Genomic DNA, 144,179 nt, shown 5'->3' with positions numbered 1-144,179 from the left:
AATGCACAAGGTAGTGTTCAGAGGAAAAAGAACACACCATCACCAAAACCTTATCCTAACTATGAAGCATAGTGGAAGGAACATAGAGGGGACAATTAATTTTAAGGTTAAAGAATTTTACAGAAGAATGTAAGGGCAGTATACCATAACCGCAAGCTGTAGAGGCATTGAGTGATGCATGAAACAATGATCCAAAGTACACAAGTAAATCACCTAAACAATGGCTGAAAAAGAAGAAAAGTCAAAGTTCTGACCTTAACCCTATGGCATTACCTGAGGAGGGTTTGTGCCCACAAGGCATCCCAAAAAAACTGATGAACTGAAACATATTTACAAGGAGAAATGGCTTAAAATTCCACTTCATCATTGTGCAAATATTATGTGCAGATACAGAAAGTTGTTTGCTGTTAAAGAGGGGTCTACAGGTTATTAAATTCCACTATTTAGTTACATTTTCTCCCTGCACTATGGATGTTTACTCAAAATGTTTGATAAAAGACAAGTATAGCTGTACATGTGTTATTACCGTATTTTTTGCCCTATGAGACACACTGGCCCATAAGACGCACCTAGGTTTTAGAGGACAATAAGAAGAATTTTTTTTTATTACACCTCAGGTAAGACCAACGTTAATCAGACCTCAGCTGATAGCCCCAATCAGACCCAAATGTTAATAAGACTCCAATAAGACCTCAGCTCAGACCCCAATGTGAATGACCCCCAATCAGACCTCAGATAAGAGCCCCATTGCCTCATATCAGCCCCCATGCCTCTCATCAGCCCCTATTGCCTCATATCAGCCCCCATGCCTCTCATCTGCTCCCATTGCCTCATATCATCCCCCATTCCTCTCATCAGCCCCCATATCAGCCCCCATGCCTCTCATCAGTCCCCCATATCAGCCCCCATGCCTCTCATCAGCCCCAATACCTATCATCAGTCCCCATATCAGCCCCCATGCCTCTCATCAGCCCCCAGCCACAGAGCACATAAAATAAAATAAAACACTTACCTCTCCTGCTCTAGAAGGCCACCGCTCCCACCGCCCGTCATCTTCTTCCTCCTGTGTCGGCTGTGCTGTGACCTGACGCGCACAACGTGAGGTCAAAGAGCGCACTCACGCTGTGCACAGCCGACAGCCGAGGACCTGGAAGCGGTGAGTACAGAGCCTTCACCGATACCCGGTCTTCTGGTACTAATGAGTGCTTCCATAATGGAAGCACTCATTAGTATTCACCCCATAAGACGCAGGGACATTTTCCCCCACTTTTGGGGGGGGGGGAAATGCGTCTTATGGGGCAAAAAATACGGTAGTTTAGGTAGCCTTCTTAGTATGGATGGAACTATGTGTCAATCTGATTTGGACTCGTAGATTGTAAAAGATGCTTATGAAGGCCAACTTGTTGCCTAACGATGATGTGTGCTGGACTTCTGGAGACTGTTGAGCACAAATAATGTATGGTTGTTATTATGTAGGTAGAATGCTGTGCAAAACTAAAGGCCTAGTGAATTTCATAAAAGGGATATACAAGAAGGTATCTGTCAAGGAAAGAGAAACATCTTGTAGAAGTGATTCCCTATGAATCTGAATCTCACTTTCTAACTAAACATTGGGATATGACAAGGGAATATTGCCAAGCCAAATATCAATCAGCAGACAGTTGTTTCGGGGTGCTTGCCCTTCGTCAGAGCGGATAATCTCCATACATAGCTGGTCTCTTTAAGGAGACCCAGCACCCCTCATAGAAGGGAGACATACTGTAGATCATGGGTGTCATACATGCGGCCCGCGGGCCGCATGCGGCCCGCAATGAATATCTTTGCGGCCCGGCAAAGATGCAGCATCGCAGACTGCTATGTATGAGCCGGGAGAGAGGAGGGGCTGGAGTCCGTAACTAGGGGCGGGGCCCGGTGCAGTCACTGTACTCTTACACCGGGCCCCGCCGCTCACCAAAGTATTTATAAACGTGAATCCTTATCCTGTTATTAAGTTGAACTAACGCTGCCCTCTCCCATGTTCCCATGTTCCCCTGTATCCCCATAGCACTTACTTAAGCTTCAACAGCAGGCAGAGCGGACGGCAGCAGTAATGTCACTCACTGAGGTCGAGCGCCTGCTCCGTCCACTTTTTGAATGAAGCAGGCGGAGCAGACGTGCGACGTCAGTGAGTGACGTTACTGGTGCCGTCCGCTCTGCCTGCTATGGAAGCGTGTTCGTAAGTGCTGTGGGGATACAGGGGAACATGGGAACATGGGAGAGCGCAGCGTTAGTTCAACTTAATAACAGGATAAGGATTCACGTTTATAAATACTTCGGTGAGCAGAGGGCCGGTGTATTGGGGGACACTGTTATGAGGGGGATCTGTGGATGACATATAGCAGTGTGATCCACAGATCCCCCCCATAACAGTTCCATCCACAGATCCCCCCACCTCATAACAATGCCATCCACAGATATCCCACCCCATAGCAGTACCATCCACAGATATTCCACCCCATAACAGTTCCATCCACAGATCCCCCACCTCATAACAATGCCATCCACAGATCCCCCATAACAGCACCATCCACAGATCCCCCACCCCATAACAGTGCCATCCACAGATCCCCCCACCCCATAACAGTGCCATCCACAGATATCCCACCCCATAGCAGTGCCATCCACAGATCCCCATAACAGTGCCATCCACAGATCCCCCATAACAGCACCATCCACAGATCCCCCATACCAGTGCCATCCACAGATCCCCATAACAGTGCCATCCACAGATCCCCCATAACAGCACCATCCACAGATCCCCCATAACAGCACCATCCACAGATCCCCCATAACAGTGCCATCCACAGATCCCCCATAACAGTGCCATCCACAGATCCCCCATAACAGTGCCATCCACAGATCCCCCATAACAGTGCCATCCACAGGTCCCCCATAACAGTGCCATCCACAGATCCCCCACATGACAGTGCGTCATCCACAGATCCCCCATAATAGTGTCATGCACAGACCACCATTAATTCAAAGCCCACCAAAAGCACAACTTTTGGTTAAAAATATTTTTTTCTTATTTTCCTCCTCAAAAACCTAGGTGCGTCTTATAGTGAAGTTTAATATTTGTATATATATATATATAGGTCTCACTTGTGTTATTGGGCAACGGGATGTTGGGGGTCAGCAGTCATGAAACAACAATGTTGTTCTATGAAAATGTACGATTTTTATTTATTTTTTATTTTTTTGATGCGGCCCACATAAACGTAAATTTTGTTTTTTTGGCCCATGTTAGCCTTTGAGTTTGACATGCTTGCTGTAGATTAACCCAATTTTTCTGATACCATAAAGGCAGGGTTTAGCCTTGTATTTTCATTTGCATATATTTTAGTGCACCTTTTGCAGTGATTTATTTATTCTCATAGTCTAATCCACAAATTATTCCATCTTGTGTAGGATTTTTTGTTTCACATGTGATCCGCTGCCGGCATCCTCCATTGTATGCATTATTTGCTGGGGATTGCTGTTTGCAGCGGATCACATGTAGAGGTTTTGCTCCCCCGGTAATAAATACGCTACAGTATTTGGGGTTTTGACCATTTCCTCCCACTTAGGCCACTTTACTCAGTGATTTGTTTCTATATGTATGGAATGTGCCATTTTTTATCTTTGGTAACATTCTGGTGCCCCTGGTAGCCTGTGTCCTGTTATAAGTGGGGCTCACATCCTCCTCCCTCCTCCCATTGCATTTGTGATCTTACTTTGGAGGTTTGTGGAAGCTTGGCTGTGAGTCGGACATTAGCACCTATCAGACAGTGTTCACACACTATAGGTAAGTTTAGCGGTAGGTCCCGCGCTGAGATACCTTGACGGGGTGCGCGGGCTCCGATATGTTCTTGAATGGAATATATTGGCTAAATTCTCATTTTAACATCTAGCATGAGGGTTTAGCCTTGTATTTTCATTTGCATGTATTATAGTGCACCTTTTGCAGTGATTTATTTATTCTCATAGTCTAATCCACAAATTATTCCATCTTGTGTAGGATTTTTTGTGGCACATGTGATCCGCTGCCGGCATCCTCCATTGTATGCATTATTTGCTGGGGATTGCCATTTGCAGCGGATCACATGTGGAGGTTTTGCTCCCCTGGTATAAATACGCTACAGTATTTGGGGTTCTGAGCATTTCCTCCCACTTTAGTCAGTGATTTGTTTCTATATGTATGGAATGTGGCATTTTTTATCTTTGGTAACATTCTGGTGCACCTGGTAGCCTGTGTCACACTAGCCTGTTATAGGTGGGGCCATTGCATTTGTGATCTTTGTGGAAGCTTGGCTGTGAGTCGGACCTTAGCACCGGTTTAGCGGTAGGTCCTGCGATAACTGAGATACCTTGACTGGGTGCGGGGCCTCCGATATGTTCTTGAACAAAATTCTCATTTTAACATCTAGCATGAGGGTTTAGTCTTGTATTTTCATTTGCATATATTGTAGTGCACCTTTTGCAGTGATTTATTGATACCATAAAGTCCAAGCGACATATTGTTTCTGATATTTAAGTTAGTACCATTATACAAAAAAAATTTGTAACTTCAAAGATGTGAGAAACAGCTATGAAAAGTCACTAGCCCCATTAGGTGGTGCTAAAAAGGCAGCTTTATTCCTCCTGGATGAGAGCTAATTTTCATACAATTTCCCATAAAGCGCTCTTTAAGTTTGTTTATTTAAAAAAAAAAAATAGCATAGGTTTTAAAAAGGTGGGTAAATGTTTTAGAAGATTTTCATCCATCACTAAAGTATCTATTTCAGTCAAAGCTTGCAGTCACGTCATGGAAGAATAAAAGAAAAATGCACCAACACAGTAATCCATTAAAAGAAGCAGCAGGAGAAGTCTTTCAAACACTACTGATTTCTTGAAGATATTAAAAAGCCATCTAATTGCCTTTTCATATCTAACTTACCTTGAATGTGAAAAGATTTTTTTTCCTGATTGCCAAAGTGTGTGACTTCATGAATTGCAGATTCATTTTAGAGACTCTTGACAGCAAATGGCTGAGGAGGACATGGAAAGAAAACTAAAGAATACATTAACATTAAAAGAGGCAAAGAAACAAAGTGGGTCATTTACAATCTAAAAATCTAGAATAGCAAATATTTTTTTTTCCTTCAAACCACCTTTTTTTGGGGGGGGGGGGGCTAGCATGCTGTACAAATATACCATCATACAACAAAATGGCCAATACCTTTTCTTTTCCAATAAACTTTATATTGAAAAAAGTGGACACTTGTTAAGCAGGGAGAAGCCCTCAGCGCTGTGACTATACCATACAGTATACCAGTGTTAAACCAAAGTGAGTTATTAAGAGGCACAAGTCTCTTATGGCATGTTTTGCACTATACGAAAGTCAGAAAATGAAATTTGTTTTGTTGGTTGTACCAGCTTTAGGTTATGCTCCCACCTGGTAAACCAAGCATTATTTTTTTTTTTTTCAAGCATGGCATAAAAACATGATTTTTTATTTTTTTTGCAAATTTAGACTTTTTAAAAATTTTTGCCCAAATTGCAACTTTTTTTTTACTTTTTACTGTTGATTAATCCCCCCTCCCCAGAGTTAAAACCACTAAACCCAATAATAAGATGGTATGCATTAAATTTATGCATTAAATTTCTCAGCTCCCTCTGGTGGTGGCTACTGGTTATCTAACTTCTGAAGGGGGAGGGGTTAATTTAAAATAGCAGAAAACATTAGAACATAAAAAAAAATTGCTTACAAGAAGCAAGAAAGCAAATCTGTAACTTGACACATGTTAAATAAACAGCTGCAGCAAACTTTCAATGGCTTTTGTGTGTTGTGTCAATTTGAAGTTTGCTGCAAATGTATTTTAATGCATTCAGTGTCACATTAAAGACTGCTAATTGTATACTTTAAAACTTTAATAAAACAGATTGAGTATGCAACAAAGGGTGAAACTTGACAATCTTTTTGTCCTACTACACATAGGGCAGGCAGAAGCCTCCTGCTCCAGCCAGTTGCCTTCCAGCCAGACGCATGACACAACTGTATTTTGGCCTGCATATGATCCACATTTTTTTACGGATTGGATGCGGACCCATTCATTTCGTTTCGGGCGCAAAAAATGCAGACTGGTATGCACCCGGAAAAAACATAGAACATTTCTTATATTTTGCCGACAAGAATAGGCACTTTTACAATGGGTCCACAAAAAATGGATGCAACATGGACGTCACACAAACATCATCTGTATTTTTTGTGGATCCATGTTTTGCAGATCACAAAATACATATCGCACAGAGAGCATGAACCTTTAAAACTTAACCTTTAATGTAGACTAATAAAACAGCTAAACTATGTGAGCAGGTATATTCAACCCAAATATTAGTTAGAGCAACACAAAAAAAAAACTAAATAATCATGAGATATAAAAAAAATTGATAATCAAATCAGAGGGAGGAGTGGTGGGATTGGGCATACTTGGGATCCTGTCCCTGTGTAGTCCCTAGCTATATCTCAACCCAGAGATGCACCCAAATGGTAGATGCACTCTGTCCCCGTACCTACTTCTAATGTACCCTAGTATACCCTAAAAGCATCCCAAAGTGTTTCCCCTCTCATAGGTTCCTCAGGAGATCAATAGGCGGGTAATCTATATGTATAATGAACAAATAAACCAAGATGGAAACAAATATATCAAAATGTATTTGTTACCATTTAATAGGCCCAAGTCTATGACCAGACCAAAGCTACCAATGACAAACCACACATGTGTATACCACATTCAAATAGATGTCAAGAGTTATATGTCCACAGGGGACCACTCAAGTGCAGGGCTGAGGTAACTCCATGTTCGTGTGCAAAATTGCAAGCGGTTTATGGTGAAATGCAAATGGTCTAATGGCAGAGGCTCTGTTTTTTCAAACTCAGGGGATTCATTTTAATACTCATAATAACCAATTTCTGTTATCTTTGCTCGAGTTTTTTTTTGACACATAATTATTTTATATTTGATAAACGGTTATACCACCAGCTCAGGGGGACTGCTATGGGGAGCCTGTGTGCCCCTACATATGCCAATCTCTTCCTGGGCTGGAGGACAGTATTGTATTCCCAGATGATCAATCATGGTGGAAGCCGGACTGCGCCGGCGATACGCATTGGGCGTTTATCATCCATTCAGGTCCACTGCTCCAGCTGCCCACACAGGTTTTGGCTCTTGTTACCTGACCCCATTGTTGTCTGTTTTTTTATTCATTAGTGGCCTTACCTTATCTGATATTTTCTCTATGCTGTTTATAGGTGCATATTGTATATAGCTGGGTTATATTGTATATTTCTACTTAGTGGACGTTCAGTGGACTCTGTATGTGTCGGTGACATTTATTCTCACACCGACACGTTGTTCATTTTTGTATACAATTTTAAATGTGTGTTTGTTGGTGTGTCTAATAAACTTTATATATTTTATTACCTGGTCATTGTTGAATGTTCATTCATAGGGTGGTTCTTGTGACTCTCTCTTGGGTCAGGTATATGTTGTACGATTTTTCACCACCCTTTTGCACTCTCAGGATTACTTTCGTATATATTGGTGTGCCCCCCATGTCTTAATATTTGCTACAATCATGGTGGAATGATAAGATTGTATTTTGAACACGTTACATTGATGACGTTTTTCTCATGGAATGGTAATCTGGATGAGTTCAATGACTTCATAATTATGCTCAATATTAATGAGATTGTTCTCTCGTTTACTTCTAAGTTTCATTTTGACAAAATCACCTTTTTAGATGTGGAAATTTAGAAACAGGCAGACAAACTTAAAACAACCGTGTATAGAAAACCTATGGTCACCAATAATTTACTACACTGGGAGAGTTACCATCCACCAGCCCTTAAGAGAGGGATCCTCAATGGCCAATACTTGAGAATGCGGATGAATTGTTCGGATTCAGAAAACTTCCACTTGGAATCTAGGAAGCTCCAAAGGAGTTTCCTACAGAGGGTTTACCCAGAGCTAGTGCTGAGAGAAGCTTTTAAACATACCAACATCCAAGATAGGAACAATTTATTAATTCCTAAAGCATCTGTTGGGCAGAGTCAAGATATCATCAGGATTATCTCTACTTATGATGTGGCCAACAGAGATATTAGGAATATTCTGAACAAATACCGGCCAATATTACTGATGGATTCGGATCTCTCAGATATGATTTTATCTCATCCTAGTGTTACTTATCGAAAAGGGAGGGGTTTGCATGATCGATTAGTACACAGCCATTACTCCTGTCCAAAGCAAGTGGGTACTTGGCTTGACCGAAAACCCCTAGGAATGTTCCGCTGTGGCAGTAAAGCCTGTCATTTTGTAGTCAATGCAAAAATATCTGTTCAGTAACTAAATGTAGATATACCATTAGGGACTTTGTCAATTGCAGAAGCAAGGCAGTGATATACCTATGTCAGTGTCCGTGTCCACGGGATTACATTGGAAAACCATTCAGAGAACTCAGGCACAGGATCTGCGAGCAAGTTAAGGACATAATCAAAAAGAACAGCACTCCTGTGGCAAACTATGTTTTGGATTTTCATTATAGAAATCCACGTGCTGAAATTTTTGGCACTTGAAGTGATCCATCCATCCCCAAGAAAGGGTAACTGGGATCAGCGTATCCTTCCAAAAGAATCTGAGTGGATTTATAACTTTAGATCCCAGTCACCTGGGGGACTAAATGAGAGGCTTACTTTCTCTTGTTTTCTATAAAGAATAGTCTTTGATATTGAGGTTCTCCTATAGGTTCTCCATTTGGTAGTCTGCTAATTTCGCTTCAAGAAACCAGTTTAGTCAGTCATTGATGCGAGAAGCATCATGTAACGGTCACGTCCACACACACACAGGGGGAAGGGTAGTGACCACTGCGCTCCACCCTCACCCCTGGCCCTGCCTACTTGCCTCACGAGTCCTGATGACAGGGGACAACTGGACGGCAGTCCCTAACTTAGGATATGTGCAGGGAAGACAGACAAGACAAAATACGGAACATGAACGGACCGGGTCAGAACCAAGAGAGCTACGCAGTACAACGGATTAAGCAAAGAATGGTCAGGAGAAGCCGGGGTCAAATACCAGGAGAGTAGCGAAGTACAAGAGGAGTCCTAAGAGAGTAGTCAGGTGGGAGCCGAGGTCACAATACCAGGATGGATGCGCAGTACAGGAGGAGCAGGCAGAGGATCGTCAGGGAACAGGATCAGGTAAGTATTCAGTAGTCCAACAGATAGCCAGGAACCTAGAAATTAACAGGCAACCTGTAGCCAGCAGGCTGCCTGTATTTATAGTGGGGAGTGAGGGTCATGTGACGTGGCCAGCGTCACATGACCGACAGACCAACCAGTCGAGCACCGAGTGATCAGCTCGGCGCTCAAGGCAGACTAGGAGCAGGGAGCCACCCAGCTAGTAAAGCCGCCCTGGGAATGAGGTCAAACACAAATCCTCATTCCCAAAGCTAAGCAACAGGTCTGCGGGCAATGGGGGACTGAGTGCACCTTCGGAACCCCGTGACACATCATCATTTATTTATCTAATTCTATTTAAGTTATTACTCTCATTTATTATTAGGTATACTTTCTCCTTAAAGGGGTTCTCCGGGAATTAAGAAAATGAACATACTTAAATATTACTTTATTAGAAATATATTCTCAAATACCTTTCATTATTTATAATGGCTCGTTTTGTCTGTGGAGCAATCATAAGGGGAAACAAAATGGCCGCTGTCCTATAAGTACACACAAAACCTGTCCTAATCACACAGGAGGACAGGACTCATCTCAGGTTAATTTGCAGATGTATCAAATCAGTTTTTTTTACACAATAAAAGCACACAGAGCTATGGGGACTGGGTATTGTGGATGTGCTAGCGGCCATCTAGCAACCCATGTCCTCAGCTCTATACACAAAATCCCGTTGACAGGTTCCCTTTAAAGATTGCTGTTCACAAGCGCAAACCATCCAACTTGAAGGAGCTGGAGCAGTTTTGCAAGGAGGAATGGGCAAAAATCCCAATGGTAAGATGTGGCAAGCTCATAGAGACTGATCCAAAGCGACTTGGAGCTGTGATTGCCGCAAAAGGTGGCTCTACAAAGTATTGACTTTAGGGGGGTGAATAGTTATGCACATTGACTTTTTCTGTTATTTTGTCCTATTTGTTGCTTGCTTGTGGGCATGTTCTGTAAATGAAATGATGCAAATCCTCAAACAATCCATGTTAATTCCAGGTTGTGAGGCACCAAAACACGAAAAAAGTAAAGGGGGTGAATACTTTTGCAAGGCACTGTATAACAGGATCAAAATAAAGGGGATAAAAGGAAAAAAGGGCGATCGGCTTGAAAAAAAATTATGTATATATATTTTTTTTAACTTTATTTTATTATCTCCATTTTCTGTGTTTAATGTTCAACACTAGGGGGCACTATAACCATTTGGAATATCATACAGTATCTGCACTTTAAAAAACTTTTGATATGTCATAGTAAAGGGTTTGATGTGTGCAGTTCTGAATGCTGAGAACCCAATAGATCACTAGAATGAGGAGAAAGAAGCACTTGCACAGATCACTCTCCCTCCTCGTTGCATTAAACGAATTTGAGACTGACTCAGTTTATACTGAGCCCATTCTCAGAAGCAATGAGAGAGCATTCTGTGTGAGCGCTTCTTCCTCCACGTTCTAGCAATCAGCACTCGGACATCCATTGATCAAAATCTTTGTGTCACCATGACATGTCAAACTACCTGTTCCTCTGCCCATAATGGGCACAGCAGTGCGTAGGTGCAGGACAAGTGTGGAGCAGCGCAGGCGCGAGATCTGGGAGGGAGAGGAGGAGGTAATAATAGGAAACAAGGGCGGGCCAGAGGGGTGAAAGATGTGTGGTTTTCTGGGAACATCGACGAGGGGCCTGGGCACTTGCCGAAGCTCATTAGCATAAGTTTAGAAAGTCTTTTTTTTAAAAGATCTCGGCGAGGGACAGAACAAATAAAGGCACCCTTGTAATGAGGGCAAATGAGTCTATAACCTGATCTGAGCGGTCTAAAAGGCTCAGATTAGGTGACAGACTCCCTTTAAAGGGAGTTCATAAAAATTGTTCATCACATGCTGCCAGGACAGCTACATTCAGATTTATGAAACAGATTTTTCTGTCTCAGTCAGGTCTGCAACAAAGCGTCCATGTGTGAACATACCCTTGTTGTATTTTTTTTCAATATGTATTTAAAAAACTTTATGATGAAAATCAAAAATGTTGTTTTGTCTGAGATTTTGCAGTACATGCCCTACATTTCCTTATGGCATTACATTGGAATTTGCGGCATTTTACATTATAATAAAATTAATAGTTCCTATGACATAACTATTACTTACATACATTTCCTTTTGCATCCCTGCTTTTGAGGATGTATATGTTACTTTTTTCCCTGACATCCATACGTGAGATATTTTCGTCAGCCAAGTAAAAGATGCAGAAAGATAACTTGCATTAGCCTATTATACAACTATGTACAGTATAACTGCATACCTGGCTTGTACATTATGAGCTGATACTACTTACCATGCAACTTTCTAAATGATCACTAGATGGCAGCAGAAACGTACTCTGTAATGCATGGAAATAGTGATCCATATAAAAGCTATTACAGTGGAAATATGTTATCCAGTGTGCCAAGATCATCTGTTTTGTTCTGGATTTCCATGGTATTTTTGACCAGTGGTATGCACCTAAAGGCTTTTCTATGTCAGCTTTGAATTTTACTTGGGACACATTTCAAGGCATGTGGATATGGTTATAGAACCAAGGAAAGAAACTGTTAAAGCATTGGTATTCTACTCATGCAAGAATATAGCAAATACTGTATATGACAGCAGCTTAGAACAGTGTCTAATAGTTCGACAATTAATACAGTAACCAGTCTGACCAGAGTAGTAGTATTAGGAGCTTAATAGGAATGTGAAAATGACCTATTGTTTAAATCACTTTATGTCTAACATATTTTTAAATAATTTTTGATGATGTTATTCTTAATTTTCCATGTCAAAATCTATATTTAAACAAAAAACATAAAATCCTGAGTATTCACACTGGCCACTAAGCCTGTGCCGAACACTTTACTACAGTTCCCTGCTTATCTGTCATTCTAATCCTGCCCGTAATGATATCACCTCTGTGTATAGATAAGTCAAGATCCACTATTCAGGTGTGGCCTGAGCATGCTGCTATGAGCTCCCGGACTCTGGAATATCACTTTGTCTAATAACCGAGGAATTTCCCTACTTATATGCCCTAGGGCAGTGATGGGCAAACTGCGGCTCTCCAGCTGTTGTAAAACTACAACTCCCAGTATGCCCAGTCTGCCTACAGCTATCAGCCTACAGCAGGACATGATGGGATTTGTAGTTTTACAACAGCTGGAGAGCCACAGTTTGCCCATCACTGCCCTAAGGAGAATGGTTAGATGATCTTGACAACGGGCTCTTGTTTCATAGCTCCAGAACCGAGGATCACTCTGTATTTTGGTTCCTCCTTAGCACCGCCACGTCCTGTTGAGAGTGTTAAGATGGCACCAATGGGAGTCTACTCAGCAGCTCCTAGGGTGGCCACTTGCAGAACCCCAAAAAGGAGAACATCACACCCCGAAAAGGAGGACATCATATCAGGGACAGTGGCGCACAATAGTTCAATACTACAACATGCTCAATACTACATTATACAGATACGATTATGAACAGAATGTAAACATTATACCAGCATGCTCCATATCACTATATACAAGAAGATGTATACCGTCACTTATACCATCTGTACATATAAAATTACATACAGGAGATGCCCAGGTTATACCAGCATGCTCCATATCACTATATACAAGAAGATGTATAACTTATACCAGCTGTACATATATAATTATATACAGTAGATGCCCAGGTTATACCAGCATGGTCCATATAACTATATTTAAGAAGATGTATACCATCTGTACATATAAAATTATATACAGGAGATGCCCAGGTTATACCAGCATGCTCCATATCACTATAAATAAGAAGATTTATAAGTTATACCAGCTGTACATATATAATTATATACAGGAGATGCCCAGGTTATACCAGCATGGTCCATATCACTATATTTAAGAAGATGTATAACTTATACCAGCTATACATATATAATTACCGGTATACAGTTGCAAGAAAAAGTATGTGAACCCTTTGGAATGATATGGATTTCTGCACAAATTGGTCATAAAATGTGATCTGATCTTCATCTAAGTCACAACAATAGACAATCACAGTCTGCTTAAACTAATAACACACAAAGAATTAAATGTTACCATGTTTTTATTGAACACACCATGTAAACATTCACAGTGCAGGTGGAAAAAGTTTGTGAACCCCTAGACTAATGACATCTCCAAGAGCTAATTGGAGTGAGGTGTCAGCCAACTGGAGTCCAATCAATGAGATGAGATTGGAGGTGTTGGTTACAGCTGCCCTGCCCTATAAAAAACACACACCAGTTCTGGGTTTGCTTTTCACAAGAAGCATTGCCCGATATGAATTATGCCTCGCACAAAAGAGCTCTCAGAAGACCTACGATTAAGAAGTGTTGACTGGCATAAAGCTGGAAAGGGTTATAAAAGTATCTCCAAAAGCATTGCTGTTCATCAGTCCACAGTAAGACAAATTGTCTATAAATGGAGAAAGTTCAGCACTGCTGCTACTCTCCCTAGTAGTGGCAGTCCTGTAAAGATGACTGCAAGAGCAAAGCGCAGACTGCTCAATGAGGTGAAGAAGAATCCTAGAGTGTCAGCTAAAGACTTACAAAAGTCCCTGGCATATGCTAACATCCCTGTTAGCGAATCTACGATACGTAAAACACTAAACAAGAATGGATTTCATGGGAGGATACCACAGAGGAAGCCACTGCTGTCCAAAAAAACATTACTGCACGTTTACAGTTTGCACAAGAGCACCTGGATGTTCCACAGCAGTACTGGCATATTCTGTGGACAGATGAAACCAAAGTTGAGTTGTTTGGAAGAAACAGATAACACTATGTGTGGAGGAAAAGAGGCACAGCACACCAACATCAAAACCTCATCCCAACTGTGAAGTATGGTGGTGGAGGCATCATAGTTTGGGGCTGCTTTGCTGCGTCAGGGCCTGGACGGATTGCTATCATCGAAGGTAAAATGAATTCTCAAGTTTATCAATACATTTTGCAGGAGAACTTAAGGCCATCTGTCCACCAGCTGAAGCTCAACAGAAGATGGGTGTTGCAACAGGACAATGACCCAAAGTATAAAAGTAAATCAACAACAGAATGGCTTAAACAGAAGAAAATACGCCTTCTGGAGTGGCCCAGTCAGAGTCCTGACCTCAACCTGATTAAAATGCTGTGGCATGACCTCAAGAAAGCGATTTACACCAGACATCCCAAGAATATTGCTAAACTGAAACAGTTCTGTAAAGAGGAATGGTCAAGAATTACTCCTGACCGTTGTGCACGTCTGATCTGCAACTACAGGAAAGGTTTGGTTGAAGTTATTTCTGCCAAAGGAGGTTCAACCAGTTATTAAATCCAAGGGTTCACATACTTTTTCCACCTGCACTGTGAATGTTTACATGGTGTGTTCAATAAAAACATGGTAACATTTAATTCTTTGTGTGTTATTAGTTTAAGAGTATGAATACAATATGGTGGCTCACTTCAAGCGGATTATGGAGTCAGGTGCTGCCAACCCAAATTAGAGGGACACCCACCCTCTGGTTGTATAGTTAATAAATAAAAAGGTAATGGGTGAGCACTCAAACACTTGGACTTAATAAAATTGGATTAAATCAATTTATTAATACATGTACTAGTCATAAAACCATTTAAGATAAATATAAAACATAACATGAATTATAATCACCAATGGGAATCAATATGTTGAATTTCCACACTTAAAATGAAGTGTTTGAATTGTCCAAGCAGTGTGGACTGCTACAGCAGGTGACTCAGCACAAATCCACTATCAAAGTGTAAATTCCAGAAATGTCAATCCTCAAATATGATTGTCAATCTTTATCCCATATATGGGACACATCAAGCACACATAGATAGCCAAGGTATGGTTAGGATAGTATTGTTTGTCTCCTCCACAGGGTTGTCGGTGCAGTTGGATTAAACAAGCTTAATAGCTATAGGTATTGATCATACCTTGCAATGAAAGTCAATCCTTTAGGGAGGAATGGTTCTTACCTTCCTTCCTATTCACACAAGCGGCTGACGGTGCAGGTTGGTAGTCGACTCGGTCGCAAGCGGTGTAGGTTAATACCGGCGTCACGCTCCACACTGTTCACGCTGCTTGTCCCGAACTAACGCGGGAATTGGAGCGGGACTTGATGCGTCCGTGTGTAATATTCTCCGGCTGGAACAAAGAAGTTACCTCTTCGGTCTGTATTTGTTTGTTCCTATAGGGTTGACTGCGGCTGCAGTTGGAAGTAGCGTGGCCACGCTAATGATCACGGAGGTGCTGCTCACAGGTGTCCGGCCCAGACGCGTTTCGGGAATTAACCTTCCCTTCCTCAGTGGTGCCTTGACACCTGTGGACCTCCAACTTTTATATCCTGAATGTCACACCAAAACTGTGGATTCCTGGATTTCCATTTTGGAATACATTTTCCAATTTCTATGCATGCGGTATTCATGCGGTTTTATTGAGCATATATGCGTTTTCTGTGCTATACAATTCTGCTGTTACATATGGACTTAAAGTAAGAAAGCATTTTGTTATATCTGATTATTTAACAAAGATAAAACATCTTGAGCAATTATTTCATTAACAATAATGCTTTCTATAATATCCAGGTCGGTTCAATTTGTCATCTCTTGTTCTGACCATCTCAAAGGTGAACATATATGATAAACTATGAATATTTCAATATAAATACATAAAATACATAAAATTCCATAAAACATTTAAAATTGTGTAACATAAAACATAGGTATATCATATTGGATATATCCAACAGAGCATGACTGAATATCTATTGGGGATCTGGTATGGACCCCAGAGACATGATCGACCATTATATTAAAACAGTGTCCCTTTTATATTATCATCAATTCCACTGGTCAGAGCTGATTACAATGACAGATGAATGCGAAGTAGATGTGCAACAAAAAGACATATGGACATATTGATTGAATGTCGTATTGATTGGATGTATGAGGGCTGGGGGCCCCAGACAGAGTCCACGACGCAGTGTCGGTAAACGACCCAACTGCGGCGCGTGAGTCGGATATGGGGCACCCAGCCTACAAGAATCCAAAAATCTCGAGGTCTGCATTTAAGCCGGCTGGTAGCATAGATCCGAACTCATAGATGCGTCTTGATTCCATCCTAGACATCTGTTTAATGTAGTTCCCACCACGCCAGTGTATGTCCACCTTCTCCAATGCCGTGAAAACCAGACTGGACGGATCCTTATTGTGAACATCTCTATAATGTCTTGAAAGACAATGTTTCTCATATCCCTTACGGATATTGGAGATGTGTTCGGCCAGTCTGGTTTTCAGGGGGCGTTTGGTACGTCCTATATACTGTCTTTTACAAGGGCATTGGATCAGGTAGACCACACCAGCGGTATTGCAGGTCAGACATTCCTTTATCTCCCATTTATATCTATTCTGTGTGGAGGCAATTGTTGATGTTTTCCTCGGTGTCGGGGAGATCTTACAGGCCATGCACCTGCCACATTTAAAAAAACCTTTTAATTTCATCCAGGTATCCATGGTTTTATTGACCTGTTTCGTTGGTTTTTTGATTGATGGGGCTATTTTGAGTCCCAGGTTAGGGGCTTTCGTAAATGTTAAAAGAGGCCCAGTGGGCATTAAATGGCCGATCACCCGATCACTCAAAATATGATGCCAATGGGTTCTGATGATTTTCTGCAATCTCTTATAATTATTACTGAAGGGAAGTATCATTCTAATATTAATCATGCCTCCTTCTTGTGTCTTTTTATTTGTTAGTTCTTTCTCCTGGAACCAAGTTTGTCTGTCTTTATTTCTTGTTTTTTCTATCGCTTCGTCTAAGATTTTCTCTGGGTATTGTCTATTAAAAAAATGATTCTTCATTTTTACAGCTTCCCTCTCAAAATCACCTTCTTGTGTACAATTTCTCTTAATTCTACCGAACTGGCCAACAGGGATATTGATCAGCCAATTTGGCAGATGGCAGCTGGAGAACTGAATAAAACTATTTTTGGATGTCGGTTTGGTAAATGTACTACATATATATTTATTGCCCTCTTTCCTGATTTTAAGATCCAGGAATTCAACCATTTCCATGATATTAGAGGTGAACTTTAGGTTCATTGAGTTAATATTTAGCTCATTCAGAAATATTTCCAGTGTCTCTCTATTACCTTTCCAAACAAAAATGATATTGTCTATGAATCTACGCCATAGGGCCAGATCCACCCCGAGTTTGGGTTTGATGATGGTTTCTTCCCATTCTGCCAATTGGGTATTGGGTACATTTTAGCCCACAACTATTTTTATTTTGAGGGCCAGTTTTACCTACAGAAATGTGGAACCGCCATGGGGACCAGATTCGCCCCGAGTTATGCAAATTTATTTTTGGCAGAATGGGAAGAAACCATCATCAAACCCAAACTCGGGGTGGATCTGGCCCTATGGCGTAGATTCATAGACGATATCATTTTTGTTTGGAAAGGTAATAGAGAGACACTGGAAATATTTCTGAATGAGCTAAATATTAACTCAATGAACCTAAAGTTCACCTCTAATATCATGGAAATGGTTGAATTCCTGGATCTTAAAATCAGGAAAGAGCGCAATAAATATATATGTAGTACATTTACCAAACCGACATCCAAAAATAGTTTTATTCAGTTCTCCAGCTGCCATCTGCCAAATTGGCTGATCAATATCCCTGTTGGCCAGTTCGGTAGAATTAAGAGAAATTGTACACAAGAAGGTGATTTTGAGAGGGAAGCTGTAAAAATGAAGAATCAGTTTTTAAATAGACAATACCCAGAGAAAATCTTAGACGAAGCGATAGAAAAAACAAGAAATAAAGACAGACAAACTTGGTTCCAGGAGAAAGAACTAACAAATAAAAAGACACAAGAAGGAGGCATGATTAATATTAGAATGATACTTCCCTTCAGTAATAATTATAAGAGATTGCAGAAAATCATCATAACCCATTGGCATCATATTTTGAGTGATCGGGTGATCGGCCATTTAATGCCCACTGGGCCTCTTTTAACATTTACGAAAGCCCCTAACCTGGGACTCAAAATAGCCCCATCAATCAAAAAACCAACGAAACAGGTCAATAAAACCATGGATACCTGGATGAAATTAAAAGGTTTTTTTAAATGTGGCAGGTGCATGGCCTGTAAGATCTCCCCGACACCGAGGAAAACATCAACAATTGCCTCCACACAGAATAGATATAAATGGGAGATAAAGGAATGTCTGACCTGCAATACCGCTGGTGTGGTCTACCTGATCCAATGCCCTTGTAAAAGACAGTATATAGGACGTACCAAACGCCCCCTGAAAACCAGACTGGCCGAACACATCTCCAATATCCGTAAGGGATATGAGAAACATTGTCTTTCAAGACATTATAGAGATGTTCACAATAAGGATCCGTCCAGTCTGGTTTTCACGGCATTGGAGAAGGTGGACATACACTGGCGTGGTGGGAACTACATTAAACAGATGTCTAGGATGGAATCAAGACGCATCTATGAGTTCGGATCTATGCTACCAGCCGGCTTAAATGCAGACCTCGAGATTTTTGGATTCTTGTAGGCTGGGTGCCCCATATCCGACTCACGCGCCGCAGTTGGGTCGTTTACCGACACTGCGTCGTGGACTCTGTCTGGGGCCCCCAGCCCTCATACATCCAATCAATACGACATTCAATCAATATGTCCATATGTCTTTTTGTTGCACATCTACTTCGCATTCATCTGTCATTGTAATCAGCTCTGACCAGTGGAATTGATGATAATATAAAAGGGACACTGTTTTAATATAATGGTCGATCATGTCTCTGGGGTCCATACCAGATCCCCAATAGATATTCAGTCATGCTCTGTTGGATATATCCAATATGATATACCTATGTTTTATGTTACACAATTTTAAATGTTTTATGGAATTTTATGTATTTTATGTATTTATATTGAAATATTCATAGTTTATCATATATGTTCACCTTTGAGATGGTCAGAACAAGAGATGACAAATTGAACCGACCTGGATATTATAGAAAGCATTATTGTTAATGAAATAATTGCTCAAGATGTTTTATCTTTGTTAAATAATCAGATATAACAAAATGCTTTCTTACTTTAAGTCCATATGTAACAGCAGAATTGTATAGCACAGAAAACGCATATATGCTCAATAAAACCGCATGAATACCGCATGCATAGAAATTGGAAAATGTATTCCAAAATGGAAATCCAGGAATCCACAGTTTTGGTGTGACATTCAGGATATAAAAGTTGGAGGTCCACAGGTGTCAAGGCACCACTGAGGAAGGGAAGGTTAATTCCCGAAACGCGTCTGGGCCGGACACCTGTGAGCAGCACCTCCGTGATCATTAGCGTGGCCACGCTACTTCCAACTGCAGCCGCAGTCAACCCTATAGGAACAAACAAATACAGACCGAAGAGGTAACTTCTTTGTTCCAGCCGGAGAATATTACACACGGACGCATCAAGTCCCGCTCCAATTCCCGCGTTAGTTCGGGACAAGCAGCGTGAACAGTGTGGAGCGTGACGCCGGTATTAACCTACACCGCTTGCGACCGAGTCGACTACCAACCTGCACCGTCAGCCGCTTGTGTGAATAGGAAGGAAGGTAAGAACCATTCCTCCCTAAAGGATTGACTTTCATTGCAAGGTATGATCAATACCTATAGCTATTAAGCTTGTTTAATCCAACTGCACCGACAACCCTGTGGAGGAGACAAACAATACTATCCTAACCATACCTTGGCTATCTATGTGTGCTTGATGTGTCCCATATATGGGATAAAGATTGACAATCATATTTGAGGATTGACATTTCTGGAATTTACACTTTGATAGTGGATTTGTGCTGAGTCACCTGCTGTAGCAGTCCACACTGCTTGGACAATTCAAACACTTCATTTTAAGTGTGGAAATTCAACATATTGATTCCCATTGGTGATTATAATTCATGTTATGTTTTATATTTATCTTAAATGGTTTTATGACTAGTACATGTATTAATAAATTGATTTAATCCAATTTTATTAAGTCCAAGTGTTTGAGTGCTCACCCATTACCTTTTTATTTTGTTATTAGTTTAAGCTGACTGTGATTGTCTATTGTTGTGACTTAGATGAAGATCAGATCACATTTTATGACCAATTTGTGCAGAAATCCATATCATTCCAAAGGGTTCACATACTTTTTCTTGCAACTGTATAAAGGAGATGCCCAGGTTATACCAGCATGGTCCATATCACTATATTCAAGAATATGTTATACGATATAACATCTTCTTGTATATTGTGATATGGACCATGCTGGTATAACCTGGGCATCTCCTGTATATATTTATATATGTACAGCTGGTATAAGTTATACATCTTCTTGTATATAGTGATATGGACCATGCTGGTATAACCTGGGCATCTCCTGTATATAATTGTATATGAACAGCTGGTATAACCTGGGTATCTCCTGTATATAATTATATATGTACAGCTGGTATACAGTGAGGTCCATAAATATTGGGACATCAACACAATTCTAACATTTTTGGCTCTATACACCACCACAATGGATTTGAAATTAAACAAACAAGATGTCCTTTAACTGCAGACTGTCAGCTTTAATTTGAGGGTATTTACATCCAAATCAGGTGAACGGTGTAGGAATTACAACAGTTTGCATATGTGCCTCCCACTTGTTAAGGGACCAAAAGTAATGGGACAATTGGCTTCTCAGCTGTTCCATGGCCAGGTGTGTGCTGTTCCCTCATTATCCCAATTACAATCAGCAGATAAAAGGTCCAGAGCTCATTTCAAGTGTGCTATTTGCATTTGGAATCTGCTGCTGTCGACTCTCAAAATGAGATTCAAAGAGCTATCACTATCAGTGAAGCAAGCCATCATTGGACTGAGAAAACAAACCCATCAGAGAGATAGAAAAAACATTAGGCGTGGCCGAAACAACTGTTTGGATCATTCTTAAAAAGAAGGAATGCACCGGTGAGCTCAGCAACACCAAAAGACCCGGAAGACCACAGAAAACAACTGTGGTGGATGACCGAAGAATTCTTTCCCTGGTGAAGAAAACACCCTTCACAACAGTTGGCCAGATCAAGAACACTCTCCAGGAGGTAGGTGTATGTGTGTCAAAGTCAACAATCAAGAGAAGACTTCACCAGAGTGAAAACAGAGGGTTCACCACAAGATATAAACCATTGGTGAGCCTCAAAAACAGAAAGGCCAGATTAGAGTTTGCCAAACGACATCTAAAAAAGCCTTCACAGTTCTGGAACAACATCCTATGGACAGATGAGACCAAGATCAACTTGTATCAGAGTGATGGGAAGAGAAGAGTATGGAGAGGGAAAGGAACTGCTCATGATCCTAAGCATACCACCTCATCAGTGAAGCATGGTGGTGGTAGTCTCATGGCTTGGGCATGTATGGCTGCCAATGGAACTGATTCTCATGTATTTATTGATGATGTGACTGCTGACAAAAGCAGCAGGATGAATTCTGAAGTGTTTCGGGCAATATTATCTGCTCATATTCAGCCAAATGCTTCCGAACTCATTGGACGGTGCTTCACAGTCAGGGGCGTAGCTAGAAATGACTGGGCCCCATAGCAAAAAAAATTTATGGGCCCCCCTCCTGATTCTCCCACCCCCACATAACTCTCGGACCTCGCTGCCACATCCGCAGCTCCTCATGCACTTGCGACGGTTACGCGTAGGATTGAGCACAGACAGTTGGTCACTGGCAACGCATTTGTGCCAGTGCAGGAAATGTATGAATCTAAATGTCTGTGTATAAGGGTCCGCTCACACGTCCGCAATTTCGTTTGCTCATTTTGCGGAACAGAATTGCGAACCAATTCATTTCTATGGGGCAGCACTTCCGGGTCCGCAATTCTGTTCCCGAAAAAAATAGAGCAAGTCGTATTCTTGTCCGCAATTGCGTACAAGAATAGGCATATTCTATAAGTGCCGCTGTCCGTGTTTTTCGGATCCGCAAAACACGCTGCGGACGTGTGAATGGACCCTTAAAGAAGATTGTTAAATTGTACAGGGGTCTGTAACACAAGAAAGTGAAAGTACATATCGTGGGGTGTGTATGTGTATAAGACAGAAGGTAGGGATATGTATCTTGTGTAATTTGGGTATTAGGGAGAGTAAGGATGTATGTATCTAGTGCTGATACTGCCTCTCTGACATAATTAGTCTCTTTCATATTATAAGCTCCCCTTATATATAATTTACTTACAGTTCTGAAGACTCAGGGGTGCTGGCTGGCTTGGCCTCAGGGGTGCTGGCTCGCTTGGCTGGGCAAAAGGAGTGTGGGAGACTGTGAGGCCTTTTTTATCCAAGCTGCTCCGGAAAAAAAAGTTTTTTCATTATACCTCAGGTCAGACCACCATTCAGACCCCCAATGTTAATCATACCTCAGCTAACAGCCCCAATAAGATCCCCAATGTTAATAAGACCCCAATAAGACCTCAGATCACACCTCAGCTCAGACCCCAATATGAATGACCCCCAATCAGACCTCAGATATGAGCCCCATGCCTCATAGCAGCCCCCAGTGCGCCCTCCCTCAGCCCCCAGTGCGCCCTCCCTGGTATTAAAATCATTGGTGGGCAGTGCACCCTCTCCCCCCTCCCCTGTATTAAAAATCATTGGTGGGCAGTGCGCCCTCCCTCCCCCCCCCCCCCAATCATTGGTGGCAGCGGCAGTTCCGATCGGAGTCCCAGCAGTGTAATGCTGGGGCTCCGATCGGTTACCATGGCAGCCAGGACGCTACTGAAGTCCTGTCTGCCATGGTCAGTTACTCTGCAGCATACTTACATGCGCTGTGGCTGCCCGACGCTCCTTGTTCTTGTAACTCACAGGTCTGTGCAGCGCATTGCTTATGCTTATAGCAATGCGCCGCACAGACCTGTGACGAGTTACAAGAAGGAGGAGCGCCAGGCGACCACAGCGCATGTAAGTATATTGCTGCAGAGTAACTGGCCATGGCAGCCAGGACTTCAGTAGCGTCCTGGCTGCCATGGTAACCGATCGGAGCCCCAGCATTACACTGCTGAAACTCCGATTGGAACTGCCGCTGCCACCAATGAAGCTGGGGGGGCCCCCTATTGCACCGCCACTCGAATTTTTTTTTTTTTGTTAATCCTCACCCCGCAGCCCGGGCCCCCAGTGGCGTAGGGCCCCATAGCCATTGCTATGGCGATCCCTATGCCACTGCCCCCCTTACGAGATCTGCCCTACCCCAAAATAAAAAAAAAAAACCCCGATCATCCCCGGCCTGTGCTGTGCGACGTCACTCCATGGCCCCTGCTGCTGGGGATTGCACAGACTCTGATGGCTCTCTGCTTCACTATTAGGCTGTCCCTGCTGCATCCTCAGGACACAGAGACAGGTTTTTTGGGCAGTATTATATAGTGCAGTGGACGGTGCTGCTCCTGTACAGTTCTTATTTTACAATGGTAGCCTAAGGGCGACATATGCAAGTATACGTCTATACACTGCCCTCACCTCACTGCTCACTCGTCCTCTTCTGGCCAGTACAACTCTGCCGCGGCCGCAGGGAGCCACTCCCTCTCCTGCATGCACGGCTCTGCCAGGCTCCGCCCCCCCCCCTATGTGAGGCTGCCCGGGCCGTGCAGGTATAGTTAAATAGGGCTTTACTCTCTGTCTTTCCTGGAGGGGGCCCCGTGGGCCCCCCTGACATAGGGGCCCGGTCGCAATTGCGACCGCTGCGACCCCTATAGCTATGCCACTGTTTACAGTGCAGATTGACAATGACCCAAAGCATACTGCAAAAGCAACCAAAGAGTTTTTAAAGGGAAAGAAGTGGAATCTTATGCAATGGCCAAGTCAATCAGCTGGCCTGAATCCAATTGAGCATGCATTTCACTTGCTGAAGACAAAACTGAAGGGAAAATGCCCCAAGAACAAGCAGGAACTGAAGACAGTTGCAGTAGAGGCCTGGCAGAGCATCACCAGGGATGAAACCCAACGTCTGGTGATGTCTATCCGTTCCAGACTTCAGGCTGTAATTGACTGTAAAGGATTTGCAACCAAGTATTAAAAAGTGAAAATTTGATTTATGATTATCATTCTGTCCCAATACTTTTGGTCCCTTAACAAGTGGGAGGCACATATGCAAACTGTTGTAATTCCTACACCGTTCACCTGATTTGGATGTAAATACGCTCAAATTAAAGCTGACAGTCTACAGTCAAAGCACATCTTGTTCGTTTCATTTCAAATCCATTGTGGTGGTGTATAGAGCCAAAAATGTTAGAATTGTGTCGCTGTCCCAATATTTATGGACCTGACTGTAAGTTATACATCTTCTGGTACCAGAATGAGGACAGATGTATAACTTATACCAGCTCATATACAGAAGATACCAAGGCCAGATGATAACTAGTAGCAATACCTGGGCCTAATGCCTAGTGGACTGTCTGTGTGGGTTGGCTGCTGTGCTGGCTCAGGCTGAATCAACTTGCTGAAAGCAGCCTGAACGCTGAAGGCAGGCTGGGCTCAGTGTGGGCTGGAGGCAGGCTGGGCTCAGTGTGGGCTGGAGGCAGGCTGGGCTCAGTGTGGGCTGGCGGAGTCGAGGGAGGGAGGCTGGCTGAGCTGAGTGCCTGAGAGTGATGCTGCCTGGACCTGGCTGGCTGGCAAGGGTAGTTTCATCGGTGTGTACACTGTACTGTAGTCTGTACAGACTCTGTAGATAGAGACTGGGCAGTGGGCAGTGTGGCAGTAGCGCCACCCGCAGTCTCTCTGCGTCCCGCGCTCCTCTGTTTCTGCCTGTAAAAACCAGACTTGGCCGGTGCTGCGTGCAGCAGCGCTGAGGACGTTGTGACGTCACGATACAGCGCACTGTGATCTGGACTTGCTGCCAGGCCCTGCTTCCTGCCGGGGATACTTAAAGTGACCATGTCTGAGCCGGAGGCCGCCGGCTGTCAGCTTAACCACAAAAAAGGAGGACATCTGGCCATGCGTCTAAAAACCGGACTGCCTGGCCTAAAACCGGATGTTGGCCACCCTAGCGTCTCCCTAAGCCCCTGGCCTCATTCCAGCTCCCAACTCTGCAACTGTGGACCCCGTGACTCACACTTTCCCTTCTACAGCTGTGCATTCACCCACATTGCTGCTGGAAGGTCCGGTGGTTGTTGTTGTCTCCATGCTAGTCTCAGGCCTGGTGAGTTCAAATGCACATGTGGTGCCTTCTTATTCTCCACCGCTGGGGTCTACTATTATACCTAAACATTGTTTTGGCCAAGCTCAGACAGGACTCATGGCTGCCCTGGTCAGTTGCCTATCAATGAACCGCCAGCTTTGTCTCCCACTGCAAGGTAGTTCAAGCCTGTGTCAAAGCATCAACCTCTGTGATACCTGCTTTTGGCCTGATTTTCCATCTACAACAGCCATCTTTCACTCCTCTGATCTCTCTTATGCCTCAAAGACCTCCCTGTCTGCCTCATCCTCACAGAGAAGACATAGCAAATGCCCAAAGATTAAAGATTGTAGGTGAGGGCCTGCTGGTGAGCTGACCCTGTAAAACATTATATGCGAGGGCCTTCAGGTGAGCTGACCCTGTAAAAGATTGTAGGTGAAGGCCTGCTGGTGAGCTGATGCTGTAAGAAAATATATGCGAGGGCCAGGGCCATCTTTAACGTGGGGCAAAAGGGGCAGCTGCCCCAGGCCCAGTTGCTCCTGGGGGGCCCAAGGCATGCTGCCTCTAGAGCCTTGCAAGTGCTTTTTTTAAGTGCAGTGGCGGGCCCTCCCTATATGTTAAGTGCGGCTGCGCTAAATGTCATACTTCTTCTGCTCCGTACTTGCGGGCTGCCCAGGCGTGAGTTCGTTGCGCAATCCCACTAGACCCATGAACTCCCACAGCAGGTCTCGCAGGAGCACGGGCCGATGGGATTGCTCACGCCTCACTCATGCCTAGGCAGCCCGCAAGTACGGAGCGGAAGAAGTAGTTAGAGGTAGCTAAGTAGGTAAGGGGGGGGACTACTTGTGACATATCGTTGATCCACACTGCTCCAATTGGGTTCCCTCAAAGGGTTAATCTAGCACAAAAAAGAAAAAACACCAGTAAAGCAAGTCCCTGACCGGTCAGGTCTGATGAAACAAATTTACACCGGTGGTAAATGCTTTTACAGTAATATATTATTAATCGCTAATGATCGACATTTCCCCTCGTTTCGTCATCAGTGACCCATTACATGTGTGACCGGCTGGACAGGGGACGCAGAGGACGGAAGCAATAATAATCCTAATTATAATGGAAGTAACTCTCCTCCTCCCCTCTCGACTACACACAACACACACTTCCTCCCTCTTGTTATATTCACAGCTCCTCTCAATAGGACAGGAAGAAAGTGTTAAATGACAGATTACAAATGGAAGGTGGGGGGCGTATCAGGAGGAATGTGCGATATGACAAATGGACGAGTAAGGGATTAGAAAGCAGGGGTGCCGCAGCAATGAACATGACCTGAAATTACACCTTCTTCAAGTTACAAAGTGGAAGTTCTCTGCATCTCGCCTCTTGTATTACAGCTCTGTCCCATTCACTTTACACTGCGCTGCAATACCAGACGCCACTCATGGACAGGTGTGGCGCTGTTTTTCTCATCCTGTGTAACTCATTGAATAAAACTGAACTGAGACTGGGACTCTATTGCCTCACAATCCCGTCTTATAACTACACAGTCCACACGGTGTATGTGGGCAGAGTATTCCTGATTTCCGCTCTAATGAATTTCCGATCTTCTGAATCATGAGAGAAGGCTTAAAATACAAGAAGTCTCTAATCTTTGTGGTTACTTATCGGCGCTGCAGATCCGCCAAGCGACGTGGCTAAAGTTTGCTTCACAGTCAAAGTTCCAATAAATGTTGATCGCGCTGCCTTATGAGTGTAGAGTTCCAATCCCAGATCCTTATTCCAAATGCGCAGTTGTTTCACCTTGTAGCCAAACAATCGGTTACCAGAGGCTGGTGCACTCACGTACACCTGCACCCTAGAGGGAAGTTATAACACAAATAGTGAAGTTCCACCAGGTAGTTCCGCAATTAGCAGGTTTTATTCTACTTACAAAAGGACATAAAAATTCAGCCTTAACCACTTTCCGTCCGCCCATAGGATATAAACGTCCTATGGGTGGACCTCTATTTCTGAAAGCACGTTTTAAAACGTCCTTTCAGAAATAGCAGCTGCACGCTAATCGTGCAGCTGCTGATCGGGATGCCCGCTGTCAGTGACAGCAGGGCAACCCTAAGACAAGGCAGGGACAGTTCCCAGGTGTCCCTGCCTTCTGGATCGCTGCAGACACAGCGCTCACCGAGCGCTGTGTATGCAGAGAAGGAAGCGATATGCGCTTCCTGTTCCGGCCCGGCGGTCATGTGACCGCCGTGACTGGAGAGTGCAGGGGCTGTGTGAGGTCTCTCAGAGACCTCGATCAGCCCTGCTCTGAGGCTGTACAGCGCTGGATTGCTGCTGTACAGTCTCTTTAGGGGTGCATTTCTTCTGTAACTGGGACTACTATGTCAGCCCCAGTTACAGGAGAAATCAACAGTGAAAAAAAAAAGAAAAAGTGAAGTAAATGTCCCCCAGAGGTCTTGTATGACCTTATGGGGGACGAAAAGTGTAAAATAAAAAAAATAAAAATAAAAGGTTGAAAATAAAAAAATTTAAAAAAGTTTCACATGTAAAAAAAAAAAGTCCCCAAGTAAGGAATGAAAAAAAAATGTTAAAAATAGAAAAAATAAAAAAAAATAGACATATTTGGTATTGACGCGTCCGTAAAAACCAGCTCTATAAAAATATCACATGACCTAACCCCTCGGGTGAACACCGTAAAAAAAAAAAAAACTGTGTCAAAACAAGCAATTTTTGTCACCTTGCATCACAAAAGGTGCAACACCAAGTGATCAAAAATGCGTATGTCCCACAAAATGGTACCAATAAAACCGTCACCTCATCCCGCAAAAAATGAGCCCCTACATAAGAAAATCTCTCAAAAAATAAAAAAAACTATAGCTCTTAGAACATGGAGACACTAAAACATCATTTTTTGGGTTTCAAAAATGCTATTATTGTGTTAAAGTGAAACAAATAAAAAAAAGTATACATATTAGGTATTGCCGCGTCCGTAAAAACCAGCTCTATAAAAATATCACATGAGCTAACCCCTCAGGTGAACACCGTAAAAAAATAAATAAAAAAAAAACTGTCAAAACAAGCAATTTTTGTCAACTTGCATCACAAAAGGTGCAATACCAAGTGATCAAAAACGCGTATGTCCCACAAAATAGTACCAATAAAACCGTCACCTCATCCCGCAAAAGATGAGCCCCTACATAAGAAAATCTCTCAAAAAATAAAAAAAACTATAGCTCTTAGAACATGGAGACACTAAAACATAATTTTTTGGGTTTCAAAAATGCTATTATTGTGTTAAAGTGAAACAAATAAAAAACAGTATACATATTAGGTATTGCCGCGTCCGTAAAAACCAGCTCTATAAAAATATCACATGAGCTAACCCCTCAGATGAACACCGTAAAAAAAAAAAAAAAAGTGTCAAAATAAGCAATTTTTGTCACCTTGCATCACAAAAGGTGCAACACCAAGTGATCAAAAACGCGTATGTCCCACAAAATAGTACCAATAAAACCGTCACCTCATCCCGCAAAAAATGAGCCCCTACATAAGAAAATCTCTCAAAAAAAAAAAAGCTATAGCTCTCAGAACATGGACACATTAAAACATAATTTTTTGGTTTCAAAAATGCTATTATTGTGTAAAACTTTAATAAATGAGAAAAAGTATACATATTAGGTATCGCCACGTCCGTAACAATCTGCTCTATAAAACTGTCACATGACCTAACCCCTCAGGTGAACGCTGTAAAAATAAATAAATAGAAACTGTGCTAAAACAACCAATTTTTTGGTCACCTTGCCCCATAAAGTGTTATAATGAATGATCAAAAAATCATATGTACCCAAAAATAGTACTAATAAAACTGGCACCTTATCCCCTAGTTTCCAAAATGGGGTCACTTCTTGGGAGTTCCTACTCTAAGGGTGCATTAGGGGGCTTCAAATGGGACATGGCATCTAAAAACCATGTGGAGTTCCTTTCCTTCTGCGCCCTGCCGTGTGCCCATACAGCAGTTTATGACCACATGTGGGGTGTTTCTGTAAACCGCAGAATCTGGGTAATAAATATTGAGTTTTGTTTGGCTGTTAACCAAGCAATTTTAAATTGATTAAAATGGAAAATCTGCCAAAAAAGTGAAATTTAAAAATTTGATCTCCATTTTCCTTTAATTCTTGTGGAACGCCTAAAGGGTTAACAAAGTTTGTAAAATCGGTTTTGAATACCTTGAGGGGTGTAGTTTCTACAATGGGGTCATTTATGGGGGTATCCACTATGTAGGCCCCACAAAGTGACTTCAGACCTGAACTGGTCCTTAAAAAGTGGGTTTTGGCAATTTTCTTAAAAATTTGAAGAATTGCTTCTAAACTTCTAAGCCTTCTAACGTCCTAAAAAAATAAAATGACATTTCCAAAATGATGCCAACATAAAGTAGACATATGGGGAATGTTAAGTAATAAATATTTTATGAGGTATCACTTTCTGTTTTAAAAGCAGAGAAATTGAAATTTAGAAAATTGCGAATTTTTCTAATTTTTGGGTAAATTTGGGATTTTTTCATAAATAAAGGTGAAATATTTTGACTCAAATTTATGACTATCATGAAGTACAATGTGTCACGAGAAAACAATCTCTGAATGACTTGGATAAATAAAGGCGTTCCAAAGTTATTACCACATAAAGTGAGATATGTCAGTTTTGCAAAATTTGGCCTGGTCAGGAAGGGGGCAAATGGCCCAGATGGCAGGTGGTTAAAATCAATCTGTTTTCATCAAAAGTCCACCCAACCCGGGTTTCGCCAGTACAGCTTCGTCAGGGGCGATGGTATCCACCCTCACAGGTGTGGTATTTATTGAGCCAAGATCCCTTCCATGGACCGGCCATTAATACGAAACTTTTTTCCTTCCTTATTTGGATGCTCATCAGGACTCAAGCAATAATAAATAAACATATTTCCTAAAGCCCGCAAGGGCTAGCAGTATTTTGGCACAAAATAAAACAATTCTTCAACTTTTCAGCGCATATAATTCACACATAACTACTAACCCTCTATTTTCCATTCATAAAAAAGTCACGCAGTGACATTCCGATCACATGGTTCCCCAGAGCCAATCACAGCCCACTATATTCTATTCATTCATAATAAACGACAGCAGGTATCCAATAACAGCGGCAATATACCACCCCCCACTTACAGCTTTTCCTCATTTTACTTGACAACGCTTCAAAGAAGCCCAGCTAATACCTTGCATAGTAATCCTAAACAGGTCCCTAGCGGCAGCGATACAACGCCTAACAACTTCTCTTCATTCCACCAAGCACGGCTTCAGATCAAACTCATCATTAAGCCCTGCTGGTTTCAAAGTTCCTGGTCTGTATATCCATCCAACTTCCTTGCGGTTGATGTTGGCAACAGGATCCCCTCCTCTCCAGTTCCTCTCCACCTTCTCCAAACCACTAAACCTCAAGCCCACCGGATTTTTTTCCATGCGCAAGCTTGAAGTGCAGTGGAACACTATGATGCTCTTTACCCTTCCTAATATTCCCTTTATGCTCCTGCAGTCGAGTCTTCAGTTTGCGAAGGGTTCTGCCCACATACTGGAGCCCACAAGGGCACTCCAGCATGTAGACAACCCCTATCGTCTCACACGACATTTCACCTTTGATCTTATGTGTCTGCCCTCCTTTCGATACAATTTCCTGCTGGTTTATTTTCTTCTTGTCCTCTCTGGGGCGGTTTCTGCACGCACCGCAGAAACCGCACCAAGTGAACTGATCCCTACTTGGTTTCTTATTTTTTACTATGCAGCTATGTACCAATGCATCTCGCAGGTTTGGTGCTCTTTTATATAGTACTCTCGGCCGCTCAGGGATAACGTGTCCCAGCACTTGGTCATTTTTTTAAATTAACCAGTTTTTCTGCAAGGAGTTCTTTAGCGGTCCTATCTGCATGTTATATTGGGTGAGGAAGGTAAATTTGAAATCCAGCATTTTATTCTCCTTATCTATTCCCTTCTTTCTATTAAGGTTTTTAGCCCCCCCTTCCCATTCTTCCACTTCTTTCCTGATCTTCTCCAAAGCCTCGGGGTTGTATCCCTTCTCTTCAAACCTCTTCTGAATCACCCTACTTTGTTCCCTGTAGTCTTTGACCTCAGTACAATTACGACAAACACGTATAAATTGTACCTTCGGAATATTTTGTTTCCAAGGGGCATGGTGGCATCTCTGCATATCGATGTAGCCATTCACATCTGTTGGTTTGAAGTAAGTTTTTGTCTGCAGCTGACCTTCTTCCAAAAAAATTGTCAAGTCTAAGAAGTTGATACTACCCTGCTGTTTTTGCAGGGAGGGAATCAGTGCCGGAGACCAAATACTACGGTCCAAACTGTAAAACATCACCTGTGCAACTATCGGAGGAATGGGAAGTCGCACCAATGACAAGTGTTTCCTAAAGAGATGACAGCGCACATTACATAGGATTAATCATATATACACATAATGTTACAGTTTGGGCAGGGCCGTGACAACCTCTCAGACATGATATAAAGGCTGGTTTTCAGCAGTAATAGATGAATAGCTACTCCTGTAGTGTAAGGTGTGTGGATCTCATGTCTGATCACAATGTAATTATATAACTATATCAGTGATGTCAGTAACAGGGGACGGAGCTGTGACAACCTCTCACACATGATATAGAGGCTGGTTGTCAGTAGCAGGGATGGCCAGTTCGCCGTGTTCTCCCGTGAACACATGCGGGCTGCCATCTTAACTCACAAGTCCGGCGATGCACAGGTAAGTCCTTACCTGTGCTTGTGCGCGAGACGGTCTGAAACAAATGCGGTCACCGGGAGCAGGCAGTTCGGAGAACAGCCGCCGGGGGCCTTCATCAGGCTGTTCTCGGAACTGCCTGATACCGGTGACCACATTTGTTTCAGACCGGCTACCGGCACAGGTAAGGACTTACCTGTGCATCGCTGGACTTGTGAGTTAAGATGGCAGCTCGCATGTGTTCGCGGGTGAACACGGCAAACTGGCCATCACTGGTCAGTAGTAATGGATGAATAGCTGTTTTGATCAATGATATTTTCCCAATCCCAATGATTTTCTTCACCCTCAACTCTACCACCCACTCATGTATTCCTCCACCATCTACTTATGTATTTTTCATTAATTTGACCTCCTCTTCTCATGTCATTCTCCTTACTGTGACCCCCTGCACTGATATCTTCCTTCTTACCTTGACCCCCTACTTCTGACTTCCTCCTTACCTTGACCCCCTCTGCTTACTTCTGCCTCCTTACCTTGATCCCTTCTACTTATTTCTTCCTCCTTACCTTTACATCCTCCACTTATATACAGTATTTCTTCTTATCTTAACCACCTGCACTTATGTATTCCTCTCTAATGTAAGTCTTCCTCCTTAGCTTGACCCCCATCAGTCATGTCTTCCTCTTTACCTTAACATCCTCCACTTGTCTTTCTTCTTATCTTGACCCCTTGCGTTCATGTCTTTCTTCGGACCGTGATCGACTCCACTTAAGTCTGCCTCCTTACCTTGACATCCTCCATTTATGTCTTCCTTCTTACCTTGACGCACTGCTCTCAAGTTACTAAACCTGTATGGACTGTGTGAACTCTTAAACTTGAGCTGCGTTCCAGACCACAGTCTGGAAAAGACCCAAGGGTTATCAGCATTTACCCTACTCGCATGCAGCTGTGGTTGGTCAAGGTGTTTGTGAAGCTGGGTACTGATGTAGTGGTCACAGACATCCTTGAAGGTGGTGGGGCATCATATACATGGCTGGTGCAATGTCAGGTAGGTAATGGTGTGGTAGTGGGTAGCTTCCTTTAGACCTATAGCAGCACAGATGGTTTCAATAAAAGCCAGTAGCCATCTTTGGTGTGATCTGACTTTGGACCTCAAAAAGTTTTCTGCAACTGTTTTGCTATTTTAATAACACATGTGGTTTGAACCTTAGAGTGAACCTGTGAGAGCAGGGTATGAAAGAGGTAGAGAAGCTGAGCTCTCTAATATACACTCACCTAAAGAATTATTAGGAACACCATACTAATACGGTGTTGGACCCCCTTTTGCCTTCAAAACTGCCTTAATTCTACGTGGCATTGATTCAACAAGGTGCTGATAGCATTCTTTAGAAATGTTGGCCCATATTGATAGGATAGCATCTTGCAGTTGATGGAGATTTGAGGGATGCACATCCAGGGCACGAAGCTCCCGTTCCACCACATCCCAAAGATGCTCTATTGGGTTGAGATCTGGTGACTGTGGGGGCCATTTTAGTACAGTGAACTCATTGTCATGTTCAAGAAACCAATTTGAAATGATTAGAGCTTTGTGACATGGTGCATTATCCTGCTGGAAGTAGCCATCAGATGATGGATACATGTTCTCATTCTGTTTACGCCAAATTCGGACTCTACCATTTGAATGTCTCAACAGAAATCGAGACTCATCAGACCAGGCAATATTTTTCCAGTCTTCAACAGTCCAATTTTGGTGAGCTCGTGCAAATTGTAGCCTCTTTTTCCTATTTGTAGTGGAGATGAGTGGTACCCGGTGGGGTCTTCTGCTGTTGTAGCCCATCCGCCTCAAGGTTGTGCGTGTTGTGGCTTCACAAATGCTTTGCTGCATACCTCGGTTGTAACGAGTGGTTATTTCAGTCAACGTTGCTCTTCTATCAGCTTGAATCAGTCGGCCCATTCTCCTCTGACCTCTAGCATCCACAAGGCATTTTCGCCCACAGGACTGCTGCATACTGGATGTTTTTCCCTTTTCACACCATTCTTTGTAAACCCTAGAAATGGTTGTGCGTGAAAATCCCAGTAACTGAGCAGATTGTGAAATACTCAGACCGGCCCGTCTGGCACCAACAACCATGCCACACTCAAAATTGCTTAAATCACCTTTCTTTCCCATTCTGACATTCAGTTTGGAGTTCAGGAGATTGTCTTGACCAGGAGCACACCCCTAAATGCATTGAAGCAACTGCCATGTGGTTGGTTGACTAGATAATTGCATTAATGAGAAATAGAACAGGTGTTCCTAATAATTCTTTAGGTGAGTGTATAAAATGAAGTGATCTAGAGATGGATTTGTTTGGCGTTGGATGATCTGTGGTGCGGGCGGCACTAATGTCTGAATTCATAAAGTCAAATTTTCTAAAGAGCACAACGGGGTGGCAGTGCCCAAAACATTCTTTCAAGACACAAAAAAACTCAGATTCCTCACTACAGATGGTGCTCTGCATCCAAATCTGTCAAAGTTATGTCACGAAGGAGAAAACAAATGTGGGTGGCACTCGTCAAAAAAGTAGCTTATTTTTCAAACATTTTCAGACATCAAACATTGTTGCAGACATGGGGCGGACTTGGCATAGCGCAGGCAACAAGGATCGTGGCGACGGCCGTTTCGTGCCTCAGCACATTGCATGCTTGGGTATGGGAAGGCGGGATCCAGGGGGCCCAAGTAAATTCTTTCCCAGGGTCCAATCAATATTAAAGACGGCCCTGGCGAGGGCCTGCTGGTAAGCTGACCCTGTAAAAGATTGTAGATGAATGCCTGCTGGTGAGCTGACCCTGTAAAACATTATATGCGAGGGCCTGCTGGTGAGCTGACCCTCTAAAAAATTATATGCGAGGGCCTGCTGGTGAGCTGTCCCTCAAAAACATTGTAGTTGAGGGCCTGTTGGTGAGCTGACCCTCTAAAAAATTATATACGAGGGCTTGCAGCTGAGCTGACCCTGTAAAACATTATATGCGAAGGGCATATATGCGAGGGCATTATATGCGACGAATAAGCATGTTGAGATGATGGAAGAGGAGAAGGAGGATGAGAAAAGGAAGATTCAATCATATACCCTTGTTTGTGGTGGAAGGGGTGCTTGGGAATACAGTGTATTCAGTACATTATAAACAACACGTGCCTTTATGTTCATCAGCTTTCCTCTGGTGGAGTCGAGAAGTCATGGTCAATCCAGGCCTTGTTCATTTTTATAAGAGTCAACCTGTCAGCATTTTCAGTTGACAAGCGGATACGCTTATCTGTTATAATGCCACCAGCAGCACTAAATACATACAAAACACTGGCAGCAGGGCAGGCCAGCACCTCCAAGGCGTAGAGCGCCAGTTCGTGCCACATGTCCTGCTTGGACACTCAGTAGTTGTAAGGCACTGAGGGATCATTGAGGATGCTGACACGGTCTGCTATGTACTTCTTCACCATCTTCCAAAATGTTTCCCTGCCTCTGTTGGAACTTCTTTGTGTTCCCCTTGTCTCCCCTCCTCGGTTGGCCAAGGAACTACGGACTCTGCCACCAGTGTTGTCAGATGGAAATTTTTGGAGCAATTTTTCAACAACGATCTTCTGGTATTGCACCGTTTTGTTCGTCCTCTCCACCAGAGGAATGAGAGATCTCTTTGTAGCAGGGGTCGAGAAGGGTGAACAATCAGTAATCTGTGTTGTCTAAAATGCGTATAACGTGCGGGTTGCAGGATGTCAGCCATGTGTGCCAGAGAACCAACAGGCAAGACTTCGCTGTCGTCATCAGGAGGATCACTCTCAATCTTCTCATCCTCTTCTGCCCACCCACACTGAACAGATAGAATTAAACTTCCATGGGTACTACCCTCTGTAGCTGAGGCAACCGTCTCCTGATCCTCTTCGTCCAATTCGCGCTGAGAAGACGAACTGAGGGTGGTCTGGCTATCACCCTGTGTAATGTCTTCCCCCATTTCCATCTCTTCCACATGCAAAGCGGCATCCTTAATTGTGAGCAGCGAGCGTTTGAGTAGACACAGAAGTGGGATGGTTACGCTGATAATAGCGTTATCGCCGCTTACCATCTGTGTTGATTCCTCAAAGTTTCTTAAAACCTCACAGAGGTCAGACATCCATGCCCACTCCTCAATTGTGAATTGCAGAAGCTGACTGGAAAGGCAATGACCATGTTGCAGCTGGTATTCCACTACTGCCCTCTGCTGCTCACAAAGTCTGGCCAACATGTGGAACGTCGAGTTCTAGCACTTGCTCACGTCGCACGCGCTAGCCAGTGAAGCTGTCGATGACTTGTGGAAATGTGCACACACATGGCACACCTTCACCAGTAGCTCAGGCAAATTGGGGTAGGTTTTGAGAAAAAGCTAAACCACTAAGTTTAAGACGTGGGCTAGGCATGGGATGTGTCTGAGCTTGCCGAGCTCCAAAGCCGCCACCAAGTTACAGCCATTATCAGACACTACCATGCCTAGTTCTAGGTTGAGTGGCGAGAGCCACCGCTCAGTCTGGTTTCTTATCCCCTGCCACAGCTCTGTGTTGGAGTGCTGTTTGTCCCCTAAGCATATCAGCTTCAGCGCGGCCTGTTGCCACTTCCCCACTGCAGTACTACACTGCTTGCAGCTACCGACTGATGACTGACTGGTGCTGCACACGGATAATTCAGAGGTAGAAGTGGAGGAGGAGGCAGAGGAGGAGAAGTGGGGGTTGGAGCCACTAACGTAGGTGCTGGCGGAAACCCTGATCGACGTAGGGCCCACAATCCTTGGCGTCAGTAGCACCTGTGCCACCCCAGCGTACGACTCATTCACCCAGTGTGCCATCAGGGAAATGTAGTGTCCCTGGCCGAATGCACTTGTCCATGTGTCCGTGGTTAAGTGGACCTTCCCAGAAACTAAGTTGGTCAGGGCACGTGTGAGGTTACGGGACAAATGTTGGTGTAAGGCAGGCACGGCACACTGGGGACTGCGTAACGCGGGACGGCCGCCGACATCAGGCTCAGTGTCCACAAGCCTAAATAGCAACATTTCCAGGGTCAGTAATTTGGAAAGCTGCGCATTTAGTGCTATGGACTGTGGGTGAGTGGCTGGGTATTTGTGCTTGCGTTCAAATGCCTGGGGTAAAGACATTTGTACGCTGCGCTGGAACACGAAAGTGGATGTGGTCACTGATGGTGCTTGAGAAGGTCCAGGTGCAGGGCGGGAGGCATCCGGGCCTACGTCTTGGACAGGGGATTGGCCAGCACGTAACACAGGGGAAGAGGAGGCAGTGTTGTGACCTGCAGACACAGATTGTGGACCCAGGTGTTTGGCCCACCTATTACGGTGCTTTGATGCCATGTGGCGGATCATGCTGGTAGTGGTGAGGTTGCTAGTGTTAACGCCCCTGCTCATTTTTGTATGGAACAGATTGCAAATTACTATTCTTTTGTCGTCCGCACTTTCCTCAAAAAAGAGCCATACTGCGGAACACCTACCTCTTGGCAAGGGAGATTTCCGCAAGGGGGTGCTCCGTCGAACAGTTGCGGGCCTGTTTGGTGTGGCCAGCCTTCTCCATTTTGCCACCCCACTGCCTCTTTCAGCCTGTTGTGGTGCTGCAGATCCCTCCCCCTCTGTACCGCTGTCCTCGCTCAGCTTTTCAGCTTCCCAGGTTGGGTCAGTGACTTCATCGTCCACCACCTCCTTTTCCACTTCCTCACTCTGCTCATCCTCCTGACTTGTTGACCTAACCACAACCTCAGTGATTTACAACTGTGTCTTATCCTCTTTCTCAACCTCTTGAGACAGTAATTGCTGTTGAGTTATTGGCAACTGTGTCTCATCATCATCCACCTCACTAAACAGTAATTGCCGTTCCCCACGGTCATCTCCTTGTGACTGTGGAGGCTCAAGAGTTTGGGAATCAGGGCACAAGATCTGTCCCTCTTCAAGCATGCTTGGCGAGAGGGCCAAATCAAGGAATGGCGAGGAAAAGAGGTCCTCGGAATATCCGAGTGTGGGATCACTTGTTTGGCCAGACTCTCCATGGTGGGAGGAAGGAGTATCAAGACTAGACTTGGTGGAAGCCAGGGTGGTGCTTAACCGACTGGAAGCATTATCTGCTGTAATCCAACCGACCACCTGGTCGCACTGGTCTGACTTCAAGAGTTGTGTCCTGCGCCGTCCTACAAACTGGGACATGAAGCTAGGTATTGTGGAGGACTGTTTTTCATGTGCTCTGGCAGCAGGCATAGTTTCAACGCGCCCAGGGCCACGGCCTCTGCGTGCACCATCAACATCACGACCACTTCCCCGTCCCTTACTACTCGCCTTCTTCATTTTAAATGTGATATATGCTTGAAAGTATGTCACACGTACAGTAGCGTAGGATTTGGAAGTGTATGTGCTAAAAAATGTAAAAAGGTATTTGGGATGTAGAAACGTCACACAGGAGATATCCCGCAGATAATGTCAATGCTGTCACCAGCGGCTAATAAAAAATTACAGGGAATGTCATAGGTATTTGGGATGAGGAAATGTTATACAGGAGAGGTACCGCCGGTAATGTCACTGTCCAAAGCAACTGCGTAAAAAATTTTAGGTGCACGCGTTACACTGGAGATGTGGTAATGTCACTGTCAGAAGCGGACACAGTCTATTGAAAAAGTACACTGGATGTCACAGATATTTTTTGGATGCGCACACTTTACACTGGAGATGTGGCGCAGCTAATCTCAGTGACCGCAGTGGACACCGTCTATTAAAAAAGTACACTGGATGTCACAGATATTTTTTGGATGCGCACACTTTACACTGGAGATGTGGCGCAGCTAATCTCAGTGACCGCAGTGGACACCGTCTATTGAAAAAGGACACTGGATGTCACAGATGTTTTTTGGATGCTGTAGGAAAGCGCAAAGGGCCATCGTTGACGGAATATATGTGTCACCGAGGATCCTGGCCCCGGTGAGGTAAGAGCCGGTAATTTTAAGTGTCAGCGGCAGCTAGTGCTGACTGACACTATTGATTATTTAGTGTGGCTGTAAAGCCGATCCGGGCCAGCTCTTACTGGGAGCAGCCAAAGTGCAGGGTGAGTGGCTGTTCCCCACGTTCCAGGCCGGGTTTTGGTTTGGGATAAAAACCCAGGCAGCAGTCTCAGCTGGGCGGATTATCCTCCATCTCCAAGCCTGTCTACCAGAGTAAATCCCCACAATGCGCACACTTTACACTGGAGATGTGGCGCAGCTAATCTCACTGTCCGCAGCGGACACGGTCTACGGAAAAAGTACACTGGATGTCACAGATATTTTAGGGATGCGCACACTTTACACAGAAGATGTGGCGCGTATAATTTAACTGTTCGCAGCGGACTCCGTCTACGGAAAAAGTACACTGGATGTCATTGATATTGTAGAAATGCGCACACTTTAAACAGGAGATGTGGCGCGGATAATTTAACTGTCCACAGCGGACACCGTCTACTGAAAAAGTACACTGGATGTCACAGATATTTTTGGGATGCGCACACTTTACACTGGAGATGTGGCGCCGCTAATCTCACTGTCCGCAGCGGACAACGTCTACGGAAAAAGTGCACTGGCTGTCACTGATGATATTTTAGGGATGCGCACACTTTAGCTGCGCCACATCTCCAGTGTAATCTCACTGTTCGCAGCTGACACTGTCTACGGAAAAAGTACACTGGATGTCACTGATATTTTAGGGATGCGCACACTTTACACAGAAGATGTGGCGCGGATAATTTAACTGTCCGCAGCGGCCTATTAAACGCTATTTAGGGCAGGATGAACTAAAAATATATATTGCTGCTGTCACACACAATAGTCCTTAAAAGGAGTTTTGGGTCTCTGAAAAGTTTTTCTAATAAAAATCTTCCAATAACACTCCCTAGACTGTCTTTCCCTTCCTATGCTCAGCTCTCCCTGACTAAGACTGAGCCGAATACGTGTCATCGGGTGCTTTATAGCATCCGATGACGCGTTCCGGCCAGCCAATTACTGTAATGCCAGTAGCCAACATGGCTACGGCATTACAGCGCATGCCAGTACCTCCCTGCATGTTTATTGGCTACATAGCAGCCAAGAAATGTGCGGTGAGGAGACTCGAGCATTGCGCTTAAACACATACGGTACTCAGCCGAGTACCGCCTTGTGCCGAGCATCGAGATGCTCGAGCCGAACTAGTGGTCGGCCGAGCATGCTCGATCAAAACTAATAGTGACATATCAAATGTTTTTAATGGGAAGGGTTGGAGGGGGGGGGGGGGGGGGGGGATTCTGAGTGCTGAGACCCCACAGTTTGCTAGAATGAGAAAGAAGCACTAACACAAAGCACTACTATGATGTCTTCCCTACTCTACAGGTGGGTTACCGCAAAATCAAGGGCCCCTGCCGTAGCTGTTATAACAAACATAGTACAAAACATGCCATACCAAAGAGAAACATATCATGGTGTGGAGATGCTGTTTTACACTGCCTGTCCAAAAAAAAAAGACGCCACCAAAAAAAAGCCTTTAGCTTTGATTACAGCACGCATTCGCTGTGGCATTCTTTCAATAAGCTTTTGAAATGTAACAAGATTTATTTCCATCCAGTGTTGCATTCATTTTTCACCAAGATCTTGCATTGATGGTAGAGTCTGACCGCTGCGCAAAGCCTTCTCCAGCAGATTCAAAAGATTCTCAATGGGTTTAAGGTCTGGACTTTGTAGTGGCCATTTCATGTGTGAAAATGATGTCTCCTGCTCCCTGAACCACTCTTTCACAATTTGAGACCCATGAATCCTGGCATTGTCATCTTGGAATATGCCTGTGCCATCAGGGAAAAACAAATCCATTGATGGAATAACCTGGTCCTTCAGTATGTTCAGGTAGTCAGCTGACCTCATTCTTGGAGCACATACTGTTGCTGAACCTAGACCTGACCAATTGCAGCAACTCCAGATCATAGCACTGCCCCCACAGGCTTGTACAGTAGGCACTAGGCATGATGGGTGCATCACTTCATCTGCCTCTCTTCTTACCCTGATGCGTCCATCACTCTGGAACAGGGTAAATCTGGACTCATCAGACCACATGACCTTCTTCCATTTCTCCAGAGTCCAATCTTTATGCTCCCTAGCAAATTGAAGCCTTTTTTTCTGGTTTGCCTCACTGACTAGTGGTTTTCTTACGGCTACACAGCTGTTCAGTCCCAATCCCTTGAGTTATCTTTGCATTGTGCGTGTGGAAATGCTCTTACTTTCACTATTAAACATAGCCCTGAGTTCTACTGTTGTTTTTCTTCGATTTGATTTCACCAAACGTTTAAGAGATCGCCGATCACGATCATTCCGGATTTTTTCCCCGCCACATTTCATCCTCGAATACGATGGGTCCCCACTATCCTTCCAGTTTTTAATAATGCGTCAACCCAATTTTAGTAGTTTCTGCAATCTCCTTAGAAGTTGTCTCTGCTTGATGCATGCCAATGATTGACCCTTTTTTTTGGACAGCCAGTGTATATCCTTACAGCAAAACAGAAGATTTTTTTCCCTCGTGACAAAAAAAACATTGCCAGAATATTGGCCAGAGCAAAAAACCCTTTCAAAGTCAATAATAAAGAGAAGACTTCACCATGGTAAATACAGAGGGCGAACAAGATGTAAACCATTGCTAAGCCTCACAAACAGGATAACGAGAATAGAGTTTTCACAAGATAGATTCTAAAAAAACACATCCTGCACAGTTTTGGAACATCTTTAGATGCGACATTAGACAGTCGGCTGAGCATCGCAGAATTGTTGGGTTTAACAAACACAAATTTAATGTGTATGGCCAGCTTTACAATCAGACTGGATCAGTAAATCTGCTCCTTTACGATGCATCTTTATTTGGATTCTTTGTTTAGTCCCCCAATGATCGCTTGAACGAGGAGAGAGAAGCACTTGCATATTATGCTCGACTCTCCTAACTGCAGAAGAGGAAGCGAAATGAGCCCATAGACTTACTATAGAGGAGAGAGAGTGCAATATGTGAGCGCTTCTCTCTTTTTGTTTTAGCAATTGGTGGGGTCCCAGCCCTGAGACCCCCACCGATCAAAACCTTTGATATGTCTCTATGACATATCAAAAGTTTTATGAAAACTTCAATAAAAAAAGTTACCAAACATGGTTACAAATTCTTAATAGGAGGGAAATTTTCCATTCATGACTTTTCTCCACCAGTGCAGCTTTATTGTAAAGGGTTATAATAATTTCTCTAATATACAGTATAGTACATGACATTAGCACAAATGGATTATTTTCTTATAAACAGCGTATTGTATTACTCAGGTATATAAGGCTACTTTCACACTAGCGTTAATATTTTCTGGTATTGAGATCCGTCAAAGGGTCTCAATACCGAAAAAAGCGCTTCCGTTTTGTCCCTATTCATTGTTAATGGGGACAAAACGTAACTGAACAGAACGGAATTCTCCAAAATGCATTCCGTTCCGTTCTCATACCGGAGAGCAAACCGCAGCATGCTGCGGTCGGCTTTCCGTCCTGGAATGCAGAGCAAAACGGACCCGTCATGACCCACAATGCAAGTCGTTTTCTCGGACACAATAGAAAACGTATCCGTCCCCCATTGACTTTTAATGGTGTTCATGACAGATCCGTCTTGGCCATGCTAAAGATAATACAACCGGATCCATTCATAACAGATGCAGTTTTTGCTGAACCCTGCCGGAAAACTGTAGTGTGAAAGTAGGTGTCCCGTTGCCGTATTGTGGACCGCATTTGCGGATCCGCAATGCACGGGCACTGTTCCGTGTGCATTCAACATCACGGATGCGGACCCATTCACTTCAATGGGTCCGCGATCCGCTGCGGTTGCCCCATGGAAGGTGTCCGTGCATTGCGGACCGCATTTTGCAGGCCGCAGCACGGCCACAGAGTTCACACGACCATTGGTGTCTCGTGCTGTGAACAGCAAATTGCGGTCCGCAATGTACGGGCACCTTCCGTGGGGCAGGCGCATGGGGATCGCAGACCCATTCACTTGAATGGGTTCGCGATCCCTCCGTTCCGCATGTTCTATCTTTTTGCGATCCCTCCGTTCCGCATGTTCTATCTTTTTGCGGTGCGGAAGCACGGAACCCCAGAAAGCACTCCGTAGTGCTTCCGTAGTGTTCAGTTCCGTGCTTCCGTTCCGCACCGTTCCACATCTCCGGATTTGCAGACCCTTTGAAATAAATGGGTCCACATCCGTGATGCAGAATGACAATGGAACAGTGCCCGTGTATTGCGGGTCCGCAATACAGGAACGGGACACCAACGGTCATGTCAACAAGCCCTTATGCAGTGAAAATGCTCTGAACCCATTGCACATTTTGCAAAGAAGAACTAACAAAAGAAACAATAGCAAGTCATATTTTAAGCTTAAAATAATTTAGCACTGATAGAAAAAAATCCATTTGACAGTGCTGTGCTTATAGAGGACCTGTCATTCCTCCTGACGTTTTTGTTTTAGTAATTAATTATATTCCCCGTGAAACAATTCTGAAGCTTCTTAGGACTCTACAATAAGCTGTAGCTACACACCCCTTTCACAAAGAAGTGGCAATGCCCAGTTGTCAATCTAATTTGTAGGAGGAATACCAGAGGAACAACCCAACACAGTTGAGTTCTAAGATTTCTTTTTTCCAGAATTGTTGTTTTATGGGAAATACAAGTATTTACTAAAATTGACACAACAGGAATGGTGACAGCGCTTAGGTTTCATTTCCCTTTTTGAAATATAAATAGATTTATATAGATACACTACAGAACTAAAGAGAAATATAGCATAAAATGTCAATACAGTGTATATTATATAAAATTGCTTAAAAAACAAACAGTATATTGAGTAAAATGCTCAAAAATAACAGTTTGTCGATTATATTTCTTGAGCCTATACAAAGCTGCTCATCCATATCACAAGTGCATGAAGAATAAAAAGCTAACAGTTCTGTCCGGATTAAGTCGTTGGCGATGGAGCATGCTTTTTCTTCTTTCCTTTGCAGGATTTGCAGACACAGCAGATTATGCACGGTGACGCTAGAAGTAGTAAAGGTGATGTCACAATTGCAATGATACCGAGGCCAACAAGGATACCCACAACCTGTCATGAAAAAACACAAACAAAATTTGCAAACATTTATTATAGTGTTTCATACAACAAATAGGTCAGGGAATCAGTTTTGGTATTTTAAAGGGGATCTGTCAGCAGACTTGTACCTACAGTCAGGTCCATAAATATTGGGACTTAAATACAATTCTAACATTTTGGGCTCTATACACCACCACAATGGATTTGAAGTGAAACAAACAAGATGTGCTTTAACTGCAGAGCAATTTGTCAGCAATTTGTCAGCGATTTGCCTGCGTTATCCCATACCTGTGTATACAGAGTGTCTCCAGTCCTGAGCCGCCCTGCAAGTGTGATCCTGCCCTTTTTATTTTGAGTTTTATTTGTATTTTAAGCCAACTCAGTTCGTCAGCCTTTGGGCTTGTTCACACGACCGTGCCGTGTTTTGCGGTCTGCAAATTGCGGATCTGCAAAATACGGATGCCGCCCATGTGCCGTCTGCAATTTGCGGAACGGAACAGGAGGCCCATTATAAAAATGCCTATTCTTATCCGCAAAACGGACAAGAATAGGACACGCTTGATCATTTTTGCGGGGCCACGGAATGGACCAAAGGATGCGGACAGCAAACGGAGTGCTGTCCGCATCTTTTGCAGCCCCATTGCAGTGAATGGGTCCGCACACGAGCCTCAAAAAATGCGGCTTGGATGCAGACCAAAACCATGGTCGTGTGAACAAGCCCTTTGATTGTATTCCTGCAAACCCCCACCCTGCCCTGCCTGTGTCTGCACTACCACCCGGTCTATCCTGTGTCTGCATTCATCTACACTTCCAGTGTGCTTCCTGGACCTCTAAAACAGCAATCAAGTCTAAGTGACTGTTCAGACCAAACTTGCAATTTTGGTGCATTTTTTTATTTTTGTTATCCTGAGCTCCTGGTGCTTGTGCCAGGGTTCCCGTCTCAAGTAGCTCAGTCCTGTACAGAGGTGAAAGGGTGAATAGCAGGGGAGCACCAGAATAAAGTCATTAGGGCTCTTTCACACCAGTGGATGCCGTGCGGGTAATCCCCTGAGTGAAAGAGTGCCAAGCTGGGCTCCGGACAGCAGAGACACGGAGCATTAACATGATTGATAATTCACCGTGCCTCTCTGTGATCTTTTTGCTACAAAATCACAGTGACAACTTTATCTCACTGTGATTTTGTAGAAAAAAGATGAACAAGATCTGTTAAACATAGAGAATTGCACAAGAAATACACACATACCATTTAAAGGGGTTTTCCAATGTGGAAAAAAAAACAAAAACTTGCACATACCTTGAGTTAAGATTGTATCATTGTTTTTCCCATTATCTTTTTTGCCTTTAATTTCATAAAATTCCTGCTCGTGGTCCTCTCTCCCCCACTTACAGCATCCTATACACTTCCATGTAGCTTGTAGCATGCCTCCATAAACTACATTTCCCATAATCCCTTTTTTGCTTACTTCTTCCCTCTGTTCATGGCTCTCTCCCTCCTACTCTCACCCAATTTTCGTAGCCTTTCTACTGTAGCATATATACTAGAGATGAGAGAAGTTATAAAAAATTTGATACGACTGCTTCGCCGAATTTCACAAAGAAATTCGATTCACAATGAATTACTTCGTCACAAATCGCATTTCATTGTATGTACGGGGCGCAATGACGGGGAACGGCAGTCGGGCAGTCCCCATCATTGAACCCCTCAGATGCCGCATTTATCGCTGATCACGGCTTCTGACATTAAAATTGAAGCCTTTCTGGGGTTAATAAAAAAAATATACATACCTTATCCATTTACTAGCGGAGAGGCCGTTGATTGAAGAAACCGTGCGAAATATCATGCGGTGACGTGATGACGTTATCACGCTCGCCGGGCACAGTGACGCCGTCACTGATCAAACGTCACCGCGCAAGAGATTTTGCGACAGCTTCTCCGTGAACAAATGGAAGGGTTTTTTTTAACCACCATTTCAGGAAAAATTCATTCATTACCACAAAGCGCGAGGAAATTCGGCTTCGCGGCTAATCAAATTTTTCCTGAAATTTGGATTGAATTTAATTAATTTAACTGTGATTCGCTCAACACTAATATGTACACACCTCTCTTCCCATTCACATATATACAGTACAGACCAAAAGTTTGGACACACCTTCTCATTCAAAGAGTTTTCTTTATTTTCATGACTATGAAGGCATCAAAACTATGAATTAACACATGTGGAATTATATACATAACAAACAAGTGTGAAACAACTGAAAATATGTCATATTCTAGGTTCTTCAAAGTAGCCACCTTTTGCTTTGATTACTGCTTTGCACACTCTTGGCATTCTCTTGATGAGCTTCAAGAGGTAGTCACCTGAAATGGTCTTCCAACAGTCTTGAAGGAGTTCCCAGAGATGCTTAGCACTTGTTGGCCCTTTTGCCTTCACTCTGCGGTCCAGCTCACCCCAAACCATCTCGATTGGGTTCAGGTCCGGTGACTGTGGAGGCCAGGTCATCTGGCGCAGCACCCCATCACTCTACTTCATGGTCAAATAGCCCTTACTTTCAAAGTTTTCCCAATTTTTCGGCTGACTGACTGACCTTAATTTCTTAAAGTAATGATGGCCACTCGTTTTTCTTTACTTAGCTGCTTTTTTCTTGCCATAATACAAATTCTAACAGTCTATTCAGTAGGACTATCAGCTGTGTATCCACCTGAATTCTCCTCAACGCAACTGACGGTCCCAACCCCATTTATAAGGCAAGAAATCCCACTTATTAAACCTGACAGGGCACACCTGTGAAGTGAAAACCATTTCAGGGGTCTACCTCTTGAAGCTCATCAAGAGAATGCCAAGAGTGTGCAAAGCAGTAATCCAAGCAAAAGGTGGCTACTTTGAAGAACCTAGAATATGACATATTTTCAGTTGTTTCACACTTGTTTGTTATGTATATAATTCCACATGTGTTGATTCATAGTTTTGATGCCTTCAGTGTGAATCTACAATTTTCATAGTCATGAAAATAAAGAAAACTCTTTGAATGAGAAGGTGTGTCTAAACTTTTGGTCTGTACTGTATATGGTCTAAATAGCTCATGCACAGTAGTGCCTCGCTAATCCCGATGCGCAAGTCATGTGCATCTGTAAAAAAAAAAAGGGGGCCAGTGTAGCATTAGGGACTGGTTTCATACAAATCAGAAACAAACCCAGCCCCTGATACTATTTGGACTGTAACTTATCATGGTAGAATTAATTGAGGGGAGGGGATATGCAAGGTGATGGTTGTTGGTGTATCCAATCAGATGTAGACTGTGAATATTTATGGATGTTCGCTATGGAGTATTATTGTGTGAGCTTGATAAAGACCAGTGTGGTCGAAATGTTGCTGCATTCAATGAAGACTAAATCCTTGAAATTTTGGAATCGTTGGAGTGCTGCAGTTTTATTCATCTTATGGTTTTGTGAGGAGACCCAGAGGCCGGGACTTGACACCAGGGCCGGTGCTATAATAAGGCAGATCTGCGCTGTGCTCTTGCAGTCATATTTACAGGATGGCCACTCCTAGGGAGAGTAGCAGCAGTGGTGAACTTTCTCCATTTATGGACAATTTGTCTTCCCATGGACTGATGAACAGCAAGGCTTTTGGAGATACTTTTATAACCCTTTCCAGCTTTATGCAAGTCAACAATTCTTAGTCGTAGGTCATTTGAGAGCTCTTTTGTGCGAGGCATCATTCACATCAGGCAATGCTTCTTGTGAAAAGCAAACCCAGAACTGGTGTGTGTTTTTTTATAGGGCAGGGCAGCTGTAACAAACACCTCCAATCTCATCTCATTGATTGGATTCCAGTTGGCTGACACCTCACTCCAATTAGCTCTTGGAGATGTCATTAGTCTAGGGGTTCACATACTTTTTCGACCTGCACTGTGAATGTTTACATGGTTTGTTCAATAAAAACATGGTAACATTTAATTCTTTGTGTGTTATTAGTTTAAGCAGACTGTGATTGTCTATTGTTGTGACTTAGATGAAGATCAGATCACAATATATGACTAATTTGTGCAGAAATCCATATCATTCCAAAGGGTTCACATACTTTTTCTTGCAACTGTATATTGGAGTTATCATGGTAGAAGGGACAGGGAGGACTGGAGACTGCCTGCCGCAAGCATGTCCACCAAGAGTAGTAAAACTACTGAACTTTTGGACACATGTAGTTTTTAATGTTATATTTATTTAATTATCAGCCCAGAATACTCCATTAAATTGGGCGACTGTCTTATGTAGAGGCTCATTTTTTTCGGTATGAGAATTGATTGGTATTATTTTAGGGTGCATATGAATTTTTGATCGCTTGGTATTACACTTTTTGTGATGTAAGGTGACAAAAAATGGCTTTTTTGACACAGTTTTTTATTTTTTTTACAGTGTTCACCTGAGGGTAATGTGATCTTTTTATACAGCAGATTGCTACGGACGGGGCAATACCTAATATGTATACTTTTTTTTATTTATTTAAGTTTTACACAATAAATGTATTTTTTAAACAAATAAAAAAAAACATGTTTTAGTGTCTCCATATTCTGAGAGCCATACTTTTTATTTTTTGGGCAATTGTTTTATGTAGGGGCTTATTTTTGGGGGGATGAGGTGATGTTTGATTGGTACTATTTTGGGGGGCATACACCTTTTTGATCCCTTGGTGTTGCACTTTTTGTGATGTAAGGTGACAAAAAAAATGGTTGTTTTAGCACAATTTTTATTTTATTTTTTCTACGGTGTTCAGGTGAGGGAGGGAATCATGTGATATTTTTATAGAGCCGGTTGTTACAGACTCGGCAATACCCAATATTTCTGTTTTTCATTTTTGTTTTCAATTTTTTTTTACAATTTAGTGTGTTTTATTTTGGGAAAGGGGCTTTTTTTTTACTTGAAACTTTATTTTTTTGGTATCAAAAACACTTTAACTTTTTTTTTTTTTTACTTTTTTTTTGTCCCACTATGGGACTTCAACTTCTGGGGTCTGATCCCCTCTGAAATGTATTACAATACAACCTGTATTGTAATACATTGCATGTCAGCTTGTATGCTGACAGCCTGCCTGTAAGACCCAGCCTAAGAGCTGGATCTCACAGGCTTCCGCAGAAGGCAAGCTCAGATGCCTATGGAAATGTACCCTCCGCAAACCCTCTGCATGCCGTGTTCCGCTTTGACCTCGGCATAAAAGGGGTTAATACGCCAGCATCGGTGTCTTCACCGATGCCGGCGTATGCAGCAGGGGCCCGGATGTCAGTGACCGGGTCCGTGCCGCCGATTGGGCGGGCGCAGCTCCTGCATCCGCCCGATCAGCCCGCCGTAAGTGTACGGCGCTGGTCCTTAAGTCACGTCCACCATTGCCGTACATGTACAGTGAGGGTCCTTAAGGGGTTAAACTGGTATTTTTAAAGTGTTTTTAACGCCTATTAAGATCCCAAAGGGAAACATGCATGAAAAACCAACTTTCCTAGATCGTGCTGTGTTTTGTCAAAAACACGTCGCAACGGTTGTGAATTTCAGTATAGACTTTAAAGTAAAACCTGGACCAAAACTAAAACCAAAAATAATTCTTTAAAAACTTGTGCATTAATGAAATTATTGCTGAAAAACTTTAACTGTAACCTGTGTTCTGATTTATAAAATGTGTCAAAAGTGTCCACAATAGGTATAATAAAACAGTTTCGGTCTTGTTTTTTATTTTTATGAAAAAAAATATTTTGGAATGAAGGAATTCTGACCTTATTGTTAACATACTGTACGTACAGGTTTTAATACAAACAATACAAATCATTGGATCAATTACCTGTGTCCGGTTCCACATAACTGATGCTCTAGAATGTCCCAGTTTGTTCCTGCAGGGACCTTTGTCATAGTGCCGTAGAAAAATATCATTCTGAAAAGCAAATAAATATGTCTCGTAAGATGCAGATGCTCAATATAGCTGATTGCTCAAGTTCGGTAACAATGGGAACAGTCATGATCTTTGGCAGGGACACCTTTGTTTGCAGTCTTTTAAATTTGACTAGCCGACACTGCACAAATCAGGCATATCCACAGATAAATATTCAAACTTGTCAGTGTTCCTGAATCCTTATGTGCACTAACTGTTTACCAAGTTTCTCTTTTTAAATGACTTCTCCTGCCAACAAACTACTTCTCGTCAGTCCTATCAGCTCCCATGAAGCAAACATCTCTTAGTTACCCAAGCACAGACCTACAAATGGTACAGAATCACTCAGTGCTCTGCAATCTGCAGGCAGCATGGTGCAGAGCAGGAGGAGCTGAGCACATTGATATGCAGTAGAGATGAGCGCATTTCATATTTCGAAATTCGTTCACGCTTTGTTTGGAGGTAAAAGCAGAATTGCGTTATGGACTCCGTTACCACCGAGCATAATGCAATTCTATGACGGAATGCATAACGGAATGCCTTTAGAGACATTCCGTTATTCATTCCGTCATAATAGAAGTCTATTGGCTGCAAAACGGATCCATCCCGTTTCCGTTATGCAGGGGAGTCCTCTCCTGCATAACGGAAACAGGAAGGATCCGTTATGCAGGCCATAGACTTCTATTATGACGGAATGAAAAACATTATGCATTCTGTCATAGAATTGTGTGATGGTCCGTGGTAACAGAATCCATAACGCAATTCTGCTTTTACCACCAAACGAAGCGTGAACGAATTTCATAACATGAAATTCGCTCATCTCTAATATACAGTTTTACGGGAAAATATGCTCAGCTCCTCCTGCTCTATAAAATGCTGCCTGAAGACACTTAGTTGTGACAGGTTCTCTTTAACCCCTTCAGGACCAAGCTATTTTCTGTTTTTGTATTTCCATTTTTTACTCCTGGCATTCCCAGAACCATAACTTTGTTATTTTTCCATTCACACAGCTGTATGACGGATTGTTTTTTTGCCAGACAAGTTGTACTTTCTAGTGGCACCATGTAATATTGCATATGATGTCGTGGGAAGCTGGAAAATGGGGTAGAATAAAAAAATACAAATAAAAAAAATTCCCGATGCTGTAATATTGACCCGTTCCCTTCATTCTCCAGGGCAGTTTCATTTCAGTGAATGCACATTTCTATAGTTTTTCATGTGTTTTAATCTATATATATATATATATATATATATATATATATATATATAAAGAAGGACGTATGTATGTATGTATGTATGTAATGTTCCGCAATCACTCAAAAACGCAATCATCGATTTCAACAAAACTTGGTATACACATCCCTTTTCTTCACTGTTGTAGGTCAGCTTTAGGCTAGGGCTACACTGCTACATGTGTCGCGCGACAATAAGTCGCACCAATATCGCGCGACAATTTATATAAGGATAGTCTATGGTGTTGCACTGCAATATGTGACTTGCTGCGACTGACGCGACAGTAGCAGAAAAATCCATCTTGGATGGATTTTTTGCAACTGTTGTGTCGCAGCATGTCACAAGTCGCAATGCGACACCATAGACTATCCTTATAAAAACTATTGAGACAAAATGTTGCACATGTCGTCGTGTAGCCCTAGCATTAAAGGGGCAGGTCACTGTGGAGGTCACTGTTAAAGGGGCGGGCACTGTGGAGGTCACTGTTAAAGAGCAGTTTAGTGTGGATGTTACTGTTAAGGGGGCAGGCCGCTGTGGAGGTCACTGTTAAGGGGGAAGGGGCAACTATTAAAAAGGCAACTGCTGTGGAGGTCACTGTTAAGGCAGCGGGGTACTGTGAGGTCACTGTTAAGGCAGCGGGGTACTGTGGAGGTCACTGTTAATGGGGCGGGCCCCTGAGGAAGTCACTGTCAAGGGAGTGGGGTGCTGTGAAACTCACTGTTAAAGGGGCGGGCTGCTGTAAAGGTCAAAGTTAAGGGGATGGGTTGCTGTGGAGGTCCCATTTTAAAGTGGCGGGGCACTGTGGGGGGGGGGTCAGTGTTAAGGGATGGGGGACTGTGGAGTTCACTGTTATGGGGGATACTGTCAATGGTCTTTTAACGACACACACAAACATTAAATGAAATAGATTAAATATACCCGTGCAAAGCCGGGTCCTTCTGCTAGTACTTAAAAAATATACAATGTTTGGAAAAAAAACTGACTTTTGCTTTGCATATTCTGACTCCATAACTTTTTATATTTAAGTCTATGTGGAGCTGCCTGAGTGCTTATTTTTTGCAAGGCGATCTGTAGTTATTATGGATACCATTTTGGACAGTGTTTGCCCTTTTGATCAGTTTTATAAAATTTTTGGGGAAGGAGAAGCAACAAAAAAAGAATCGACCATTTTTTTTTCATGATGTCATTCACTGTATGGGATAAATACATTTATTTTAATAGTATGGGCATTTTGGGACACGGTGGTGCAATGATCTTTATTTTTTATTGTTTATTTTTATTATAGGGAAAGGTGGTGATTTAAATAAAAAAAAATATATTTTTAAAATCTTTTCTTTTTTATTTACTTTTAGGGGACGTGAACATGCAATAGTTAGCTCACTTGTCCAATAGACTGCAATGAGTTACCGATACAGTCTGTGGGACATTCAGTATGTTCCTATGGAGCCTTGCAGCAGACATTGCTCCATAGGAACTATTGCTATTCCTAGAGGTGCCAAGGCTACCACAAGGAATGTGCTCCATGGGAAAGTTTCTTCAGATTCTGTGGTCACAACTTACCACGTCATCTAAGGGGTTAAATCACTGACCTAAGCTTCTGGTGTCTGCTTTTTAAAACAGCAGAAACCCAGCAGCTATGGCGCCTGTTCACGAGCAGAGTGGGTGCCATTTTTAAAGAATAGACTCTTCCGTACATGTATAGCGGCGGTCCTGAAGGGGTTAAAAGGATATTCGGAGTGTTTAAAAAAAAAAGCAGGCCAGAAGATGTTAAAAAAAAAAAGCTAGGTAAGGCTTGTTCAGCCAATCACTGGCTGAGGCCTTTCTTAGTATCTTCCATGTACCAATATCTTTTAATCTAGGGTAAAATAGCAAAATGTTAACAGAAATGTAACTTTGGTAACTGTGGGTCTTTTTTCTTTTAAAATGTAATAAAACTATGTTATGCAAAATGTTAGTAAAAGTATAATTCTCTTTACTCTCACTTGTATAGGGATACCAACTATGAGTACTTTGCCAAGCATACTGTACATAGTTGCTATAGCACCTGAGAACAAAGGTCCTTATATTTATTCCAGCTTTCCCCACCACCATTAGCTGATGTATGGGATCTGTAAATGGGTGCAAAGTAGCTGTCTATAAAAAAAAATATTTTAGACATTGAGGAGATACTTTGTGGCTAGAGAGGCAAAAAAAATATGTGACAGTTACATATAACTAAGTTAATAACTATAAATGCAAAGAAATCTGCAGAATTATTGCTGGATGGGAGTGGCATGTGGATTTCCTATTCTGAGAAAAATGTTATTTGGAGCCATTGGTACAGATCATAAGAGAAAAGGTTAAGATCTGTACAAGGATTCCTCTTTTATCTAGAGATTGTATGTCAGTGGTCAAAATGGCTACTTGGCTGCCAATATACCTAGATCATACAAGGCCGTCCATAACCTGTCCCCTCCCTACATCTCTGAGCTACTTTCCCGATACATCCCCACACGCACTCTCCGATCCTCACAAGACCTCCTTCTCTCCTCTCCTCTTATCGCCTCTTCCCACAATCGCCGCCAAGATTTCTCCCGCGCATCCCCCACACTCTGGAACTCGCTACCCCAACATATCAGACTCTCACCTACATTGGAATCCTTCAAAAGAAACCTGAAAACCCACCTCTTCAGACAAGCCTACAACCAGTGACCCTGCTGCCTCTATACCGCCATGACCAACTTAACTCGCACCTACTGTGTCCTTCTCCCATACCATGTAGATTGTAAGCCCTCACGGGCAGGGCCCTCTCTCCTTCTGTACCAGTTTGTAACTTGTCTTGTTTATGATTAGTGCAATTGTCTGTGTTATGTATGTGCACCGCTTATCACATGTACAGCGCTATGGAATGAATGGCGCTTTAATAATAAATAATAATAATAATCTGTGTGAGGCATATGGCGTTATGTTTGGGCAGGAATAGGTTAAAGCTGATAATATATTCTTGTAAACAGGAATCACAGCCTTCTACTTTTGCACTTCATGGAAATTTGAAGTACTTCCAACTATGCACGGTATTAGGCAATCATTCATGTTTGTTTGCAGTAGCTGACAGACTCTGTTACAGTTTAGGGAATTCAGAGCTCGGCGCTGTGGTCACCTTTGGTCTGTTCATGCAGCAGGCTCTGTCAGAGTCGTGTTCAGTGACATAAAGTGTGTGCTCCTTTTTACAGATTTACTATTGCCACAATTAAAGAAGGACATGAAGCGTCCGTCCTGTACTCACCACAACTCACCTAATGCAATCAAGAGCTGTGTTTTTAATATATATCATGTTCTGAAGGGCTTTATTTTAAACACGTTACAAACATCATTAGGCTGGTTTCAGACTGTCATATTGTATTTGTTTTTTAAGCCAAAGCCAGAAATAGATCCCAAGGTAATGTCTCCTTCTTGCTATATGCCTTTTCACAAAAACTGCATCAAAGTTCTGTTCTGATTGGATGCTATGGCAGCCTAGGTTTTGTGAAGACTCCTAGGCCTGCCACAGCAAACCACTGATTGAGATCTGTGACCTAGTGATGTGCCGCTTGGGGGAAAGGCCGCAAAGGCACACGACTCAAATCTGTGATTAAAATTTTCAAGCCAGGACTGGAGAAGCAGTGAACAGCGGGGAGGAGGTAAGTATGCCTCCCTCCACAAGGTCCGGCGGGGAGGAAGCGGGTGCCAAAAAGTATTAAAAAGGCGGAATAACCATTTAATCAAGCTGCATCTTTAAGGGGTTAAATGTAATGCATAATAAAAATGATATAAATTTGGAATTGCTGCAGTCCTACTGACCCACAGAATAAAGCCTTCATATCAATATTAGTGCACAGTGAATTCTGTAAACGCATTAAACTCAAAAAATTATGTTTGCATTCTATATCTCCATTTTGACACAAAGAATCTTTTCCCATTTTTCAGTACAGAATACGGTAAATTAAATGGTGCCATTACAAAATACAACTTTTTCCTACAAAAATTAAGCCCTCATACGGCAATGTGAATTGAAAGTAAAATAGTCTTGGAAGTCAGGAAGGAGAAAAATGAAAACTGGCCCAGGCCTTGATAGGTTAATAGGAACTTAACTATGGCACATCTGGGAGCCTTTAGAGGGCCCGGGTCTGCCATAGCAACCAAACGTTTTCCACAATCTCATTGTGGGTGAGCTGGTCGGGCATCTAAACCAGTCTGATCCCAGTAAATTACTTCTCAGATACCGTGGTCGCAATTGACCAGAGAATCTGAGGGGTTAAATGTTCAACCAATGTTGTCTCACAGACGCTGCAATATATTGCGGATGTTGGGAAAGGGGTTAAACTTCTAGTAGAACTCTGGCTCATGTATCAACACCACTTCACTCCTCTACTGATTTCGCCTTATACAGCCCACAATGGATCTCTCCTCTTTTGTGCTGACAGACACTAATGATTGGCAAGAACCACCTTTGTAATCTGCCCTCCATGAAAATTTGGATGCTTTCCCCATTCTCCACTTTGATCTACCGTATACATCCTCCTCCCCATCCCTGCTGCTTTTTAAGATTGTGCTGTGAGATATATGTCAGAAGCAGCAGGGTAGCCAGCTATGTGAATGAGTTAAAGGGATTGTCTCACTTCAGGAAATGGCATTTATCATGTAGATAAAGTTAATACAAGGCACTTACTAATGTATTGTGATTGTACATATTGTCTCCTTTGCTGGCTGGATTCATTTTTCCATCACATTATACACCGCTCATCTCCAGGGGTTACGACCATCCTGTAATCCAGCAGCAGTGCCCATAGTGTGCAAGTACGACCACCGCTGTTGGATTGTTGGTTGGTCGTAACTAGTGTTGAGCGCGAATATTCGAATAGCGAATATTAATTGCGAATATCGCAACTTCGATAATTCGGGAATATTACGAATATGCTGCTATATATTCGTTATATCGAATATGCGTCATTTTTTACATCTGAACAAATGATTCCTCCCTGCTTAAAATGCTTGTGGTCAATGAGTCAGGCATACTCCTCCCCACAAGCGTCCTGGTCACCATGGGAACGCCTGGTGGTTAGAATATACCATCGGATCTGAGTTAGATCGTGAAAACTCAAATCCGATGGTATATTCTAACACAGAGGCGTTCCCATGGTGATGGGGACGCTTGAAGTTCGAGTATACCAACAGGCGCATACATACTGGCCCCCTGCTGTCAGAGGTTGGGTGCCGCCGGGCAGCAGTGCGCCCCCCCACTATTAAAATCATTCATAGGCAGTGCGCCCCCCCCCCACTATTAAAATCATTCATGGGCAGTGCGCCCTATCCCCCCCCCCTCACCAGTATTACAATCATTGCTGGCAGTGCGCCCTCAATCCCCCCTCCCTCCCCAGTATTACAATCATTGGTGGCAGTGTGCCCTCAATCCCCCCTCCCTCCCCAGTATTACAATCATTGGTGGCAGTGCGCCCTCAATCCCCCCTCCCTCCCCAGTATTAATCATTGCTGGCAGTGCGCCCCCCCCCCCTCCATCATTGGTGGCAGTGCGCCCTCAATCCCCCCTCCCTCCCCAGTATTACAATCATTGGTGGCAGTGCGCCCTCAATCCCCCCTCCCTCCCCAGTATTAATCATTGCTGGCAGTGCGCCCCCCCCCCTCCATCATTGGTGGCAGTGCGCCCTCAATCCCCCCTCCCTCCCCAGTATTACAATCATTGGTGGCAGTGCGCCCTCAATCCCCCCTCCCTCCCCAGTATTACAATCATTGTAATACTGGGCATTGCTATAAGCATACGCCACAGAGACCTGTGAGTTTGAGAAGAAGGAGCGTCCGGCGGCCCCAGCGCAGGTAAGTACAATGCTGACTAACTGACCATGGCAGCCAGGACTTCAGTAGCATTCTGGTTGCCATGGTAACCGATCGGAGCCCCAGCATTACACTGCTGGGACTCTGATCGGAACTGCTGCTGCCACCAATGATGGGGGAAGGGTGGCGCACTGCCAGCAATGATTAATACTGGGGAGGGAGGGGGGATTGAGGGCGCACTGCCACCAATGATTGTAATACTGGGGAGGGAGGGAGGATTGAGGGTGCACTGCCACCAATGATTGTAATACTGGGGAGGGAGGGGGGATTGAGGGCGCACTGCCACCAATAATTGTAATACTGGGGAGGGAGGGGGGATTGAGGGTGCACTGCCACCAATGATTGTAATACTGGGGAGAGAGGGAGGGCGGATTGAGGGCGCACTGCCAGCAATGATTGTAATACTGGTGAGGGGGGGGGGTTAGGGCGCACTGCCCATGAATGATTTTAATAGTGGGGGGTTAGGGCGCACTGCCCATGAATGATTTTAATAGTGGGGGGGGCGCACTGCTGCCCGGCGGCACCCCCGACCTCTGACAGGGTGCTGTGATCTGCACAATTAACCCCTCAGGTGCGGCACCTGAGGGGTTAATTGTGTGGATCACAGTGCCCTGTCAGAGGTCAGGTGCCGCCGGGCAGCAGGGGGCCAGTATGTATGCGCCTGTTGGTATACTCTAACTTCAAGCGTCCCCATCACCATGGGAACGCCTCTGTGTTAGAATATACCATCGGATTTGAGTTCACGATCTAACTCAGATCCGATGGTATATTCTAATCACCAGGCATTCCCATGGTGACGGGGACGCTTGTGGGAAGGAGTATGCCAAAGGGGTTTAACTGTACTGTTTGGAGGGGGGAAAAAAGACGAATATTCTAAAAAATGTCAAAACAAATATATTCGCTATAGTGCTATATATTAGTTTTTTAGAATATTCGTCTTTTTTCAACATCTAAAGTCATGATTCCTCCCTGCTTCTTGCTTCTGGGTCAATGACTCATTGACCCACAAGCATTTTAAGCAGGGAGGAATAATTTGTTCAGATGGAAAAAATGACGAATATTCTAAAAACGAATATATACCAGTATATTCTGTAGTGCTATATACTCGTTTTTTGACCAACACCTTTTTTTTTCGCATAAAATCTCGTATTATGCGTTTTTTTTTGTTACTGATTTTTCGCAATAAAACGAATATCTCGAATACGAATATTCGCGAATATATGATGAATATTCTACCATATATTTGCAAAATATCGCGAATTCGAATATTGCCCCTGCCGCTCATCACTAGTCGTAACCCCTGAAAATGAGCAGTGTATAATGTGATGGAAAAATTAATCCAGTCAGCAAAGGAAGCAATACACTCACCCCTACTGGGATAGATATGGGGGAGCGCAGGTGGATGCTGAGGGTCCTGTTTCATCCTTTGGTAGATTGCTGGAGGAAGTGGCCCTGATAGATTTGTGGCGAGTCCGTCATCCCAAGGTGCGTCAGTTTTCTTGCTATACCAGATCACATGAAGCCTTATCACGAATTGATCTGGTGCTGGGATCTGAGTTGGTGTGTAGGCAGGTGGAGGAGGTGAAATATCTGGCTAGGGCTCTGTCTGACCATTCCCCTCTGCTTTTGCGTCTGTCCACCGCACCCGTGGTTCCGGTCTCAGCGGTTGTGGACATTTAACTCTTTTTGGTTACAGGTGATGGATTGTCCCCACGTTAGCTCCACTATACAGGAGTATTTTACTCAAAATGTAGGCTCAGCCGCAAGCGGGGTGGTATGGGACGTCATGAAGGCCTGTCTAAGGGGAACCCTTATTCAAGGGATTAGTAGAGCCAAGCTTAAAAGCAGACAATTTGGAGAATTTTTGAGGGATCGGGTGGGGGTGACGGAGGTGCACTATGTGGAGAAGGGTGACCAGTTATCTCTATCCGTCTGGAAGGAGGCGCAGGATGCATATAACTCACACGTTGTGGAACTTGCACACACAAAACAATCCTTTCAGCGACAGAAGTATTATGATGAGGGAGAGAAGGCAGGCCACCTACTGGCCATTGTGGCTAGGGCGCAGTCCGCGTCAACATATGTTACAGCTTTACAGGGGGAGGATGGGAGGGAAATAGTGGATAGCCAGGCCATAGTGTCGGTGTTTCGTGCCTTTTATGCTGATCTGTATCAATCACGTCTAGAGTATAATAGGGAAGATATATCAACGTATTTGCATGGAGTACCCTTGCCCAAGTTGTCAGACTCAGATAGTGCATATCATAATGGGCCGATACAATTACTGGAAATTGAGGAGGCGGTGGCTTTTATGGCAAATAATAAATCACCAGGTACTGATGGGCTGCCGGTAGAAATCTGTAAGAAATTTGGAGACATCTTACTGCCCCAGCTGCTGAAGGTTTACCAGGAGGCCTCAGAGACAGGGTCGCTTCCTGCGTCAATGCAAGAGGCTATTATTGTGGTTCTCCCTAAACCGGGGAAAAAGCCGCTTCTTTCAGATTCCTACCGCCCAATCTCATTGTTACCCACAGATATAAAGATATTGGCTAAGGTGCTAGCTTTGCGCCTTTCTAAAGGTCATCTCCTCCATTGTACATATAGATCAGTCAGGATTTTTACCGTACAGATCTACAGCGATTAACATCCGACGCCTCTACCTTAATATGCAGATTCCGGTAGATAACCCAGGTGATAGAGTCATCTGTTCCCTAGATGCCGCTAAGGCGTTCGATAGTATTGAGTGGGAGTATTTGTGGGAGGTACTGGAGAGGTTTGGTTTGGGGGATAACTTCATAGCATGGGTACGGTTGTTATATGGTGGGCCTACAGATCGAGAAGGATTTCGGCTTTATAGGGGAACTAGGCAGGGCTGCCCCTATCTCTGTTGCTATTTGCCCTGGCTATCGAGCCATTAGCGGCTATTGTTCAGATCCATGCTGGCATCATAGGGTTTAATCGAGGCGGGTCTCAGGAGAAAATAGCGTTGTATGCGGACGATGCCTTACTGCTCCTGGCCGAGGCTAGAGAATCCCTACCAGTAGTTATGGATGTGATTGGCACTTTTGGGCGGTACTCTGGCCTGGTTATCAATTGGAGCAAATCGTCCCTCCTTCCTATAGATCGTGTAGATCACTATGCGGATTATGCTCAGTCAGGATTACAGGTGTTCAGTGAATTTAAGTATCTGGGGGTGGTGGTGTCTAAGGAAGCTTACTGATTATGAGAAACTGAATTTGTCCCCCCTCGTAGGCAGATAAAAAAAAAAATCCATGTCTGGTCTAAGCTGCCGCTGTCAGTAGTGGGACAGATTAATCTTATCAAGATGATCTGGATGCCGTAGCTGCTTTATTTACGGACATAATTCCCCCATATGGTTACCGCTCAGGCTTTTTCACTCAATTAATAAGCTGTTTAGGGAGCTTATATGGAGGGGGAGCTCAGCACGATTGCGGCTGGAGACACTGCAGAGAGGTAAAACTGATGGGGGATTGGCTCTTCCAAACCCATGAGTGTACTTCCTAGCTGCCCAACTTCAGCATATGAGGGACTGGGAAAAGGGAGAGGGAGATACCCAACATAGGCTATTAAGAGACTTTTTGGCGGTACCAAATCTATATGAAGCGTTAGAGGCAGATAAGCTAAAACTGTCGGGTGTGGCGTTCCCTACGTTGCATCTCTTGCATAAAACTTGGTGGAAAGTGAGGGACATGCAGGGCATCAAAGGCGTCACGCAGTATACTTCTATATGGGACACTCCGTGGTTGCCTCATTTAGGCTCTTTGCAGGGAATGGGGGGGTTGGCGCAACAGGAGCATTATTAGAGTCCACAAACTTATTGATAATACGGGTCTCAAATCTTATGAGCAACTTCAGACGGAAACTGGATTACCGTCCTCCGATTTTTATAGGTACTTGCAGCTGCGCCATGCCTTCCGGGCTGACCATAACGACGGTATGTTGAGCATGGTACTTCAAAACAAGATTATTGCATTTATAGAGGAGAGGGATTACTGCTCTGGAGTTATTTCTCTGCTCTATCAGAACCTGCTGGATCTATTTCTGCAAGACCATCAGATGAATAGTAGGACAAAATGGGAAGCGGAGATGGGGCCGTTAGAGGAAACTCAGTGGCAGGAGATATTGGAGAGGATTCCGCAGCTCTCTCTCAGCGAGGCCCATAGGCTGTCGCACCTATATCTAATTCATAGGGTTTATAGAACTCCTCAGTTTCTGTTTAATATTGGACTCCGGTTGGATTCCAAATGCCCGCGATGTGGGGAGGAAGATGCGGGTATGTTGCACATGCTGTGGTCATGCTTGGCACTGGAGGGTTTTTGGCGCATGGTGCTGCATCTTATTGATTCTCTGTATGAAGTTACACTGGATGTGACCCCATTTGTCTGTATATTGGGGTACGTGGATGACTTGCCAATCACTGAGCCCAGGATGTTGTATATGGCTCGTAAGCTGATTGCTCAACATTGGCTGGATGAGGGTAATCCTAGTAAAACCGAATTTATAGCCAAGATTAATTGGTTACTTAATTTGGAACAAGGATTCCATAGAAAGAGGGGTGCTATGGCCAAATTTGAAAAGCTCTGGACTCCTTGGATTGATGCCCCCGGGCTGGCGTCCAGGGAACTTCAGAGATACCGTCCTGGATTAGTGTGAAAGTATTATCGCTTGATGTGCATATCTGGCTCCGTGATTGGCGATTTCTTGCAGGATACATGGAATGTGTCTATGCTATGTAATATAATGTGGGGAAGTTCTGACCGATAACAAATGTATATTCCTTTATAAGATCGCAGTTCTGCTATCAATGTTCTGTGGGGAATGCTGTAGGGAAAGGGCATGTGCCTTTGTAATTATCATGCGGTTGTGATGGTGTAGCCGAATGTTGGAAGCTATGGAAGATGGATGGCATCATAATGATGGTTTGTGGGGGGAGGGTATGTGGGGGTTGGGGACTTATGTTTGTATTTTTAAAATGCTAATAAAAACTACTTAATATGAAAAAAGGAAGCAATACACAATCACAATACATTAGTAAGAGCTTTGTATTAACTGTGTCTACATGATAAATGCTATTTGCTCAAGTGACAACGCCTTTAAACAGATTGTAAAGCAGCAATATGATAGGAAACTTTAAATGAAAACTATTGCTAAGTTGCTTAATTTTCTTTATAGTAAGAAAATTAATAATAAAAATTAGTGCAAAGATGCCCACAGCCTTCAAGCAAATCACTTGGAATAAATATATTACAAAGTGGAGTTCTCTGATAAATTATGGTTGAAATAATTCAGTATCAGGTGTCTTTAATACAAAGTTGTAAAGCAGTAGTACTGGTTAATAATTCACTGGCAAGTTGTTCGCTTCATGCTTTAATTGTTGGACTTTGTGTTGCTAGGTTAGATTAATCAGTCAGTAATCTAGAATAACAAACCATGTGAGCTGTTCTTTGTATTTCATACATAACTACTTCCGATTACGGTCCTAAGCCCCGTTTACACTGTGAGAGAACTTTAGTAAGGTCTCCAAAAAAGTGACACCATGCCAAAACTTCAGTCATCAGTGACAAACCTGGGTTCCAATAAAGCAAGTTTACACTATCATTTTCTGCTTATTTGCACTCACACCTCTCTGAAAAGCTGAAAGCAGGATATCCTCTGACATCAGACCCTCGTTCTCATCTGGAATGTCCCAAGTGCAGTAAAGCCTTTGTATGGAATGGGAAATGTGACATGTAAGTGTTTCACTGACTGGACCTACATTATAGTTTTACTATCATTCCAAATCCCACGGATATTGTGGCCTATTTCTATAGAAATTCAAACCATATTTCTCTGGACAAAGTAAAACAAACATTTTATTTGCTATAAATGATAAATCCTATCAATCAATCAGATATAGTAAATTCAGTAAACACAAATAGTTAAGGCTGCATGCAGCCTGCAATTGTGGGAGGGGCCAGGTCCCCTTCTTAAACCCCCTCGTCCAGCTCACCGCACCGCGCCCGCCGACTCGCACTTCCTGTGACTCACGTCACTTCCGGTAAGCACGCCTCCCCAGGTAAGTATCGCCGCACGCCTCCTGCCTCCCGCCTGTGTCTCCGGTCCGTCCGACTTCAGGACCGAGGTCGGCCGCGGGCCCGCTCCCCCTCACCGCTTCCGGCCACCGTGAGCTCCCTCCACCGCCGTCATGTCGCGTCCGTCCTCTCGCGAGAGGTCGGGCGCATGCGCAGCCGGCTACCGGGCCCAGCTCCCGGCTGCCGCATCGAGCCCTGCACGCTGGCCATAAGGGTGGGGGACAGAGGGGGAGCCCCGCTCACGGCCACAGCCGCTCCCGCCTCCCACGCTCCTGTCAGGGCCGTTTCTTGCTTGCCACACTCCCGTGCCCCAGAGTGCAGGCCTCACCAGCACATCCAAGGTGCACACACACTCGGGGGGTCCGATACACACAGCTGTATGCTCATCCAGGGGTGCATTAGTCAGCTGCCGCCCGTGCCTTCTACCAGCCCATGGATATTATGGTGGCCAGCCTGCTTTTTTGCAGGTTGACTAGGTCACGCCCATCAGGTGTCACATAGCAGGGCTAGCAGATGCAGCTTTAGGTCATAACCTCCACTGGGCGGTCAGTGATCCTGGTACGCATTAATTGCCCATCACGTAGAAGTGGCACTGATGGGTAATTAATGGTCCGCCCCCTTCACGTCTCTCCTGGCTCCATCCAGCTCGCCGTTCCTGGCCCCTGGGTTTCCACCTCCAGGCTACCCGCTCCTGCCAGGTCGGCACGGGCCACAGACTCCTCCACGCCCACTCAGGTTGGACCCATGCCCTCCAGGCCCGCTCACGCCCCTGCCAACCCACGGCCTCCCAGCCTGACCCACGGGGGCTCCGACCCTTGTGGCTCCCCAATTTTTCACATGCGTGTTCCTTTCCCAGGTGCCAGTAGCGTTCGTGGTCCCCGACGAGTTTTTTCTCGACTTCCTGACGTCAGGTTTAGGTCCGCAGAAGGTCGCTGCCGGCCACTCGCGGGTATTCGCAAGCTTGAGGGTGTTCAGGTAGGTAATCCTGGGCTGCTCCCCACAGTTCCTCCCACCCACATCCCCGGAGGCAAGCAGGGATGTTTTCTCTCTCACTCAACCTGAGACGTTCAGGTGTCTTCTCTGTCCTTTTTAAGCCTGGGGCGTTCTGGTTCTTCTCTGCCCAGGTACCCTGAAGCGTTCAGGTGTTTTCTCTATCCATCTCGGCCTAAGACAGTCAGGTGCCTGCTCTGTCCAGGTACCCTGAAGCGTTCAGGTGTCTTCTCTGCACATTTCTGCCTGAGTCAGTCAGGTGTCTTCTCTGTCCAGGTACCCTGAAGCGTTCAGGTGTCTTCTCTGTCCATCTTGGCCTGAGGCGTTCAGGTGTCTTCTCTGTCCAGGTACCCTGAAGCGCTCAGGTGTCTTCTCTGCACATTTCTGCCTGAGTCGGTCAGGTGTCTTCTCTGTCCAGGTACCCTGAAGCGTTCAGGTGTCTTCTCTGTCCATCTTGGCCTGAGGCGTTCAGGTGTCTTCTCTGTCCAGGTACCCTGAAGCGTTCAGGTGTCTTCTCTGTCCATCTTAGCCTGAGGCGTTCAGGTGTCTTCTCTGTCCATCTTAGCCTGAGGCGTTCAGGTGTCTTCTCTGTCCAGGTACCCTGAAGCGTTCAGGGGTCTTCTCTGTCCATCTTAGCCTAAGGCGTTCAGGTGTCTTCTCTGTCCTAGCACCCTGAAGCGTTCAGGTGTCTCCTCTATCCATCTAGCCTGAGACGTTCAGGTCTCTTCCCTGCCCAGGTACCCTGATGCGTTCAGGTGTCTCCCCCGTCCGCTGTCGCTTAGCATCAGGGTCGTTCCTGGTCTTCTTAGTGCACGGGGGCAGCCACCTTTACGGTAGTCAGTCGGTGCGACAGGTGTCCCCAGTTCCCACGCATTTTGCGGCACCCAGGCAACCTGCTCACGTCTCCAACCTGAAACGTTCAGGTCACTCCTCACCGCCCGTCCTGGAACTTCCAGGCCTCCGTCTTACCGCAGTCCTTCGACTCCTCCTCCTGGCTCCCCAGATACCCCTTTTTTCCTGGTTTCATGTTTCATCCACGTCTCCCTGTTCCCGTTAGCAGCCGACACAGCGGTGTGTCCGCACGCATCAGCATTGGTTTTCAGGTCCTGCGCTGCAATTTTCTCACGTCGCTCCTAGCTTTTCCAGTCCTCAGGGCCAGCCGGGTCGTTCCGGTCAATCCTCAGACGGTAAGGCAAGGGTGTTGATTCCACGCTCTCAGGTACGTCCTCAAATATGTTCGCCCTCGTCCTCAGTAGTCAGGGTACACGTCCCCATGACCTCTCCAGCTGCCATATTGTTGTCTCTAATTCCAGGTATTGCAAGGTCTCCGCTATTTTGAAGCTATGTCGCAGGTCTCTGATGTCGACGACACATTGTCCCTCCCGGGTACTTCGGTCTCCAGCCAAGGCGGCCCTGTTGCCCTCCGAAGATGGACTGTGCCGAGGCTCATTGCGGAATTGGCCAAGAGAGGTATCAGGCACCCAGCCTCAGCCAGGAAGGCCGAGCTATACCGGCTACTGATGACCGAGCCCAGCCCTCCTGTAAGAGAAGATTCACCCCCTGCCATCCAGCAGTCCCTGGTGCTGTTACAGGCCTCCTTGGATTCGCTCATCTCGTCCGTTGCCGACATCAGGACCAGGGTGGTGGACTTGGAGTCCAGGACACCAGTGTCATGCCAGGCGGTGGTCCCCGTCACCGATCCCCCTCTATCCCTGCTTCCGGCTCCAGGTACGTCCCTGGCTGCTCCGGTGGTGGCTCCTGCGCACTTGGTGCCGGACCACATCAGGAGGGACATCTTGGCGGGCAAGGACGTGAATCTCGCGTCCATCCTGATTGCGTCCCACGATGCCGCAGACAACAAGACCTTTGACTGCGGGGAGGTCTCGGTGGTACTTCGGGCCAAGGCTCAACCGCAAGCTCTCTGTCCCTGAGTTTGTTTTGGCCTTCGGCCTGTTTAGAGACATGCTCTGCTCCGCCTTTCCGGCTCGCCGGGAGGAGCTGGACACGTATCTACACAAAGTTACTGGTCTTGGGCACAAGTACGGCGGAACGGCTTTCTATGACTACCACCGCTCCTTTTCAGCCAAGGCCGCCGCCGCGCTTACCCAGTTTCAGTTTTCCGTCAACTGGGCTACGCTGGACATGGAGTTGTTCTGCCAGCATTTCGCCGGTCTCCGGGCCCCCGCTTGTTCGACTTGTCAGTCGATTTTTCACTCCACGGAGTGGTGTCCTCAAACTGCCACGGCCCAACCAGACAAGGCCATTCCAGGCCCCTCCGGGGTCCCCCGCAGTCCCTCCTCCACCGATAAGTTGGGCAGACCCATTGTTTACCTTGGCAACAGCCAAGTTTGCAACAACTTTAACTTTGGTTCCTGTCTCTTCAGCGGTTGCAGGGCCCTGCACATCTGCTCCATCTGCTTCAGGGCTCACCCCAGGTCCACATGTCCCAAGAAGGCGTACAAGCGCCTATGACTGGCCGACTGCGACATCGACCTCCTGGCCCTCCTATTACGGGACCATCCGGTGCCGGGATTCGTGGACTTCCTGATCACTGGCCTCTGCTCCGGCTTTGACACAGGGTTGGTGGCACTACCCCATTCCAACTGGGAGTGCGACAATCTGCAGTCAGCCAGGTTGGATTCCGCCGCTGTGCAGGAACTCCTGAATTCGGAGGTCAAGAAAGGGTTCCTCCTGGGCCCCTTCAACCAGGTTCCTTTCTCTCGCTGGCGGATCAGCCCCATAGGCATAGTGTCCAAAAAAGAGTCAAATAAAAAACGTTTGATTTACGATCTCTCCGCCCCCCATGATTCCGTCATCCCCAGCATTAATTCACTCATTCCTTCCGAAGAGTTTTCCATGACGTATGCATCCATTGACGAAGCCATTGCCCTCATCCTTAGCGCCGGGAAAGGCGCCTGGTTGTTGAAAACTGACATAGCGGACGCCTTTAAACTGCTGCCCATCGCCCCTCACCTTTGGCAGTTTTATGGTATTAGGTGGGAGGGCAGGTTCTATTTTGCCAACAGGTTGACTTTCGGCTCTAAAAGCAGCCTGTGGTTATTCGACCAATTGGCGCAGGCGCTGCACTGGATCCTGATCCACCACGGCAGCGCCGCAGCGGTCATCCATTACCTGGATGACTTCCTCCTCATAGAACCTCCGCTATGTCGGCCATCCGGGCTGCTCTCCCTCCTGGAGATCTTTGCCGCCCTTTCCATCCCAATTTCGCAGGGGAAGACCGCGGGGCCGGTCACTTCCATCACCTTCCTGGGTATTGTCCTGGACTCAGACAGAATGGAAGCCAGGCTTCCAGAGGCAAAGCTGTCCCAAATACGGGAAGTCGTGGCCAGGGCCATCACCTCTTCCCAGGTGACCAAGGTCAAGCTACAGTCCATCCTGGGTCGGCTGAACTTTGCCTTAAGGGTCATGCCCCAGGGCAGGGCCTTTATTTCCCGTCTGCTCTCGCTCCTCCCCACAGCCTCCGAACCCAGCAGCATTGTCCACTTGGACAGGGCTGCCATGGCAGACTTGCGCATGTGGGACAGCTTTCTTTTATCCTGGAACGGGGTCAGCCTGTTCGTTCCCTCATGGTCCCAGTCATCTACCAGGGTGTTTGCTGATGCCGCGGCATCCCGGGGTTTCGCTGCCATCTTCGGGTCCCGGTGGTTGGCTGGCCCATGGCCTCCTCAGGTCAGCTCCGACCCTCAGTCCCTCAGCTCGTCACCGTTCCTGGAATGTTACCCCATCGTGGCGGCCGCATCCGTCTGGGGTCACCTCTGGGCTAATTCCAGCGTCATGTTTATATCTGACAGTCAGGACCTGGTGGACATCATCTCCAAAGGCCGAGCTAAGTCGGCCAGGGTCATGTCCCTGTTGCGCAAACTGGTCTGGCTGGCCATGACCTATAACTTTCATTTTTCGTGTTCCCATATTCCAGGTGCCAGCAACACGGCGGCCGATGCCTTATCGAGGTTCAATTTTCAAACCTTCTTTCAGGTATGTCCAGAAGCAGACCGGACCGGGGCCCGGATTCCCGGTTTCAGCGACCTGATGTTGGATTGAGGTCTCTGCTGGCAACCGCCGAGGACCTCAGGCACCGATCCCTCTCGGTCAACACGGCTCGCAACTACGGCACAGGTTGGAACCTCTTCCAAAAGTTTTCCAGGGACCATCCCCAACAGGATACGTCCTTCATTGCGTACATCATGGCTTTCATGGCCCATTGCCATGTCAACCTCAAACTGGCACCCAGCACCATCCGTTTGTACCTGGCCGGGGCGCAGCATTTCTTAGCCCTTCAGAACCCAGAAGTGCGCGCGGCATTCACATCCCAAGCCGTCAAGGCCACGCTCAGGGGCATTGAGAAAAACAGTAAAGACTCCCCCCGGTCCCCGGCGAGCTGTTTAGGCAGCTGTCTGCATCCCTAGATGGCAATCCTTTTGGCCCTTCCATTAGTCTGGTCATCAAGGCCGCCACGTATCTAAGCTTCTACGGCTTCCTTCGTCCAGGAGAATTTTCAGTTTCTTCCTAGAAGACGATCTTCCTGAAAAAGAAGCAGCTATCCTGGAGCCAGGATCATCTGGTATTAAGTCTTCCTTCCACCAAGACGTCCCAAACCGGTCCTCCCATACTGATCCGCTTCTTCAAGTCCGAAAACGCCTGGTGTCCAGTGGTGGTACTCCAACGTCTCCTGGTTTCCACACCATCTCCAGATCCAGAGTCCCCTTTGCTTCCATTTCTAGGGAAACCCCTGTCCACGCCACAGTTCGTCTCCCACATCAGATCCCTGGTCGCAGGGTTGGGGGTGGACCCCAAAACCATCTCAGGACATTCATTCCGCATCGGAGCAGCCTCGGCGGCTTCCAAGCACGGGACGCCTCTGCACGTCATCCGCCACATGGGTAGGTGGAGATCTGCCTGTTTTTCCCGGTACATCCCGGATCCGCTGACTGAAACCCGGCAGGTATTCCGTTCCTTGGTTTTGTAACCCTGTTCCAACATGCATTAAACAGCAGCACTTCTCCTACCCGGTGTCTTTTTGGCCCTCTTTTAGGCAGGCCCACGTCCAGTGGCTACAGGCACACACCAGCCACTGTCCAGCCCCCTCCTGTCACCTTACTGACCGTGGCCGCGGCCACAAATAGTTAAGGCTGCATGCAGCCTGCAATTGTGGGAGGGGCCAGGTCCCCTTCTTAAACCCCCTCGTCCAGCTCACCGCACCGCTCCCGCCGACTCGCACTTCACCCCCCCTTTTCCCACCCCTTTCTTCCTACTCTCCCTAGGGTTGGCCCTCTTTTAGGCAGGCCCACGTCCCGTGGCTCCAGGCACACACCAGCCACTGTCCAGCCCCCTCCTGTCACCTTACTGACCGTGGCCGCGGCCACAAATTAATAATAGCACTTGACTAAGGCTGGATGATTTTTCCAAAATCTTGATTTTTTTTTCAATTTAAGGGCAATTGCAGATCTTAATCTAATTTGCTTTTCTTCAATTTACTTGCCATAACTTTCATTTTCACATTCCAGTTGTCATATAAGGGATTGTTTTTCGCAGGACGAATTGTAATTTTATTTTTTAGCAACACCATTTTGGGTGTTGGGTGATTACCTTTTTTGAAGTAATAATAAAAATAAATAAAAAAAAGCTATTCTGACGTTGGGTGACCACCAATACGGCCACTGCTAGATGTCAGCCAGCTTTCTCAAACTCCTACAATCAGAGAGACGTGGTAGCTAGGCATGTGCTCCCATATAAACAGCCTGGTCTGCCTTTCAGGAGTCTGGGAAAGTTGGTTGACAGCTGGCAAAGGCCAAAAATACTGGTGGTCACCCAGCCTTCCCAGGGTGAGATTGTCAGTATTAGAGAAGGGAGCCGGCATTAAACAGTCTGTGAGGCAGCTGTATATTTACTGTGCGTCTGCCTCACAATAAAACATTTTCATCCTCGCTCCTGCTGTGGGGACAAGGCTTTATTCAATTTTATGATTATGGGCAAATCCAGAATTGTGCTCACTAGAAATTGTGATTAATCAAATTTATTCGATTAATTACCTAGTCCTACTCCCGACATAAAAGGAGATCGAACAAAGAACAAAAAAGGGGTGACTCTCCCTACACTAATAAAATCAATATCTCTAAAGTTTGTGCACAAAATTGGGCTGTCTTTTCTGGGTGTAATGGGCAGTAGGAATAGACCTACTGTCCCTACCAACCAGTTTAGCTTTGGGCTAACTCTAAGGACACTATCCTGGCAGTCTGCTGGTATTCACCCTTTAAACCTATACAGTGATCTGGTCTTTGATGCAGGGGATCTACCAGGCCACTACCTCTTGAGATAGTCCCGGTCCATTTGGCAACTGATGCACGGGGGTCAGAGACACCAGAGCAAAGCACCAAGGGTTCAGGCAATTTTCGTAGTCCAGTGACAGACTGAGGTCAGGGCAAGCAGCATACAAAAGGAATACGAGAAACAAGTCCAAGGTCAGGGCAGACAGGAATGGGGCAATATGAGAAACAGGCTAAGGTCAGGGCAGGTGGCTTGAAGTCAGAGTTGGTTTTCAGGCAGGAGTTCTGTACACAGGTAGTCAAACAGAATATTGCACCTTCACTGGTAACTAGAGACTAGGACCCTAAAAGCCCAGGCACCCTCCTACTGAGGAAGGGACCTTAAATACCCAGGGACTGCCAGCCATAGGCTTGGGAAGAATCTGCATGAGCGTGCACTAGCCCTTTAACCTCCCTGACGGTATTCCAGAGCATGACTCGGGGTTAATTTTCGCTGCCAGGAGCGGTAACCCCGAGTCACGCTCGGGGAGACATTGCAGAGTCCGTTCACCTTCTGCCAGCGATGTCCTCCGCTTGTGTTCTGCCAGATCTCCATACCTTGCGAAAAGTCTATACCGGAAGTGATGCGGCCGCAACGGAAGTGATGCGGCCGCACCGGAATCAGCTGGAGGAGGGTGTGCGCAAGCGCACATCCACTGGCTTAGGATAGAATCGTTGCAGCGCGAAATAGAAGTACTTTGTGCACCGCGCGTGCGCACTTAGGTGTCACGCTGCGTAGGATACAAGATACAATAGAAACACAGAAAAGGTCGAGTGTGAGCAACCTTTGACCGTGCAGAGGTCTCACAAGCCACTACGTAATCCTCAACACTCTTACGCAACCCAGGCCACCAGAACCTCCGGGAAATAAGATCAAATGTTGACTTGCCACCAGGATGTCCAGCAAGGACAGTATCGTGATGTTCCTTGAATACATTGTATCGCAATCCATCAGGAACAAACAACCTTCCTGGGGGACAAGAATCAGGAGCCCCCTCCTGGGCTCCCAACACCTCCATCTCCAATTTGGGCTACAGAGCGGAGACCACCACCCCATCGGAGCAGGATCCTCTGAATCACCTCCCCCAGGAAAACTACAAGACAATGCATCTGCCTTGATGCTTTTAACCCCCGGGCGAAAAGTAACCACAAAATTGAACCTAGTAAAGAACAGTGACCATCTAGTCTGTCTAGGATTCAGACGCTTGGCAGATTGCAGGTAAGCCAAATTCTTATGATCAGTATATACTGTAACGGGATGAGACGCCCCCTCCAACCAGTGACTCTACTCCTCAAAGGCCAATTTGATGGCCAGCAATTCCCTATCTCCTACATCATAATTCCTCCCGGCGACCGAGAGCTTCTTGGAAAAAAAAAGCACACGGAACCCATTTGCCAGGAGATGAACCCTGCGACAACACTGCTCCAACCCCCACCTCTGATGCATCTACCTCCACCACGAATGGCTGAGACACATCGGGCTGCATCAGAATGGAAGCAGACACAAAACATTTCTTAATAGCCGAAAAGGCCTGCAATGCCTCATCCGACCAGACCGAGAAGTCGACTCCCTTCTTAGTCATATCGGTCAGAGGTTTTACAATGGTAGAATGGTTCAAGATAAATTTTCTATAATAATTAGTAAACCCCAAAAACCTCACCAAAGCTTTCTGATTTTCCGGTCGTTCCCATTCCAGAACCGCCCGGATCTTTTTGGGGTCCATACGAAAACCAGAGTCAGAAAGCAGATATCCCAGAAACGGAAGCTCCTGCACAGAAAACACACATTTCTCCAATTTAGCATATAATTTATTCTCCCGAAGGATCGACATAACCTGTCTCATGTGATCCTGATGGGTCTTCAGATCAGGAGAGTAAATTAGAATGTCATCCAAGTAAATTATTACGAACCTTCCCACAAAATGATGGAAAATGTCATTGACAAATCGCTGAAACACCGCTGGCTCGTTAGTTAACCCAAAAGGCATAACCAGATTCTCGAAATGACCCTCGTGCGTGTTGAAGGCCGTTTTCCACTCACCCTCTTCCTTGATTCTGATCAGATTTTAGGCCCCTCTTAAATCTAACTTGGAGAACACCTTGGCTCCAACAATTTGATCAAAAAGATCAGAGATCAAAAGGAAGGGGATATGGATAACGGACCGTAATACTGTTCAATTCCCGGAAATCCAAACAAGGTCTAAGCAATCCATCCTTTTTCTTTACAAAGAATAGCCCAACTGCAACCAGAGACTTAGATGGCCTAATATGACCTTTTGCCAAACTCTCGGCAATATACTTTCGCATGACCTCTCTTTCAGGTTGAGAAAGATTGTAAAGCCGAGACTTTGGCAACTTAGCCCCCGGGATTAGATTAACTGGACAATCATAGTCACGATGAGGAGGCAATTCCTGAACCCTACCCTCCGAAAAGACATCCGCAAAATCTGAGAGATACTGAGGTAAAACCATAGTAGACACACCCGAGATAGATGTGCCAAGACAATTGTCCGAACAAAATTCACTCCAACCAATGATCTGTCTTGACTGCCAATCTATAATTGGGTTATGTTTTGTCAACCACTGTAAACCTAAGACTATAGGAACAGGCAAGTCCTTCATGACAAAACAGGACATGATCTCAACATGTGAATCACCCACCCTTAACTGAATACCATGAGCTATATGAGTGAGACTCCTTTGAGAAAGAGGGGAAGAGTCAATTACGAAAACCGGAATCTCTCTTTCTAAAGTGCAAGTACTTAGGCCGAGATTTTGAAGAAAAAGAAAATCAATAAGGTTTACCCCAGCACCAAAGTCAATGAATACTTCAACATTAAATTTTCTTGAGTCTAGCGCCACCGTAGCTGGAAGGAGAAAACGAGTATTACAGGGATTAAAATATGTGTATCGCGGCTCACCCGTATCTCTATTATGGTTAAGGTGCTCTGTTTTTCGGATGATTCACCTGTTCATCCTATATAGTAAAAATGTATTCCAATTCTAAATAAAACAGGCACTCACCATCTGGTATATTAGGATTGGTATCTTTACTCAATATAATGGTCTAAAACTATACATAAAACTATACATAAAATATATGTTAAAATACAATGTTAATATACATTGCGTTGCAATATCACATATATGTTCATTGTGGACACCACATCTATTAACCGCCTCCGGACCGCCTAACGCAGGATCGCGTTCCGGAGGCGGCAGCCCTGCGCAGAGTCACGCATATATGCGTCATCTCTCAAGACGCAAGATTTCCTGTGAACGCGCGCACACAGGCGCGCGCGTTCACAGGATCGGAAGGTAAGCGAGTGGATCTCCAGCCTGCCAGCGGCGATCGTTCGCTGGCAGGCTGGAGATGTGATTTTTTTAACCCCTAACAGGTATATTAGACGCTGTTTTGATAACAGCGTCTAATATACCTGCTACCTGGTCCTCTGGTGGTCCCCTTTGTTTGGATCGACCACCAGAGGACACAGGTAGCTCAGTAAAGTAGCACCAAACACCACTACACTACACCCCCCCCCCCCCCATCACTTATTAACCCCTTATTAGCCCCTGATCACCCCATATAGACTCCCTGATCACCCCCCTGTCATTGATTACCCCCCTGTCATTGATCACCCTCCTGTAAAGCTCCATTCAGATGTCCGCATGATTTTTACAGATCCACTGATAGATGGATCGGATCCGCAAAACGCATACGGAGGTCTGAATGGAGCCTTACAGGGGCGCGTGATCAATGACTGTGGTGATCACCCCATATAGACTCTCTGATCACCCCCCTGTCATTGAATACCCCCCTGTCATTGATCACCCCCCTGTAAAGCTCCATTCAGATGTCTGCATGATTTTTACGGATCCACTGATAGATGGATCGGATCCGCGAAACGCATACGGACGTCTGAATGGAGCCTTACAGGGGCGTGATCAATGACTATGGTGATCACCCCATATAGACTCCCTGATCACCCCCCTGTCATTGATTACCCCCGTCATTGATCACCCCCCTGTAAAGCTCCATTCAGATGTCCGCATGATTTTTACGGATCCACTGATAGATGGATCGGATCCGCAAAACGCATACGGACGTCTGAATGGAGCCTTACAGGGGCGTGATCAATGACTGTGGTGATCACCCCCCTGTCATTGATTACCCCCCTGTAAAGCTCCATTCAGATGTCCGCATGATTTTTAGAGATCCACTGATAGATGGATCGGATCCGCAAAACGCATACGGACGTCTGAATGGAGCCTTACAGGGGCGTGATCAATGACTGTGGTGATCACCCCATATAGACTCCCTGATCACCCCCCTGTCATTGATTACACCCCTGTCATTGATCACCCCCCTGTAAAGCTCCATTCAGATGTCCGCATGATTTTTACGGATCCACTGATAGATGGATCGGATCCGCAAAACGCATACGGACGTCTGAATGGAGCCTTACAGGGGCGTGATCAATGACTGTGGTGATCACCCCATATAGACTCCCTGATCACCCCCCTGTCATTGATTACCCCCCTGTAAAGCTCCATTCAGATGTCCGCATGATATTTACGGATCCACTGATAGATGGATCGGATCCGCAAAACACATACAGGCGGTCTCCCTGGAGCCTTCCAGGGGGGGTGATCACCCCATATAGACTCCCTGATCACCCCCCCTGTCATTGATCACCCCCCCGTCAGGCTGCATTCAGATGTCCGTATGATTTTTACGGATCCACGGATACATGGATCGGATCCGCAAAACACATACGGACATCTGAATGGAGCCTTATAGCGGGGTGATCAATGACAGGGGGGTGATCACCCCATATAGACTCCCTGATCACCCCCCTGTCATTGATCACCCCCCTGTCATTGATCACCCCCCTGTCATTGATCACCCCTCTGTAAAGCTCCATTCAGAAAATTTTAAAAGTTAGCGGAAATTATTATTTTTTTCTTACAAAGTCTCATATTCCACTAACTTGTGTAAAAAAATTTAATCTCACATGAACTCACCATACCCCTCACGGAATCCAAATGCGTAAAATTTTTTAGACATTTATATTCCAGACTTCTTCTCACGCTTTAGGGCCCCTAGAATGCCAGGGCAGTATAAATACCCCACATGTGACCGCATTTCGGAAAGAAGACACCCCAAGGTATCCGTGAGGGGCATATTGAGTCCATGAAAGATTGAAATTTTTGTCCCAAGTTAGCGGAAAGGGAGACTTTGTGAGAAAAAAATAAATAAAATCAATTTCTGCTAACTTGTGCCAAAAAAAAATAATTTCTATGAACTCGCCATGCCCCTCATTGAATACCTTGGGGTGTCTTCTTTCCAAAATGGGGTCACATGTGGGGTATTTATACTGCCCTGGCATTCTAGGGGCCCTAAAGCGTGAGAAGAAGTCTGGGATCCAAATGTCTAAAAATGCCCTCATAAAAGGAATGTGGGCCCCTTTGCGCATCTAGGCTGCAAAAAAGTGTCACACATCTGGTATCGCCGTACTCAGGAGAAGTTGGGCAATGTGTTTTGGGGTGTAATTTTACATATACCCATGCTGGGTGAGAGAAATATCTTGGCAAAAGACAACTTTTCCCATTTTTTTATACAAAGTTGGCATTTGACCAAGATATTTATCTCACCCAGCATGGGTATATGTAAAATGACACCCCAAAACACATTGCCCAACTTCTCTTGAGTACAGCGATACCACATGTGTGACACTTTTTTGCAGCCTAGGTGGGCAAAGGGGCCCACATTCCAAAGAGCACCTTTCGGATTTCACAGGTCATTTACCTACTTACCACACATTAGGGCCCCTGGAAAATGCCAGGGCAGTATAACTACCCCACAAGTGACCCCATTTTAGAAAGAAGACACCCCAAGGTATTCCATGAGGGGCATGGTGAGTTTCTAGAATTTTATATTTTTTGTCACAAGTTAGCGGAAAATGATGATTTTTTTATTTTTTTTTTCCCCTTACAAAGTCACATATTCCACTAACTTGTGACAAAAAATAAAAACTTCCATGAACTCACTATGCCCATCACGAAATACCTGGGGGTGTCTTCTTTCCAAAATGGGGTCACTTGTGGGGTAGTTATACTGCCCTGGCATTCTAGGGGCCCAAATGTGTGGTAAGAAGTTTGAAATCAAAATGTGTAAAAAATGACCAGTGAAATCCGAAAGGTGCTCTTTGGAATATGGGCCCCTTTGCCCACCTAGGCTGCAAAAAAGTGTCACATGTGGTATCTCCGTACTCAGGAGAAGTTGGGGAATGTGTTTTGGGGTGTCATTTTACATATACCCATGCTGGGTGAGAGAAATATCTTGGCAAAAGACAACTTTTCCCATTTTTTTATACAAAGTTGACATTTGACCAAGATATTTATCTCACCCAGCATGGGTATATGTAAAATGACACCCCAAAACACATTCCCCAACTTCTCCTGAGTACGGAGATACCACATGTGTGGCACTTTTTTGCAGCCTAGGTGGGCAAAGGGGCCCACATTCCAAAGAGCACCTTTCGGATTTCACCGGTCATTTTTTACACATTTTGATTTCAAACTACTTACCACGCATTTGGGCCCCTAGAATGCCAGGGCAGTATAACTACCCCACAAGTGACCCCATTTTGGAAAGAAGACACCCCAAGGTATTCGCTGATGGGCATAGTGAGTTCATAGAAGTTTTTATTTTTTGTCACAAGTTAGTGGAATATGAGACTTTGTAAGAAAAAAAAAATCAAAAAAAAAAATCATCATTTTCCACTAACTTGTGACAAAAAATAAAAAGTTCTATGAACTCACTATGACCATCAGCGAATACCTTAGGGTGTCTACTTGTGGGCTGTTTGTACTGTCTGGGCATTGTAGAACCTCAGGAAACATGACAGGTGCTCAGAAAGTCAGAGCTGCTTCAAAAAGCGGAAATTCACATTTTTGTACCATAGTTTGTAAACGCTATAACTTTTACCCAAACCATTTTTTTTTACCCAAACATTTTTTTTTTATCAAAGACATGTAGAACAATAATTTTAGAGCAAAATTTATATATGGATGTCGTTTTTTTTTTCAAAATTTTACAACTGAAAGTGAAAAATGTCATTTTTTTGCAAAAAAATCGTTAAATTTCGATTAATAACAAAAAAAGTAAAAATGTCAGCAGCAATGAAATACCACCAAATGAAAGCTCTATTAGTGAGAAGAAAAGGAGGTAAAATTCATTTGGGTGGTAAGTTGCATGACCGAGCAATAAACGGTGAAAGTAGGGTAGGTCAGAAGTGTAAAAAGTGGCCTGGTCTTTAAGGGTGTTTAAGCTATAGGGGCTGAGGTGGTTAATTTATTCTTCACAAAATACAGGTGTCACAGGACATTTCTTTTACAGGATATTTTTCTACAGGATATACATTTTTCTACAGGATATATATTGTTGCACAGGACACTTTTAATTGGGGTGAATGGTCATCGATTTGCACTAACCAATTATTTGCACTATATATATATATATATATATATATATATATATATATATATATATATATACACACACACATTTTTTGCACAGGACACTTTAATCTAGGTTATTAGAAATTTTACATTTAGGTGAAGTGTACCACAAGATCCATCTTGATAGCATAGTGTGCAGTGAGTAGGTACTGTTGATCTGAACATATATGTGATATTGCAACGCAGTGTATATTAACATTGTATTTTAACATATTGTATGTATAGTTTTATGTATAGTTTTAGACCATTATATTGAGTAAAGATACCAATCCTAATATACCAGATGGTGAGTGCCTGTTTTATTTAGAATTGGAGTATTACAGGGAGCTTGCATACCTGCTTTCTCCGCCACACTATTCACACTACCAAGAGTCAGGGATGTTTTTTTTTTTTCTTTATGTAAACCTCTTTGTGATTCTTTATCATCAACATGCGGTTTAACAAAAGGACAAACAAAAATAAAATGACCACTTTCTCCACAGTAATAACATAGCTTGTGCAATCTAAAGTTCCTATTACCAGAACGGAAAGACACCTGACCCAGCTGCATGGGTTCCTCCCCTACCCCAGAGTTACATGTCATATCACCCTGGGGAACAGGTGAGACGAAACCACTCACAGAAGGGATCCCTCGCGCAGAGGGAACCTTACATCTCTCTCTAATAAGTCTATCTAACCGTACTGCCAAAGACAATGTATCCGGGTACTCATGAAAAGCAAGGGCATCTTTCAATCTCTCAGACCCCTAAGAAAACTGACTACGTAGCACGGGGTCATTCCACTCTGACTCAGTAGCCCATCTCATAAACTCTACGCAGTAAGCCTCTGCAGTATGTTTACCTTGTAATAAATTACGCAATTTAGATTCCGCCATCGAGACCCGATCTGGGTCATCATAAATGAATCCCAAGTCTTTAAAAAATTCTTCCACCGACCGGAGGGCCAGAGAACCGGACAGCAGAGAAAAGGCCCAGGATTGCGCGTCCCCTTTAAGCAGGGATATGATTATCCCTACCCTCTGACTCTCATCACCAGATGAAGATGGACGCAGCCGAAAATACAGCTTGCATGACTCTCTAAAGCGGATAAAGTCATCCACACCCCCTGCAAATCTATCCGGGAGATCGACTCTAGGCTCCCCATGCTCCCCATAAATTTGACTTACTCCTATTGCACCTGATGCCAGAGCATTCTGACACCGTGCGACCGAATTACGCAGATCAGCAACCTCTAGGGATAATCCCTGCATGCGATCAACTAGCGCATCAATTGACTCCATCTCAAAGCAGCTGAGAAATGGCAGTCTAAGTATTGGCGGGTTATAATGTCACGCTGGGTAGGATACAAGACACAATAGAAGCACAGAAAACCATAAAACAAGTGTCTAGGCCAGAAGCTGTGGATAAAGGTCACCTCCTGACAAATCCCTACCAACTCTCCCTGGACTTCTGTGCCCACATTCAGACCCTGGAGGTGGGAATAAACGTGCCCCCGTGCCTAACACTGAAGAAACCCTAAGATCCCTAAGATGGTGGAAAAGGGGAAAAGAGACAGCCTGCTTCCTCAAGCAAGGAGGGAGCAGGTGTCTCCCTAAGAGCCTAGACAGAACACAAGAGAGAAACAAAACCAACTTATCTGTAGCTGAGCAGAAACAGCGATTCCTTCCTTCCTCAGAGCAAGATAGAAGCACAGGACACTGGGAAGGAGCGTAATTTAAACTCATACAAATTACCCCACCCAGTGCACCTGAAAGGAGGCGGATACAGCTCAAATCCAAACCCAAAAACTAAACAAACTACACACGTGCTGCTAACCTGGCAGACCTCCGCACATAACCTGAGCAGGGCATGATATTAGGGGTATAGAGATTTTGCAGCGCACAATGTTGCATCAGATTTCCCTACCCCTGAGTGCACACGCGCGCACAAATTATCAGTTGCAGTTCATCCTGATTTGATCTGATGATTTGTGCACGCGTGTGCACTCAGGGGTAGGGAGATCTGATGCAACATTTTGCGCTGCAAAATCTCTATACCCCTAAGTGCACACGCGCGGTGCACGAAGTACTTCTATCGCGGCGCTGTAACGATTCTTTCCTAAGCCAGTGGATAAGCGCTTGCGCAGCGCCGGGCACACCCTCCTCCAGCTGATTCCTGTGCGGCCGTGTCACTTCCGGTATAGACTTTTCACAAGGTATAGAGATCTGGCAGAACACCGGCCGGCATTTGACTTCCTGGTTCCGTTCCCTGCGAGCAGCAGCTGCGCATGGGAGCGGAACGGGGCGGGAAATTTAAATATAAACATAAAAAGTGACAAACACACATAAAAGAGGTTATACACTGTAATCTGAGAGGATTACACTGTATAACCTCAGATCTGACATTTGATGACTGTACAGTGCCCCTTGCCTGCCATTTTACTGTCATTTGTGCCCATAAAATATTTATGCTGCAATATTGGTACAAAGTTCCTGACATAATTATACCGCCAGGGAGGTTAAATAGCAGAAAACAAGCACGCATGCCCTAAGAGACAGGCCAGAGCCTGTAGTTTATACTGAAGATATGTATGGCCAGGACAACCACCGACAGGGAAAGGAACGTGAGTGGACCCAGACTGTTGGGTGAGCAGAGAAACTGACTAGGTGAGTAGCACAGTGCCGGGATGCCGGTGCCTTATATTGTACATAAACTTTAAGAATTTTAAATTGTTGCAAAAATGTGTAACTGTTGATTACTTCTAAACAGGATTGCAGAAACACATTGAAAATGCTGTAGAAACAACCCCATTCAACTGCATGGGAATCATTTTCAGTCCCAGAAATTTCTGCAACAAATCAGCCATGAGTCAACATATTCTAAAGTTCCTTCTAACAATAGTCCATCAATTTTACCTCTTTTCCTCCTCCCCTCCTTCTTTCTCTTCTTGCTTTGCATTCTTCCAGTACCTTTATTTTTTATATTTTGCTACACCTATATTAGAAGTACAAAGTTTTTATCTGACTATTTCGGCTGTTTCTGGTTATGCCTTTATCTGGTGTTGGTCTACCCTAAAGTTTTCTATTGTTATACCAGTTACTATCACTGTATAGTTTTAGCTGGAGGTGTTCATTTCAAAAATGAAAAAAACTACAATAAAATTAGACTGATTAGATTTTACATAACATTGGCAAATTGTTACACAGCAAGGATTTGTCACTATAATATGTCCCCCTATTTAAAGGGGTTGTCCAAGATCAAACACATTTTTTTAAACATGCAATATCACCTTGTCTAGCGGTTTCAATGTCCCCCTGTTGTTTTTTTTTATATTTTCAGCACTTCTCCAGTGCTGCTATGTTCCCCCGCGGAATATTTACATTTCTGAAACTGGGTTATGTAATTTCTGGCCGCACTGCCTTGTGGTTCCCATCGCCACTGCCAGGCTACCCTGTTTCCCCGAAAATAAGACAGTGTCTTATATTAATTATTGCTCCCAAAGATGCGCTAGGTCTTATTTTCATGGATGTCTTATTTTTCCATGTCACAGGGGGATCAGAGGGGGGAATCAAAATGACACAGGAGAATCTGAGGGGAAATTACCATTTTAGTACCCCTTTCTTATCCTCCTGTGTAATTTTGATTCCCCCCTCTGATCCCCCTGTGTCATTTTAAGTGACCCCCCTCCCCTGTGCCAGCAGACAGTGGATTATTTAGTCTCTCCCCCTCCCACCTTCACCAGACATCCCCCAACCACTTTATCAGACATTTCCTCCCCCCCCTGCCTCAGTCACCCCTGTGTGTCCATGCCGGCCAGATTCCACACAATGTGCCCGACTCCTGCCCTGCGCAACTCACTCACTGTCTAAATGTGAGTCAGCCAGACTCCTTCAGGGCAGAGCGAGCAGCAGGCGGCAGCTTGTCCTGGCGGCGGCGCGGGCTCTCTGAACAGCTCTGGCTGCGCTGCGGCCAATCAGTGAGCTGCGCAGCGGCGCCCGCCGCTACGATCCAGAGGAGTCAGACGCCTTACAGTAACTTCTCCAGTGCTGCTATGTTCCCCCGCGGAGAATGAGACTGTGCGCAGGCGCGATGCGATCCCGGCCAGTGAGGGTGCCGGGCGCATGCGCTGAAGATAGCCGGGGACACTAGTAGCCGCCCAGCGCCGCCCAGCGAAGTGAATATTGATGAGCTGGGCGGCGCTTCAAACGGCAGTTGCGGCGAGGCTGGCTGGGCGCAAGCTGAGGTGAAGCACCGCCCCTTGGGCAGATTGAACCCGATATCAGCAGGTTATAAAACTTCACATTACTGTAGTTATAAGGTGGACAGGGGGGATACTTACATGATTCTTATACACTTTATAAGACCTGTACGGTCATATATATATACCTTAATATGCTTTTTGGCCCTGTCAGTGTCCCTTTAAGGTGACTTTGGTGCTATTAAACAAATGTCACCAATCCCGGACAATCCCTTTAAGGGCTGCATATTATACAAAGCCATTTCCTCTGGGATGGGCTGAAAGGCTGCTGTGTATACAGGCAGAAACACAGAAGCAGTCAGTCAAGGATGGACAGAGATATCGGGGGAGGGGGATATCTAAGTATGAATCCCTTGAAATCTGTCTATTAAATAAACAGCACAATATTAAGTTGCTGTGATAAGTGGAAATGGGTACCTAGATACCCACAAATCAATATAATAAGGGAGTTCTACTGATTTCTGACATTTCCTCCAAGATACAGTAAGTGATTGGGCCATACATAGTATTATGTATATATAATAATGTAGCATATCAACATAATGTAACAAAAAAAATGGATAATGTAACATAGTAATGAAAGTAAGGACTTACATCAAGGTTTTGTAAGCAGTACCAACAGAATGTGTGTTTGCAGTTTTTGCACATCATTTGTGCGCAGCCTTCATTCCTCTCAATATAAATACGACAAACAGGACACTGCTTGATACAAGCATCTACATCTGTACTAACAAGGACTCTGGAAAAAGGAAATAAAAACAAGCTCCATCAATAATGTTCTCAGAAAGGCAGCTCAAAACATTACAATTATTCATCAGTAAGTGAATTCATTCTCCGTAGAGTAACACTGCGCACAGCTTGGGTAACTAGCGCATGCACAGTGCCATGCACAGTGGTTCTCTATGGCCGCTAAAGAACAGGTCTAATCGCGTTCCCATCCATCAGCGGACATGTTGGTTGAAGGATCGTTATGTTTCCACATGGGCTGGCTGTCGGCACAAGGGGCTGGGGCTACAATGATTGGGACACCAGGGCAGATACTCTTGTTCCAACCTATAAGTAAGTTAACTATAGTGATGGTTCTAGCACATTTCTAAAATGAACCCCTTGGTGACTGGCCTGTTTTGCGCCTTAGTGGGCAAGCAGTATTTTTCATTTTTTCATCATCGCATTCCAAGACCCATAACTTTTTTTGGGGTACAAATACCTTACTAATTAACTTTTATTAACTGTTTCTGGAGGGATGGGAAAAAAAACAGCAATACTGCCATCTCCGACACTCCCACAGAAATGAATGGAGCGGTGGCGCGCATTTCCAATCAGCCGCTCCGTCCAATTCAGGGAGGCTCCACAGGGTACCAGGACCTCCATCAATCTGACAGTTATCCTCTATCCCGTGGATAGGGAATAACTTGTTATAACCGGAATACCCTGTTAATGGAGGGCAAAATATGCATAAGCCCCATGTACATATACTGCCGAGACAATAAGGGCTTCTACAGGTCACAGTATAGAAACAGAGGGCACTTTTAATCTCCATTAATGACAGTTTCCAAGAAGATGTCCTTCTTTTAAATGAAAGCAGGCCAAGCAATCAGATGATTGCTGCAGGTCTGGCTTCTGAAATCCCTGGCAATCAGAGGTGGTTTCCAAAGTAAGCTGGGACCAGCCATACAGGGAGTGCAGAATTATTAGGCAAGTTGTATTTTTGAGGATTCATTTTATTATTGAACAACCACCATGTTCTCAATGAACCCAAAAAACTAATTAACATCAAAGCTGAATATTTTTGGAAGTAGTTTTTAGTTTGTTTTTAGTTTTAGCTATTTTAGGGGGATATCTGTGTGTGCAGGTGACTATTACTGTGCATAATTATTAGGCAACTTAACAAAAAACAAATATATACCCATTTCAATTATTTATTTTTACCAGTGAAACCAATATAACATCTCAACATTCACAAATATACATTTCTGACATTCAAAAACAAAACAAAAACAAATCAGTGACCAATATAGCCACCTTTCTTTGCAAGGACACTCAAAAGCCTGCCATCCATGGATTCTGTCAGTGTTTTGATCTGTTCACCATCAACATTGCGTGCAGCAGCAACCACAGCCTCCCAGACACTGTTCAGAGAGGTGTACTGTTTTCCCTCCTTGTAAATCTCACATTTGATGATGGACCACAGGTTCTCAATGGGGTTCAGATCAGGTGAACAAGGAGGCCATGTCATTAGATTTTCTTCTTTTATACCCTTTCTTGCCAGCCACGCTGTGGAGTACTTGGACGCATGTGATGGAGCATTGTCCTGCATGAAAATCATGTTTTTCTTGAAGGATGCAGACTTCTTCCTGTACCACTGCTTGAAGAAGGTGTCTTCCAGAAACTGGCAGTAGGACTGGGAGTTGAGCTTGACTCCATCCTCAACCCGAAAAGGCCCCACAAGCTCATCTTTGATGATACCAGCCCAAACCAGTACTCCACCTCCACCTTGCTGGCGTCTGAGTCGGACTGGAGCTCTCTGCCCTTTACCAATCCAGCCACGGGCCCATCCATCTGGCCCATCAAGACTCACTCTCATTTCATCAGTCCATAAAACCTTAGAAAAATCAGTCTTGAGATATTTCTTGGCCCAGTCTTGACGTTTCAGCTTGTGTGTCTTGTTCAGTGGTGGTCGTCTTTCAGCCTTTCTTACCTTGGCCATGTCTCTGAGTATTGCACACCTTGTGCTTTTGGGCACTCCAGTGATGTTGCAGCTCTGAAATATGGCCAAACTGGTGGCAAGTGGCATCTTGGCAGCTGCACGCTTGACTTTTCTCAGTTAATGGGCAGTTATTTTGCGCCTTGGTTTTTCCACACGCTTCTTGCGACCCTGTTGACTATTTTGAATGAAACGCTTGATTGTTCGATGATCACGCTTCAGAAGCTTTGCAATTTTAAGAGTGCTGCATCCCTCTGCAAGATATCTCACTATTTTTGACTTTTCTGAGCCTGTCAAGTCCTTCTTTTGACCCATTTTGCCAAAGGTTGCCTAATAATTATGCACACCTGATATAGGGTGTTGATGTCATTAGACCACACCCCTTCTCATTACAGAGATGCACATCACCTAATATGCTTAATTGGTAGTAGGCTTTCGAGCCTATACAGCTTGGAGTAAGACAACATGCATAAAGAGGATAATGTGGTCAAAATACTCATTTGCCTAATAATTCTGCACGTAGTGTACATTCCCCCCCCCGAGACTCTGCCCGTTTCTCTGCTCTGCCTTGAAGACATGGTGCTGAGCAGGGGACCCCTCTATTATGTCCATATGTCCTATTCTTGAAACAGCGCCTTGAACTATAGTTTCTAGTGCAGTCCCCGGTACATAAAGCAAATGTTTTTACTAGGTAAAGCAGTTTACTTTTGATCCCTGACGACTGTCATTTTTTTCATTGAACATGATTTAGAGTCTATATAAAATTACGGTGACAAAACAATCGCATGAAAAGCATTATATATAAAATTTCCTAAACTTGTCACATTCTAACACCTTGCTGAATCCAGTGCATCAAAAAATAAAAGTAGAATGGATTTGATTGGATAAATATGATCCCATTCTCCTAAACCAGAAAGACTGGTTGCGTGCCTGCAAGTTAATTACCAGTTTGTTGTACTAAACACTTTGTACTAGAAGAAATAATAGTGTTCAGGAATGTTCCAAGAATTCTTTTGTCTACTATACGGCTAATGTTAGCAGCAAAAAATACATTTAGGGAACGGCAACAAGAGCAACAGATAAATACACTTTATGGATAAATGTATTAGGACACCTACATATTGCACCTACAGGAGCTTTTATGACTTCCCATTCTCAATCCATAGGCATTAATATGAAGTTGGTCCCTCCTTTGAAGCTAAAACATCTTCCACTCTTCTGGGAAAATTTGGGGGTCATTTATCAAAGACCAGATTCTTATGCCGGTCTTTGCTTTCCTCATGTGCTGCCAGAAGAAGCACATAGGCACCGGCCTCGTCATATATTAGGTGTACCTCGGCAGACAGTGCGCCTCGACTAAAAACTAGTCTAGCTCCTGACTGGAGTAGTTTTCACTCCTCTTTTAGGCCGCATTAACGCATTGCAGAATACGCATGTTTCTTTTGTGCAGATTGCTGTGCAGAAAAACCGCAGAGTATTACACTACCAGCAACGTGTATGAGATTAAACAAATCTCATGTACACTTTGCAGATTTACAGTGTATTCGGTGCAGATATTGACCTGCATTGCGGATTTGCAAATCTTCAGCATGTCTAATTTGTTTGCGGTTTTAGCTGCGGATTTCACCCTTTTCAATGGAAGGATGAGATCTGCAGCAAAACCGCATCTAATCCACATCAAAATCTGTCATTTCTAACAGTGGATTTTGGTGCGGATTAGATGCACATAGATATTAGATATGCTGCAGAAATGCACATTAATCCACTTGGAAATTTGTGCAGCTCTTATGTGCATTCACCCACACTAATGTGTGCAGATGGTATTACACGTGGTTACTGGCATAAATGTTTTCCAGGGCCAGCCCCTGTCACTCCCAAGTGGCAAGGACAACGTAAAAACACCTGTGTGACAAAACGGTCTCAAAATGGGGTCTTGCCTCTTTTTTAAGCTAAAAATTGGCGTAGGCTTCTTAATAAATGACCCACTTTGTCTTTGAAATTTTTTATCCATTTATTCAGATCAGTTGTGAGGTCAGGCACTGATGTTGAACAAGAAGGCTTGGCTCACAATGTCCATTCTAGTTCATCTCAAAGATGTACGATGGGATTTAGGTCAGTGTTGTGTGTGGACCAATGTTGTGCCAGGTTCTTCCACACCAAACTCACCCAACCGTGCATTTATGAACTTTGTGCACTGGCGAACGGTCATCCTGGAACAGAAAAGGGCCTTCTCCAAACTGTTCCCGCGAAGTTGGAAGCATAAAATAGTCTAAACTGTCTTGACAGCCAAATAGAGAAGTGTGGCTCCACAGAACACATTTCCACTTCTCACGAGTGCAGTGGCGATGTGCTTTACACCACGGTATCTGACACTTGGCAACGTAAGGCTTGTATGCAGCTGTTCGGCCTTGGAAACTTTTGCCATGAAGCTCCTGGTGCACAGTTTTTGTGCGGATGTTAATCTCAGAGTAGGTTTGGAACTCTGCAGTTATTGAGTCATCATGGCTGAGTTGCTGTGGTTCCTAAACATTTTCATTTTGCAATAATACCACTCACAGTTGATGGTGAAATATCTAGGAGGGAAGAAATTTAATGAACTGACTTGTTGCAATGGTGGCATCCTATTAAAGTGCCATGATGTAATTCAATGAGATCTTTAGAACGACCCATTCTTTCACAAATGTCTGTAAAGGCGGACTGCAAGGCTAGGTGTTGGACTTTATACACCTGTGGCAATGGGACTAAATGAAACACCATATTTCAAAGATTAAGAGGTGCATCAAATAAAATTTGTCCATATAGGGTATATTTTCAGTGGGATGCAATATACACTGCCTGTCCAAAAAAAAAAAGTCGCCACCAAAAAAAAGCCTTTAGCTTTAATTACGGCAACCATTCGCTGTGGCATTGTTTCGATAAGCTTCTGCAATGTCACAAGATTTATTTCCATCCAGTGTTGCATTAATTTTTCACCAAGATCTTGCATTGATGATGGTAGAGTCTATCTGCTGCGCAAAGCCTTCTCCAGCAAATCCTAAAGATTCTCAATGGGGTTAAGGTCTGGACTCTGTGGTGCCTGTGGTTACCCTGATGCACTCATCACTCTGGAACAGGGTAAATCTGGACTCATCAGACCATATGACCTTCTTCCATTGCTCCAGAGTCCAATCTTTATGCTCCTAGCAAATTGAAGCCTTTTTTTCTGGTTTGCCTCACCGATTAGTGGTTTTCTTATGGCTACACAGCTGTTCAGTCCCAATCCCTTTAGTTCCCTTTGCATTGTGCGTGTAGAAATGCTCTTACTTTCACTATTAAACATAGCCCTGAGTCCTACTGTTGTTTTTCTTCGACTGATTTCACCAAATGTTTAAGAGATCGCCGGCCACAATCATTCAGGATTTTTTTCCCCGACACATTTCTTCCTCGAATACGATGGGTCCCCGCTATCCTTCCAGTTTTTAATAATGCGTTGGACAGTTCTTAACCCAATTTTAGTAGTTTTTGCAATCTCCTTAGATGTTTTCTCTGCTTGATGCATGCCAATGATTTGACCCTTCTCAAACAGACTAACTTCTTTTCCACGACCTCGAGATGTGTCTTTTTTAGATGGTTGTTTAAGAAATGAGAAACAACTCACTGCACCAGTTGGGGTTAAATAACTTGTTGCCAGCTGAAAGATAATCGCCCATGCAGTAATTATCCAATGGGAGGCTCATAACTATTTGCTTAGTTAAATTCAGGTGGCGACTTTTTTTTTGGACAGGCAGTGTATAATGGTGCTAAAGTCTCCAAATTTCCACATATGCCCTATCTTCCAAACTACAGGTAGCATTTTATGGCACCATCTTTGCTGAACATGGGCTGCCTGACTACAGATTGCAGTAAAGTCACCCAAGGCGCAGCTGAAGAGATGTTGGGATAATAAAACCCTGGAAGGTCGGTGCTGTTAAACTTTTCCAAATTTAGAGTGAATATTTTCAGCTGTTTGTAGGGATGTCATCAGAGAAATTCAGAAGATTAGTTGATTGCAGTGGTCTCTGATAAGACACCGCCTTTAACATAACGTGAATATGATTATACATCTCGGAATGAGAGAGAGGAACTTCAACTCCAACCTTATTTTCTGCTTTAAGAAGCGTTGCACTTTGTTGCAATGTTACATACTGGATCGGTGTGATTGCGTGGGTGTATTTAAAGGCATGTATGTATATATCATACAACTGGGTCCAGAAGTATATATATTCAGGAGTCTAATTGCCTGGAAAGTCAGTCACAGCTCCCTCAAAAACACTCTTGTAACTCACTGACCATTCTTACCTGTCTATAGAGGTGCGAACTCTGGATGATAGGGAAGGGAACTCTTGCTATCCCCTTCTGTAGAGGGGGAAACTCTACCTGGCTCCATCTATAGGGGGTAATTCTGGCTCACCCTGTTTATAGGGGGAACTCTGGCTGTCCCATCTATAGGGGACACTCTGGCTGGCCCCATCTATATGGGGGAACTCTGGCTGTCCCTGTCTATAGGGGGGAAATCTAGATAGCCCCATCTTTATGGCAGAACTCTGGCTGGCCCTGCCTTTGGCACTGTTTTCATGGGGGGAAACAGTGGCAAGTACTGTTTATAGAGTACATCAACTATATCTAACTAGCCTAGACTCTAGTCACAGCTTTTTAACAGGACCCAGGACACAGAAAACATAAATAAATGTCATAAAATAAATGACAGTGATGATAAAGTTAAAGGTATCATCTTTAAACTGAGTCTGTCTGCAGTTGTGACCAAGCAACATTTCTCATAGTACTAGGTAGGAGCCAAGCAAAACAGGACAGGAGTAGTGTGAATATGAACTTTTATTCTGACAGATTATACTCTGACAAGTGCCCAGGAGGCGTTGCTTCACTGTGAAGTGCTCTGTGCATTAAGCTGCTTCACAGTCCCTCCCATCTTCTCTGAGTGACAGCTGTAGGACTCTCCTGGTTCGATGCTACAGCTGTCACTCAGAACAGAGGGGAGGGGTGGTGAAGCAGCTCAGTAAATCCATGTATGATGAAAAGAATAGCTCTACATCAGGGATGCCCAACCTGCGGCCCTCCAGCGGTTGCAAAACTACAATTTCCAGCATGCCTGGACAGCCTACAGCTATTAGGGCATGCTGGGAGTTGTAGTTTTGCAACAGCTGGAGGGCAGCAGGTTGAGCATCCGTGCTCTACATGATTTAAATCAGTATCACTTAAAAGAGGTTGCCTGATGAAAAATATTTGACATTTTTCAAATCAGCATCTGGATCTGAATAGACAAAGATTTAGTCAATAAAAATGCATTTGTATAGCCCCTCCTGCTGCTTGTGCTGAGGTGGATGCAGATGCTCAGTTGAATCCTTCAACTGCCATCAGCTATATCTGCTATTAGAAGCTGGGACAATTACAGGGAGAGAGCTGCAGCAGAAAGGACACCTCCTAGAAAGGACACACTCCCTAAGCTGGCTGCTTGAAACAAATAGCAGAGCAATTGGAGCAATAAATGGGGGGGGGGGGGGGCTTTGGATCCATGTGATGTACAGGGCTGGTTCTAGATTTGTTAGAAAGAGATGTCATGTCATGATGTCTGACTTTCATTTTTTTTTACGAATAACGAATAATGATAGCAAGTACTGAAAAGTCAGGAATATACATGCAGAAATGTCACACTGGCCAGGATTTAATACAACAGGGCATTGTCAGGCATGTCTAGTGTGAATTACATATACACCTTTGTACACAATATTTTCTAACATGCCATACAGACACAGTGGAAGACTATACTAATGTGGGTCCAGGTGCTAAGATCTCAGTCCCTAGGAAATCAGAAATATGGCACAAAAGTATATGTCTCAAATAAATCAGAGAGAGATCAATCAGTACCAAAGGAGCCAGTGGGCCTTTAAGTGTGCCACAGTCTTTGTTCATAGGGTGTCTGGGCACTGATACAGTTTGTGGTGATGTTTCTCAGACCAGAAGGTAGAATTTTAATAAGACCTACACTAACATTAAAGGCTATGGACACCTTTGGGCAACAATTTTTGTTATTATTGCAATGTATTATTTTCAGCAGTTTTCCCTGTACAGCTTTTAGTGTCTGTGCATTTGCAAGCTCTCCCTTCACAGTGAATCCCGTCAGACATCAGCTCTGATGGTAGGATCTGTAGGCCTTATCTCTGAACTCCTGGCAGCTCATAAACACTCATTCTATCTTATTTCAAGTGCTCCACAAGGCTTCTAAGGTGTAGTATGGTTTCTGTCACTAAGACATCAAAAGGGGCATATCCGTCTCAAACATTCATTGAATATTCACAGGATATGATGTAAGTGTCTGACACGTGCATGTCCAATCTGTCTGTAAAAGGTCCAATATCCACCAACCCAACAAGAAGGGGCTACCAGGAGTGGTCATAAACAGCTGAGCCAGCTGTGCTCCAGTATGTTGTTTCTGTAACTCCCATGCAAGTGAATGGGAGTTATGGTAATACCGTGGCACAGAAAGCTACTCTGTTTCTGTATCTCACAGGTTAGAGAGACAGAAAAGAAGAGGAAAAACTTAAAGGGACCTTGTCACATTGAACACAGTGTCTGAGCTGCAGGCAGCATGTTATAGAGCAGTAGAAGCTGAGCAGATTGATATATAGTTTTATGGAAAAAGATTCTGTAAAACTTTCCATTTATATACATTCTCGGCTTTGAAGTCAAGGAGGAGGTCCTCTCAGTGATTGACAGCCTTCCTTCTATGACTGTGTATACAGAGATAGCTGTCAATCACTGATAGGACCGTCTCCTGGACTTCAAAGCCTAGAATGAGCAGGAATATCTAATACAGGCATCCTCAAATTGCTGCCCTCCAGCTGTTGTAAAACTACAACTCCCACAATGCCCAGCTGTAGGCTGATAGCTGTAGGCTGTTCAGGCATGCTGGGAGTTGTAGTTTTGCAACAGCTGGAGGGCCACAGTTTGAGGATGCCTGATCTAATATATAAAGCTGAGTGTATGTGTATGTATGTATGTCTGCTAAAGGAATCTGCACCGTTGCATTTACAATCACGAAATTTGGCACACAGGTACATCAGGCGTCCGGGAAGGTTTTAGAGCAGGTCTCAGCTCTCTAGGAAGTACCGTTCCTGAGATATCCCCAAAAAAATGCATTAGCCAATAGAAGCTTGGTTTCCATAACAACCCAGCCATTTATCTTCACTGCTATAGATGAGCTTTAAAAGGAAATCTGTCACCAGGGTAATCACTATTGAAGTAAAGCCATGGCCTAATAGCACTTAGTACCTTATTTCAAGATGTGCCTTTGTTCTAGCAATAGATGTTTCTGAAAATCAAGTTTACTTGAAATGCAAATGAGCCAGTAAGGTGCCCACAGAGGAGTCACTCTTGCAGGAAGGAGCCCAGACATGCCCCCTGCCACAATGTGTCCACCCTCAAAAGACTTAAAACCCTGCCCCAGGTCCCGCTAAACCCCTCCCACTCCTGAGCCGACAGGGATTGAGTGAGCTGTTCAAAAAAGGACACGCCCCTGATTTGGTTAGGCCACGCCCCTCCCACTCAGCCAACAGATTGAAAAAATTAAGTTAAAAATCAACTTCTAGGTTCCGCTAAGCCTCTCCTAGATCTGGTTAGGCCACGCCCCATCCCACTCCTGAGCCGACGCGGCTTGAAAAAATGAAGGTAAAAATCAACTTCTGTCAGCTGCAGGGGTGGGAGGGACGGTGACTTTCTCCCTGCAGATCACACTCAGATAGTACAGTGTTGCTCTCTTAGAGTGAGCTGTTTAAAAGGACACGCCCCGATCCATTAAAGGCCACTGTTAGGGGGGCGGGCCCCTGTGGAGGTCACTGTCAAGGGGGTGGTATGCTTTGATAGTCACTGTTAAAGGGGAAGGCTGCTGTAAAGGTCAAAGTTAAGGGGGTGGGCTGCTGTGGAGGTCCAATTTTAAGGGACGGGGCACTGTGGGGGGTCAGTGCTAAGGGGTGGGGTCCTGTAGATGTCACTGTTATAGGGGATAGTGTTCATATCTTTTAACGACACACACAAACATTAAATGAAATAGATTAAATATACCCGAGCGAAGCCGGTCCTTCTGCTAGTAAATGTATAAAATACAAGTTATACTGAATCTTTTCCCACAAAACTATATATCAATCTGCTCAGCTCCTCCTGCCCTATAACATGCTTCCTGCAGATTAATTCACATTTTCATGGTGACAGGTTCCCTTTAATCAGTAGTACTTGATGCATCTTGAGAGCTGTATCCCCTTTTATAGTATTAATATGAATGGCACAGAGTTACAAGCAATTACACGTGCGTGAGCAACTGCTAAGTTAATACTGAAGTACTCCCATTTACATGTGAATGTTACCCTCTGGCTAAAGCCTGGGTTATAATAGCAATCTAGTAGGTTACAACAGGTTAAATAGCATGCCTTGCCTGCATTTGGTTAGGAAAATAAAAAGTATTTAACTTAGATCATAAACCCGACATTGCAATAAGCCAGAGGAAAGCAACATGACTATACAGAAAGGTAGGTGTTGGGTGGTTAATAGTAGATAGAAGAGCATCTACCAACCACTCCTGGTTCTACATGCAGCAGTAAGCATCACTCTGTACCAGGACAGGGAACAAAACAATCATTTCCAATGACTCCTTCATCACATTAGTGCTGGAAAAATCAAGTTACCCTTTTTCAGGTTGTACAGCTACTTGCTGCTTTTCTTGACACACGTGCTCAAGGTGCCAGGTCCTTTTGCATGCAGAACAAAATGTTATATGGCAAACGTGGCAGTCCACTGATACAGGCAAACCAGAATCACCCAACTCAACCTGGCATACAGTTTGGCAGTCTGCAGTAGGGCACCACGTTCGGCAAGGGTCAAGGTGAACTTCTGAAAGAGAATAACCAGAAGAGAAGCTTCTATCATACGTCATGTACAGTGCTTGGCAAAAGGATTCACCACTTGGAGTTTTTCCTCTTGCTTGCATTACAACCTGGAATTAAACTGGATTTTTGGGCAGGCTGTAACCTTACTGTAATACAAAACAATTAAACAGAGAAATGTAATGTGCATCTGTATTCACTCCCTGAAAGTAACTACTTTGTGGAGCCACTTTGTGCAGCAATTACAGATCAAGTCTTTTGGGGTATTTCTCTTTAGCTTAGCACATCTAGACACTGGGGGGAAAGATTGTATCAACTATGTACTCCACTTTTCTGTCGTACAAAAGTCACAATTTTAGCTCAAGTGACATTCTGTGCCAAAAATTTAACTTTTGGCCCATTATCCTCCTTCCTCGCCACTTTTACAAAAACCTGGTGAGGTGTGTTCAGGAGGAGACAAACCACAAGTGGGACCTCCCGAGCCCAACTCATTTAACAACATTGTAGGCCAAAAGACAGATGACCTGCACATTTGTAATTATAGATTCCTGATGAACTCCTGACAATGTGCACATCATATGCCAGCGGCATTTGTTACCAAGACTGACATTAAAAAAGGCCACTATATAATGTTAAATTATTAACACCCCCTTGGGATTTTGCCCATTCTCCATGCCAAAACTGCTCCAGTTCCTTCAGGTTAGAAGGGTTGTGTTGGTACGGAGCAGTCTTCATGTCATGCCTCAGATTCTCCATTGGATTGAGGTCTGGGCTTTGACTAGGTCATTCCAAGACATTTAAATGTTTCCCCTTAAAACCACTCTGTAGCTTTAGCAAGGAGTCGCACCAGCCATATAACTATAACTGAGAAAAATGCATTACAAATATTTGTCATTGTCATTTAGCATTATATTAAGGGTCACTGTCCTGCTAGAAGGTAAACCTCTTTTCCAGTCTCAAAACCTTGGTAGACTGAAACAAGCTTTCTTCAAGAATTACCCTGTATTTGCTGCCATACATCTTACCTTCAATCCTGATCAGTTCTCCAGTCCCTGCTGATCCCCACGGCATGATGCTGCCATCACCATGCTTCACTGCAGGACTGATGTTGTTGGGTAGATGGGAAGTGTTGGCTTTACACCACACATGGCATTTCTCATGATTGCTAAAAAGTAAATTTTTTGTCTCATTTGACCAAAACTGACACATGCTGTCTGCACACCCCAAATGTGTTTTCTTATGTTTTTCTTCAATGGTTTCTTTTCTGGCCACTCTTCCATAAAGCCACATGCTCTAGAGCAGTGATGGCGAACCTATGGCACGGGTGCCAGAGGCGGCACTCAGAGCCCTCTCTGTGGGCACCCACACCCTGGAGAAAGTCTATGGTGTACCAATATGCCTTTGACTTTTCCTGCCATTCATCAGTGCAGGACATGCTATGAACAGCACAGGCAGCGCATTGAATGTAGGCAGGTTATTATAGCTAAATGATAAAGTACATGGAAGATATATGATATTGGTGTTCAAGTTAAATTGCCGTGTTGGCACTTTGCGATAAATAAGTGGGTTTTGAGTTGCAGTTTGGGCACTCGGCCTCTAAGAGGTTCACCATCACTGCTCTAGAGTGTTTGGCTTATAGTGGTCCTATGGACAGATACTTCCATCTCTGTGGGGATCTTTGACGCATCTTCATCATTGGTCTCTTTGAATTTCTGATTGATGCTCTTACTACCCAGTCTGTGAGGTTTGGATGTGGTCTACTCTTGTCAGGTTTGTAGTTGTGTCATATTCTTTCCATATAGCCATAATGGATTTAATGGTGCTCCATGGGATGTTCAAAGTTTGGGATTTTTTTATAACCCAACCCTGATCTATACTTCTCCACAATTTTGTCTCTGATCTGTTTGGAGAGCCCCTTGGTCTTCATGTTGTTTGCTTTCAGAACAGTATTTCAGATCATGTGACACTTTAAATGCACACAGGGGGACCTTATTCAACTAATTATGTTGCATCAGATGTTACTTGGTTGGACCAGACCTTATTTAGGAGGTTTCATAGCAAAGGAGTGAATACATATGCACTTGACTTTTATTTTTTTATTTAAAGGTGTATTCCAGTCATATAAAGTTAGCACCTCACTTATTGAACTTATTCACAGTATAGGGCAGGGGTCAGTAATCTTCGGCATTTTTGTAACTCCCATAGAAACGAATGAAGCATTCTGGGAATTGTAGTTTTTAAACAGCTGGAGTGTTGGAGGTTGCTGATCCCTTGGATAGGTGATCCAATCATGAGAACTGGGACCTTGTACCTTGTGGAGCACTTCAAAATAAATAGAGTGGCTGGTTGGGCATACGCATGGCTGTTCCATTCATTTCTATGGGAGTTTCAGAACTAGCTGAGTACAGCAGTTGCCAGAACTCCCATAGAAATGAATGGAGCGGCCGTGCACATGCCCGACTGGCGACTCCATTAATTTCAGAGGCTCCATGTGGTCCCGTTCTCATGATCGATGGGTTCCCAGCAGTATGATCCTCTATGGTCTAATAGTTATCCTCTATCCTGCAGATAGGGGATAACTTCATATAACCGGAATACGCCTTTAATTATCTATTTATTTATTTTTATGTTTTTTTCTCTTTCCAATGTAACAATTTACACTATTTTGTCAGTTCCATTACATAAAATTTAAATTAAAATCCATTTTAATTCCATGTTGTAATACAACAAAACAGGAGAAAGGGGGTGGATAGTTTCACAAGGCAACGTAAATATGTTATTCACTTTTATATCACAGTCTAAAGGATATCATATTTTTGCTAAAAAGACAATCATCTGTGTCTGAATATTTATAAATGATCCTCACATCGATCTTCACCCTGTGATTACTTTCATACTTCTTAACACATGTAGCATGGTAAAAAGGGGGAAATTTCCACCATATAGGGTGCATTCATACTGTACGCAGGTTTTTAGGTTGCACTTGTCTGCACCAGAGCTTTTGACAGCATTTTTCTTGCAGTAAAAATAAAGGCCAGCTCCAGAGGTTAGATGAAGGTCTATGGAAAATATGAAATGCCCCACAAGGGCTTTTTCGGTACTACCATTTTGCTGTGAACAACCACCACAAAAAAGGCAGTAAATGCTGCGAGTAGTAAAATAAAATAAATGTTTGTGTAGATTGTGGCTTTTATACTGGTTAAAAAATGCCTGCGCTAAATTCCTGTGTGTGTAGGGACCCTAAAGCGGTTTAGAGACATGATGACTGCTGGAAAAAATTATCTATGTGCCCTGACACTTTTTAGGGAAAGGAGATGATAATATCTGCCAGATATTACTCATTTTAGATGTTTCTTGATTCTCCTGTCATGGAATAATAGTCTTATTCCCACAAAACCCATTAAAATTACTAGGATCCAACTATTTAAATATACCTGATGCCTATAAGCATCCCAAATATGATAACATGTATTAGGTGCTGATAAAGCAGAGACCCAAAGTACATGTCAACAGCCAGTATGTGAGGCTGTGTGCATTCTGCAATAATTGGCAATAACAGTTATGAAGGAATCCTTGTGTGACAGCTATAACTGAACCCGACATCTCATTTCCACTTCTAATGGGTCCCTCAGGTTTTCATGTTTCCAACCACAAAAACCCAACAGGATGGATCCCACTGTATCTCTACCGGCTCCGCCATACACATACATGCTCAGTTCAGACGAATAAGTACGTATTTTCAAAGGGGAGAGAGGAGAAAGCTGCTGCCAGACATCTCTTGACATCTTATCTCCCTGGAGAACAAAAGGAACAAAAATTCAAAGCACCCGATTGCTTTTCTACGCCAACGTCATCTGTCGGGATCTCCCCATGCACATTAGGATGTCAGCAAGTCTTGCTGAAAATGGCAGTTCAGCCAAAAGCACCATAATGTGAATTTGGCCTTTTACAGTAGTGTGAACAGAGACTAAAACTGTGATAACAACAGTATGCACTCTAGACTGATTGACAGGAGGGCGCAGTCACAATCTTCTCTTATTTGGTTGCATATTTTATTTCTTGGTGTAAAACAGAGACACAGAATCCTGTTATCCCCCACTGCTTGCAGCATTAGGCCTCAATCACATTTACGTTTTTCATGGACGTGTACTATCCGCATTTTCTGCAGATAGCACATGTACCCATTGATTTGATTTGATTGTATTTGTTAACACATCAGTATTTTTAACTCCCCATGTGTCAGTGAAAAAAAATCACGGAGACAGGCCCTACTTTGGTCTGTGATAAGGACCTAACACGCCCATTGATGTCTACGGGTTCGTGAAAAGTCACTGACACAACACAGATGGCATCCGTCTTTGGTCCGTTTTTCACTGACTGCTGCTAGGAGATGTGCAGTGTCTGTGGAATACGGATGACACATGGAGGGCGAAAAACAGACACACACGGACTAAACACAGATACTTTACTGACATCTTTATGGATGAAACATGGACGTCAAATGGACATGGAAACGTGAACAAGGCCTTCTCCTGCTGTCTAGGTAAATGAATAACATAAGCGGACATAATTAAATCGATAGGAGAATGTTGCTAGGATTCTTACATATTTATTGGCAATCTAATGTTGTCAGGCTCGCCTTTACAATAATTACGCATTGACAGAATGGATAAGATATCTCAAGCCTCTGATCTATTCAGTATGTCCGCTCATGTTATTGATTTACCTAGACAGCAGGTAAATGATACACAGTAAAATGACTCTTCATTGCGTTTTCCACATGCATGTACGGTATACGCCTCATCTTTAGCATTTGTGCATCTGACACAATACAATGCAGAGAGGAGTTAAGAAAGCTACCGTCAACCATGAACCTTTTGGCAAGTACTCCGCTATACAGTTCAGTGTTGAGAAATGCTCCTTGCTCATGTCCAAAGGCTTATAGATCTGATCGATGGCAAAAAAAAAAGTGTCGTTTTGGTATCCGCCAGGCTGGTAAACCAGCTGCACTCTCCTAAATCAATCTGAATTTGTATTAAAGATATACTATGCTACATGGTAAAAAACCTGATGCTCTCAGCTCCTACTTCTGGAACATTTTAATGGAATTCTGCTTAGTTACATAGGTTGAAAAAGACACAGGTCCATCACATCAAACCTTCACGTTTCAATGCTTCACCATTTTCAAGATCTATCTGCTGTCAGGCAGTCGGGGCAAGGTTACTTATACCCAGAGGCTTAAAACCTATTCTGACCTGATACTTCTCTCAGTGGACTGTTTGCTACATATATAGCCTCCACCCAGACTGATTGACACAACATATCAGTGTAGGCTACAGCTGGTTCACATACAGCTGTATCCTGACAGGTGACCTTGGCCTGAGCCAGACATGGCTGATGAGTAAAGGCCCAATGGAGCAGGCGATTGTTGGGAAGGAAGGTAGTGCCATCGCTCGGCCTCATACAGAGTCATGGGAGATTTAGCAAACTAGTGTAAAGGAAAACTGGCTGAGTTGCCCATAGCAACCAATCAGATTCCACCTTTCATTTTCCAAGAGAGCTCTGAAAAATGAAAGGTAGAAACTGATTGGTTACTATGGGCAACTAAGCCTGTTTTCCACCAGTTTTAAGAAATCTCCTCCATTGTTTCTGGGCAGCAGATTACAATGTGCTGCCCACAAATGATGATTTAGGTGCCCACATTAACGATTCTTTCACCCCATGAATGAGTGATCAGGAAGGATCCCCAATAATCTGCCAGACAATTGGACAGAGTAAAAAAAGGCCTTAAAGGGGTTGTCTCACTTCAGCAAATGGCATTTATTGTGTAGATAAAGTTAATAGAAAGCACTTCCTAATGTATTGTTATTGTCCATATTACTTCCTTTGCTGACTGGATTTATTTTTCCATCACATTATACACTGCTCGTTTCCACTCCAGCAGAGGTGGATGTTCTTGCGCCCAGGGCCGTCTTTAATATTGATAGGACCCTGGGCAAGAGGGAGAACACAAGTGCCGCTGCCGCATTCATGGGTCCATACTTTATTAACTAAGTAGCAGGACATGTAGGGCATCCTCCCTGGTGTTCCGATGCTGTTACTTAGCATACAGCGCAGGAGAATTTAACGGGGGCCACAGCGGCACAACGGAGCGGCGCCCAGAAATAAGAGTATTCATGTCCTGCTAGTTAGTTAATAAAGTATAGACCCATGAAAGGTCCTCCAGTGGCCAGCGGGGCTCAAGAGGCAGTTGCCTTGGGCCCCCCAGGAGCAACTGGGCCTGGGGCAGCTGCCCCTTTAGCCCCGCGTTAAAGACGGCCCTGCTTGCGCCCTATAGGAATAAGCACCAGCCTATGTGCGCTCCCATGGTCCTGGCCACCAGAGAAGCTGGCGCTTTTTCCTATAGTGTGCAGGCATGACCGACCACCACTGATGGATTGCAGGGTGGTCTTAACAATGGAAACGAGCAGTGTATAAGGTGATGGAAAAATTAATCCAGCCAGCAAAGGAAGCAATATGGACAATCACCATACATTAGTAAATGGCTTGCTCTACATAAAAGATGGCCCTTTAAGCTAATGTATAGCTGGAGAGAGCAATGTTTCATACAACCTCTCTCGGTCTGGCACAGGGAGAAATCTAGCAGCAAAACAGATGCCACCGGACACAAAACTGATCTTATAGGAAATAGTGGAATCAGTTTTGTCATTAATTTCAACCAGGCACATTTTAACTATACCTAAGGGAAAAGAATAGAGATCCTAAGACTATTCTATCAGGACAAGAGAAAAATGTGTCCCACCACTATTTACTTCACAGAGGATACAATGTAGTAAACTCATCAGTTGTTAAACGGATCAGGGTGCTGCAATACGTTGCTGCTGTGTTACATTTTGGATGCAGCAGAAAATGCACCAAAACCACTGCACCCCAGCGACATGTGGCAGCATTCTTAGGTTAAAAAAGTTTTGGCCTCCATAAGTCCACAACTTTTCCGTTCCTTGACTGCTATGATGGATCTTAAAAACAGTAAGCAACTGAAACACAAACAGGGATATGTATCAAAGTTAATGCAAAGAAAAGGCGATCAGCTACTAATATATATTTATTTCAGAAATGAAGTGAACATACCTCGTTCAAGTTTTAACCGCTGATACAAATGAAGCTGTTCAACGGGTACTAAGCAAGCAATCTAAGAAATAAAAAACATGACAATCCAGTGTTAAACTAATAGAAGCACTTAGCAGTATGAAAAATGTAGTAGGATTTGCTTGGAAAAGTAATGTGACAACAGCAAATGTGACAGCAGACATAATGACACATACACAGTTTGCCAGACTTGTTTTGCAAGGATGTCTGATTGTAATGAGATTCCCATCACTGCATGCAGACCTGTAGCAGTTCACTATGGGTAGGCTCACACCTCCGTCTAACTGGAGCCAGCCTACCTGGATACTGCCGATCACCGCCGGACCCCATTGACTATAATGAGATCCAGTGGTGATCGGGACGTTTTCTGGCATGGGTGCTGGGTTTCGGCCAGACAAGACCTGCTCCATGCCGAAACCAGGCATTTATGAGTCCCATTATAGTCAATAGGGTCTGGTGATGAACGGCAGTATCTGGCTAGGCCGGAGCGGGTAATCCCTGCAGGCTATTCTCTGTTCAGTTAAACGAAGGTGTGAACCTACCCTCAAAGGCAGTCCTGAAGAGCTCAGAAGAGCTTCTACTGCCTATAAGGCCTGATTGACAGGTCTCAGGTGTAAAACACAGAGTTGATGCAAATCTTTGAATTATACTTTATCTGTTGACAAAGAATCCCCAAAAATCCAGCAGCAGCCCCGCCGTGTACAACAGGGTCTATGCACTATCTTTCTTTAAATCAGAATCATTTTTATTGATTATCAATGAAGTTATTAACAAAATAAAGATTTGTATACAATAATATCCCGTCAGTCTATCCATCCAGTTCTCAACAACATAATGGATCCATCACTATAGTAACATCGAGTCAGCGTAATATAAGTTATATAGACAGAAACTTGATATTATAAAGATACAGGACGTTACAAAAATAATGTTAAATAACTACTTAACATCCTACCAACCAACCTCCCCCCCCCCCCTTTTGCTTGATCCTGCAGAGAGATAATTACATCCTTTTTATTTATTAATCATATCTCAAAAAGGCCATTTCAGTGAGAACTGATACTAAAGTGAGTATGCGACCTTCCCTATTAGACAGCTTGTGTTAAGGTAAGTGGCCCAGTAGGAGTAATTGCCCTCTTATGCAATCCCTTGTCAGTGCTAATGAAGCCAAATTCCCAGCTTCCAACCAGCCCTTCCATATTGACAGGAATTTGTTTGGACATTTTCTCTCGACATAAACCCCTCTTTCGAGGCGTAAAACTGTATTCAATCTATTTATATATTCCCCGTATCCAATGTTTAGCAATTAAAACCCTTGCTGAAACAGCATTCTGTGAACACATAGAGACGTTTTATCGTCCGTTCCTGGAGAATTCAGTATACCAAATACACAGACTCTGGGATCATTAGGTAATCTTATCCGAGTTGTTACGGTTACGATTTCACGTATATCTTCCCAATATTTTTTGGCAATTCCAAACCATATGAAGCAATGTCGCTTCTGTTGCTCCACAGCGAGGGCATGTGAAGTCCGGTCGTTCGCCTATTTTAAATAGAAATTTTGGAGTTCTATACACTCTGTGTATTAGGTATAGCTGAGACAGTCTCTGAGATTCGTTCAGTGTAAGACTAGTAGTTAAAGCTAGAACATCATTCCATTGTTCTTGAGATATTGTCCCTATATCCTCTTCCCATTTTCCTTTTACCACCAAGGGGGTTGAGGGGGCATTGGTGTCAAGTATAAATTTATATAGTCACGATATCAGGCCTTTGGCGGACCTTGCCCTCCAGTAACTGTTTCACCACAGGAGGAAAAACGGCAATTTATATACCCCTTGGAAATTGCGTTTGACATGCATGTCTTAATTAGAGGAATTGAAAAAATGCCGTTTTGGGTAGGCCAAACTCTTCCTGAGGCTGGGTAAAAGATTTAAACATTCCGTGTGATTGAATTTGGCCCAGAAACAATATGCCCCTCTCCTCCCATGGGGAAAAGCCTTCTAGCCTGAATATTTCTGGCAATTGGGGGTTTCGCCATAAAGGGTCTCTGCACTGTCCAGAACGAGATTAGATAGTGAGAACAAAGATTGGCCTTTTAAGTGTACCCATCATTTCAGTTTAATTTCAATATAGTGTAGGGACGGGGATGTTAATCGTTTTTGTAATATATTTTATTAGGTAAAGGTGTTTCATTTTACTAGAAAACAGGGTGCAAAGAGTCTCTCTGACGGTTGCTAAGGAGAGTCCGTCTTCACCGTCTATGTATGCTCAAGATGACCATGTGTACCATACAACATAAAACAGGCTTTTCAATAATACCTCCCCATTCGCTCCCATTTCATCCTGATTAAAGTTTCAGCATTCCTTTAGGTCATAATATTCTGTACTGAAATTCTGTGAATGCTGAATGCTGGTGGAGCAAGCGTGGTAACTTTCCTTGTGGGAATGCAGATGTATTATTAACGAAAAAACAGGACACTTTCCTAGCTTGGCAACACCCAGAGGACACTTGCCAGCATGGCGCAAGATGGGATTAAGATTGTAGACCACACTACAGACACACGACTGTGTCCGTAGTATGGTCTACAAACCACAGATCCTCAAAATACAGGATCGACCGATATTGATTTTTTTTAGAGCAGATACCGATAATCTGTGAACTTTCAGGCCGATAGCCGATAATTTAGACCGATATTCTGTGAATTTTCATTTTTGAAAAAAACATTTTTTGAAATTCCTACACAAATCTGCTGAAAATAAATATGTTTATTGTTAACGTGTAGTTTTTTTTCATTTATACTTAATATTTAGGTGGGTTTTTTTTACCAACTATTAGCCCCCTTAGGGACTAGAGCCCTTGTCCTATTCACCCTGATAGAGCTCTGTCAGGGTGAATAGGACTTCACACTCTCCCTGCTGCCCTGTGCTTTGTGCACACAGCAGCAGGGAGCTGACTATGGCAGCCAGGGCTTCAATAGCGTCCTGGCTGCCATGGTAACCGATCGGAGCCCCAGGATTACACTGCTGGGGCTCCGATCAGAAGCTGCCACTGCACCACCAATGAAATTACTTGGGTTGGGGAGGGGGACCCTGTGGCCACTGCCACCAATGATTAATACTGGGGGGCCTGGGTGGGGGGGGCGCACTGCGTCACCAATGTCTTTAATACTGGGGTTGGGGGGGGTGCACTGAGCCACCGATGTCTAATACTGGGGTGGGGGGCGCACTGCGCCACCAATGAAGATAACTCTCTCATTAATTCATATACAGGAGGCGGGAGCTGGCTGCAGAATCACATAGCTGGCTCCCGACCTCTATGAGCGGTAGCTGCGATCCGCGGCAGTTAACCCCTTAGGTGCGGCACCTGAGGGGTTAACTGCCGCGGATCGCAGCTACCGCTCATAGAGGTCGGGAGCCAGCTATGTGATTCTGCAGCCAGCTCCCGCCTCCTGTATATGAATTAATGAGAGAGTTACCTTCATTGGTGGCGCAGTGACCACAGCCCCTCCCCTCCTCTTGTCCTCCCTCCTCTCATTGGCGGCAGCGGCAGCAGCAGCACAGGGGGAGGGAGACACTGCTTCCTTCTCCCCTGTGCTGCTGAGGGAACACGCAATACGTTATCAGTATTTCAGCTAAATAGATGCCGATAACGGTCAAAACCCTGAATATCGGCCAATAATATCGGTAAAACCGATAATCGGTCGATCCCTAATACGGATACATTCCATGTGCACTCCACATTTTTCTCACTGTCATCAATTGAAAATTACTACTCTTGTCTGCAATACAGACCAAAATAGGCCATGTTCTATCATTTCTGGAACACATATATTGATGCAGACAGCACACGGATGACATCTTTGTGCTGTCTGTTTTTTTATTTTTGGGGGGGGGTTGTTTTTGCAGACCCATTGAAATCAAAGGGTCTGTGCGCAATCTGCAAGGAATGCAGATCGGACACAGATGCAAAATATGGGCATGTGCATGAGGCCTAAAATATATTTTCTGTTATACTACCACTATGAATGGCCACAGCTACATAGTGATGTTAGTAGTTGGGTAGGCTAAAGTGTCCTTTGAATCACTTTTACTTTTTGCTCAAATGAAAAGATTGTGGAGTTCATTTACTAAGACCAGCTTATTACGTCTTAAATTCACCCCTACACTGCCATAAAATTTGCCTCAACATAAATTAGGTACCTCTACAGCAGTCCATGTACCTGGTATAAAAACTGGAGTAGTTTTTCGCCAACATTTACGGCTGCTTCCAAGTGCAAATGTTAGTGAATTTGCCGGGGCCTTGGTCCTGACGTATATCCTAACAGGTCCCCATCCAACTGTCGAACACTGAGTAAAACCAGGGACTTGCCACTTTTTTTTTTACGACTAAAAAGGTTTAAAAAAAGTCTCTTGAGAAATGACCCCCTGTGAACATGTTTTATACAGTATACTAGCACAAATCTAATTAAACGTCTTTGTTTCACTAATCCCAAGGGACTATAGGAGGTGATGAAAGAAAATGTTTCACTTTGCATAGTTTACATCAATTTGATCCTATTTATTATATTTTAGGGTCTTTTCACACTGGCGTCATGGCCTGAAGGTAGAGATGTTATGTTTTTATACATAGAGAGTGAGAGAGAGAGATTGAAGACCTGAGTTGGCTGATGCAAACTGGTGTTATTCAAAATTAAATAAAAAATACCATAAATCCCATAACAGTAATCATTTACAATTATTAGTCTTTCCCACATTGATTTTTCTAGCCACAACAAAACAAACACTATGCAAATACAGCATGCCGGCCTGAGCTCCAAGCCATAACAGTAGCTCGTAGTGGAAGAGTTCATAGATGTGGAAGATTAGGATATTTGCATGTGGATAGAAATAGCACACACAGTCTGAGCCCGTGTAGAGCAAACATTACCTCAAGGCGAAATGAGGAACAAGAACTCCATTGCTTATAGCTTTCAAAGCAAGGAGAGATTGATGCCAGGTACATACTAGTGGTTAGTAAGACTAAAAAAAAAATATGAATTCAGTAGAAATAGAGGCATTGATCAAAAAAGGAAGCAGTTCAGATGTCAGTACCTCTGCTTCCTGAAGGAACCCCCGGTTTGAGCACACCATGTCTGGGCAAGTGATAGGAGAACCAAATCCTTCACGAACTGCCAACTGTACATACTGCCGGAGGCACTAGAGGGGGACAAAAAAAGCATTTGGTCACAATGAGGTACATCATTTTATTATCCATCATTACCATGTATACAACATGATTATGCCTTACACCATACTATTCTTCATGGTTTCATCTGCCTGTAACCACAAAATAAACAGATAGAAATGGCAAAGTCAGACATTCCTTCAAGGGGTCTACAATGACTCCACTTCAGATACTGTAATAGGGTATGTAAAGCAGGAGCAACCCCAGTCAATCCATGTATTACATAAATGGCAATTTATCTGAACAGCTGGCATGTAATACTACATTTTGCCCACTGAATAGAAAATGTATGGCTGTCCACAGCTTCCTCTAGCAATAACGGAAGATTGCTGGGAATTCTTAAAGGGACTTTCCAGGATTTTATTTTGATGACATATCCTCAAGACAGGTCATCAATATCAGATCAATCCTCAGGACATCGCAGTGGCGAGCAGGTGTAATTACAAGCCTTCCTATTCATTTAAATGGGACAGCTCGTTCCTATTCAAGTGTATAGGAACCAGCCGTCCCATTGAAGTGAATGGGAAGGCTTGTAATTACACCTGCTCACTACTGCAATCTCCTGAGGATAGGTCTTCAACATTAAAATCCTGGAAAACCCCTTTAAGTCAGACCCACAGAGATCGCAGGGCCAGCATCATTTTCGTAGTGAAATCACACATTCTGTCTATGTGAAGGTTATTGATCTATAACCAGAACACAAACATCTAAAGGTTCATGACATGACATAAAAGAAAATGTAGTTGGAGGACTGATGATCTCCTATATCAAACCATGTAAAACTATTTTTGGCAGGCAGAGGTATATCCTGTTGTTTGACCCACTGATTGAACACCAGGACTTTGATATGTATGCCCAGCATAACACGCTGTACATATCACATTTCTCTTTCATACATACAGAGCTGGACTGGGAATTACAGTTAACTCAGATAAACTGCACCATGAAAGCTTAGGCTACTTTCAGATTAGCGTTTCTTTTTTCCGGTATTGAGATCCGTCATAGGGAAAAAAAATGCTTCCGTTTTGTCCCCATTTATTGTCAATGGGGATAAAACGTAACTGAACAAAAAGGATTGCTCCAAAATGCATTCCGTTTTGTTTGGTTGTGTTCTCATACCGGAGAGCAAACAGCAGACATTTATCAAAAGTTACATGATTTTTGCTAAATTTGGTGCATATAAAAAATGTCTAGAAATGCACTTTTCCTGTGCCACCACTACAGGCGTGATTTGCGGCTCTTTTAAAAAGTTGCAATGATAAATCTGTCCTGGAAATTAAATGTGGATTTAGACGAGCAGATAACTGTTTAAGCGACAACCAACACAAGCGACTACCAACCAAACGTTCTAGCAGACAACTAGCATTTATTGTGTAAAAATGTTTTTTTTTTTTCGATCGCATAATCGTTGATACGCCTGCCTACACAGGGCTTTCTATCGTCAAGAATGTACACATTGCACATTTACATAATGCAATTCATTAACGACAAACGATGATTGTCACATCATTAATTTTATAGACGTTGAACGAGCGTTTTTGGTCAGATCGCTCAATCGTTAGAAACAAATACATGTAATGATTATCTGCTCTTCCAAATCGACCTTAAGATACCAAACTATGCTCACTTTCACAACACTTTTTGAAATTGGTTAACGTGGTGTAAAATGGCAATAAGTCACAATTTTTGTACAACCTGCACATGTTCCCCCATAGTGTTGAAATTAGCCTTTTCTGTAGACTAATTGCCAATCAAGAACATTTATGGATGTTTTAAAATTACTAAACTTTTATTATTTAAAGATAAAATCATTAATTCAATTAACATGCGATTATTATATTCAAGGACTATTCCTACCAACCATTGTTGAATAATCACGACTCTGGTCTTCTTAGGCTGGTTTCACACGGGCGTTGCGGGAAAAGGTGCGGGTGCGTTGCGGGAACATGCGCAATTTTTCCGCGCGAGTGCAAAACATTGTAATGCGTTTTGCACTCGCGTGAGAAAAATCGCGCATGTTTGGTACCCAAACCCGAACTTCTTCACAGAAATTCGGGCTTGGGATCGGTGTTCTGTAGATTGTATTATTTTCCCTTATAACATGGTTATAAAGGGAAAATAATAGCATTCTGAATACAGAATGCTAAGTAAAATAGGGCTGGAGGGGTTAATAAATAAATAAATAATAATTTAACTCACCTTAATCCACTTGTTCGCGCAGCCGGCATCTCTTCTGTCTTTAACTGTGAGCAATAGGACCTTTGATGATGTCACTGCGTTCATCACATGGTCCATCACATGATCCATCACCATGGTGATGGATCATGTGATGAACGCAGTGACATTAAAGGTCCTATTGCTCACAGTTAAAGACAGAAGAGATGCCGGCTGCGCGAACAAGTGGATTAAGGTGAGTTAAAAAAAAAATTATATATTTTTTTTTAACCCCTCCAGCCCTATTTTACTTCGCATTCTGTATTCAGAATGCTATTAATTTTCCCTTAGAACCATGTTATAAGGGGAAATAATAATGATCGGGTCCCCATCCCGATCGTCACCTAGCAACCGTGCGTGAAAATCGCACCGCATCCGCACTTGCTTGCGATTTTCACGCAACCCCATTCACTTCTATGGGGCCTGCGTTGCGTGAAAAACGCAGAATATAGATAATGCTGCGATTTTCACGCAACGCACAAGTGATGCGTGAAAATCACCGCTCGTGTGCACAGCCCCATAGAAATGAATGGGTCACAATTCAGTGCGGGTGCAATGCGTTCACCTCACGCATCGCATCCGCGCGGAATACTCGCCCGTGTGAAAGGGGCCTTATACACAGTACTCAAGTCTATTCTTTCATTCAAGTGGCCTCTCAGGCACTTTACCATCGATGAATCCTGGCATATGTGCTAATTACACATGACCTTCATTATAGCAAAAATAAAAGAAGAAGAAAATGAAAATTGAGCGTGGCATGAAGATAAAAGGACAAGAATGAAAGCAGATGCGGAATATAAGAGCAAAGAGTGCAAACAATTATTGTATGGTGACGGAAGTATACCAGTCTCCATTCCCTGGGACTGAATTTTAGACTAATGATTTTGCTTAGGTTTAATACACTGACATCTTGTGTAGTATATACAGTACAGACCAAAAGTTTGGACACACCTTCTCATTCAAAGAGTTTTCTTTATTTTCATGACTATGAAAATTGTAGATTCACACTGAAGGCATCAAAACTATGAATTAACACATGTGGAATTATATACATAACAAACAAGTGTGAAACAAATGAAAATATATCATATTCTAGGTTCTTCAAAGTGGCCACCTTTTGCTTTGATTACTGCTTTGCACACTCTTGGCATTCTCTTGATAAGCTTCAAGAGGTAGTCCCCTGAAATGGTTTTCACTTCACAGGTGTGCCCTGTCAGGTTTAATAAGTGGGATTTATTGCCTTATAAATGGGATTGGGACCATCAGTTGCGTTGAGGAGAAGTCAGGTGGATACACAGCTGATAGTCCTACTGAATAGACTGTTAGAATTTGTATTATGGCAAGAAAAAAGTAGCTAAGTAAAGAAAAACGAGTGGCCATCATTACTTTAAGAAATGAAGGTCAGTCAGTCAGCCGACAAATTGGGAAAACTTTGAAAGTAAGGGCTATTTTGACCATGAAGGAGAGTGATGGGGTGCTGCGCCAGATGACCTGGCCTCCACAGTCAGCAGACCTGAACCCAATCGAGATGGTTTGGGGTGAGCTGGACCGCAGAGTGAAGGCAAAAGGGCCAACAAGTGCTAAGCATCTCTGGGACCTCCTTCAAGACTGTTGGAAGACCATTTCAGGGGACTACCTCTTGAAGCTCATCAAGAGAATGCCAAGAGTGTGAAAAGCAGTAATCAAAGCAAAAGGTGGCTACTTTGAAGAACCTAGAATATGACATATTTTCAGTTGTTTCACACTTGTTTGTTATGTATATAATTCCACATGTGTTAATTCATAGTTTTGATGCCTTCATAGTCATGAAAATAAAGAAAACTCTTTGAATGAGAAGGTGTGTCCAAACTTTTGGTCTGTACTGTATGCGTTTTATATAATAGATCTTTCTTCTAATGGACAGCTCAGCTCTATCAAAATGTCATAGTCAGCCTATGTAAAGGGGCCCAGAGACTTTATAGGACTTTGTTAACTTATCTACCAAGTGAGAAATTGGCAATGCCCTATGTATTTATCAACTTGTATTTCACTTAGGGCTCATTCAGACAACCGTATATTTGTGTCTGCATTTGTACCACAGTTTTGCGGAACAGATGTGGACCCATTTATTGCAATCAGGTCACAAAAGATGCAGACAGCCCACCATGTGCTGTACTCATCTGTGTGTCCGTTCCGTGGCCCCCGCAAAAAAGATAGAACTATTCTTGTCCTCAACTGGGCTGGCTGTTCCGTTCTGCAAAATGTGGAAAGCGCACGGCCAGTATCCGTGTTTTGCGGATCTGCACCTGAATTTATTTATTTATTTTATGCACAGCTATATTCCACAGCGCTTTATAGACATTAACATAAAGCTGTCTCCAATGGGCCGCACAATCTAAGTTCATCAGTATGTCTTTGGAGTGTGGGAGGAAACCGGAGTACCGCTACGCAAGCACAGGGAGAACATACAAACTCCGTGCAGATGTTGTCCTTGGTCAGATTCAAACCTAAGACCCCAGTGCTGTAAGGCACCAGCGCTAACCATTGAGCCACCATGCTGCCCATATGCATGACTGAATGAGCCCTATGAAAAGAAAACACACAGACGGTCATAAAATAGCCTAGGTTGGCCAGGCTACAGGGAAGCTGGGAGGAACTGAATTTCTTACTGTCTTCCCTGCTCGATTATCCAACGGCTCATAATCTGCCTCCGATTATGTTTTATTTCTCTTTCACCCATGGTTATAAGCTTGAAAAAAAAGACCATATGCGCTCATCAAGAGGCCATGTGGTGGCAGTCATAATGCCGGTAAGGACATGGACCTATACCTATAAAAACCATATTTGCTGGCACTACTGAATATAGTGTTTCCACTTTTAGCTCTACTACCCCTGGTTTTCTTTAAACTACTATTTGGTTTCCCAGTAACATTATATTTGATCCACTTAATGACACCAGGGAAGCCCGGGTAAAGGGCACATCGAGCTGTATATGAGAAAATGATCCTGCCTAAAATGTATACAACTGTATAGTCTAGTTCTGCTCTGCTAATATATAAGTGTGTCATTTTGTGCACTTTCTCAGGATGCTATAAAAAACACAAAAATAACACATACATAAAGGACTATTCATTCTGTCCACACTTCACACATGCTGGACTAAATAGACTTGATTCATACGCTGAAAATTATATGGGGTATGCATAGTATTTTACTGAACACACTAAGATTCAGAAGCTGCCATCCTGCTGAAGGCTTGAGGAAGCATGTAGAAGAAAATGAATGTATCTCAACCAGAAAGCACCTCTTTATCAGAGCAGTAACTGACAACAATCTTTAGCTATCCAGACAATTGTTCATTTGTATAGCAAAAGAAAGTTATAGAAAGTTATAAACTTCAGTGACTATGAAAGTGTTCTTTATTGTTTTCTTCTGGGCTACCTAATGCAAATTTTCCCAGCCAGACTCCAAAATAAATTCAGGCCCCATGTTCCGATGCTGGTGCAGCGGTCGATCCTCTAAACTGTAATCTGATTGACTCAGGCTAAAGTCTAAGGGATTATGAGTTCTTCACCCTAGAGTTGTGATGGCTATCCTCCGGAACTCCAGCTGTGATAAAACTACGACTCCCAACATGTACACTTGCTTAGCTGTTCTCAGAACTCCATCGAATTGAATAACGCATGCTGGGAGTCGTAGTTTCACCACAGTTGGAGTGCTGGAAGTTGGCCATCACTGCCCTAGAGTATAGAGAGGACCAGGATAAAATATAATTGAACAGTGGGACCACAACTAACAGGCAGAAGTCCAAGGGTTAATGCAAGGGAGCGGTAGGGGTCAAATTTGGTTAACAGTAGTGTTGGAGACAGCCAAAAAGGCTAGTTAAAGGGGATATCCAACATCATACAACAGCCCTCCCATGTGCCGGGCCCCTCACAGGTAATATACTTACTCCGCTCCGGGCGCCACTCCTGGTCCCTGCACCACCGCCGCTGCTTCTCCCTATACACGGCTGAAAACATCCGGTGTCGGGAGGAACAGCCAATGGCAGGCGGGGACGAGCTTCCCTAGCATCACCCACCATGCTAGGGAGGTTCGTCCCGTCTGCCATTGGCTGCTCCCCCCCAACACCGGATGTTTTCATCAGTGTACAGGGAGAAGCAGGAGTGGCGGTGCGGGGGACCAGGAGCAATGCAGGGAGCAGGGTAAGTATATTCCCTCTGAGGGGCCTGGTGCATGGGGGGGGCTGTTGTATGATGTTAGATAACCCCTTTAACTAAATTCATGAAAAAACTATATTCAGGTTGCTTTAATGGGCAAAATCTGAGTTTAAATATGCCCACAGTTATGTCATCTTCAGGTACTGGCCGGCATTAGACGCTGCTGAGAGGCTCTGTCCAGAGCTTCCGGATAGGAGAGGTGATGGTAAATTCAGGTTGTTCAGCAACGACTTGCCTCGAGCAGTGAGGAACAGCATGGGAAGAAGAGATGGAGCGGCGTTAGAACTGTGACAAGTGGGACATACCTATATTAATTCACAGACAAACCTAAATTACTAAGACCCAAGACCCCAACATTAATTCAGAGACCAGATTCCTAAATGAATTCAAACCCCAGACCACATCAGAATTTGTGTTCGGATTGTTAGATTCTAATATAACTTTTTCAAATTTGATAAGGTAGAAAGTTATGTTGTATTTTCCCATAATATCAAACTTCTTACCATTGTGCAGAAGAGACAGCTGCACTCTCGGAGGGTGGTCATCATATCAAGAGGATGTTCACAGAGGCACAGCTTGCACATAATCAGAGGTTCCAGAGCCAGTTCTCCAGGAGCTGAATTGCCACTCCTCATGGCATGATGACAGATTTTACCAGTGGTAGCCATGCTTGTCTTAAGCAGTCAACATCTTTACCACTTCGTACTGGAAGAAACATGGAATAATTGAGATAATTATGTAAAGTTTTAGGAATATAGTCTATCCAATCACAACAGCCTAAATTTTCACTGTGTAGGGATAATGGGAATCAGCCTATTTACAAGTGTCTGTCCAAAGAGTGTCCACAGAAGTCAATGATAAAACCTATTGAGAACGTTCAAATTTCTAGTAATTCCAAACTGATATTACTGTAAGCTACATTGTGATATAGTGCCATTCTTCTACAGTTATTAATGATAGTAGTATATAACATGGGAATATACGTTGTCTTTAATAAGTGCTTACACATTCTCAGGAGGCAATTACCTTTCACAACTGAATTCTTACTTTGAAGTCAGATCATGAATACAGAATACCAACATGGTCGGCATTAACCCAGTTAACAAAATGACTGTATTACTTAGCACTAAGATGTGTAGTTGACACAAGAGGAAGCGTTTAATGAAAACAACTTTATTTGTCCATAAAAAGCACATGGACTACATTAGGAGGTAGACACTGATGTAGGCCAAACACTTTGCAGCTTATTTCCATGTCTTTTACATTAAAAACAACATGCGTTCTCTGATCTTTTCAGTTCTACGCTTATGACCAAAGCTCTGAACAGATCATAATAAGTACGTACAAATAATCATGCATCATAACTAAATACAGATGCATAGAAATCAACACCAAAAAGTCAAGGAACATTCGGAGTATGGCTGGAAAAAAATGGGGGAAATTTATCACTGGTCTTGATATCCCTTGTGTCACAGAGGATGCGCAAAATTTATTTGGATGCGTTTGCCTCATCATAAATTAGGCGCATGCTCCAGTAGTCCGTATGCCTAGAATTATATCTAAGCCAGTTCATAGCTGTCATAGATCTTAGTCATTTACGCCAGAAAACTGACATAAATGAGGGCGAACGTGCTTGGGCCGATGGCCCTGTCCACGCTACTCCTCCCTTTCAAAAAAAATGGCGAGGGCGGTGTAAAATATTTGTGCAAATGCCATTTAAAAAGATTCAAACTGGTGTCTGTAACTCTTTTTTTTTTTACTCCATTTTTCTGGCACATAGAGAAGATCAATCTCCCGAAAAATATTCAGAAGACTTTTGTCTTGAACAAGATTCTATTTTATGGGCAACATTTCCAAACTACCTTCTTTTTATGGTTAGGTAAGATGTTCATTCTTGCATACAGTAATACAAAATAATTCAGAAGACGTGATCTGCTTTTTGTAACATTTCTGCATTCCATCGTGGGATACTTTCAGAATCAATCATCTGACAATTGAGGGATGGGTATGTCTGTTGGTCTCATGATGTTACACCAGAGGTGTGATTTCTAGGTGAGGATAACAAAAAAATACCTTACGTTTCAATCAATCATGTGATGCTAAGAAGGAGTCTATACAAAACATTATCTGAGGCTCGGCAGACTGGTATCAATGATCCCGTAAGTTACTGTGTGCTTTACATGCATTTGACTCAAGGAAAGTCAGGAATGCAGTACGTGAAAGCAGAAAGTGAAGCTTCCAAGAACTAAGCCAATAACCTTAAAGGGATTCTGTCACCTCTCATAACCCAAATTCGGATTTTAAACCAGTCATGCTCCACAGCTTACCAATCGGCTGTGCTGTTCTATATTGTAATCCGTCCAGTAGTTTTGCAGAAAAACAACTTTTATAATTATGAAAATTAACCCTGAAGGTGCCCAGAGGGGCGTTATGTTCCCCTTTGTGTGCCCAGTAACACCCCTTTTACAGTGCCCAAAACGCCTTCCTCCAGAATCCCTAACCGCCCACAGCGTCTCATCCCTCTCCTCCCCCTCCCTGACGGCCGAGCGAAGTCTCGCGCAGACGCAGTACCCACTGAGGGCTGCGCCAGTGCGATTTGCTGGAGACTGAGGGCAGGAGCTTCATCGTTGTCACTGGGCATGTGCCGAGCCCAGTGACGTCCGATGCTCGCTCTTCCCTCAGTCTCCAGCAAATCGCACTGGCGCAGTGGGTACTGCGTCTGCGCGAGACTTCGCTCGGCCGTCAAGGAGGGGGAGGAGAGGGATGAGACGCTGTGGGCGGTTAGGGATTCTGGAGGATGGCGTTTTGGGCACTGTAAGAGGGGCGTTACTGGGCACACAAAGGGGAACATAACGCCCCTCTGGGCACCTTCAGGGTTAATTTGCATAATTATAAAAGTCGTTTTTCTGCAAAACTACTGGACGGATTACAATATAGAACAGCACAGCCGATTCAAGGTAAGCTGTGGAGCATGACTGGTTTAAAATCAGAATTTGGGTTATGAGAGGTGACAGAATCCCTTTAAAATGGGTTGTGTAGGATTTAAATATTGATTGCCTATCTTCAGGATAAGTTATCAATATACATTCGGTGAGGGTCCAACCCCCACCATCAGCTGTTGGAAGGGACCTCTGCGACCTCTTCATTGACCAGTCACATGGCCTTTGTGCAGCTCAGTCCCATGTAATTGAATGGGACAGAGCTGCCATACCAAGCACAACCACTATACAATGTACTGCGCAGTGCTAGGCATACTACGAAGACGCCGCAAGTATTCTTTCAAGTGCTGCAGTCTCTTCAAAAAGCTGATCAGACGAGGTGCCAGGAGACGGATACCTGTTGATCTGATATTCATGACCTATTCTGAGGATTTAATTCCCAGAAAACCCCCTCTAAGTAAATGTCTACCCTTATATAAGTCTAATGGGTCCATAATTCTTTTTCTATTACAGAGCTCCAAAACCCCTGTATAAACATATAATGAAGTAAAGGAGTAGCCATGAACTACTTTTCACTCCAAAGTTTATTTTCATCAAGTACTGTAGCCCCTCACTAACTCTTACAATATCTGATGGGTGGGATACATTTACAGTATCTTAGTGGCACAACCCCTTTAAACCCCTTCATAGTCATACAAGAGTTAAATTATAAAATTCTGCTACCACAAAAGGGAGCTTAGGCACCTACCGTATAATGTTTTCACACTGAATTCAAAAGCACAGTATACAGCAAGCTACTAAGCTCCCCCTAGTGGTGGAAGAATGTTGTGATTTCTGGAACTGTAACACTAATGGACTATCCTTAGGTTGGACCATTGATATCCAATCAGTCAGGTCCAACTCCCAGCAAGCTGGACGATCAAATAAGTAAATTTGCCGCAGCACAGTACCCGTTCATTGTTTACCCAGGTACACTGCTGTACACACTGTACACTTGTGGGTCTGTCAGGTACAGACTAAGCCGGAAATAATGCTGGTAAATTCCATACACATGAATGGGTCTGAGCTTCATGTGGTTGTTGAAGTAATTTTTAATTTCAGAAAACTGCTGTGGGACTGATAAAATAATAAATGTATAGTTACCTCCCCAAAACCCCTCCAATTCAGCACCTCTGCTCCGTCTTCTTCCCCGGACTGCAGCCAGTGACCTAATGTTTTAGCTGCACCATTCAGATATAAATGGCCTATCCTACGGAAAACCCCTTTAGTGTATGAAAAACTGAAAGTAAGACTGACATACAGTACTAATACGTAATGAGTAAAGCACGTAGGAAACAACACTCTCACTCTATAATCGGAATCTGATGTCCCTCTACACGTCTAGTTATATTTTTTCAGAAGAGTAAACCAGCATGCCTATTTTCATAAAAAAGTTATGAGTTTTTTTTATATTACACACATTTCCTCCTGTAAAGAAAAAGAATCAATGTAAACTCGCAGCTCACATTACAAAGTGACACGTATACCCACACATCCACATCAAGAATCGAAAACTCCCTAAAGACTTGAAAAGTGTTTGACGAACCGGCCATCTATCCAAAGGGTAAAGATAAGCTAGGAAATGTAAGACAGGGCACATGTGACTCCTTTTCTCATCATCAGTGTGGATTCTAGGGATAGGACTACCTGTGATCACTTGCCACCTGTCCTGACGTAGTTAATACGTTGCTATGGTGGGAAAGCCCCTTTAATGCAATCTCTTCCCTGTACATCCTACCAGAGACCTCACCAGGAGATACAGGTTTGTCAAGGGTGAGATCACTGTCCTGGCAGCAGATGGGTGATTCAAAAGATCTGAGATTTCCAAGACTCCATTCACTACAACGAAGAATGAAGGAACAGTCACTTCTACATGGAGGCCAGGGACCGACCCCAGACCGACCTCAGAATATTTTTTAGAGTCTGTAACACTGGCACCCCCAGCACCAGAGTCCCTATTAGGGTTGTTATGCCAAGACCAACCATGGATCTACTGACCAAACTTACAACACCATAGGGTTCAGTAGAACCATAATGATAGGTCAGTTGGCCCTAGTGTGTGTTCTGATATAGAAAATTATGTTATGAGACCACTAGGGACAGGGAGAGATGTGAATGGTGACAAACTCCACGCAGCACCATAAAATATGTAGGTGCTATGTAAGCAACAAGTAAATACATAAAAGTCTGATAATCTTCTTGTTGTCATATTTGAAAAAAAGATGCTGCAACCAAAACCGAAAAATGGCAATATCTCTGTACATAAATAAAACATAACTACCAAACCAAGCTATCATTCTGACGTCAGAATTACTGATGACCAATCTTAAATTCAGGAGTAGTCCTGTCCAAGCGTTCAGACTATAAATGCAGTACTTGTAGTTTACATATGCCACTTCTACATATGCACATGACATATCCACAGACTTTTCCATCGAATGACATAGATTAAAAAAACTGAAATCCAAAGAAATATAAAAAGCAAGTGCACATGACTGACAGAGTCTCTTCCTCACCGGGTATTGAGAAACTGCTGAATATAGATCAGCTCATCTGTATTCTGGCATCCTAGCGAGCATTCATGTCAAGGCAAGCCTGGTGAGTAACTGTGACTCCAGCTAAGCAAGACAGATTCATGTGCAAAGCACTGCTACACATTAAAGGGGTATTCCAGGATTTTACTACTGATGACCTATCCTCAGGATAGGTCATCAGTATCTGATCAGTGGGGGTCCAACACCCAGTACCTCCGCCAATCAGCTGTTTGAGAAGGCAACGGTGTTCCTGTGAGCACTGCGGCTTTCTCTCAGCTCTCAAAGCACAGTGCCGTACATTCTTTTTCATAGGTGCTTTTCGGGTGGCATTTTGCAGTCAGGTAGGGAAGCCTTTGGGAAAACGTAAAAAAAAACAAAAACGATTTGCAGCCCAAAAATGATAATTTAGCTGTCTGAAATAAGGATTGTTTCACCCGACGAACAAGTGTTTCACTCATTCATGGGGTGATCTGCGACACCTTTAGATGGGCCGAGTATCGTGAATGAGCGTTCATAGGAGCATTCGATCTTGATAATGGGGTCGTGTAAATCCAGCATAAGACTATATTTGTCCTGTGTCTATAAAGATTCGAGATAACGCTCATGCATGCTGCTGTATTACACTGTTGCATGGCGCCCATAGACCTAAGTGCGCCATTCATTTTATAATCACATATATATTTAAAGGGAGTCTTTCACCAAATATGACCATTACAGACCACTCAGATCAGGTTCTCCAATAGTTTCCCCAGATTACTATGGTACCTTTCATATTGCAGTCCATCGCCGATTTGCTCCAAAAAACACTTTTATACATACCATATGGTAATTAGGTTCTGAAGGTGCCCAGGGGTGGCGTTCATGCGGCCGGTGCCCAGGCCCCTCTGCGCTTTGCTTACCAAACCCCTCCTCTTTCACCCCTCTGGCCCGCCCTTGTTTAATCTGATTACCTCCTTTTCTCTGTCTGAAATCCCGCGTCCTCGCCGCTGCACACATTCCCGGCGCGTGCGCACTGCATTGCCCATTATGGGCAGAGGAACAGGGACTTTCAATGCGCATGCGCCAGCCTGCGCAACCCGATCCAGCCGGCGGAGGCGCAGGATTTCAGACGGAGAGGAGGAGGTAATCAGATTAAACAAGGGCGGGCCAGAGGGGTGAAAGAGGAGGGGTTTGGTAAGCAAAGCGCAGAGGGGCCTGGGCACCGGCCGCATGAACGCAGCTCCTGGGCACCTTCATAACCTAATTACCATATGGTATAAAAGTGTTTTTTGGAGCAAAACGGCGATGGACTGCAATATGAAAGGTACCATAGTAATCTGGGGAAAGTAATGGAGAACCTGATCTGAGTGGTCTGTAATGGTCGTCTTAAAGAGAAATGCGAATGAAATAGGAACTCTCTCAGACATTAGTACAACACAACTACAAAAGTAAGGCCATAAAAATAGTATCTGTGAAAATTACATATTACATACATACAGGTTTATGAAAGGAGCAGATATAGTATCAAGCCATAGCACATTTCATGTCAGCATTATCTATTTAGCCTATAATAGAACAGAAATGGCATTGCAGATGGTCATACCCACTATTCCCTTTGATACTTAGGGGGTCATTTATTAATCTGAAATATGACTATATTAGGTGTATTTCAGGCACAGATCTATGACTTTTCCCCGCTCACGCCAGGTCTGAAAAAGTAGGCGTGGACAGGGAATGGCCGGCAGGCCCATCTCATTCATCATTTTCTATGCCTGTTTTACGGTTAAAATGGTCTAAATGTAAGCCAGGTAGGAAGCTGTCTTACATTTAGAAGCGCCGCTGGATGCGCCGAAGTTATGTAGAAGCTGGCGCTGCTACAAACCTTCAACGATCCACCGCCAGCTATGGGTCTTAATAAATGACCCCCTTAATCTTTTATTGTATACCCTCTAAAACTTGAAATTATACTTCAATCTGCCGTAACGTTAAAACCACTGACAGGTGAATAACATTGATTACCTTGTAACAATAGCACCTATCAGCAGGTGAGATATTTTAGGCAAGAAGTAAACCATTGGTCTTGGAGTGTTCCTGATATGCAGTGGTCCAACAAAGGGAAACCAGTCAACCACAACAAGGTCATGTCACCCAAGATTCATTGATACGTGCAGGAAAGTGAAGGCTAGCATGTCTGGTTCATCCCATAGAAGAGCTACTGTATCACAACTTGCTGAAAAAGTTACTGCTGGTAATGATAAGAATGAGCTAGAACACACAGCACAATGTTGGTTGTGTGGTATGTGGCTGCGGTTTGTGGTATGTGGTTTTTACACACTTTGTTTGGGTGAGTCTTGTTTTTGCTATTGTCTTCCTGGAGTTTTGGCTAAGATTTTTGCAGGATTGCTCCGTATATACTATTAGTTTGCCAATATCCTTATACTATGTATTGTTAATGACTCTCACAATTATTGACTCACCCTACCGCTATCTTTTACTGGTATGGCATATCAATTTATATATATGTAATTTAGATTTCTATTTATTTCCCAATTTGATATATTTCTGCGCAGTGTCGGACTGGGGTGCCTAGGGCCCACCAGTGGAATTGATTTTGGGGGCCCACCCTAGAGCTGGAGATATAACTTGTTCATTTTTCAGTCTCGCACACATGAATGTATGCATTTTAGCACACAATACAGTAACAGTATGCTAAACAGAACAGTATTGTGCACTGCACTATATCAAATAGTTTCTCTTTAAAGGGAGTCTGTCATCACAGTTTCACCTTTTTAACCCTTCCCATAGCTTTCTAGCAGCATTACAGTTGATAAAAACGTTACCTTTATAAGCAATCGTGGACTTATAAAACTGGCAAAAATCATCTTAGTAGGATGTGCAAATGAGGGCTCGCAAGTGCCCAGGGGCAGCGTCAACCTCGTAGTTGCCCAGGCAGCTCTGCCTTATCGTCGCTTCCCCCCGCCCAGTCTTTCCCTCTGCCAGCCCATCTTCTTACTTCTTCTTTCGCCGAGATCCTGCGCACTGAGTCCGTTAGCCGGCGCATGCGCATTAATTACTGTGATGCCATACCAGGAATGGAATGCGCCGACCGATGGACTCAGTGCGCAGGATCTCGGCGAAAGAAGAAGTAAGAAGATGGGCGGGCAGAGGGAAAGACTGGGCGGGGGGAAGCGACGATAAGGCAGAGCTGCCTGGGCAACTACGAGGTTGACGCTGCCCCTGGGCACTTGCGAGCCCTCATTTGCACATCCTACTAAGATGATTTTTGCCAGTTTTATAAGTCCACGATTGCTTATAAAGGTAACGTTTTTATCAACTGTAATGCTGCTAGAAAGCTATGGGAAGGGTTAAAAAGGTGAAACTGTGATGACAGACTCCCTTTAAGCAACTCATTTAGTTGATAACTGTATCTGTTATTTACAGTAGTTTGGACAGCGGTCACACGTGGACATTCCATGACCTAGATGAACCACCCAGTCCCCCAGCCTAAACAATATCCAAAGTGAAGGAAATGTTTCCTGCATATTCAAAAGGATAAGTTTATTGAAGTGCTGGCAGTAGTGCCCCGGCCTCCTCACAGCTCACCAAGCTCAGCGCCGTACATTGTATAGCGGCTGTGCTTGGTATCGCGCTCAACCCCTTTCACTTCTATGGGGCTGAGCTGCTCCTAGGCCACTTGATCAATGAACGTGATGTCACATGGCCCAGAAAAATCACAGAGAAGGACACAGGGCTCACAGGAGCCCCGGTGCCTTGTCAAACAGCTGATCGGCAGTGGTCCCAGGTAGGGATCGACCGATTATCGGATTTACCGATATTATCGGCCGATATTTAGGATTTTCAAAGTTATCGGTATCAGCATCTAACCTTGCTGATATGCCGATAACGAATCGCGAACATGGATCGCACTGCTATCAACGCGATCAATGTTCCCTCAGCAGCACACCAGTGAGAGGCAAGAGGGGAGGAGGAGGGGAGGGGCTGTGGCCATTGCGCCACCAATGATGTTAACTCAGTTATTAATTCAAATATAGGAGGCGGGTGAATCATATAGCTGCACCTGAGGGGTTAACTGTTGCGGATCGCAGCTACCCCTCATAGAGGTCAGGTGTCGCTATATTTGAATTAATGGGCAAGTTATCTTCATTGGTGGCAGTGGCAGCTTCTGATCAGAGCCCAAGCAGTGTAATTGCGGGGCTCCGATCGGTTACCATGGCAGCCAGGATGCTACTGACGCCCTGGCTGCCATAGTCAGCTCCCTGCTGCCATGTGTACTATGCACAGGGCAGCAGGGAGAGTGTGACGTCCTATTCACCCTGATAGAGCTCTATTAGGGTGAATAGGACAAGGGATCTAGGTTCTAGCCCCTAGGGGGAAATAGTTATTAAATTAAAAAAAAACACCAAAATATTAAGTATAAATATTTAATCTTAGATATATAATGGCATCTCTTCGTTTAACAACAGATTTGTGTAGGAATTTTTTTATTTTTTTTCAAAAATGAAAATGCACAAAATATTGGTATAAATTATCGGCTATCGGCCTGAAAGTTCACAGGTTATCAGCTCTAAAAAAATCAATATCGGTCGATCCCTAGTCCCGGGTATCAGACCCCCACCAATCAGATACTGATGACCTATCCACAGTCATATGTGACTGATATCAGCCGCTCCTCTTATAACGCTCCAGCACTGATATAACCTCCAGAGACATTACATCACATGTGACTGATATCAGCCGCTCCTCTTATAACACTCTAGTACTGATATACCGTATTTTTCGCCCTATAAGATGCACCGGCCCATAAGACGCACCTAGGTTTTTGGGGAGGAAAATAAGAAAAAAAATATTTTTAACCAAAAGGTGTGCTTTTGGTGGGTTTGGAACTAATGGTGGTCTGTGGATGGCACTATTACTGGGGATCTGTGAAGGACACTGTTATGGGGGGGGATCTGTGAAGGACACTGTTATGGGGGGGATCTGGGGATGGCACTGTTATGGGGGGGGATCTGGGGATGGCGCACTGTTATGGGGGATCTGTGGATGACGCACTGTTAGGCCTCATGCACACGACCGTTGTTTTATTCTGTGTCCGTTGTTCCGCTTTCGTGATTTTCTGCGGACCCATTGACTTTCAATGGGTTTGTTGAAAACTCGGCTAATGCACCGTTTGTCATCCGCGTCCGCGATCCCTGGTTCCAGTCCGTCAAAAAAATATAACCTGTCCTATTTTTTCCACGGAAAACGGTTTGCGGATCCATTCAAGTCAATGGGACCGTGAAAAAACGCGGAGGCACACAAGATTGTCATCCGCGTCCGCGTCTGTTTTTTCCCTATCATTTGCATGGCAAACTTGATTATTTTTTTTTTTACTTTCCTTCATGTCTGGTGATCCTCCAAAAATAAATGAAGACACACGGAAACAAAAACGGAAACGGATCACGGAACAATGGAACCCCATTTTGCGGAACGGAACACAACAACGGTCGTGTGCATGAGGCCTTATGGGGGATCTGTGGATGACGCACTGTTATGGGGGGGGATCTGTGGATGACGCACTGTTATGGGGGGGATCTGTGGATGACGCACTGTTATGGGGGTATCTGTGACGGACACTGTTATTGGGGGGTATCTGTGGATGGCACTGTTATGGAGGGGGATCTGCGGATGGCACTGTTATGGAGGGGGATCTGCGGGTGGCACTGTTATGGAGGGGGATCTGCGGGTGGCACTGTTATGATGGGGGATCTGCGGGTGGCACTGTTATGGAGGGGGATCTGCGGGTGGCACTGTTATGGAGGGGGATCTGCGGGTGGCACTGTTATGGAGGGGGATCTGCGGGTGGCACTGTTATGGAGGGGGATCTGCGGGTGGCACTGTTATGGAGGGGGATCTGCGGGTGGCACTGTTATGGAGGGGGATCTGCGGGTGGCACTGTTATGGAGGGGGATCTGCGGGTGGCACTGTTATGGAGGGGGATCTGCGGGTGGCACTGTTATGGAGGGGGATCTGCGGGTGGCACTGTTATGGAGGGGGACCTGTGGGTGGCACTGTTATATATGTGCCATCACAGACCCCCCACCCCATAACAGTGCCATCCACAGACCCCCCCCACCCCTTAACAGTGCCATCCACAGATGTCCCCCATAAAACTGTCATCCACAGATCCCCCCCCCACCGCTCCAGTATGCAAATATAAAATGTCTGATTCAATTAAAAGTTATTACACATGCCCTCTCACTCCTAATATTACTGTACACCCTAACAGCTTCTGTACAACGCAGGCAGGCCGGGCGGCCAGCGCGTCACTCACTGACGTCACGTGCCTGCGCCGCCTGCTTGATTCATAAAGTAGGCGGCGCAGGCACGTGACATCAGGGAGTTATGCTGCCGCCCGCCCGGCTGTTAGGGTGTATGGTAATATTAAAAGTGTGTGTGGGGGGGGGGGGGGGGGCATGTTTAATCACTTTTAATTGAATGAGACATTTTATATTTGAATATTGCAGCACCGGAGCGGCGGGGCCGGAGTACAGTGACCGCACCCAGTCCCTCCCCGCTCTTGTATACATCGCAGCCTGTAAAAATGTCAGCATTCACCCCATAAGACGCAGGGGCATTTTCCCATTTTTTTGGGGAAAAAAGTGCGTTTTATAGGGCGAAAAATACGGTAACCTCCAGAGACATTACATCATATGTGACTGATATCAGCCGCTCCTCTTATAACGCTCCAGCTCTGATATAACCTCCAGAGACATTACATCCTATGTGACTGATATCAGCCGCTCCTCTTATATCGCTCCAGTACTGATATAACCTCCAGAGCAGGGGCGTACATACAGGGGTCGCGGCTGGGCCCGGCACTCCAGGGGGCCCGGCCGCCTGTGGACCCCTGGCCCCGCCCTGCAGTAGTGCTGTGCCTGCCTGTATAAGGGCTGTTTCACACGAGCGAGTCGATTGTGGGAATCACGCTCCGTGTGTGAGTGTGAACCTCCGCTCTGGACATAGTGACATAAAGCGGTCAGTATGATTCTGTGGAAAAAAGGCCAAGCAGAGGCACATAGCATTATAAATCATGATAATGCCGTGCGCTCCTGCAAGTCTAGAGCGGAGGATCACACTCACACACGGAGCGTGATTCCCGCAATGGACTCGCTCGTGTGAAACAGCCTTAATCCGGGCGGCCGACCCGGGGCCCGCCACCCAGTGTTGCGTTTCTGCGCTGCAGTGCCAGGCCAGCCCTACCCTCCTTGAGTGAGAGTTTCCCCCCCCGATTCTCCTCCCCGTGCGGGTGCAGCGTGCCTAGTCATTTCCTGTTGGGCGGCAGCACCGGACACAACGTTTCCCTAGGCTGCGCAGGCGCACAACAACACCGAGACGCAGCAGGAAGAAGGCACCGGAGAGCGTGAAGAAGCTGGTGCCGGTTCGGAAGTGAAGATAAGATTTGTAAAAAAAAAAAAAAAAAAAAAAAAAAAAGGTCTTTATAATTGCTCACCACATTTATGGTCAGTGAGTTCAGAGTACACTCAGAGTAGGGTCTGATGGGGTCTGGCTTTATAACTAGCTCTGCTATATTTCTGTAGCCTCTGACTGCCCAGTTGGGCTGAAACTACTACACCCAGCATGTTCTGGTAGTAATAGTAAATGGACAACTGGGCAGTCAGAGGTTGCAGGCTACAGAAATATTGCAGAGTTAGGCTACTTTCACACAGGCGTTTCTGGGTCCACCTGTGAGATCTGTTTCAGGGCTCTCACAAGCGGCCCCAAAACGGATCAGTTCAGCCCCAATGCATTCTGAATGGATAAGGATCCGCTCTGAATGCATCAGTTTGCCTCCGTTCAGCCTCCATTCCGCTCTGGAGGCGGACACCAAAACGCTGCTTGCAGCCAAACGGATCTGTTCTGAACGGATACCAGCGTTTGCATTATAGGTGCGGATCCGTCTGTGCAGATTCGTTTTGGTGTCCGCCTGACAATGCGGAGCCAAACGGATCCGTCCTGTCTTACAATGTAAGTCAATGAGGACGGATCCGTTTTCACTGACACAATATGGTGCAATTGAAAACGGATCCGTCCCCATTGACTTTCAGTGTAATGTTTGCATTATCTTTTTTTTTTTTTCGTGGTAATGCAAACGGATCCGTTCTGAACGGATACAAGCGTTTGCATTATCGGTGCTGATCCGTCTGTGCAGATACCAGACGGATCCGCACCTAACGCAGGTGTGAAAGTAGCCTAAGGCTGCATTCACACGTCTGTGGTGTGTTGCGGACCCGCAAATTGCGGGTCCGCAACACACCAGCCCGGCGCCCCCATAGAAATGCCTATTCTTGTCCGCAAGCTGCGGACAAGAATAGGACATGCTCTATCTTCTTGCGGAGCTGCGGACCCAAAATCAGGGCCGCACTCCGCAATTGCGGCTGCAGACAGCACACTGTGTGCTGTCCGCATCCATTCCGTCCCCTTAGAGAATGAATGGGTCCGCACCCATTCCGCAAAATTGCGGAAAGGATGCGGACCCATTTTGCGGACGTGTGAATGGAGCCTAACTCTGCTGCTGGTGGAGGGAGGTTGGGGGGGGGACCCCATGGTTCAGTTTTGCACCGGGGCCCCATGGATTGTGTGCACGCCACTGCTCCAGAGACATTACATATTATGTGGGGGTGAGGGGCTGGGAAAGTGTGAAATGCCACTGATGAGAGGGAAGAGGGGGACACTGGGAGACATAACTTCTTGCCCTGTATAAAGTATAGGTGAGATAGTTGGTGGGAAAGGTCTGTGAGGGGCTGGGACAGGGACACAAGATGTGCAGGGGCAGCAGCTTCAGGACTCTCTTCCCACTTCCCTCCCACAGTAACTTACCCCAGTGCTGCTGTGTGGAGTAGTGGGACCAGTGAGAGAAGAGAACTTTATACTGGAGGGAGGCACAGTGACTCAGAGAGAGCAGCGTCTCCATTATCTCCTGCTGCTGTCTCCTCGGCTCCTCTGGCTCCGCCCCCTCCTCACACATGAAGGAATATCACACTGCAGAGAGGAGGGGGGGAGCTGTCTGCTCATGTCGGGTCGGTGAAGTTTACTTTGGAGAAAGGGACAAGCGCTGCAGGGTATTGTGCTGTCCCTTTCACCAAAGTAAAATGATATGTGTGCCAGTGCTGCAGTCCAGCCCCTGATAACAGCCAGGCGCCTGAAACTGAAAGTATAGCAACTGCCCTGCCCCTGCTGGTGGCTCTGGCTGCAGTATAAGCAGACAGGCAAGGGGCCCACCGGGCATTTCACCGGCTTCCCGGTGAGCCAGTCCGAGCCTGTTTCTGCGGTGTGTGTACTGCCGGGATGGTGTCTGTTCTGTCACTTCCCCCTTTTTAATGGCATATATTGTTATATACTATGCTTCAATAAAATATAAAACCTTTTATATGGGTACTTTGTGAGCTCCAATTTTTTTGTCTTAGTTGTTTTGTACACTCGGGAGCTTGTACCAGGTTATCCATTTAGCTGGACCCCTTTATTTATATGTACGCATTTTTTGCTGGGGATTGCCGTTGTCTGCGGAATGCATGCAGAGGAATTGCTCCCCCGGTTATAGACACGCTACAGTGTCTGGGTTTGGAGCATTTTTACCCGTTTAGGCCACTTTTTTCAGTAAGTTTTTGTCCTTATATGTATGGAATGTGCCACTTTATTTTGTTGGTAACATTCTTTTGCACCTGGTAGCTTCTGTGTCACATGGTCTGTTGTGGGTCTGGCTCACAGCTTTATTTGACCTCACAATGCATTTGTGATACCACTATGGAGGCATGTGAGAGCCTGGCTGTGAGTTAATTGCACTGTTCAGACCCTGTTCACACACCACGGGCAGTTTAGTGGTAGGACCCCATGCGTGCTGAGATACCCTGACGTGGTGCATGAGGGGCTCCGATATGTTCCTGACTGGAAGATATTGGCAAAGTTCTCAGCTTTTAACATCGGCCTGAGGAATTAGCTAGTATTGTCAGTTGCGTATCATTTTGGTGCATTTTTTGCAGTGAATTGTGGACCCCTGTCACGGATGAGAGTGGGGGAAACCCTCATCCATGCGATGTTAAAGGATAATGGAAGCGGCTAGGCCAGGACCACAGGATCAGGGAGCAGGTAACCTCCTATTGCGTCCCTAATACTGACCCTGACTCCTATCCGTATGAGCCAACCCAGATGGTAGGAGGGCTCATACTACGGAACCTAGGGTCCCTACTAGCCCTAAGGAAATCCCTGGACTTAGGAGCAGGGTAAGACAACCTGTTCCTCCTAGACACGGACGAACAGGTGTCTAACTGGCCAAGCTGCATGGAAGGGAGTACATATACAGCCTATGGATATGGCAGGTGAGTGAAACTACTTCCACACCTACCTGCCACAGACACACTGACTGGAACCCGAGCTCAAATGCTGATGTCCACACCAAACATAAAAAGCACACAGCACACACACATAAACACACAGGAAACCAGATCCATAGCTGCCTCAATGAATACTTCTGTTCAGTTTTTACAAAGGAAAATGAAGGAGAAGGACCTCAGTTGGGAAAGAAGACTTTTGGGAAAAAATCTTTTGATGCATGTGTCTTTACAGAGGAAGAGGTTCTAAGTCAACTGTCTAAAATTAATACAAATAAGTCACAGGGGCCTGATGGGATACACCCAAAGCTATTAAAAGAGCTCAGCGGTGAACTAGCAAAACCATTAACAGATTTATTTAACCAATCACTGGCAACAGGAGTCGTCCCAGAAGATTGGAAATTAGCAAATGTTGTGCCCATTCACAAGAAAGGTAGTAGGGAGGAATCGGGCAACTATAGGCCAGTAAGCCTGACATCAATAGTGGGGAAATTAATGGAAACCATACTTAAGGAGAGGATTGTGGACCATCTAAAATCCCATGGATTGAAAGATGAAAAACAGCATGGGTTTACTTCAGGGAGATCATGTCAAACTAATCTTATTGATTTTTTTGATTGGGTGACTAAAATAATAGATGGAGGAGGTGCAGTAGACATCGCTTATCTAGACTTTAGTAAGGCTTTTGATACTGTCCCACATAGAAAGCTTATCAATAAAGTGCAGTCATTGGGCTTGGACTCCCATATTGTTGAATGGATTAGGCAGTGGCTGAGGGACAGGCAACAGAGGGTTGTAGTCAATGGAGTATATTCAGACCAAGGTCTTGTTACCAGTGGAGTACCTCAGGGATCTGTTCTGGGACCCATATTGTTTAATATCTTTATCAGCGAAATTGCAGAAGGCCTTAATGGTAAGGTGTGTCTTTTTGCGGATGACACAAAGATTTGTAACAGGGTTGATGTTCCTGGAGGAATACACCAAATGGAAAAGGACTTAGGAAAACTAGAGGAATGGTCAAAAATCTGACAACTAAAATTTTATGTTGATAAGTGCAAGATAATGCACCTGGGACGTAAAAACCCAAGAGCAGAATATAAAATCTGTGATACAGTCCTAACCTCAGTATCTGAGGAAAGGGATTTAGGGATCATTATTTCAGAAGACTTAAAGGTAGGCAGACAATGTCACAGAGCAGCAGGAAATGCTAGCAGAATGCTTGGGTGTATAGCAAGAGGAATTACCAGTAGAAAGAGGGAGGTGCTCATGTCTCACTAGTGCTCTGTAGAGCGGCCTCATTTGGAGTATTGTGCTCAGTACTGGAGACCATATCTCCAGAAGGATATTGATACTTTGGAGAAAGTTCAGAGAAGAGCTACTAAACTGGTACATGGATTGCAGGATAAAACTTACCAGGAAAGATTAAAAGACCTTAACATGTATAGCTTGGAAGAAAGACTAGACAGAGGGGATATGATAGAAACTTTTAAATACATAAAGGGAATCAACAAGGTAAAAGAGGAAAGAATATTTAAAAGAAGAAAAACTGCTACAAGAGGACATCGTTTTAAATTAGAGGGGCAAAGGTTTAAAAGTAATATCAGGAAGTATTACTTTACTGAGAGAGTAGTGGATGCATGGAATAGCCTTCCTGCAGAAGTGGTAGCTGCAAATACAGTGAAGGAGTTTAAGCATGCATGGGATAGGCATAAGGCTATCCTTCATATAAGATAGGGCCAGGGGCTATCCATAGTATTTAGTATATTGGGCAGACTAGATGGGGCAAATGGTTCTTATCTGCCGACACATTCTATGTTTCTATGTTTCAATGAGGATAGACACCACACAAACATAACCATAACATCACGACATGTCTTTTATGACCACAAGGGTGGCCCTCACTGGAAGATGGTATAAGGATACCAGGAGGATGACTCCAGCATAACATGCCTGGAGTACCCCTCAGCTACAGGCTTCCAGCAGAGGCTAAATAGCCCAAGTAGCCACACCCACACAGACACACACTGGGAAGGGAGTTAACCCTTCCAACACCAGACAAGGTAAGGTAACCACTTAAAGGGGAAGTGAACATACAACTAAATCCCGTGCACACCAAACAAAGTGCACACATAAAACTACACATTGCCAGAGGCAAGCGCATGCATAGACAGCGAGCCGCCTAGCCTCCAGCTCAGGCTGCTCCACTGCCAGGAACCTTATGTTGCCAGCGGCAACCACACGTGAGGCAACATACTAGCAGCCCTCACCTGGTTGAGAACAATACCAGACCACGGGCAACTGCATGCGTCACAAGGAGTCACGACCATGACCATGGTTGTGACAACCCCTTTATTTAGCCACAATATTCATTGATACACTAAGTATTGGTAATAGGGATATCCATGGTAGTTTTTTTTACTTATTTGCTGTTTTAGGGCTCTTTCACATCTGCGTTCTTGTCTTCCGGCATAGAGTTCCATCGTCGGGGCTCTATGCTGGAAGAATCCTGATCAGGACTATCCTAATGCATTCTGAATGGAGAGAAATCCGTTCAGGATGCATCAGGATGTCTTCAGTTCCGGAACGGAACGTTTTTTGGCCGGAGAAAATACCGCAGCATGCTGCGCTTTTTGCTCCGGCCAAAAATCCAGAAAACTTGCCGCAAGGCCGGATCCGGAATTAATGCCCATTGAAAGGCATTGATCCGGATCCGGCCTTAAGCTAAACGTCGTTTCGGCGCATTGCCGGAGCCGACATTTAGCTTTTTCTGAATGGTTACCATGGCTGCCGGGACGCTAAAGTCCTGGCAGCCATGGTAAAGTGTAGTGGGGAGCGGTGGAGCAGTAAACTTACCGTCCGTGCGGCTCCCGGGGCGCTCCAGAGTGTGAACGCATTGGACACGTCATCCATGCGCATGGGGCGCTCTGACGTCATTCTGGAGCGCCCCGGGAGCCGCACGGACTGTAAGTATACCGCTCCCCCGCTCCTACTATGGCAACCAGGACTTTAATAGCGTCCTGGGTGCCATAGTAACACTGAAAGCATTTTGAAGACGGTTCCGTCTTCAAATGCTTTCAGTACACTTGCGTTTTTCCGGATCCGGAGTGTAATTCCGGCAAGTGGAGTGCACACCGGATCCGGACAACGCAAGTGTGAAAGAGGCCTAAGGCTGATAAAGACTTTACTGCAGTGAGAGGGACATTGCTAATACACCTTTCCACACTTTTCCACGTCCTGGCTAGCCCTATCTTGAACCCCCCCACCACCACATGGCCAGCCTGTAAAGGGAAGCTTAGTTACCTGCTTCCCAGAGCTCGCTCCACACTCCTTCGTCTCCTGGCCTGCGATGCTCCGCTGCAGTCCCTCCCTGTAAACACCCGGTTTGACATCGTCTGCAACCAATCAGTGGCCATGGTGGTGACCGGATCCCCCCCTTCTGTGATGTGACCATTTGTCATAATGTAAGGGCAGCCGGTTAATGCCGTAGCCAGTGATTGGCTGCAGGCGATGTCAAACCAAATGTTTACAGCAAGGGAGTCCAGTAGAGCATGAGGGAAGGAGTAGTACAACCCTCATTATTGCTTATCTATACATGCTACGATTTAGCACAGTTCTACAACTAGCTTGGTTACCGATCCCAGCACCATTTGCCAACTGCAGCACCTACATCTTCTGCCTTGTACCCTTACTAACGGCATAACACCAAGGCACCCCAACTACCATCAAGCAGCAGCCCTATCATCAAGGTGTGCCCTGAGGGAAGAAAGGGTATGCCCTCCTGTAACTGCCTGGCCCTAGGGAGCATCAAGGTGAGGACTGCCACTGTGATTTATGTTAATAACTGTTGCAGCCAGAGCCACTACTACTCCGATCCTCTGCTCCTCCTGGGCCGCAGCATTTCCATCAGGGATTGTTAGCCAAAATTTGCCCAGTTCTTCGATTTTAACTGACACCTGGTTTTGGCTCACAATTACTGATGAAAATCACTGACCAAACACTGCGTGAAGGGGATTTAATGCTGCTGAATTAGGATGCTGCCACACATTCAGTTGTTTGTTTGTTTTTTGCTGCAGTTTTTAAAGTCAAAACCAGGAGTGGATTTGAATAATGAGAAACAAGCGAAGCTTTATCTGTCCTTAACCTCTTAATGTCTGAAAAGGCCTCAATGGCCAGCATCATTTTTTCCTTCTTTGCTTTTCAGCAGCCATAACTTTTTTATTTTTTTATTGACATGGCTACCAGAGGCCTTGTTTTATTCATGTATTGTTCGGGGGTACATATACATTTTTATAATTTTGTTGCTGTGAAAATATAGAATAAACTATTTTTGACCTTTTTTTAAATCTTGAAATTAAGTCTTTAGGCTACTATGGTCATACAAATACCTAATATGTTAAGTTTTATTATTTGAATTGAATGTGAGCACAATAAAAGTTTTTTTTATACAAAATAATGGTGTTTTTTTCTTTTTTGGGGTATCAGTTTTTATTAAATTATTTATAGCATTATCTTTAAAATCCCATTATGGGATTACTATTTTCTAACTTTATTTCGAACTTATATTATACTCCTGTATGATAATACGTTATGCTCTATGAAGCAGGCTGCTGTAAAGGCAATTCTTGTGCGCCCTAACAGCAGGCTTAGGGCTCATGCACACGACCGTATGCCCTCCAAGACATATGGTCCGTTAGTGGGCCATATGTCCCGGAGCGGCATACATCATGCGCACAGCATCATAGCTTACTATAATACTGTGCGCATCGGGCCGCCCGCTGGACTATTGTCCTGCACTCATATGATCATATGAGTGAGGGACAATAGCCCCGCGGGCGGCCCGATGCGAACAGTATCATAGTAACCTATGATGCTGTGCTCTCCCGTGCTCACAATGTATGCCGTTCAGGGACATATGGCCCGCTCACGGACCGTATGTCTCAGAGGGCATACGGTCATGTGCATGAGCCCTTACTGAACAGACAGCCATGGGATCCCATGTAGTTCCTCAGGGCTGACTGCAAACGGCTCCAGTAGTATCTATTCAGGTCACTGGGAAACCCAGTGACCCGATCATAGGGGTGAGTCCCCTTTGAACATGATGAGGTGAGTACAATACAGTAGCCCTGCGGTCAGGCAGGAACTGACAGCATCATAAATTACTATCATGCTGTAAGTTCAGTCCATATTAACCGCAGTTGATCCGGCAGGAGATGTGGCTAACACATAGACCATTTTTCCCTGACTGCGTATGGCCGTCTGACACCGACCTTAGGAATGTGAATGAATGATCTGATTCAAGAAAATTAATTGACTCCCACGAGGGAGCAGGGAGGATATTTTTTACCTGAGGGTTGTTTCACATATAGCCATTTTTGGAAAAATGCAGCATGTTATGTGGAGTTTCTCCTGGATTTTTTTTCTTTTTTTGCTGTTAGCTGTAAGTTAACAGAGAAATATAAAATGTGCCACAAACAGTGCATTTTTTTGTGGTGTTGTCCTCACTTTTTGTGCCTTTTTGGGACCGTGCCTTTTTTTTTTTTCAAAATGTATCATGCTCTGTGCGTTTCCCCATAGGCTTTACTAAACAAAAGTCATCAGAAAAGCTTGTAAAACATTCTGACTGGTTCAGAATCCATTATTATAATTTTTTTAAGTCCTGCATGTAGGATGTTTTGGTTCGTCTTTTTTATGAAATCTGTAATGGAGGCCACGGATGGAGTTTCCCGTGCAGATGTGAACTCAGCCTAAGCTATAATCGCCCTAAAGGGCTTTGTTCTTCCTATGGATCAAACTGTTAATAAAAGGTTAAACTTGATGGAGGTCTCCAGTTTTTAACAAAGATTATTTATCCATGGGATAAAATTATGGGTCTGATTTACTGTATGTGGTGTAAACTTAAAGGGGTCGTCTAATTTCAAGAGGAAACCAGACAACTCTTGGGTTGTGCCTGCAAAAAAGAATAGATTATCACTTACATAGCAGATTCCATATGTCTGCCAAGGTTCTGCAGCCATTGATTGGCTGCAGCTGTCACGTTTTGTAGATGTGATGCCACCACTGCAGCAGTGTAAACAGAGCATTCCCTGGGAACTGGAGCGGCTGCTCCAAATCTGCTAGGTAAGTGACGATTTGTTCTCTATTGTAGGCATATCTCAGTGTTGTCCGGATTCCTCTTGAAACCAGACAACCTCTTCGGTTACATTGTTGCATATAAATGTATCTCTCACCTCCTTTGACAAGCATGCAATTATCGGGAACAAATGGTTTGTTCACAGTAATTGCCTGCTCAGTCGGCCTGTGTAAATGGGCCTTTAGACATGCTGTCTACACATGCACAATTTAGCACATTACGCTCGCCGATTCTCAGGTAGTTATTGGAACAAACCATTTGTTCCAGATGTAATTTTACAGTATATATATATATATATATATATATATATATATAGTAACATGGTGTCAACCAGAATGCTCAGAAGGATGAGTCAAAAGAATCCAGGAAAGCTGGGTAGTTTCATCAAAGTGTGGTTTGTTGAGAAATTTTTCTGTAAAGTGGTTTATGGGCCTGGATTTTTATTGAAGGGCATATAGGTTTTGGTAGTGGGATATGCCATTCCCTCTCTACTCCAGTACAACACTTTCCCCTAGCCTGAGGCAAACCCAGGTGTAGCTGCTGGGGTCATTACTGTGGGGACAAACACAAGGCTGAAATGCTCATTCAGGGTAAGAGCATGGAAGCTGGTGACAAATATTTTTAGTTAGTGGCCAGGATCCGAATCACGCTGCACATTCCTGTACATCCCTTCAAGGTGGATACTGAATGCAACAGGAGCTGCTGTGCACAGAAACCGATTGTGTACCACCTCCCCGGCTTTGGACTCCCAACATCACGCTGTACATAAATGGCTGGCCACAGCCTGGTAAAGCAGGAGCAGCTCCCCACTACACTGCTGAGTTTAGGGCACAGTGCACTTTGAATGAAATGGCTTCCTCCTGCCTTCGGTACCACTCACATCACCCTGTACATTCCTGTACAGTGCTTCAGTATGGGCAGTGAGTGTAAGTGTAGCTGCTCTCCACTACACTAGTGAGCGGGTGGCGCTGCATCATTTTTCCTCATCCGTTAACAACTAAATGGCAAGTGCAGGCCACAGTGTCCTCTACAGTATAAACAATTAGGTGTCAAGTTCACCTCTATTGGCCCACATATATATCATATTTTTCATACTTACCAACATTTAAGCTGATAAAATTGGGGCATAAAACCCCATAAGAATGCACCCATGTACTGAAGAACATGGGTCTATTCTTAAGGATTAAGAGGGTTATAGTCACATTTAATATTATCACTGTCCAGAGACGGCAGGGCCGGACTGGCCTGCCGGGATACCAGGAAATTTTCCGCTAGGCCGGCAGGCCTAAGTGCCGCAAGGCCGCGGCCCTGGTGACAAGTGGGGGCGGCCGGCGGCAGGGCACAGCAGCAGGAGATGAGCGCTTCCATTGTGGAAGCGCTCATCTCCATAGTCATCTGTATCGCCGTCCTCAGGAAAGCGATACAGATGTCTATGCTGCGGCAGGGGAGGGAGAGGTGTGTCCCCTCCTGTTCCTCTGATAGGCTGCCAGCACTAGGTCGGCAGCCTATCAGAGGCCGGTGCAGGCACATGATGGGGGGACTACTGGCACATGATAAGGAAGGGGCTACTGGCACATGATAAGGGGGGCTACTGGCACATGATAAGGGGGGCTACTGGCACATGAGAAGGAGGGCTACTGGCACATAAGGGGGGTTACTTGCACATGATAGGGGGGTTACTGGCTACTGGCACATGATATGGGGGGGCTCTGGCTACTGGCACATGATTGGGGGCATCTATGGGGGCACATCTTACTGGCACATGATTGGGGGCATCTATTGGGGCACTTATTACTGGCAGATTATTAGGTGGCACTATAGGGGTATCTACTGAGGCTAAAAAGAAGGGGTATTTTAAATGGGGGGCTCTATAGAGGGGCATTTTATACTGGGACACATTATGGTGGGTACTATGGGGAAGGGGGGGGGAGAAGCACTATGGGGGTCATCTACGGGGGCACTGAGAAGGGGTATTTTATATTGGCACATTATGGGAACATTAGCTCAACTGGGGGCATTACAAAGGGGTATGTTTTGCACATTATAAGGAGAATTATTACTACTGGGGGGGGGCATTATGGTGGGCTTTATTTCTCCCCCATGGTATGACCCCCTAGTAGCAGCACCAGCCTCTCTGCTCTGCTATCCCTCTGCCCCTTCTCCAAATCCTTATTATGAAATCTTTCTCATTAGGATAAAGCACAACATCAGCTCCACCGAGCCCCCGGCCAAGTGTTGAAGTGATGTCCGAGATCCCCAAGGGCCAAGCGAAGTAACTGTAAGTTTTCATGTGAAATATGTTTATGTTTGTAGTTGATCTTTATTATCGATTTTACATTGCAGATTTTTTATTTATTTTTTGCAGCATATGGGTGAGATTTTATAAATATTTTTATTATTTGGTCGAAAGGCTCATTGGGGGGATTGTAACAGGACTGCCGTAGAATATCTAAATAAGCTGGTCAAGTAAAATGTTGCATGCAACAATCATTAAATAGGTGGCCAACAAAAAAGGGGCGGGTCAAAGAGCGTGGTAAAACACTGTCTGAGCATGCTGAGAGTTGTAGTTTTGCAACAGTTGGAGGCATCCTGGTTGGGAAAACACTGTGATAATATGAACAATGGGGGTTCTACAAAAGAGCTATTGTGGGGCAAAGTTCATATTCGTGTTTACACACGTGGCTGGAAGGTGGGAGTAAGCAACAGTTCCCGCAGGTGCTCACCACCAATCAGCAGTACATGCAGACAGCAGTGCAGAAGAGAAGGAGAACTGCTCTCTTCTCCTCCTCCTCTTCTATGTAGCGGACCCAGGCGGGAGCTGCATATTAGGGACGTGTGGGCTGGCGGCATTCAGCTTCATTAAATGTTTAACTGCCGCCGCCCGCTCTACACTTAAATCACAGGATCAGGCTAAGGCCTCATGCACACAACCATTTTTGTGGTCCGCATCCGAGCTGCATTTTTTGCGGCTCGGGTGCGGACCCATTAACTTTAATGGGGCCGCAAAAGATGTGGACAGCACTCCGTGTGCTGTCCGCTTCCGTTGCACCGTTCCGTGGCCCGCAAAAAAAATATAGCATGTCCTATACTTGTCCATTTTGAGGACAAAAATAGACATTTCTACAATGGGCCGCCTGGACTGTTCTGCAAATTGCAGATCCGCAATTTGCGGACCGCAAAAAATGGCAGCTTGATTTTTGCCACTTTCGCTTTATGAGACACACTGACTTTTTCCCCCTAATTTGGGGGGGGGGGGGGGGTTGCATCTTATAAAGAGAAAAATACAATATATATACATATATACATAAACACTCCTCAGCATTGAAATTGCAACACCAAGCAGAAAAAGTTGTGGCACTATGGAACTCATAGGATCGATAGATTTTAATGATATGCAAATGATGATAAAAATGGAAACTAAATATTCAAAAGATCTCAATTTATTCGGTATCAAGTATGAGCCCTATGCACATATATCCATTTACTTACACATCTTGGCATGTTATCAATTAGGTTATTAATGGTTGTCCGAGTAATACTTTGCTATGCTGAATGCACTTTGACATGCAAATCATCAAGATCAGCTGCTGGCAGCTCCCTTTGCAATTGCCAACCAATGACGTCTCAGATTTGCTCGATGGGAGACAAGTCTGGAGACACTGCAAGCCATGGTAGCATTTTTAGACCACACAGGCTGCTCCCAGTAGCACAAACAACATGGGGCCTGGTGTTGTCTCATTGAAAAACGCACAGCTGTCAGTTTACCTAAAATGAAGGCTAGAGGGGTCTGGCTAGTAAAGCCACCCCACAACATAATTGCTGGGAGTAGGACCAATGTGACGTTGTGAAGGCCTCTTCATGGAATTGCCCACGTGGTCTTCAGGCCTAGTTGCGTAGTGAAAAACCAAGGTCTCTCAGTTCAAGGATTCTGTCCCTTTCAGTTTGCGATTGTGATGATAACTGGCACATTGATGAACAGGAGGCATCACACAGTCATCCCACACAACTTGATCTGATTTTTGAAGTTTCATGTGGCTACAAAAAATTTTCGTTCGATACCCCTCCGACACGCCACAGATTGGAGTTAGGTGCTTGAAAATTTGATCATCTGCAGATCTTATGAGCCCTTTACACGGGCCGACAATTGAAACGATCATTGCTAACAAGCGTTACAGTAGCGATGACCTTGCGGTGTAAATGCGTTGTAAATGCACCACCGATTACCTCATGAACAAGCAAAACGCTGTGCTGTGTTAGGATCTATTCAGACGTCCGTAGTGCATTGCGGATCCGCAATACACCCGGCCGGCACCCCCATAGAACTGCCTATTCTTGTCCGCGGACAAGAATAGGACATGTTCTATTTTTTTCTGGAGCCACGGACCGGAAGATCTGGGGCGTGCTCCGGAAATGCGGAGAGCACATAGTGAGCTGTCCGCATCCATTCCGTCCTTATAGAATATGAATGGGTCCGCACCCGTTCCGCAATTTGCTGAACGGATGCGGACCCATTATACGGACGTGTGAATGGAGCCTTAACGCGATCTGCTGCTGGGAAACAACGAGGAAGTATGTGGAAGAGCGATAGTATTAGCGATAACTTCTCCCCATACTGTGGAAGACATTACTTCCACAGTATGGTCTCCTCCGCTAGCAATCTGCAGATTGTCGGGAAGGACCATTAGTGACACCTGCTACCGTGTTTACCCGAAAATAAGACATCCCCCGAAAATAAGACCTACCTCTAGTTTTGCCTATCGCTGTAATATAAGGCATCCCCCCGAAAATAAGGCCTCCCCGATAATAAAGCATCCCCCGAAAATAAGGCCTCTCCGATTATAAAGCATCGGCCGAACATACCGTAATGCCTCCCCGATTATAAAGCATCCGCCGAACATAATGACTCCCCGATTATAAAGCATCGGCCGGACATAATGCCTCCCCGATTATAAAGCAAGCAACCCCAGAATGTAAGGAGCTCACTGATTGGCCGCAGCCAGGACAAGCTGCCGCCTTCTTCCGCCCGCTGCTCGCTCTGCCCTGATGGAGTCTCACAACTTGGCTGGCACGGACACACAGGGGACGGGGTGACAGGTAGGGGGGGGGGAATATCTGATGGAAGGTGGGGGATGTCTAGTGAAGATGGGGGGGGGGGGGGGGGCTAAAAACGGTAATTAAAATGACACGGTGATCAGAGGGGGGAATCAAAATGACACAGGAGGATCAGAAGGGGGTACTAAAATGCTATAGTAATCCCCCCCCTCTGATTCTCCTCTACCATTTTGATTCCCCCTTCTGATCCCCCTGTGTCATTTTAAGTGATCCCCCTCCCCACCCTGATACCCCTGTGTCATTTTGATTCCCTTCTCTGATCACCCTGTGCCATTTTAAGTGATCCCCCTCCCCACCCTGATTTCCTTTTTTTTTGTTCAACAATAAATGTGTACCGTATTTTTCTTCATGGAAAAATAAGACATCCCCTGAAAATATGACCTAGCGCATCTTTTGGAGCAAAAATTAATATAAGACACTGTCTTATTTTTGGGGAAACAGGGTACTTCCTTGATTTGCATAACCTTACAGCTTGTCCTTCTTGGTGCTGGAATTTCAATGTTAAGGAATATATATATACACACACACACACACACACACACACACACACACACAGAAAGTAATATAGCTTTCGAGGCACATTACAGGCAACGGATTCATTAAAGTTTTATACCACTTGTCTCTTCAGATAAAGTATTGCTGAGCCATGCCATGGAGAAGGTGAGGTTCAGCTAGGCACCTACGTACAATATCCTGATATTCCAGCCCTATAGAGGATTGTAGTACACAACCCAATACGTGATTACCGAAGATGTATAATGGTTAGCACACATGTGCACAGTGCAGAGCTACCATACAGCTGTCATGCTACGTCGTCCAGCACTGCATCCTTCTAGTCACACACCAGAAGTAAAAGTCCGATTCCTCACACACTGCCCGTGACTGGTCTGCCAGGCACATCTGCATCGAGCCCGCTTACCTTAGAATAGCAATAGGGTGTCCTCCGACAGCTGCGCCCCCTCCTCTCCGCACAGAGGAGCCTGGGAAGAGTCTACAAATCCATTACCGAAGAAGCCTTCTCCTTCGTGCCCTGCTCTGTACCTTCCCGTGCACAGTGTGCACCGAGGTAAAATCCCCGCCCTCCGTCTATTGGAAGCAAGTTGCCATTATTTTGAGAGCACGTCACAGCTTGTGTGCGGTATCTCAGGGAGTGCAGCATGTAATTATACAGGAAGCCTGTACACTGCACTTCCTACTTCCCATCTGGGGCTCCACATTGCAGCTGCAGGTGATTACATCAACCCTCAGCTCTGCTCAATTCGCTACTGTTCTGCTCTGCTCCAGACAGATTCATCATGGGAGTCTCTGTCCTCAGTGGTACATCTGGTTCTGCTTTATGGAAGAGCCGACACCTAATATGAAAGAACAAATCACCAGAAAAAATGAGGGATTAAGAATTCCTTTCAGACACAGAAGATGGTGTGTTAGAACGGCATGCAACCTGTATGGAATCTATAGTGTCGGTTTTTTTTTTCATTTTCATGTTGGCATATGGAGAATTGTTTAGGCTTTATTCACACGTCGGTTAATATTAATGTCTAATATTATTCATGAATATTCATATGCAATATTAACATCCAGTGTCAATATCTTGCCAATCTAAAAAGTTAAGGGGGCAATTTTGAATAAGTAGAAATGAATATCAATAACATCTCCTCCCTGTACAAGGGTCCCCAGGGGTTGCCTAGTTTTCTCTTGCAATTCCACGGACTGTGGAGTGATTCACTTTGCTTAGTGTTATAATAAAATATTACGAATTTATGAACTATTAATCACACTAAGGGCTCATTCACGCGAACGTGATCCGCAATACACGGGGCACCGTTCCGTGTGCATTCCGCATCACGGATTGCGGACCCGTTCGCTTCAATGGGTCCGCAAATCCGGAATGCGGAACGGAAGCACGGAACGGAACACTACGGAGTGCTTCCTGGGGTTCCGTGCCTCCGCACCGCAAAAAGATAGAACTTGCTCTATCTTTTTGCGAAACGGATGGATCGCGGGCCCATTCAAGTGAATGGGTCCGCGATCCCCATGCGGCTGGGCCACGGTCGGTGCCCGTGCATTGCGGAACGCAATTTGCGGTCCACAGCACGGGCTTCACGCGGTCGTGTGAACAAGCCCTAAGGCTACATTCACACGACCGTAAGTGTTTTGCAAAGTGTGGATCCCCAAAACACTGATACTGGCCGTGTGCGTGCAGACCACACATGGCTGGCACTATATAGAAAATCCCTATTCTTGATTGCGGACAAAAATAGGACATGCTCTATATTTTGCGGTGCCGCAGAACAAAACCAGGGATGCGGACAGCACATTGTGTGCTGTCCGCATCCCCTTGAAATGAATGGGTCCGCACGCAAGATGCGGACCTGTTCATACGTTCGTGTGACTGAAGCCTAAGTATCAGACACAGTAAGGCCCCTTTCACATGTGCGTGACGGATTGGCTCAGGATGCGTTCAGTTAAAAACGTGCGATTTTGCTAGCAAATTAAGTCCGTTTTGTCTGCGATTGCGTTCAGTGTTTATTCCGCGCGAATGACATCCGGATGGCATGCTTTTTTAACGCGCATGATAAAAAACTCAACCATCCTCTATAGTCACATGTTCATTTGAAACACCTATAAAAAAAAACAGCATGCTCTTCTGTTTGGGAAAGCTCCATTTTGTGAGGATATAATCTTGTGTGTGGAGTGTTTGCACTTGTTCCCAGTGGCGTAGCTAGAAATGACTGGGCCCCACAGCACATTTTTTGAATGGGGCCCCCGTTCCCCAATAATTGTTTTGCAGCCTCTTCCTTTCATGCCGCCCCCATTCCTGTGGCTAGTAAAGATCGCTCTCTCAGACCAGGCCCCGCAGCTGTTCCATCCGTTTCCTACACTGTCTATACTGCCACTGTATATAATTTCATTGTGTAATACTGTTGAGGGGGCCCTAACAAAATCTTTTAGTCCTCCTCCTCCTGGATGGGCCCCTTTAGGGTCAGGGCCCCAAAGCAGCCGCTTCCCCTATAGCTACGCCACTGCTTGTTCCTTTGCAGGATGTCCGCTTTCCGTTATCAAATCCTGACCATTTTGCACTGGGTGGTGTACCGATGCTTTGGAGAACGGAGAGAAATGCTTGAGGAGGAACCGCGGAGGAAGAGGATGTGGGTTCCTCCTATTATTTCACAGAGGGCTTGCAAAGGTCAGTTTACAAGTCTGTCTGCAGACCTATGTGAGCACCCTGCAAAATTGTATAATTATTGTCGCATTATATGTCGATCATTACTTTTGATCGGCTTTTGGCGGAGTTGAGGCCTGGTTTGACCTTCACGGACATCAACATGCGAGGAACGGCTATTTATAATTCTGAGGTATGTAATATTTGTGCACTTACAACCTAAGAAATTTTATTTATTTCCTATATATAGATGATTTGATTTTGAATAATAAATAAATATAGTGGACGGTGATAGTGTTTTGACCGTTCCCTGATTGTTTTTATTTTTTGTTCACAGATTTGGCCATAGGAATTTTATTTTCCTCGTTACATTTTGAATTTCGAATCCGGACCTCCACTATTGCTAGGATAGTGAGGGCAACCTGTGCCACCATTTGGTTGCCACTGCGAGCTGCTGTGCTGCTACATCCAACAAGGCAGCAGTGGCTTCAGATTGCCCAGGGCTTCCTGGAAAGGGCACAATTCCCCAACTGTTCCCCATTGGTGCCCTTGACAGGAAGCACATATGGGTGAAGAAGCCACTGAACTCAGGGTCCCGATTTTATAATTATAAACTATTTTTCTCTGTAGTTTTGTTGGCCTTGGCTGACACAAACTACAGGTTTATAATTGTAGATATCAGGGCCTATGGAAGTTCGGCTGATGCTCGTATCTTCCGGGCTTCCAGAATGGGTCGGTGGCTTCAGTCCAACCAACTGGACATTCCCCAGCCAGCTCCTCTGGCCCACCTGCACCATATGTCATAGGGCAAACCCCTCATCGCCAACTATCGCCAAACCTAATGCGTCCTTTCCCCAGGCGAGGATTGGATGAGAAAAGGCGCACAATCAACTATCGGTTAAGCAGG

The 144,179-nt window shown here is 44.5% G+C and overlaps 1 protein-coding gene across 1 annotated transcript; it reads right to left on the bottom strand.

The window, feature by feature from the left end:
- Window positions 1–43,962: 43,962 nt before the first annotated feature.
- Window positions 43,963–141,304, bottom strand: RNF144B (ring finger protein 144B). Its single transcript, XM_040432737.1, has 8 exons — window positions 141,029–141,304; window positions 113,495–113,696; window positions 106,446–106,550; window positions 101,337–101,397; window positions 94,008–94,212; window positions 83,187–83,331; window positions 50,240–50,329; window positions 43,963–44,426 (listed from the first exon to the last, which is right to left on the bottom strand). The coding sequence occupies exons 2-8, from the start codon at window positions 113,657–113,659 to the stop codon at window positions 44,283–44,285; spliced, it is 915 nt and encodes a 304-aa protein (XP_040288671.1). The 5' UTR covers window positions 113,660–113,696; window positions 141,029–141,304; the 3' UTR covers window positions 43,963–44,282.
- Window positions 141,305–144,179: the final 2,875 nt, after the last annotated feature.

This window comes from Bufo bufo, chromosome 5, assembly GCF_905171765.1.
Source record: "Bufo bufo chromosome 5, aBufBuf1.1, whole genome shotgun sequence".
Taxonomy (NCBI): domain Eukaryota; kingdom Metazoa; phylum Chordata; class Amphibia; order Anura; family Bufonidae; genus Bufo; species Bufo bufo.
This window is presented reverse-complemented; position numbering and strand designations above follow the sequence as displayed.

Excerpts from the sequence above, each read along its gene's own strand:
- RNF144B (XM_040432737.1), bottom strand. The coding sequence starts at position 113,659 with ATGGCTACCACTGGTAAAATCTGTCATCATGCCATGAGGAGTGGCAAT. Across the intron at positions 94,213-101,336 it reads GCGGTTAAAACTTGAACGAG|AAGTTCACCTTGACCCTTGC; the intron begins GTATGTTCACTT and ends ATTCTCTTTCAG. Across the intron at positions 44,427-50,239 it reads TTATGTGGAACCGGACACAG|GTTGTGGGTATCCTTGTTGG; the intron begins GTAATTGATCCA and ends TTTTCATGACAG.